The 144,179-nt window shown below is 31.4% G+C and overlaps 9 protein-coding genes across 9 annotated transcripts; 4 read left to right on the top strand and 5 right to left on the bottom strand.

Moving 5' to 3' along the window:
- Nucleotides 1–2,355: 2,355 nt before the first annotated feature.
- On the bottom strand, nucleotides 2,356–7,157 carry LOC108341517 (putative E3 ubiquitin-protein ligase RING1b). The gene is made up of 11 exons (XM_017579195.1): nucleotides 7,129–7,157; nucleotides 6,998–7,053; nucleotides 6,840–6,885; nucleotides 6,106–6,152; nucleotides 4,665–4,746; nucleotides 4,440–4,560; nucleotides 4,312–4,356; nucleotides 3,522–3,629; nucleotides 3,085–3,192; nucleotides 2,824–3,009; nucleotides 2,356–2,539 (listed from the first exon to the last, which is right to left on the bottom strand). Exons 2-11 carry the CDS (start codon nucleotides 7,041–7,043, stop codon nucleotides 2,516–2,518), a joined length of 813 nt encoding a protein of 270 aa, XP_017434684.1. The 5' UTR covers nucleotides 7,044–7,053; nucleotides 7,129–7,157; the 3' UTR covers nucleotides 2,356–2,515.
- A 37,110-nt stretch (nucleotides 7,158–44,267) lies between these two features.
- LOC128195289 (uncharacterized) lies at nucleotides 44,268–45,695 on the bottom strand. The gene has a single exon (XM_052872529.1). It carries the CDS (start codon nucleotides 45,693–45,695, stop codon nucleotides 44,268–44,270), a length of 1,428 nt encoding a protein of 475 aa, XP_052728489.1.
- Nucleotides 45,696–46,854: 1,159 nt separating this feature from the next.
- Nucleotides 46,855–52,580, top strand: LOC108332852 (mitochondrial arginine transporter BAC1). The gene is made up of 10 exons (XM_017568153.2): nucleotides 46,855–47,189; nucleotides 49,576–49,665; nucleotides 50,798–50,899; nucleotides 51,079–51,183; nucleotides 51,259–51,357; nucleotides 51,426–51,614; nucleotides 51,739–51,837; nucleotides 51,931–52,066; nucleotides 52,152–52,185; nucleotides 52,306–52,580. Exons 1-8 carry the CDS (start codon nucleotides 47,091–47,093, stop codon nucleotides 52,063–52,065), a joined length of 918 nt encoding a protein of 305 aa, XP_017423642.1. The 5' UTR covers nucleotides 46,855–47,090; the 3' UTR covers nucleotide 52,066; nucleotides 52,152–52,185; nucleotides 52,306–52,580.
- A 6,656-nt stretch (nucleotides 52,581–59,236) lies between these two features.
- LOC108340286 (squamosa promoter-binding protein 1) lies at nucleotides 59,237–61,075 on the bottom strand. The gene is made up of 3 exons (XM_052872556.1): nucleotides 60,970–61,075; nucleotides 60,503–60,856; nucleotides 59,237–59,549 (listed from the first exon to the last, which is right to left on the bottom strand). The coding sequence occupies exons 2-3, from the start codon at nucleotides 60,826–60,828 to the stop codon at nucleotides 59,441–59,443; spliced, it is 435 nt and encodes a 144-aa protein (XP_052728516.1). The 5' UTR covers nucleotides 60,829–60,856; nucleotides 60,970–61,075; the 3' UTR covers nucleotides 59,237–59,440.
- Nucleotides 61,076–87,147: 26,072 nt separating this feature from the next.
- LOC108331965 (dof zinc finger protein DOF1.4) lies at nucleotides 87,148–89,057 on the top strand. The gene has a single exon (XM_017567009.2). It carries the CDS (start codon nucleotides 87,641–87,643, stop codon nucleotides 88,601–88,603), a length of 963 nt encoding a protein of 320 aa, XP_017422498.1. The 5' UTR covers nucleotides 87,148–87,640; the 3' UTR covers nucleotides 88,604–89,057.
- Nucleotides 89,058–109,953: 20,896 nt separating this feature from the next.
- On the bottom strand, nucleotides 109,954–111,041 carry LOC108340353 (dof zinc finger protein DOF2.2). Its single transcript, XM_017577681.2, has one exon. The coding sequence runs from the start codon at nucleotides 110,934–110,936 to the stop codon at nucleotides 110,109–110,111; it is 828 nt and encodes a 275-aa protein (XP_017433170.1). The 5' UTR covers nucleotides 110,937–111,041; the 3' UTR covers nucleotides 109,954–110,108.
- Nucleotides 111,042–115,642: 4,601 nt separating this feature from the next.
- LOC108335154 (uncharacterized protein C6G9.01c) lies at nucleotides 115,643–117,788 on the top strand. The gene is made up of 2 exons (XM_017571102.2): nucleotides 115,643–115,890; nucleotides 117,091–117,788. The coding sequence occupies exon 2, from the start codon at nucleotides 117,107–117,109 to the stop codon at nucleotides 117,497–117,499; it is 393 nt and encodes a 130-aa protein (XP_017426591.1). The 5' UTR covers nucleotides 115,643–115,890; nucleotides 117,091–117,106; the 3' UTR covers nucleotides 117,500–117,788.
- Nucleotides 117,789–120,746: 2,958 nt separating this feature from the next.
- On the bottom strand, nucleotides 120,747–123,204 carry LOC108338663 (40S ribosomal protein S6). The gene is made up of 6 exons (XM_017575726.2): nucleotides 123,079–123,204; nucleotides 122,930–122,994; nucleotides 122,470–122,527; nucleotides 122,280–122,388; nucleotides 121,655–121,927; nucleotides 120,747–121,194 (listed from the first exon to the last, which is right to left on the bottom strand). The coding sequence occupies exons 1-6, from the start codon at nucleotides 123,082–123,084 to the stop codon at nucleotides 120,956–120,958; spliced, it is 750 nt and encodes a 249-aa protein (XP_017431215.1). The 5' UTR covers nucleotides 123,085–123,204; the 3' UTR covers nucleotides 120,747–120,955.
- Nucleotides 123,205–140,340: 17,136 nt separating this feature from the next.
- On the top strand, nucleotides 140,341–143,204 carry LOC108339602 (B3 domain-containing transcription factor FUS3). Its single transcript, XM_017576761.2, has 6 exons — nucleotides 140,341–140,997; nucleotides 141,279–141,353; nucleotides 141,737–141,837; nucleotides 141,916–141,962; nucleotides 142,065–142,138; nucleotides 142,537–143,204. Exons 1-6 carry the CDS (start codon nucleotides 140,509–140,511, stop codon nucleotides 142,954–142,956), a joined length of 1,206 nt encoding a protein of 401 aa, XP_017432250.1. The 5' UTR covers nucleotides 140,341–140,508; the 3' UTR covers nucleotides 142,957–143,204.
- The last annotated feature ends 975 nt before the right edge of the window (nucleotides 143,205–144,179 follow it).

The following is a 144,179-nucleotide window of genomic DNA, read 5'->3' as shown; positions in this document are numbered from 1 at the left end:
GTTCTAATGTTTGAGTTTGAATAATAATCAATGTTTGTTTGATGATTGAATGTTTGGTACTATATGAAATTCATGTTGAAATATGTTAGTGTGTAATTAAGTTATATTGATGTGATAAATTGAATTCAAAATGGTTGGAGTATAAAGAGATAAAATCAATAATTGGTCAAGGTCAAAAATAGGGGTTTTGATGAGTGTATTTAAGAAATAAGGACTGATGTAAGAATACTACTTGAGGCTGTTATCTTGTTAGAGGTGTTGATGGATTTAAATCTGTTTTGGAATAAAGGGGTAGTGATTTGTTGAAGTTTTAGAGTGTTTTTAGTGTAAATTATGGTTTTGAGTAGTGACATTTTTTAGTCAAGGGTGTATAAACTGTTTTGAAGAGTTTGAAGTCTTTTATAAGGTTAATTAGAACTTGTCTAGGGGTTTATATTAGAAACTTTTATCATAGAAGTGACAACTACATCATAGATTGAGTTTCTTAGTTCATTTTGGAGGTTTAGGTGTTGGAAATTGAAAGTAGGATGACTAGAAGGAAACTGAGGTGTTGGAAGGATGCTAACAAGTGTAATTAGAGTTGGTTATGTAGTTGGTAAACTGATATATGGATTAGAAAGTGTTGTTTAGAGTTTAGGTACTTTTGGAACTGTCAAATGGACTTAATGCACCTAATTTTGGGCCTAATGATCAAATGGCTTTGTCTTAATTCTAAATATGCTTTTACATAAGTTCTATGGTGTAAGGAATCCATTTGGTCATTAGAACAAGTCTCAAGTGCATCAAAGTTCATGAAAATAATGTCTTTCTCAATAGAGATGTGAGATATGGAATAATCTTCATATTTCTCCACCAATACTCCACAGTTTGTTGTCTTCACAAGGCTTTATGTGGCCTCAACCACCACGAGCTGGTACCAATTTTTTAGGAAAAAATGACTTTCAATAATATTTTCTTAACATGCTGATGGTATGTTCCACACTATATGCAATCAAATACTTACAATTTATAGACTTACATATTGGCTTTTCACCTACAAAGTCATAAACTCTACAATTTATTCTTATTATTGTCTAATAACTACTACATTAATCTACTCATGCTCATCTTTGCACTCTAAAATAGACAAAGCTCTTCAACAAAAAAATAATTTAATCAAATCTATCACATTTAAGTTTACCCTAACACCCGAAGCTAAGTTCAACCTTATTATGTCCTTGTTTTTCATCAACCATTAAATATTATTCCCTATTGGCATGTTTCAAGGATGACACACTATGTTATTCATATGAATGCAAGAGACATAATTTATGTTTGTTATTTTACCAAATGTAAAAATTTACGTTTCTCGAATCTATGTCTAACATAACATGAACATAAAAAATTTAAAATATTATATGTAAAAAAAGAAAAATCCTATTAGTGTGTGTTGAGACCATATAACTTATGGTATTCACCTCACACTGAGTTTTGATATCTCTATTATGAGCTTGGCAGATGCGGTTCAAATATTCAAAAATATCATCTTAAATTGTAGGGAGTGTTAACACACATAGGTTTGTACTCTGGATCAAACATTAACGGATTTGTTTTTAATACTACGTTCAAAGACTTCTTATCATTGAAGATATCTTATGTATATATAAACTTAAGTTCATTTCTTGTTTTCATCTAATGTGAGACTTTTTGTTTGTATCCTAACATAGGTTTAACAAGAGATGATTGATACTCTCTTTTGGAACTCCAAAACATCACACTTCTAAAGTGTTGCAATAATGGTATTCAACAAATTAAAGTGCACGGCGAAACATTTTCCTTTATAATTACTAACCATGATAAGAACTAATTTTATGAAACTCAACATCATCACGGGGGATCAGATTGGTTGCAATAAATCTTACATTTATTAAAATAATCAACACAATAGTGACTGTTGGAAGAAGACAGAACAACTGAAATTTAAACTAAAAATGTTGAGGTTGATTTATCAAAACAAAATATATGCCTTGTAATCATACCAAAAACATGAGGATAGACTCTTCTACAAAGTTACATCCAACTTACAACAAAAGGTTAATATTGTTCAAACTTAGGATGTCAACCAAACCAGATTGCATACATAAAATCATGAGAATTGTGACTATCGGATGAAGATTCAACAAATCAAATTCCGAATTTGTGTTTTAAAATATATCAAGGTTAAATATACGTCCTATCTTTAGACAGTTAAAAGTTGCAAAATCCATAAAAATATGAATAAAACCTAATACTGATAGCATTAAAAGATCACCAAATACAACTTCATACATATATTCTTAATCAAAATATTTATGAAATAGTTTGGAACACCGGAAGTCGGTACACTATAAGGTCTCCACATATCCACGGTTCTGACTAACCGAAAATGTTGAGAACCTTTTTCTCCAACATGAGAAAAAATTATTAAAAGGAAAAAAACAACCAGACATTCAAGGGTTTGTTTCATCGTCTGCTAAACCCAAGCATGCGAATTCCGCTACTTCATCTTATAAGCTAGGAGCTGCAAATAACAAATTCAAGAAGAAAAAAAATGAGATAATAAAAGAAGGAAAGCTAACAAGGTAGCAACAGTACTATAAAAGAGAAAACATAAGTATCTAATTATGCCTTATACTTTACGTCAGAAAAAGGACACTAAAATCCCTTCTTTTGAAAAGACACAGACGCACACCCATATATATAATCTAAGTTCCACTTATACGATGATATCATTATATTTTATTTGCTTACATTCTTCACATAATATTTATTGAAAGGTTTTTGTAGGCTACATTTAGAGTTTACCAGATGACCACAGTTGGTGACATTCGGAGTGTAGAGTTGAGCCAAAGTTTCTTCATCTTGCAGAACACGCAATTTGTCCTTGTCTGGATCAATGGTTATGTTACCAGTTACAACATTGGCTTCTGATTCTTCTATCAAGAATAATTCAACTTGATCCGCCTGCAGCTCAGCTTTGATTTCAACATACTGCACATAGAAATCCAATCAGAATTAATATGAAATATAGCACACAAAAATGATTTACATGGAGAGATATATAACCTTGCACAGTGTCTTCACTGAGCAAGTAGGCCTGCATAAAAGATACGGTTCCTGCAAACTCGGTATCCTTTGCTCATCCAAAGAGATAAGCACAAGGTGAATCTCCATCTGAAATAACATAAGACCTAGTCATTGTATCATTGCAACAGTATCAATGCCCATTACAGAAACATACAAAGAAAGAGAACTTAACAACGTTGCTGATAAATATTGTTAGATTGTGATACAAATTTATAGAAAGTTTACTATAATAAAATCTAAGAAACTATGGAAGTAGCAACTCCATGTAAAAGCAAAGATGCCTTCATTTATGAGAAAGATGCCTTCATTACTTCTAGCCAGAGTGACCTTGAAAGCTAGAAGTTCTTGTAGAGTCTATAGTGTCCAGTACTAGTAATGTATAAACAATTATTATCAGAAAAAAGAAAAAAAAATACCTCGTCAACGTTCTCATCAGATTTACGTAGATGATCAACAAGCTTGGCGAGACGATTACTCCTAGCCTTCTCGCCACTAACACTGGCGTAACTCTGTTGAAAACTTGCCTGTTGGTATAACAAATGGTATACTTAATGTAAAATAAAGAAAAAGAGAAACACCTTGTAGTTCAATAAGAATAACTCTAAAAAGTTATTGTTCAAACGTAAAACATTCAAATTATAACCTAAAGAGTGGATAGTTAGAAGAAAAAACATACTATAGTTTGTTATTCAAGGCCTCTTCATAACTTGTATGATAAAGTAACAAAAACAATAAATGTCGTTATTTGTAAAGTTAAATAAGTTTTTGGTTATTTCTAAAAGTTAAATATATTTTTAATTTTTGAATTTTTATTCAAAATTAAAATTTGTTTATATTCTATATTTTACTACATTTTTATTCTTAAACTTTAAATATAAATAAATATAATTCTTTTAACCTAGTTACGTTAAATTTTTTTAACATATCAAATATATTTCTCAATTGACAATGAACTAAATATAGATAAAATAAAATAAACAATTCATACTATACTAGCATGAAAAGCATTTCACATGTAAAATAAATTTAATATAATTAATTTAAAAAAATTGCATTCATTTATTTTAAAAGTTTAAAGACTAAAATATATCAAAGTTTTGGACAATAACAAATTTTAATTTCTTTTCAAAATCCAAAACTAAAAACAAATCTAACCAATTTTTAATAAACATTTAAATATCAAAACTTTTTTTAGCAAAGTTGCACCTCTTGATCATTTGTCCTCCTAGGCACACGCAAAGCCACTTCCCCCTGTGTCAGAAAACCATGTTCATGAGTTTTTTTATTCATATAAAGATATTTTTCAATCCTATACAACATTTCCATCTTATTACCTTTTTCTTGTACTTCACAACATGTGGCACTATGGCAGTAACTAAAGCATCGTATTGTGAATCTTCTTTCAGTGACAATTGACTATCAACATGAACATCACAAACAGGACACTTATTGACTCTACAATAAAACCAATTTGGATCCATTAGCACTTGTAAAAATAAACTAAGATATCCCAACTAAATCTGTAAGACAATAACATAGATTGCAGTTTGTGGACCAACCCAAGGCGCATGGATTTCTCAATGCATTCTTTGCAAAACTTATGAAAGCATTCCATCAGCGTCATTGTGTTCTGAATGAATCCTACACATAAAACGAAATAACGTATCTTTTACTATATAATTTGTAAATTGGGAAAGCAAATCAAATATGCCTTACATGCTGCATTATTTGACACATCAGTATATTGTTATAAAAGGTTCACCATTGCAGACGCCACATAAAATCTATTTAAAACAGGTAAATTTGTAAGAGATCATTATGTTGGTTCATTGTCACATAGATTGTCTGTACGAGAATTAAAACTTACAAGATTAATGTATCTCTTCCACAAAATGTTCTGAAAGTTTCAATATATGAACATGTTTCAACGAGTTTTGACTTAGTTATGGCAGAAAAATAATAGAAAAATGATATAGATTTTTCTGTAAACTAAATTTACTTTATGCTAAATATATATATATATATATATATATATATATATATATATATATATATATATATATATATATATAAATAAGTTTTTATAAATTAAATGGTATCTTTTGAATCTAAATCTTACCTTAGATTTCTGTCAAAATGGAATCTGTAGAAAAGTTTAATAATTTGAAATAATGAAGGTCGACAATTGCATGCATGTAACTAGAATGGACTATATGACAAGTAATTTTTAGAATCAAATATCCTTTTTATCTCCAAGGGATATGTGATGAATGAGTTCACATATAATTTTTAAGCACAAGCACAAATCTAATATCACTATAATGAATCCTGAAAGTTCTTCTATTTCAATTGCACTTTCACTGTTGAGTAGTAAATATTATAACTTATGGGATATTCGAATGAAACTTTATCTTAATGTCTTCTATCTATAGGATGTAGTTGAAAATGTGTACAAAGGTTCCACCCTATCAGACAATATAGTGGTTACTCAAATGAAAATTTACAAAAGAAGGAACTACAGAAAATAAAAAAAAAAATAAAAATAGAGCAACCTTGCTTGTTGCATTGTCATCCATTATGCTGACAAATAATGATGCTGAAACACTGATCAATAAAATTGGGGAGTTTTTAAAGAAAGGGTGCGATGGAAATTAAAATAAAAGATGAAAGGGATGCAAGCTCAGATAATTTCGGGAATTTGGAACAATACAGGAATCAGAAATAATACTTTCACAAACTTTTTTTGCATAATAAACAAGGCAAGGCTTTTTGTTACTAAAATTTTCAAATGATAGAATTGCTCAAAATAATGTCACAATGCCAGTTTTATTTCTTTTCTTAATAAAGTCTTTACTAAAGGACACTAATCATAATGCATAACGGGGTGCTGGAGGATAAAAGACATAATAAAAGGAGCTAAGGAACGCAGAAATTCATAAATAGATATTGTTTCCTTTGGTGGAACCTTAAGGAACAAGGCATCAGTAATAAATGACATACCTCGGCAGATACCACACTTCAAAATTGACAAATCCATAACCACGTACCTGTAAATAAACATTAGCAAACATTAATATTTAATATTTTAATGAGATGATTGTCAAAACTGCAAAATTCTCCACTCCTTGTCCTAGGTCAATGTATTGTGAGAAGAAATTGACACCCACTAGAACAGATGGTCGACACTGATTTTATTGATATCCTATGAAAGTATTGCTGAAAAGAAAAATACATAACTTTTCACACAAATCATGGCAAAGAAGTATTGTAAAGCAGTTTCATTTGAGGTGATCAATTTTCACCCAGCTATATTTGAGTTTTGAAGAACGTTATATTACTATAAAGTTGTGCATTTCTTAGCTTAAGAAAGCTGCAACCCAATGAAAAATGTCACTACATACTGATGTTAAAAATAGATTTACCAAAAACAATTAGAATCCATATTAAAGTTTATGTTATATGAATCACGCCGAGGCAGAACCAAAATCGACACGGAAATTCAAGCAGCCAGATCGATTATCATGAAAAATCAAAAGATTACAAAGTAAACAACTGAATAAAGAGAAAAGCACATGGAATACATACAGTAACACTCCGAAACACAACGCAAAATTACACTACAGACACAGAATCACGCATATAGACCGAACAGCAAAATCTACATAAAAATAACCACCAGAAAGGTCGATCAAAAAACAAAAACAGTGATTAACAAAGTAAACAGCATAGCGTACTCCTTGTCTTTGTCCAGGTTGCTCAAGGAACCGTTTTGCTCTGATTCTGAAGAAAACAAAGAAGAAATAAATGGAAAAAAAAAGGATTACAAACGAAACACATGAATAAATGAAATTAAGATTAAAATTGAGAAGATTCAGACGGAAAGGGCACGTACCAGCTTCATCTTGGGGTTGCTCATGAGGGCGTTTCTGTGCTGACATTCTGTTTTCACTGAAACCAAATCCTATATGTGAACAAAACGAAAGCTTAAAACTCTTTGAAACTAGAAGCGCTATGTAGACAAACCTGTGTAATGAAGCTGGCAAAGTGAAGAGTTCAACAACGCGTTCACGGATAAATGACAGAAGGTTGAAACTATATATAACAATGAGTTGGATAGAAATGTTCGTGAAGCCTATCATAAAACGTTACTGAAAGTCTCATCGACTAATTAATTTAAAGTATATAAATAAATATAAATCTTCTTTTATAAATTATTCCACCCATATTTATTAATATTTACCTTTATATACGAAATATCATTATTCAAATATCATTAATTAATGCCGACTATGATTAATTATTCAAAAGGTTCCTTCCTTTTTCATGATATAAAATATTCATTTATTGCAATATTTAATATATATATATATATATATATATATATATATATATATATATATATATATATATCTTTTCACATATTATTACGAGTTATTTTATTTTTATCATACCTTTATTAATGTTTAATTTAACATATCAAATATATATTTTTTGACGTTGTTCACACTTTCTATCAACTTGTGAATTATCAGTGGTGGGGTGTGAATAAATTCGAGAAAAAATTCTTTACATGAGGATACACTATTTTCTCTATTCAAATATCATTAAGTAATGCCGATTATGATTAATTATTGATAATTTTTTCCCTTTTTATGATATAAATTATTCAATTTATTGCAACATTTAATACATATATAAAGAAACTTGCACAGACCCAGAAATAATTAGAGTTTGATATCTTTTAACACATTATTAAAAACTATCAAACATTTCTATTAAAATAACCTCAACCTCACAATAAATTGCATTACTTTAATAGTAGTATATGTGTAAGTTTATTACACTAATAAGTGCCGTAATAGGTCAACGATATTATTATCATATATATTTAATACAATATTTATTACAACAAAAAAATATTGTTTTTGACTCATTACTTTACAACTTTCTTTTATTATTTTTGTATTGTATTTACATTATTTAAATAAAATTATAATTTCTAAATATCCGTATTTGTTGATTATATCTCTCATAATACCCAATTTTTATAAAACCATCTCATCCGTTATATTTGCTTGTATAAGAATGAAAATTATATTATATCCACTAGACAACAGGTCAAGTAATTGTTGATCTTAGATTGGCAACATCAATGGGAAGAAACTTGGAACCATAAAAAAATCGATAAACCGTGAGTTAAATTGGATTTTTGTCATGCAAATATGCATATTTTTAAAACACGTCTAAAAGAATTCCACTCACATAATAAAAAAGTCTTAAAACTTAATTATCCTTATTTTATTCTATTGATAAATTATACGTAAAACAATATTGTAAATATTTCTTATGGTTGCGTCGATTTTGTTATTTTTAATTTGGGTACTTGATGAATATTACTATGTACATCTATATTTTATTAAGAATTATGATATATTTTAACTTATTTGGGTACTTTGTTATTTGTCACTATTTATACATATTGTGTTTTGCTATTTGATCAATATTTATAAATATATTTTTCTAATAAAAAAAAGTATTGGTAAGTGTAGCATGTATCATATGCTTCATTTAACATAGACAAAAAAAAAGTTGCAATACAAAACGTTTAAAACAAATCACCACAAAATTTTATGATAAAATATGAAGTCATCAGAAAACATAGTCTCACGAACTTTTTGTGACAAAAAACAATCTGATTTTATAATATATATATATATATATATATATATATATTTATATATATAATATGACACTAAAAATAAGAAAAATGGATTGTTGGATTTGTACCGCATTATACGGTAAAAGATTTCAAGACTGTGAATACTAATTTATTAGCATTGATTTTTAAAAACTGAGTTTCAATTAAATTGACAATAACTCATTACTAGTTTTTAAGTCTCCCATCTCCCCCTCAAACATAACCGAAGTTCCTAGATCAAAGTCGTTACGCAAGAAGGTGTAGGTGCTATGCTCGATCGAGCCAATTAGTCCTTTTCTGCTCATAGTAGCCTTTACTATTCATAATGGCCAATACCTCTTTCAGCAGAGTTGAGGATTCTACTCTTGAAGTGAGTGAGTAAAAGATATGCAAGGATTGAACCGACCTTCCTCCTCCAGTGGATCGAGTTCACTTACACTTTCCCTTCTTCATCTTATGGTTTTGGAACTAATTCTATGAAAAGAAGCTCTCACATTTGTTGGCTAGGTTGAATTATGGGTTTGAAGCCCTCACGTAGCTTTCCCAATAGCTAATTCCGACATATCTTTGTTTGAATCGAAATAATAAATTGATAAGAACCTTAATTTTATAAACTTTCTTTGTTCTATAAGTATATTTTAAAACATTTGCTTTTTCATATTTCAAATTACAGTGCACATATAACGTTGTCAGGAAAATAAACTTGCTAAAGCTAAAAAGCTTTGATGGTTGGTCCTCAAAGTTTGGTATTTTGGTCCATAGTTTCTTATAATTGTTTTATTCAAACAATATTTCACAATTATTTATAATTATGGTGGTATATTGTAATATGATAGACAAATCAACTCATATAAGGGTGGTTACTATGTAATGCATTGGATAGCAACTATTATTCATGCTCATATTACAAGTGATTAGGAAACTAATTTTTTTTTCTCCATTGTTTGGAAATCATATATACTAATTGAAATCATTTTGTTTTGTGTAGAAATTCAAGACTCACCTTCCAATTTTTGACAAGTTCATTCATTACATAAAAAAAATTTACATATAATATGTAATAGAAATGTACAATAGTATGGAATTGATCATAATTTGTACAATTGCATTGATTTTTAGCTTATAATTCTATTTATGTTTGGAAATAATATTTTGGTTTGTTTTCCTTATGTAGTTGTTGATTTTGATATGTAAGATGAAACAAAAACAAACAAAAAATACTTTAAAAAATGTAGACTTTAGACATCAATTATAACAAAAACCAAGGCAAAAAAGGGTTTACGCCCTGAGTTCTGATTGTAACCAAAGCCAAAGATTCTTAAAATTAAATAATTATTTTAAGTCATTATCAGTTGTAACAACAACCGAAACAAAATAACCCATTTGATAATGATTTTACAAACAACTGAGGTCATAAATCCTATACCTCGTGAATGATATTCCTTTTATACTATTTTAATGGCCCTTGGTTAAGTAGGTCAAGACTAAGTAAGTTAGACCTAGTCTAGACGTTTGTAAGATATTCTAATATTTGTATCTCTTAATCATTTATTAAATAACTATTATCTCATTCTACTTTGCTCATCAAGGTTATGTAGGTGTTTCAATATGATGTTGTTCTATGTTGAAGACATCATCTAGTCTATGTTAACAACATCGTCTAGGTTCTATTAATTTGACCAACATTATATAGTTTTTATGTTAACAACATCATCTAGGTTTGTGCTATCGACATCTAGGTTATATGTTGGTGTCACTATTTATGTTTTGTACTATACAATATTAGTAAAGTTAATTTTTTCTCTCTTTAATATACACGTGTGAAAATTATTAAAAATCAAATTTGTGTTCAATTACCTCACCAATTAAAGAAATTCATACAAAACTAATAAAATTAAATTCTATGCATAAGAATTTTTTTTTTTACACTAAAAATAAAATATATCAATATTTGCTATACGTAATTGACTATTTATTTTATATTTTTTATTATTAAACAAAACTCAAATTCAGTAAACAAAATATACTTTTTTTTTCAAAAAAAAATCATATGGCCAAAACAAAAGTAGCGAAGAGTGAAATCAGATAAACCTCTTCTCATGCCATCAAGAGAAGTGAATGCAGTACTCCTAAATGAATCGTGTTTCATACATAGAGGACACTGCCCACTCCTAAGACTTGTATCAAATAAACCACATTACGTCTCTATAATTCTAAAGAAGTTGGCAAAATCATTAAACACGTTTCATAAATCAACCAAAACTAAAAAATAAAATATGTCGTATCCTTCAAAAAAGAACATAAATGACATACTCCATATATGAAAACGACTGTTCAACTAAGATCTTCTTTGTCTGTTGGAACATCTTATCCACTTCCTTTATCCTATGACAAAAACAACGTCATGTGTCAGCCTCATTGGTAAATATATATATATATATATATATATTTTATTAAATTTCATTCAATTATTAAACAGTATAGTATAATTTAAAACAGATAAAGATACTTACAGCTACTATAGTAGTATCACCAAATATAGTAATCAATTCTGGAGGAATATGTCCTTCTTTCATTTCTATGTACCTAAGCATAACACGTTTTAGTGTTTTGAATTTTTCTTCAACTATAGCTAGCTTCTCCTTTAGACTAATTACTTCTTCCTTCAGTTGAGGATTGGCAGCAGAATCAAAATTTGAGAAACTGTCACTTAATTTTGTAGTGGATTGAAACGTAACATTATGAACACTTCCAAATCCCAAAGATTGTACACCTCCAACATGATCTTTCTCCACCTCAATATGAGCACAATCATTGGTTAATATTTCTGAAATGCTGGCATTTTGACTTATTTCTTGTTTTTTCTTTTCCTGTAAGTTGAAAGAAATATTTCATGAACGTGTTTCAAGTTCAACCATACAAAGAAACAATAGAATAAACATCATTCATTTAATTTATTGTTCAAAAACTGACTAAGAACACACAAACCTAATTAGGGTTCGTATAGGTAATTATTCTGCCAGACAAAGAAAAATCATCAGACAACCATTATCAAATACGGAACCTTTCTGGCGTGTTCAATAACATTGTTACCTGAAGTTTTTTGCTTGTAATATCATAGCATATATAATGGTTACACCACAAATTATAAATTCACAATTTATTTTTTCATAACCATGAAAAACTATATTAAAAAAATGAAATAAGTGGACTATTCCAATCTTTTTACAATTACTATTTACATAATCATATGTAGACATTCCGAACCTAATATTGTTCTCATTCTAATGTGCATAGTTATACCTCTCCATAGTTATTTGTGTCGTCTTACAACCCATCTAATACAATACATCGAACACTTAATTATATAACACATCCATTCAATACATCCAACTCTTAAACAATTATATAATTGTACAGTAGTCTGTAAATTGAATTATTAATTTCATGAGTTATATATATAGATAGATATGTATGTTTATATAGATAAGTATGTTTATAGTTTTACATGGTTTCGTAATTTTAAGGACATTGTGTCGACAAAAATCCTAAACATAATCATGTGTAGAAATTATTAGAGGTGAACTATTTTTCTATATAGGTATCAGTAATATTGCTTTTCATGTTTTTTTTTCTAAATTTTTTAAATTAGGAAAGACAGATTATTTCATTTACGGGTGTTATATAATAAGTTTCATCTACTAATCGGTTAATTAATACTAAGAGTGTAACTAGGGTTTTCCTTGGTTTAGATACATGTGTTAATATTTTTTGAAAGAAGTAAGAATGAATATATCGGTAGTTTTTTTAACTTTTTTTAGAAGTGTAAACTTCTATTTATACTGGATTTATAATATCATTTATATGTTGGAACACATTTGGACACAATGACAGATCTTCAACAAATAATTGGAAAGTGCCAAAATTTTATCTATTAATGTAAATAAATTTGAGGAGGTCAAATATACTAAAATTTAAAAACAATATTATCATTTATAAAAAACATTGGGAGGGGACAAAGCCCCTTTATTATAACTTAAGATTTACCACTAGTGTAACTTTTTATGTTTGAATTATTTTTATTATTATAATAAATTTTCATGTGAATAATTGATAGACTTTGAAATTTCAACCTAATAAAAAAAATATCAAAGTTAATAGAAACACTTAACATAAGCTTATTTGGAATATATATTGGATTTAAGGAGAAAGTGATTTGTGTGGATAACTGAAGAGGTATATTTATTGATGCAAGAAATGCAAAACTAAAGATTAAAGAGGGAGGGAGAAGATAAATGGTGCCTGAGGAATTATGAGACACATGCGTATATTGTGAAATTTGTCCATAAGAAATTACATAAAATAAAGTTAGTGGTAAAGAGTTTGTAAGTTATGAAGGTGTAATTATGAATGTCTGAGTAGTCTAGTAAGGGCGTAACATATAAATACCTGGTCATTGAGTAGGGTGTTGGTCTGGTGAAAATTTGCAGATGAACTTATTTCTCTATCCACGTGGATTGTAGCAGATTCCTGTGGAATTTGTGTTTGTCCTTCTCCATCTTTTCTTGGCACACCATAACACAATTCCTTTCCTGCGTTATTATCATTCAAAACCTCGTTTTCATTGGATACCTGAATTTCACCTGCATTTCTCAGCTTTCTGCCATCCCTCCTATCTTTACCTTCACACTTCCTCATCCGCTCAAAAGCTACAGCTATTGCCCTTGCCTTTTTCTTTCTAGGCGATGTATCTCTTTCACATGGAGCATTCTCGACACTCGAACTTGGAGCATTCTCGACACTCATAGCTTCCATCTTCTGACAAATTATAAACATTTTAATTATTAATATTACAACCCAAAGCGAATCTTCCAGAAAAAAAAAATATTAATTCTAAACAATTATCACCGAAAACTATGACATATGTGTTACGATAAACTTAAATTGTCGAGGTTTATTAGTAATTTTGTTTGAGTCTGGGTCTAATAATATTTATCTTTATTTTAATAGAAATAAAATAGAAATGATACTAGTAATGGTTTAATTTGTTGAAATAAGATAGTAATAAATTAAGTAGTTATTTTTATTTTGAGTGAGTTGATATTCTGTTTTTAGTTTTTATTATTTATATTTGGCTTAATGTAATATTTAGCTATTTAAAGGTTATCAAGGTTCAACGAAAATTACCACAATGAATTGAAAAGTCCAATCATAGTGTGTCATGTTTATTTTTCTACAAAGTGGTATCAGAGCTCTAGGTTGAGTACCGAGAGAAAAAAAATCGAAAGAAAAAAGTCAAACATTGTAAGAAAAAAAATGAGTGCTTGAGTTTTTAGTGAGAGAAATGACAAAGGTAATCAAGGAATGAGTGTACCATAGTTGTCGGGAAAGATCAATTACGACAATTGGTGTGTGTAGATGAAAGTCCTTTTTAAATCCCAAGGAGTATGAGAAGTAGTGGATGATGGGTACAATGAACTCGTAGAGCATGAACACCAGATAGTGACCCAAATTGCTCCATTAAAAAAGAGACGGGTGAAAGATAGATCGGCTTTGTACTTTCTGTATAATGCAGTGGATAAATCAGGTTTTGAGAAAATAGCTAATGCAAAGTTAGCAAAAGAAGCCTGGTAAATTTAGGAGATGGCATACAAAGGAGCTATCCACGTGAGGCAGGTCCAAGTACAAGCTCTCATAAGAGAGTTTGACTTTATAACTCGAGTGCAGAAGATGATCAACCAACTCAGAATGAATAAAGAAGAGGTGCCTTCTAACCGGGCTGCAGAAAAGATATTGTGAAATCCGATGAATGATTTTGAAAGTATTGTTGTCACTATTGAAAAGACAAAGGATCTGTCAGCTCTCACTGTGGAGGAGTTAGTTGGGTCATTAAAGGTCCACGAACTGACAAGAAAAAGAAAAAGAAGAAACCCGACGATCAAGCACTACAAGCACAATAGGGTCACTGTGTAAATGTGTGCAAATCGAGGAAATGCTACAATTGTAAGGTTGGCCACATTGCAAAGTATTGTCAGGTTGTGACAAAGAGAAAGACAAATCTCCTTACTCAAGATGTAGAGGAAGAGTATGGAATCTTGTTGATGGCAAAGAGCTCGGATGTAGAGAGTGTGGACATGGAGAGCTTGGTCACAACAATGGATGAAGTGATCTCGGTAAATGGTGCGACAAATGAGGAGAAGACAAACCTTAAGAAGAAACTCGGACAAAAAGATGAAGAGATGCAACGGATATAGAGGCTTTTGGATAAAGCTATGAGATTATGAATAAATAGAGAATTGAGCTTAAAGAGATGAAGAAGGCGATTGAAAACAAGGAAGAGGAAACATTTAGTGTTCTTGAACCAGATAAAAATAGGAAAGAGGAAGATGAAGAGTTTGAGAAGAACTAGGGTATGAGAAACTTGAATACTAAGATAGTGAAAACTATGATGAGTAAAATTTTAGACGAGATGAAGAAGTCGGCCAATGTCATTAAGTGATCGGCCAAGATTGTTGAGAAATTACCTAAAGTCAAAAAAGAGTTGGTCGAGGTTACTAAGAAGTTGGGCTGAAAAAAAAAGTTGGTTAAAGCATTAGAAGATTCAATTAAAATGAAAGACAACACAACCAACATGGAAAAAATGAAAAATCCAAATTTGATGGAAAGATGCAAGCTTAATGCATAGTGATGCAACGGAAAGCTGAATAAAAAATAGAGAATTTAAGTTTATGGAAACTTTTTGTTAAAATAAACTTAAATTTGTAAGGTTTATTAGTAATTTTGTTAACTTAAATTTTTAAGGTTTATTAGTAATTTTGTTGAAGTCTTATTTTATTAGTTTGGATAATATTTCTTTTGGTTTTTTATTTATTTAAGTATAATATCTTTTATTTTTTTAATATAAGATAAAAATATATTAAATAGTTAATTTTATTTTTAGTCAATTAATATTTTGTTTTTAGTTTTTATTATTTGTATTTAATTCAACCTATTATAAAGATGGTCAAAATTCAATAAAAATTATCATTGACAACTCTGTTATAATGTGTAGCTTTATTTCTCTACAATATGTGTGTCCGAAGAATAAAATGGTATACTATTTAATTAATGTATCGAAGAGAATAACTAATAATAATTATGAGGTACATCATGAGACATAACATTCTGTAAAGCATCAAACAATCATTGAGTTATTTTTAATAAACATTCGTGTTTAGAAAATGTGTGAGAAGAGTCGAACCTCTTTATCATGACTACTCCGATTCTCAAGAAAAGCCAATTCCTCCTGAAGAGAAAACCAAGTTCATGAAGTTTGTTATATAGAGAAACAGTTTTATCAATCCAAGATTCAACATCTCCACCTTACCTGTTCCTCGTATTTATCAATATCTGGCACAAGAGCAGCAATTAGTTTATCAAAATTTGGATCTTCTCTCAGTGACCGTCGACTAGGAACATGCACACGACAAATAGGGCATTCATTGATACTGTAGTAAAACCAGTTCGAATTCGTTAGAACAGTACAACACGGTGCCAATATGTTTACCAACCCAATTAAATCTATGAGATAAATAGCATAGGTTGCAGTATGGGGACCAACCCAAGGCGCATGGATTTTTCGATGCATTCTTTGCAGAATCGATGAAGGCATTCCGTCACCGTTCTCGTATTTCGGATGATTCCTACACATGTAATGAAATAAATTATCTTTTTCTATATGACTTTAAAATTAGGAAAGCAAATAAAAAGTGCTTAATATGATGCATTTGAATCGTCTGTCATAAAAAAATCACCCATGCAGACACTAACAAAATCTATCCAGACGCTCTGATGGATCATTTGTTGGCTCTTTTTGCCATATAGATTGGCTTTAGGAGAATTAAAACTATCCAGATTAATGAATGCTTTCGATAAAATCTTTTAAATTTTTCATTAAATTAAAAAAAAAAAGTTCGTGTACTTAAATATGCATTAAAAGTTGTCATCTATTTACTGAGATAGATTCATTTTCCAAATTTAACTAAAAATATGTCGTGAAGATTATTAGATACAAGCTAAAATTCCAGGAAAGGAAAAACAGTACTTCTGATGCTATTTCATATATATGCTCTTGAAAATTTGGTTTCTACAAAAGAAAGAAAAAAAATGTTTTTCTATGTTCTAACAACTAAAACAACAAGGATTTAGATATGGAAGTTGGATCTCATACATATATAGCAGACAATATGCACTCACTAACAATCTTGCGCAGGAGAACATGCACTTCCTTGTTATATATATGAGCACAGAGTGATGTCTCTCAAGGTAAGCAGATGAATAGGTTCTTGGCGTGTGAGAATGTGAATAGGGCTGATGCAGGTAAAAATGAAGTCCGGTAGACCCACCATATATTTGTCTAAAAATATTTGTCTTGTATATTCTTTTATTAATAAATTTTATTTTCACCACTTTAACTAAAAAAAGTATTCAACAAATATTTACTAATAATTATTAGTAGCAAATATCTGTCAGATATCATAATAATTGTAATACTCCATTAACCAGCGGAAAATTAAATACTCATACCCTTTGGACATGTATTCATTAAGAATATATAATTCTTATTTTGAATTTTACATGCAAATATGAGGGTTATCCCGGGTGCACGTGACCCTTAATCCAAGGATGTGTTAAGTTGAGTTGGAATATGTTATAACATTAGCATATAATATAATATAATTTGAATTTAATATTTTAACTTTTATATATTATATTATTTAATATATTGGATTAGTGGAATATGGATTGTAGATTAATTTGGACAGATTATTCTGTTTACAAATTTATGTTGAGTTAATTTATTTTTAAAATTCTATTTTAATTTTGAATGAGTGAAATAAACATATCAAATATTAAAAACAAATTCGCTTTAATAATTATTTTTATGATAAACTTATAATTTTATATAGTTTATTATTAACTTTAATAAAAAAAACTCTTAACATTTAAAATAGACCAATGAATTTATAAATATTAAGAATTCCTCGTTACCTAAACTTGACCGTTATAATTTATTTTACTAACTTTATTTATTCAATACTACTTCGCTCAGATGGGCAAATGACTTCATAGTCAATATATATCGTAGTTGAAAAAAATTCATAAGTACAAATATACATACTATCATTATTATTTCTCCAAAGTTCATGGGTAATCAAGTTTAGGCTTAATTATTGATCATAAGTTGTAGGATTATAGTTGTGGAGGTCACATAAAGCTTAATTATTTCTCATGGTCAAAATGATATTTTGACAATGACCATAAATGACCTGATAACCAAAAAGCATGTGTGGTACTAGTGGTTCACGGACACTCTAAGATTATTCTGACCTACCAGCACCGAGAAATTATGACTCTTGCATTCAAGATGCCTAACATTCAAGAGTTTGATGAGAAGTTATAGTTACTTGCTCGTTCTCATCATTAGACTCAAGGAACAACTTATATAATCCCTAAGATTGTTTGAGAGAACCAAAGGGTCGTGTGCCATTGCAATCCCTTAACAGGTCTCACTCATATTGATGTACCAAATCAATGTGAGTTATATGTTGAAAATAATCTTTCAATTGCAATTAGACGAGAAATAAAAGGTGGCTTAACCATCCATGATGTTTCTATAATCGAATTGGATATGGGTAGTGGTTAATTAAGGTCAAGATGTTGTTGCTCAAGTGTCCCTGTCTAATATAAATGTTCAATTAGGATGGGAGAGTTTAGGCACATTTTTTGCTTGACCTAAGCATTTGGTCTTGCCAATCTCGGCATGGACACATATATTACATTTTTAAAATTCTTATTCTTATAATTTGTGTCAATGTTGAACTAATGTTTTTTCTTTACTTAGAATTTTTCTCCTCGTGATAAGTAGGCTTTCGGAAATCATGTTGATGATGATAACATGGCAAAAGTAAAGGATGATTCCATATCAAAACTTTTGACCATATTACTCAAGTTGAGGAGTAAACACATACAGTTATAATGAGACTTTAGAGTATTTGGAGTCAATACTATTAATGTCCCATATACATTTTCTTTCCTGATTCATTGAAGGTTGTTAAGAGAACCTACATGTTAAAAGTTTCTATCATTCAACTATTGACCATATAAGTCATAATATGTGTTATATATTTACCATATATACATTATTACATTTAACTTATAATTTACTCTGTAAGGTGCATGGACAAATTGGGTTTGGAGCAAGGAAAATCCAAAATATATGGATTTTTATCCTTAATCCATGCAAAAATACATGAACACAAAGGTTTGATCGAATAATATTTGTAAATAAGGATGAGTAACTAATATATATATATATATATATATATATATATATATATATATATATATATATATATATATATATATATATATATATATATATATATATATAAAAGAAAACGAATTGTTTCTCATTCATTATAAGTCTCAATAGTTAATTGTAATTATTCCTATGAATTATCTAGTGGTGTAGTTTTGTTCACTATATAGAGAATTCAGTTAAAAAAAATGAAAATTTCATTATAAGAGTAAATTTTACATTTTTCATTACTTTATTAGACAACTATAAGACATTTATGACTAATATATGTCTTTAATTTAATAAGAGTTGTGGTTGGCACCAATGTTTTAAGTGGAAGTGGTAGAACAAAGTCACTACAACCCATATACCCTAAGGTTAGTCATCTTTTAATATTTTAGATTTTGGTTTGAAATTGAAATCAAACGTATTTTAAACAAAAAAGAAATGTATAAAATTTATGTTCGTTGATGCATGGTCTCACGTAAATTTTGGACATTTTCTCCTATTATGTATGCACTTATTTACGTATAGTGTGTTTAAGTTCAATTTAAAATTGAAATTTTTTACATCAGAGTTTTAGCCCGGCTTAGATTTACGTCACCCCATCCACGTCGGATTATTAATTAATGTAAAAAACTCAAAAATGTTTATTGTAAAATGTTTGTTTTGTAATAATGGTCATGAATCACGATGACTAACGGTTAAAGGAATTATCCAGTAGAAAGGAATTAAATTAGATGAAATCTTCTCGTATGTAGTAAAGATGACAAGATGACATCAATATGTGTCCTTCTTGGATTGACAATTGGACAAATTTGGAGCTTGAACAAATAGATAAAAAAATTGCATTAACTTACATGAAGAAATATAAATGATACAACATGAGGGTTTTAAGATTACGATTGAAGAAAAGTTTATATTGATATAAGAAATTTGACATTTTCGTGATGACTCAAAGCTAAGAGAACATTTGCAAATCAATCTGACTATTTCAAAGAAAAATCCTTGAAAGAAAATTTGTTACACTATTATTAATATATGCGGATGACATATTGATAGTTGGGAAAGAATTATTAAAGATAAGCTAATAGTAATATGACACATATTTACCTTTATTTGACACATCTAACAATAATAAAATGATTATAAAAAAATGAATTTTTGTAATTTTTAAGAAAAAAAATTAAGTAAAAAATGAGAAATGGTAGTATCAAATAAATGCAAAAAAAAATGATGTGTCAAAGTATCATTTTTCTAAAGATAAAACATTATAAAGAGAAATTTTAAGTGTTTGGATATGAAAGAGTTATGACTAACTTAATATATTCTTGACACGCATATTAAAAAAGTTAGGAGAGTATTAAACTTGTGGTTGTCCCAAAAGAAAAGAAGCATGTTGAATGAGTGATTAAAAGGTTCAATATAGAGAGAATGTGAAGCTAACAAACCACTTGTTGGTTAACTTGAAGTTTAGCAAGAAGTCATGTCCCTCTTCCGCAGAGGAAATGGATGAAATATCAATCAAGGTTGCAAAAGTGTTTTGCTTTATCCAAAACATAAATAAAGTACATAGTAGTAGCCAGAGTCAAAAAAATATTTATTATAATTGATGTGCTTTCTCCAAGATTTTGGAATAAAAGGAAATGGGTACTCAAAGACCTAGTAAGAATTCAGTATACCATCTTCACACAAAATACATTGATATTCACTATTATTGAATATCAACATGATAGACCAATAAATATTGAGTTTGGTGAAGATCCACTAATAAGATTGATTAGACATGCTTACCAAAGTAGTCACTTAATAGAAAAAGCTTGAATTATGTAGAGATATTGTTTCAATATGTAACTAGAGGGGCAGTCCAACCACAAAGAAGCCAAAGGAGAGAATGCATTTCACAAATTCACATGTTCAAAATTAGGATAAAAAGTTATATCTATTATTGAATGTTACTTCTTTTTTGAATTATAAATGTTAACCTTTGAGTTTATAAAATCATATAAAAGAAAGAAAGAAAAACAACAATAATTACAAATAAATATGAAGAATGTTGTAAGAATTGTTATGTAATAAAGGTAGTGCGATTAAATAGGTGTATTATTAATACCATATTTTAGTAATGGAATTGATTTGTTGTTCTAAAATTATATGAGTCAAGTGTTATAGTATAAGTGCATATAATAACCCTAGGCAATGAACATTCGGGATTGGGAAATAACTATTCGTAATAACACCAAATCTTTACTAAAATCTTATGAAATGTTAACGAGACATAATGAAGGGAGCTTAATTACTAACGCAGATTTTTTAGTTGATTATCTTTCTATTGTTAACATTAATAATTATCCTACCAAGTAATTAAACATTAGAACGAATTGTTTTCTCATCTTGCTAAACAAAACTTTCATCAAAACTATCATATTCATAGTTATAGTAAGTATACCATATTTGTGGTACAACAGTGAATTTTGCAAAGAATAAAAGAAAAGGATCAGTTAAATTACGTACCCAGGCAGATAGCGCACTTCAATTCCTTGAAATCTGACAAATCTATACTTATATATCTGTAAATAAACAGCCATACAATAACATTAGCAAACAATAATATCTAATCTTCTATTGAGATTATCATTGTCAAATGTCAAATTCTCAGTCCTTGCCCTAGGAAGAAGGTGCATGGGCCATGGCGGCATTGTTGGTAGATTGCAAATGGTTACATGAGTTGGCTAACATGGTAATTGCTTATGGAGTTTCAAAGCTACATTTTTGTCTCTTCATGTTTATGGTCATCATTGAAAGGTATGTTATGTTTATGGATCCACCACTGTGCATAAAAATGAACTCGTGCTAAAATTACCAATGCTAATCATCTGTTGTAGAAGGATTCGACAAGAACTCAATCAACCATCCAAAACCAGAAAAGCACAAGACAGCGCATGGATCGGTTAAATATGTGCGAAACCAGACCAAACTAAACACCACTGATAGGCAGAAAAAAACCATGACAAAAAATGAATCACACTGAAGCAGAATCAAAATCAGCATGAAAATTCAAGCAGCAGATAGAGCGATCAAAGGACCATATTAGTCGCAAAGTAAACAATTGAATAAAGAGCCTTAAAAAAACACAAGAGAATGAGAATGGATGCATCACTTGTAAATGAGCAAAAACTACATCAACGTTCTCGAAATCCGACAATTAAACCATAGAATAGACATGAAACTAATCACATCGGCAGAATGAAAAACACCATAAAAATTCAAGCAGCAGAAAAATCGATAAGCAAACCAAAAAAGTAAATCGCAAAGTAAGAAAAGCATACGGATAAATTAGTTTAACGTACTCGTCCTCGCCTTCGTCCTCGTCTATCAACGAAGAATCTGATTCTGGAGAAAACACGGAAGCAAGAAAAGAAATGAAGATTACATAGGGCATACAAATGAGTCATTGAAATTCAGAAGCAATTACGAAAATCCAAAACATAGATGATTCAGAAGAAAATTCCACATACCAACTCCTTCTGCGAGTTGCTCGTGGTCTTTTCTCGGAGGTGCAGACATTATTTTGTATCCAACAAAAACCTACGAACGAAATGAAAGCTTAAAACAATTCGCAACTAGCAGTGCCACGAAGAGAAACAAAGTTGGTGCAGTGAGAGTTTAGTAACGCTTTCACGGATAGAGGAACAGAAGATGTCAAAGTGTTGCTGGATGGAAAATGTGTTTTTTTTTTTACGCGAATTACAGAAGTTGAAAACCTACTTTTAAAAATATTTTAGTTATTAAACAAGTTAAAGTTAATTTTTATATTATAAAAAACACTAAATATAAAATGTTTGTAAAAATTTGTTGTTTAAAATATTTTAGTTATTAAACAAGTTAATTTTTATATGTGTAAAAAAATAATAAATTTAAAATGTTTGTAAAAATTTGTAGAGACAATGACTTGTATAACCAACAATAACATGCCAGGTAAGATGTCGGAGAGTTTCGTATTTTAGATAAATATGTTGTAAAAGACATTTATTATATTTTAGATAAATATGTTGTAAAAGACATTTATTATGCTGTATAATATTATTTTAAAGATTTTTGTACCATTTTTATTCCTATATAAAAGTCTTCTGAAATATAACTTCTAATTAATGTTTAATTTAATTGTTGAAAAAGAAGTTTCAAAATAAAATAATGTTTCTTCTTAATTTGACACTGTTTATACATTTTTTTATTGTTATATTTTTAGGGTGTTATAACTTGTAATATGTATGATGTTGTAATTAAGATATCTTAAACATACATTTAATGTAATATTTATTATGTTAATTAAACAGTATAATACTATAAATAATATACAAAAATATATTTCTGAATCATTAATTACTTCTGAACTTATTACGTTCATTTGCTAAATAACATTATATTATGAATAATATATTTAGTAATTGATATAAACAATAGTATAACATTAATATGAATGATTAATAATGATAATGATAATAATTAGTATTCCTACCAATATATAAATAAATATAGTGGTTATACTAATGCTAATTAAATATTAATATACAAATTCATAAATATTATGAATAAAAACAAATAATGATATTAAGGTTTACATTAATTGATATTAAATTTTAGGTTTAAATTCCTTTTATTTTCACAATGTTATACTTTTAGTCTTTTTAAAAATTAATAATATATTTTTCCATTTAACCTTTGAAAATTAAATAATTTTTATTTTCTCTTAATGTATTATTTCATTACTAATAAAAATGATAACGTATTTATTTACAATGGTAAATGTTAAACCTATTGTTAAACATTATTATTAATATTTTACAATAAATTGAGATATATTGATGACTAAACAACTAGGTTTCAACCAATTTTGATTAAATGAATGATTTTGACAGGAAATGTGACAATTTATCAAACTTTGATTCCATTCAGAATGGATAGTTACTTTAAGTCTTTTATTAAAAATTTGAAAGGTTTTATTGACTAACTAAGATGAAGTCTATCATAGATATATGTCAAAAGTTTGCTAAATCCACAATTATGTGAAATAATGGGGTGAAATTAATAAAATGTAAGAGATGAAGATTAAACCTCAACTCCTACACTTCAATAAAAACATTAAATTCTGTATAGCAAATATATTTATTTGGAATATGTAAGGATGGTAACAGGTTATGTTAGGTAAGAATATTATCTACTTGTTTTGTTATTAAGTTTGTCACCGAATACATATTTAAAAAGTATTCGTGTATTTTTAAATTTATGATATCCATGTATATATACAAATATTTAAAAAAATTATTTTACCTGTTTATTTTGTTTTGCCTTACCAAAAGACTTTTGTAATAATTATAAATAACTTCTCATTTTTCATTTATTTGCTATTTTCTAAATGATTCCAAATATCTAAAAATGAATGTTTTTTAATTGACAATTAGAGTTGAATTCATTTTGACTATTATCATCATATGATTTGCCTACATTTAGTTCTTATTGCTCATCATTAATAAGAGTAAAGGTTTGTTGGGTAGATATTCTATATATTAACTTACACATAAATTAAGACATTTCAAGTATGATTTAATGACTATAAGTGATTAATGAAAAATATTTAAGAAATGAATGAAAAAATGTTAAGGGTGTTGCTCCCTCCACCACCACACCTTTCTCCCTCCACCTCCCCTTTACTATTTTGCTCCTCAGTAAAATTTTATTTTTAGGGTTATTATTTTTTAATTTTATCCATTCACAACCTATTTCACTAATAACCTATTCTAGTCCCGTACATGAGTAAAATATTTTTCTTTCATTTTAACATTATATTTCTTCCTCTCTTTCTTTCGTCGTTGTGAGATACTATAAGTTGCAAAGGTTGGTGGTGATGGAAAGAATTATCAAGCAATCTCCCTCTCGTGGTGCAGTGTTGCTCTCGTAATGCAGTGCGAGGAATGGTGCAGTGCGTGTCGTGCTTCCTCCAGGTGCGTATTCGAATAAACCTTGAAATAAAATCCTAAAATAAAAAACGTAACCTTTAAACGGAGGTGACATCCTTCAACGGATGTCGACATCCGTTTTACCTTAAACGGATGTTGACATCCGTTGAAGATGTCACCTCCGTTTAAAGGTTACGTTTTTTATTTTAGGGTTTGTTTTATTAGGGGATATTCGTTGAAAAATGTCACCTACGTTGATGTATACTTCCTCACGCTGGTTGATGCTCTGGACGCTCCTCGATGTTCCTCCACACCACGGCGACGACGCTTCTTCACACCACGGCGGCAATGAAAGTGATAAGCTGTCGTTGAACCTATCAAATTAGTACTACTTTTCAAGGCAACTTCAGTATTGCCAAGTAGTATAAGAAGGTAGATAAGGTTGAAGTAACCCTGAGTCGTCTCCCAACGAACACGAAATTGCTTTTGAATATCTGACTCTTATGCTATGCAATGCTTATGAATAAAAATGATGTTTGGAGAATGTTTAAAGAACAAATAATAAACTTAAAAACAGTTATGATTAAATAGGCTAATTCCACTGCTTTTCCAAGATAGATTCATCATCGGTTATTCACGGATAATTGTTCAATTGATTATTGTTTAAGTTTCAAATTAATTAAAGTACATTCTTAATTAATTTGAGGGCGATCATGCATTTAACCAAAGTAAATTCTCAATCAAATGCAAAACCTTTCTAGATTATTCACAATAAATTCAACCAAAGTACATTCTCAATCAAATTCTATTGTGTTTAATCATGTCTATTCTTAAATCTCCTAACCAAATTAAAAGCTAATCAATCAAAGTAAATTCTCAATTGATTCTAGTTGAAATTATTACTAATCAATCAAAGTACATTCTCAATTGATAGTAAAAACCATTTAATCATATGAAAGTTCCTAAATTAAATCAAAGTAGATTCTCAATTAAACCTAGAAACCCTAAAACTCATAAAATCAATATGCATGTGGATTCAAACACATTATGATGCAAAAATCTTTGCTTTTAACAAGATAGAGAGAGAACACTTAAATTAATAACCAAAGTAAACAATTGCATTAAATCACTCTAACCTCAGAATCCATAATGGAATTACAGCAGAATAGCCCTAGATGCTTAGTTCTCCATGAATGGAGTTGAATACAAGATGAAAGAAAAGTGAGAGGAGTATGAGAGAGTGAATCCTTTAAGTGAAGTCTCTGGGTCTCTTTATATAGGGCTTGATTGGGCTTGGACTCTGAGTATTCAGTTGATAGAATCTTTTATCTTATATCTTCCAAATAACTAAAAGATTTAGATAATTATAACATTATTTGGAAGATATTTTCGGTTGATATTCCCAAATTAAATTAATTCAACAACTGAATTTTATCTTTTAACTTTTCTGAATTCTCCAAAATTGCACCAGAACCCCTGTTGACCAGCTTTGACCAGACTTAAGCAGTGTTGACCAGCTTTGACTGAGAAAGGGCGCGCCCAATGGGAGCTCGCCACGTGTCAGCCCTTTCCCACCCAAAATTAGGGTTTTGCAAATTGGGGGAAAGGGCTTGCCACTGCCGCGAAAGAGAGAACCCATTCTTCCCTGTGCGAGACCATGGAGGCTTCGGCCTACTGGATTGTTTGGTTTCTTTTCTTGCAGGTCTGGCTTTGATGCAGGTTCCATGGTGCTATGGTAATGGTGGATGGAGATTGGCGTTGATGGAGGCGCGATTAGGTTCCGAGAAGCTTGCGGGACGCGGCGGTCATGGAGAACTCGCGTCTGGTCTTAATGGTGATGAGCGTGAATGGTGGTGGCTATCCGGCGAGAAAGGAGAAGCTTTGCTGCCGCGGCGGCTGGCGTGGAGTGCGTTGAAGGTTGACAGCGGCCTGGGTTTGGTGGCGGCGCGGTTGCTGTGCGTGACGATTTCGAAGGAGACGAATCGGAACTTCGGCGATGGTGGACGTGGTGGCTTCGAACCCTTGCGCGAAGGAAGATGAAGATGGCGCGGCAAAAGTATGGTGGTGCGCGACGTTGCGACGCGGCAGAGGTTGAAGAAATCGCAACTTCGGAGGAGACGAATGGTGCTCCGACGATGGTGGCGGCGCGGTTGATTTCGAGAAGGGAGAAGATGAACGGAGGTCGCGGCGTGGTGGCGACGGCGGCACGGCAGTGGCTGTCCGGTGACGGAGCGGCACGACGGACGTTGACGGCGGAACGGCAGTGGCGGCTAGGGTTTGGATTAGGGTTTTTCTTTCGAGAAGATGATGCTGTTAGGGCTGAGGTGTCATGGGTGGTGATGTGGCAAAACCTGATTGGCTCACTGATTAGTGCAAGGATGACTGATGTGGCATTATCTGGACGGTTTGATATGTTTGTGGAGGATTGCCACGTGGCATGATCTGGTGAAATTTGGCTTAGGAGGGATGTGTATAGGAAACTTAGGGAGGTGTAGTAGAAATGGCTTAGTGTTTGGGCTTGGTTGTTGGCCTGTTTTCGAAATAGGTGTGTATGTAGGGATTTTAGGAGGTGCAAGGGTAAAAGTTGTCTGTTTGGCCCATCTGTACATTATTTTCCAAATAAAACCTGATTTTGGGCCTTGAATTGCCATTTGAACCAATAAAACTTATATTCTCAGCTGCACAAATAAACATTAGAACATCCAAGAATAATTTATGCGCTAAAACTTACTTTTTACGTCTCTTTCTTTCCCAAACCCAATAATTCCAATCATCACAAATTCACTTAAAATCAACCATTTAAACACAATTATCCCATCAAAATTTTAATTTTTCAAACATAAATGTGGGCATAAATATGCATTCATCACACCCCCACACTTATCATTTTGCACTCTTGGGCAAAATTGATTAATTCCAAGACTTTGTTCTGAGTCATTTTATTCTATATTTGCATTTGGATCAAAAGAATGAGCATCACCAGACATAGATCAATAATTTGGGCATTACTTTGTCATGGAAATGCAAATGGAATCACTTTATTCTTCACACATGAGTTAACCTTTTTGAATTCCCAAGAAAATCAAATATGAAAGACAACACTCAAGTCAACATGTATCTATTTCTCTCCAATTCTCTCACGTGTTTTTGGCTTGTGTTTACACTCAAAATACCCATGTAAGTAGACACCCTTGATATTTAGCAAGACTCTAACATTCACACACTTCAGAAAACATGCAATTACTGATCATGCGGACTTTTGAAAGGTTGTATTGAGGCCAAGGCAAAGGTAGGAAATTTTCTTGGGATTTCTGAGCTTTTGAAATTGACATAGAAAGAGTAATGATATTTGATTTCAAAAACAAATCTATTTCTTGCTCTTTTAAGGAAGATTTACTTTTCTTTCTTCTTCTTTTCCTCTTTTTTTTTTACTTCAATTTTTCATCTTCCTTTTTACCCTTGTTATTGTTTTGTGGGTGAGGTACTCACCCACACACTTATTCATCACTTTATTTCTAACAGAATCCATTACTCCTTCTTTCCTAAGGTAAGGAACATATGATTTTTCTTCTTTCCTCATTTGACAATGACTGGGAACAAGAAAAATAGGCTTAAGGCTCAAAGAAGGTTCCAATGGATTAATGTTAGGACAAGTTTATTTGGCCAAGTAGATAAAACAAGAAATGCCTCAATCATATCAATTCATGCATATTCTCCTTAGTTGCACAACACAGAATCAAGCTAACTATTAGAGTATCAACAAAACATGGGCAATTCACACAAGAAAAATAGGTATGGCACATGGTGGTCCATCCTTAACATTAGTTCAAAACTCACATGGTTCAAATTTCTTTCACAAAAGATTTAATCAGGAAATTCTCAAGTCAACTCAATCAACAAATCATAAAAGCAATCCACTCATATCAACATGACACATTTTGTTTTCTTAAATTCATGATCATTCCAGTTACTGATTCAAACTCTCAAATCCAATGCAAATATTTATTAAAAACAAACAAAATAGACAAACAAAATAGGAAACAAAATTAATTATTTCCCCACACCCCCACACTTAAACTATGCATTGTCCTCAATGTATGCCTTATATCTAAAATGCAAAGAAAAAGTATGAGGGAACTTACCTCCTTCAAGGTGGAAGGAATGTTGGAGTGGTCAAATTCACTCCATCCATCGTCTTGTTCAACATGTCTTGATTTTCATTAAATATCCGCAGACGATGGCCATTAACCTTGAAAATTCTATCAGAAGATTCTTCCTTGATCTCCACTGCTCCATAGGGAAACACTTGTGTTACAATGAATGGACCTTCCCATTTGGAGCGTAATTTACCACTCATAGGCCCTACCCTGGACTTGTACAATAACACCTTTTGACCTATGTTGAAATCCTTTTTGGTCACAAGCTTTTGATCATGGAATTTCTTGGTTTTCTCTTTGTAAAACTTGGAGTTTTCATAGGCTGTGAGCCTAATCTCCTCTAGTTCTTGCAGTTGGAGCTTTCTCTCTTTCCCTGCTCCTTCCATGTCCAAGTTACAAGCCTTCACAGCCCAATAGGCTCGGTGTTGAATCTCCACAGGTAGATGGCAAGCTTTTCCAAATACAACTCTGAAAGGTGACATACCTATTGGTGCTTTGTAGGCTGTCCGATGTGCCCAAAGTGCATCATCCAATCTTGCGGCCCAATCCTTCCTATTTGGCTTCACTAGCTTTTGCAATATCTTTTTGATCTCCCTGTTAGAGACCTCAGCTTGTCCATTAGTTTGGGGGTGATATGGTGTAGCAATGCGATGCGTCACCCCATACTTTTTCAACATATTCTCTAACAGCTTATTGCAAAAGTGGGTCCCCTGATCACTAATGATGGCTCGTGGTATTCCAAACCTACAGAAAATGTTAGATCTGACAAAACTCATAACAACTCGAGCATCATTAGTCCTTGTAGCTATGGCTTCCACCCATTTGGAAACATAGTCTACAGCAAGCAAAATATAAGAAAACCCAGAAGAAGAAGGAAAAGGACCCATGAAGTCAATACCCCAAATATCAAATACCTCACAATATAGCATGGGTTGTTGAGGCATCTCTTCCCTCCTAGTGATGGATCTAGCTGCCCTCTGACATTGCTCACAATTTTCATATATCCTCCGTGCATCTTTAAAGATGGTAGGCCAATATAATCCACAATCCAACACCTTCCTACCTGTCCTTTGCGTGCCATAGTGTCCTCCAAAAGGTGATGAATGACAAAATTCAAGCACATAAGGTATCTCTATATCAGGAACACACCTCCTTACAACTTGGTCACTACCAATGCGCCATAAGAATGGTTCATCCCAAACATAGTACTTCGCCTCACTTTTCAGTTTGGCTTTCTCAGATTTGGAGAAAGATGGAGGAATAGCTGAAACAGCCAAATAGTTAACAATGTCAGCAAACCAAGGTTCAGGATACATACCTTTTACAGAAGTCAATGCTAGCAGGATTTCATCAGGAAAGTCATCTTGAATAGGAATTTCATCTTCTTCTTTTTCAATCCTACTAAGATGGTCTGCTACTAGATTATGGGCTCCACTTCTGTCCCGAATTTCAATGTCAAACTCTTGGAGCAGTAGCATCCATCTGATTAACCTTGGTTTGGAATCTGCTTTCTTTAGAAGGAATTTCAATGTAGCATGATCTGTATAAACAATTACCTTGGATCCAAGTATGTATGATCTGAATTTATCCAAGGCAAATACAACAGCTAGTAATTCCTTCTCAGTTGTGGTATAATTTGCCTGTGCAGTGTCCAATGTCTTGGAAGCATAATATATCACATGTGGTAGCTTCCCATTTCTTTGTGCAAGTACCGCTCCTACTGCAAAGTTTGATGCATCACACATCAACTCGAATGGCATTGTCCAATCAGGTGGTTGGATGACGGGAGTGGTAGTGAGTGCCTTTTTCAAGGAATCAAAAGCGGCTTTGCACTTCCCTCCAAAGTCAAATGGTACATCATTCTGAAGTAAGTTGGAGAGAGGATTAGCTATCTTGCTAAAGTCCTGTATAAACCTCCTGTAAAACCCTGCATGACCAAGAAAAGATCGAACCTCTCGTACAGAAGAGGGATAAGGCAATTGCGAAATAACATCAATTTTAGCAGGATCTACAGATATACCATTCCTGGAGACAACATGACCCAAAACTATACCTTGTTCCACCATAAAATGACATTTTTCAAAATTCAAAACAAGGTTAGTTTCTTCACATCTCTGCAAAACTCTTGCAAGATTAGCCAAACAATTATCAAAAGATGAACCATACACACTAAAATCATCCATGAAAACCTCAATACAATGCTCCAATAAGTCTGTAAAAATACTCAGCATACATCGCTGAAATGTACCAGGAGCATTGCATAAACCAAATGGCATTTTCCGATAAGCATATGTACCAAAAGGACAAGTGAAGGTAGTCTTATGTTGGTCCTCCGGGGCTATACAAATTTGAAAATACCCGGAGAATCCATCTAGAAAACAGTAATGTGACTTACCTGCCAAACGGTCTAGCATCTGATCCATGAATGGCAAAGGAAAATGGTCCTTTCTAGTGACTTGGTTCAATCTCCTATAGTCAATACAAACCCTCCAGCTATTCTGAATACGAGTAGGAATCAATTCCTCCTTCTCGTTTTTAACCACTGTGATTCCAGATTTCTTGGGAACCACATGTACAGGGCTCACCCAAGTGCTGTCAGAAATGGGATATATAATACCTGCCTGTAGCAACTTGGTTACCTCTTTCTTGACAACCTCCATCAGTTGAGGATTCAGTCTTCTTTGAGGTTGTCTCACTGGTTTAGCATCCTCCTCCAAAAGTATTCTGTGCATACAAAATGAAGGACTAATACCAGGAATATCTGCTAAAGTCCAGCCTATTGCTTTCTTGTGGTCTTTGATAACCTGTAATAGCTGTTTTTCCTGCTCATCAGTAAGCAATGCAGATATAATAACAGGGAGTTTCCCATCCCTCTCAAGATAAGCATATTTCAAATGGGATGGTAAAGGTTTCAACTCAAAAACGGGTGGTTGTACCACAGATGGCAGGATTTTACTGCCTAAGGTAATCTCAGCCACCTCAACATCACACTCGGACGCCACAGAGGTATCATCTATTGACACTGCGTCCTCAATATCACCTGTTTTACAATTTTCTTCATCATCCAAAATCAGGCACGACATGTTTGAAAAAGAAAAGTCCAAAGATGGAGAAAAAGTTGAAAAAATGTCCAAGAAACTAACAGAAAAATTATTTACAATTTCACTTAATAAATCAATACAAAACAAAGAATGCTCTTCAATTGGGTGCTTCATGGCTTCCAATACATTAAAATGCACCTCCTCATCACCTATCTCCATGGTTAGTGTTCCTGCATGCACATCGATCTTGGTTCGTGCTGTCATCATGAAAGGTCTTCCCAAGATAATAGTTGATGACTTGATTCCATCTTCATCCTTCATATCCAAGATGTAGAAATCGGCAGGGAAAATTAGCTTGTCTACTCGGACAAGGACATCTTCAAGCACACCTACAGGGTTAACTGTGCTACGGTTGGCCAGTTGAATGACCACACCAGTAGTTTTAAGAGGTCCCAAAGATAGAGAAGTAAACACTGATAAAGGCATTACATTAATGGAAGCCCCTAAATCTAGCATGGCATTGTCAAACTTTAAATTTCCAATAGTACAAGGAACAGAAAACATACCTGGATCTTTGCATTTTTGTGGTAGTTCAATGTGTTTCTTAACCAAACTTGACACATTTCTTCCCAAATTCACAATCTCATTATCCCTAATACGCCTTTTATTTGTGCAAAGTTCTTTCAAAAATTTGGCGTACTTGGGGATTTGTTTAACAGCATCAAGCAAAGGAATGTTGATCTCTACCTTCTTGAAAGTATTTAAAATCTCTTGATCTAATTCCTCCATTTTTTTGTTTCTCGGTTTTAACCGATTTGGATATGGAGGAGGTGGAGAATAAGATGAAGAAGAATTTGTAGAAGAATTAGAAGATACTAACCTGGATTTTTCAGTGGTTGATTCAGGTGATGGCTCACTTGATCCTCCATTGTCATTAATTTGTGCTTCTTCTTTCTCTTTATCTTCATCCTCTAGGGCTCCTTCAGGACCTTCTACCTGCTTACCCGTTCTTAAAGTGATAGCATTTACATTTCTCGGGTTGATCACTGTTTGTGCAGGCAGTTTATTTGGTTCCTTAGCCTCTAACTTATCCACCCTCTGAGTCAATTCTTCAATTGATTTCTTTATTTCTGAATTTTGCTCAACTATTGTTTTCATGAAATCTTGCATTGACATTTCAGGCTGAGATTGCTGCCTTTGTTGAGGTGGAACATAAGGTTGTCTGTTCTGCTGATATCTATTGGAGGACGAATCATGATAATTCTGGTATGGTCTATTTCCTCCAATCATGTTTGCAGCAAAAGCTTGAGATGGGTTTTCCACAGTGGTCTCCACCAAGCTAGGACATTCATCAGTATAATGGTTAGTTGAAATGCAAATTCCACACTTCTTAACAATTTGTGGAGTTGAGGTTTTAAACAAACTTGTAATCTCGTCGAGTTTGCTTTCTAGCTTATTCAATCTTTCATCTATCCTCTTTCCATCAACTGCACCATTATCAATTTCATGCACTCCCTTCAACAATGTCACTGAATTTTCTCTTGTGCCATACTGTTGATTGTCTACTGCCTTCCGTTCTATTAGATCTATACCATCTTCTGGTGACCTATCTAAGAAAGATCCTCCGCTTGCAGCATCTGCCCATGACCTATCAGTAGGACTTAAGCCTTCATAAAAGCTTAGAATAAAATCTTCCATTTGGAGTTGAGGGCATGAAGAGCATAGTTTCTTGAATCTTTCCCAATATTCACTAAGATTCTCTCTATCTCTCTGTCTTATATCTTGAATTTCTCTGCGGATAGCTGACAATCTGGATGCAGGAAAATACTTCTCAAGAAAGAGTCTTTCAATAGTTTCCCAATTTGTAATCCGTGCAGAGAGATAATACCACCAATCTTGAGCTGCGCCTTGAAGAGTAAAAGGAAAAGCTCTCATTTTAAGGCTCTCTATTGTGATCCTGGGAGATCTAAAGTTTTCACACAACATGTGAAATTGTCTCAAGTGTTTGTGTGGATTCTCCCTTGATAACCCATTGAACTTTGGTAAGGCATTTAACAGGTCAGGTCTCAGCTCCCACTCCTCATTAGGGTATTCAATGTTACTTCGGATAGCTGTATTGTGGGAGGTGGCTAACTGTCTGATGGTTCTTTGTGCCATATTGTTTGGGTTAGGATCAGGTAAATGATTGGATGGTATGTTTGTGATTGGAGATAATGAAGGTGGAATAACTTCAGATGTAGGAAGTGTTCCCTCAGTAGAACACCCAAATTTCAATCTTCTCCGCAGCTTACGCAAATTCCTTTCAACTTCCGGGTTAATTTGATAAAATTCTCCCGGGTTAGCTCTGGTCATGCACTACGTAATCTGCTTGAAGTTGTTTCTCTTGACTTCTCTTTTTCTTTTGTTCTTGCTTTAGAGAAAGATTTCAAATAAGAGAAAAGAGAGACTTGTTGGATCCACTCCCAGGAAAGAGAGGTGCGTCACAATGGACAACTTAAGTACCAAGTCTTTCCTAGCCAGAGTGTATTCAAACTAGCCTCAAGTTTTTCTCAAGAGAAATTTTTAATAAAAACAAGAACCAAGAATTTTTTTTTTTTTAATAAAGAATGACTAAAGGCTACAAAATAACTCAAATTAAATTAAATGTATGTGCGTAAAATAAATAAAGATAAAATAAAGATAAAAAAAATAAAAATAAAAATAAGAATTAAATATTCAAAAAACTAACCGTATTCCCCGGCAACGGCGCCAAATTTGATAAGCTGTCGTTGAACCTATCAAATTAGTACTACTTTTCAAGGCAACTTCAGTATTGCCAAGTAGTATAAGAAGGTAGATAAGGTTGAAGTAACCCTGAGTCGTCTCCCAACGAACACGAAATTGCTTTTGAATATCTGACTCTTATGCTATGCAATGCTTATGAATAAAAATGATGTTTGGAGAATGTTTAAAGAACAAATAATAAACTTAAAAACAGTTATGATTAAATAGGCTAATTCCACTGCTTTTCCAAGATAGATTCATCATCGGTTATTCACGGATAATTGTTCAATTGATTATTGTTTAAGTTTCAAATTAATTAAAGTACATTCTTAATTAATTTGAGGGCGATCATGCATTTAACCAAAGTAAATTCTCAATCAAATGCAAAACCTTTCTAGATTATTCACAATAAATTCAACCAAAGTACATTCTCAATCAAATTCTATTGTGTTTAATCATGTCTATTCTTAAATCTCCTAACCAAATTAAAAGCTAATCAATCAAAGTAAATTCTCAATTGATTCTAGTTGAAATTATTACTAATCAATCAAAGTACATTCTCAATTGATAGTAAAAACCATTTAATCATATGAAAGTTCCTAAATTAAATCAAAGTAGATTCTCAATTAAACCTAGAAACCCTAAAACTCATAAAATCAATATGCATGTGGATTCAAACACATTATGATGCAAAAATCTTTGCTTTTAACAAGATAGAGAGAGAACACTTAAATTAATAACCAAAGTAAACAATTGCATTAAATCACTCTAACCTCAGAATCCATAATGGAATTACAGCAGAATAGCCCTAGATGCTTAGTTCTCCATGAATGGAGTTGAATACAAGATGAAAGAAAAGTGAGAGGAGTATGAGAGAGTGAATCCTTTAAGTGAAGTCTCTGGGTCTCTTTATATAGGGCTTGATTGGGCTTGGACTCTGAGTATTCAGTTGATAGAATCTTTTATCTTATATCTTCCAAATAACTAAAAGATTTAGATAATTATAACATTATTTGGAAGATATTTTCGGTTGATATTCCCAAATTAAATTAATTCAACAACTGAATTTTATCTTTTAACTTTTCTGAATTCTCCAAAATTGCACCAGAACCCCTGTTGACCAGCTTTGACCAGACTTAAGCAGTGTTGACCAGCTTTGACTGAGAAAGGGCGCGCCCAATGGGAGCTCGCCACGTGTCAGCCCTTTCCCACCCAAAATTAGGGTTTTGCAAATTGGGGGAAAGGGCTTGCCGCTGCCGCGAAAGAGAGAACCCATTCTTCCCTGTGCGAGACCATGGAGGCTTCGGCCTACTGGATTGTTTGGTTTCTTTTCTTGCAGGTCTGGCTTTGATGCAGGTTCCATGGTGCTATGGTAATGGTGGATGGAGATTGGCGTTGATGGAGGCGCGATTAGGTTCCGAGAAGCTTGCGGGACGCGGCGGTCATGGAGAACTCGCGTCTGATCTTAATGGTGATGAGCGTGAATGGTGGTGGCTATCCGGCGAGAAAGGAGAAGCTTTGCTGCCGCGGCGGCTGGCGTGGAGTGCGTTGAAGGTTGACAGCGGCCTGGGTTTGGTGGCGGCGCGGTTGCTGTGCGTGACGATTTCGAAGGAGACGAATCGGAACTTCGGCGATGGTGGACGTGGTGGCTTCGAACCCTTGCGCGAAGGAAGATGAAGATGGCGCGGCAAAAGTATGGTGGTGCGCGACGTTGCGACGCGGCAGAGATTGAAGAAATCGCAACTTCGGAGGAGACGAATGGTGCTCCGACGATGGTGGCGGCGCGGTTGATTTCGAGAAGGGAGAAGATGAACGGAGGTCGCGGCGTGGTGGCGACGGCGGCACGGCAGTGGCTGTCCGGTGACGGAGCGGCACGACGGACGTTGACGGCGGAACGGCAGTGGCGGCTAGGGTTTGGATTAGGGTTTTTCTTTCGAGAAGATGATGCTGTTAGGGCTGAGGTGTCATGGGTGGTGATGTGGCAAAACCTGATTGGCTCACTGATTAGTGCAAGGATGACTGATGTGGCATTATCTGGACGGTTTGATATGTTTGTGGAGGATTGCCACGTGGCATGATCTGGTGAAATTTGGCTTAGGAGGGATGTGTATAGGAAACTTAGGGAGGTGTAGTAGAAATGGCTTAGTGTTTGGGCTTGGTTGTTGGCCTGTTTTCGAAATAGGTGTGTATGTAGGGATTTTAGGAGGTGCAAGGGTAAAAGTTGTCTGTTTGGCCCATCTGTACATTATTTTCCAAATAAAACCTGATTTTGGGCCTTGAATTGCCATTTGAACCAATAAAACTTATATTCTCAGCTGCACAAATAAACATTAGAACATCCAAGAATAATTTATGCGCTAAAACTTACTTTTTACGTCTCTTTCTTTCCCAAACCCAATAATTCCAATCATCACAAATTCACTTAAAATCAACCATTTAAACACAATTATCCCATCAAAATTTTAATTTTTCAAACATAAATGTGGGCATAAATATGCATTCATCAGAAAGCTTTCAAACAAAAAAAAATTGGGAAAAAAGGAATGGAAGTACGGGAGGTGGGGAGGTGAAACGAAAATGGGGAAAGGGGAAGAGAGTTTCGTGGGTGGGTGCTGGGAAAGTAAAATTAGGGTTTCAAATTATTTAAAATAGAGTAAAAGTAAAAATCTTTTTAACTTAAAGATAAATTGTATTTAAAATAATGTAGGCAGGTGGAGAAAATATAGGGTGGTGGTGGAGGGAGCAACATCCAAATGTTAATTATAACTTGAAAAGTAAATTCTAAATCAAAGTCCAATGATCCACGAAAATTTGCTTCCTACACCCGTCAAATTTCTTCTACCCTCCATCAAATATGTGAAATGTCATAAATAACCTCATGAATTATGTAATATCATCAGCATCTCCCGAGGACCTAACCAGCACCTCACCAAAGCTTCGGGAGAACTCAAACCCCAACACAACAAATATCAGTATGATAGTGTCTTCGGGAAGAAGCAACTTCAAATAAAACAAGCAAGGATAAAACTGGAATTCCAATAAATGATAGAGTGCAGGTAGAAATTGATGGGGTGCAGGGAAGACATCTTGACAATTAAGGCCCATCCTTGGATTCCAAAACAGAAACACAAATTTGTTGAGTTTATAAATTTCATTCCATCAATCACATTCAAGAAGTCAATTCTAAATTAACCATTAAAGATTGGGTGAAATTGAAGAAGCAGAATTAAAAATCAAACTCTAAAAAGAAATAAACTTGCTTCGAAAAATTAAAGAAAGTGTAAGAAATTAACAAGCAATGATAGTTATACAAGAACATTAAAAGTAATACAAGAAATAAAAAGGGTATAATAAAACTCAAGATCAGAAAATTAAAATGCAAGAAATTTAAAGAAGTGCAGAAAGTAAGAATCAATTTGTAAAAACAGTAAAGATTGCAAAATTGAAGCATGAAATGAAGAAAGAAATTGAAGATTTGTATTGTATTAAGATCGGAACACGAAATGTACAAAGATTTTACACTAAGGAGCTCTTGAGGTTACTTTGCATTCCTAACAGTCCTAAAAACAACCCTTTGTACAACAAATCCAAGCATTTTTCACTGGTTACTTTGCACTCAGTGATGGTGATTAAATTATGTTTAAGATTCAATTATTTTAATATCAAAATATTTTAATATAAATAGTTTTGTTAGGAAAGAGTTTTATTATTTTAAAACACAATTTCTTTAGAAATTATTTTTTTAGAGTTCTCTATTTCTCTCTTGGATTTGGATTCTTCTCTTTGCTTGTTTGATTAAAAAACTGAAACTGTGTGATTGATCCTTACAACAAGCTCTTCAATTTGGACCGATATCAGTTTCTCCGTTTGAATGAGTTTTAGCCCTTTTTCTTGGTATCTTTTTATTATATGTTGCATGTGAACTTTTTTCCACTTGAATGTACCTTTTTAGTCATTTTTATGAGTTTCTACTGACTAATGATTCTAATGGTTTACTCTAATCATGTTTGTGTTGTTCATAAGAGCATATAAAGTTTCTTGTGTATTTGAAGGTATTCTTAGATCTATCAAGTTGTTTGGTTGTCTTTCAAGTAAGGGAAACTAATTGTCTTATTTTGAAGTTATAAATGTTTTAAGAATGTTAATTTGCATGTTTGATTTGTCTGAAATTGGTTTATTTGTTGATATTGATTGTTTTACATGTTGTTTATGGAATTGGTTAAGTTGAGTTGAATTGAGAAATTGATCAATTGAGTCAATCATATCTTCGGACCTTAAAAATTGTTTTTGACTAAAGTACTAAAAAATGAATATCAATTTGATAAGTTGAATAGGTTTCATTTTCACAAATCACTCAATTTTCTACTATTATCTAATATAGCGTTGAGTAGTGGCAAGCTAGCGTTGAGCGCCAATTCCTTGTGCAGGTTTGAGAGCATTTAGCTCTAGACCATTGAGTGATAAATTTGTACCGCTGAGCACCATACTTGCGAATGCTCAGCGGTGGCAAAGCACTGTTGAGCGTCAAAGCACCGTTGAGCGCCATTTTTCGTCATAGGTCTAGAGCAATTTTGTTCTAGACATTGAACAATAGATATGTTTCGCTAAGCGAGTCTTTTTGCAAGGATAATGATGTTGAGCACTAGAACTATTGCCGAACGACACTTTTCGTGAAAAGTTTGACACTGAGCATTAGGATTATGTCGTTGAACGCCACCTTTTGCAAGAAGTCTAACAATGAGTGCCAGCTTTGAGCATCAATGTCTACGTTTGTTATTTTATTTTTCTTTTGTTAATATTTGACGGAACTTATGTATGCTTATAGTATTGTGTGTTATTCTTTGTGGTGATCATTATGATTGTGAATAAGTATGGTGATGATTTGTGAGAATTTCAAGAAGAAATTATTTGTGGTGATGTGTTTGTGTATGCATTGACATTGGGGTTTAAACAAGGATGTATTATGATATTCTATCAATCATTCAACTCATATAGAGAAATGAAGTGGGGGAAAGAATGGTAATAGGTCTCAGCCACCGGACACTAGTTTGGTCATAGGCAAAGGGGACTAACCTTGTGAGTAGTAAGGTGATAACTCCTTTATCTATGAATCTATAGAGTATGAATACTACTACAAGTGCACACCTATAGTGAATCTCAATGTCAAATGCATGTATCTGGATAATTGAGTCTAGTATTAACTGTTTATGTGTCTGTATATGATTTATTGTATTTAATTCATGTTTAGATTTTATATGGTGCGATTTAATTGTTTATAAAAACTTTTTTGCACATTAGCTTACCTGTTGTCTCTTGTGTATTGTTTGTTTCTCTTAAAATAATCACTTTATTAGTGTAAACATATGAGAGATAGGTGTTGAAGCATCTCTAGCAAAATACGATGATGGAGTAGAGTGTTTCTTTTGGTCATCTAGTAGTGATCATTAGTTCTTTTAGATATATTTTATTATTATGTACATCAAGATCAACCTTCTAGCCAAAAAAGAATATCTAAAAATAAAAGAGTTATGAAAATACTATTCAACCATTTTCTAGTGTTTTTTCACAACTTCAACCTAGATTTAAGGTATTATTTTTAAGAGTTAATTAAAGTATTGTAGTGAGGGCAAACTCATCTTAACCTTGACCATAACCCACTTTAAAAGGGTTTCGAGACTGAGACTTTTTTTTTGCCTCCATCAAATGGAACCTCTTAGAAAGGTTTTTTGCAAAGGGTGGGATAGGATTAATCCATGGATCTTGGGTCAAATTAACAACTTTAGTAGCTCTTATAAGTATGCAAAAGATATAAATTTCTAAATTGTTGTGTATCTGATGAATATAATAGTTCTTATTTTCCCATCATCCACCCTCAAGTGCAGTTTTACCAATTCATGTGAATATTTAAATTTATAAAAAAAAAACCCCTTTGGGTAGTTTAAAAGCCATCACATATTAGTAATAAATTTATTGGAAGGTCCTTTACTTTTATCATATTTTGTTGTGTTGTCAATCGTGACAGAACAAGATGAGTTTTGAAACTTTAGATGTATAAATTATTAATTATAATTAGAATGATTCTTTTACCACCAAGAATATAGGTGATTTAAAATGATGGTAGTGATGTAGATAGAAAAAGTAAGAAAGCTTGGTAATTACTTCTAAAGCTTGGTAACTATCATATTACGCAATGTCAATGGCAGTAAGGTGTTGCAAAAAATTGAGTAAGCACTTAAAATTGCAAAATGGTTTAATATGTAATGATAATTACTTTCATGTAAGGTTTTCATATAAGGTGTAATGCATATGAATATTATTGTGCAACAAAGTTTTGAGATATCTTTTAATGCTTTGCATAAGATTAGAGAGAATATATATATATATATATATATATATATATATATATGTGTACAATGTTTATTAACACCTTTTAGGATTATTATCTGCTTATTAATATGATAATATTTTATCATAATTATTCTAATAATTTAAAATTTAGTTCCAACTTTCATATTTGATAAAAAGTATATGAAAAGAAACTACGAAGTTATAATTTATTTTTGGTTTAATACCTCTTTTGGTCCCTCGAAAGGGGCCAAAAGTTCAATGTGGTCCTACGTTTTTTTAGAAGTTCAATGTGGTCCCAACTTTTGTAAAATGTGTGCAATTAAATCCTTTTTGGTAACGGCGTTAATTTTTTAACGGGCCAGCTGACAGGGTGGACTAAAGTTTGTTACGTGGCTGTGTGAGGGTAATACGTGGCTGTGTGAGGATAATACGTGGTTGTGAGAGGGTAAACGTGTGTATATTACTGTGGTTAAGAAATCAGAGGTTAGGGTTTGAGTTGTAGAGAAATTGGTCTTTGAGATACGAATGGCTTCTTCCGAAGGGTGTTCGTCGTGTTCGAAAAGTTGGGGCAAAGGATCTTCTCGGTGGTCCCATGGTTGTGGTGTGAGAGGAGGTGGGATAATCCCTACTTGTTATTGTGGTGATGTTGCTGTTACCAAAGTGGCGAGAACTACGAAGAATGCTGGGAGAAATTTTTGGGGTTGTCCACGTTAAAAGGTTTGAAGTATACCCTTTTGAGTTAATGTTTTTTTGAATTGATGCATTTGTTGATAGATTCCCTAACTTGGTGAATAACAGGGTGGATCTTCAATTGGCAACTCGTGTAACTTTTTCAAGTGGTGTGTTGAAGAGAACGTTGATGAAAAAGATTGCACAATGGTGAGGAGGATAAGTCAGCTTGAAAATGCAGTGAAGGACTTGCAGAAAATGATGAAGATGTTAGTTGTAGCTTTGTGTGTGTGTATTGTGGTGTGCCTTGTCATGTTCAGGTTCTGTTTAGGTTGATTTAGTTAGATTGTAACATCCGATGTTTTGAAAGGTGTAAGATCAATTATGCAATTCAATGTATTACGTTCCATTGACTATTTTAATGAGTTAATTTGAGGGTATAATGTTCAAATCAGTCCCTCTTATGTTTTAAAAATGTTGAAATCAGTCCCCTATTTGCTTTAAAACTGTTCACATAGGTCAACCCAATAATGCATATGATGATGAATAATGGCCAAAACATCAGTTGACTAAGTACATAAAACAGTACATGTAACAAACAGTATATATTACACCACCATGTAACATCATCAAACCACTTTCATTCATTACGACACATAAAACAAAGACATAAAGACATCAGTTCACTAAGTAAATTAAGTATCTAATTTTCAGCACCATGTAACAAACAGTACATATTACACCACCATGTAACAAACAATACATATTACACCACCATGTAAGTTAACTATCTAATAACCCAATTCATCTAAGTATCTTTTCTTCTGACTTTACATTTTATTGGCCGGGATGATTGGGGACTTGGTTGCTGTGATGGTTGAGTGGTCGAGGAACTTGGAGGAGGCTGTGATGGTTGTGTTGTTTCTGCTGGCTGGGGCTTTAAAGGACAGTTATTCTTGTTGTGCCCCCTCTGACGACAAATACTACATTTTTTCCTATGCCCACCAACACGCATTTGAGTGTCATCCTTAGTTAGCTCCCATGCTTCCAACCTCCTTTTTTTCTTTGGCCTCCTGGGCATCTTCCTCATCAGTGGTGGTAGTACATCATTGAAATTTGTGGTTTCCCATAGTAGGTGGCCATTGAGTGGAAAAATTATGGACGCATACACCTCTTCATAGGTGGATCTTGTGAACACAGTGGGGACATAACTCTGTGGATCAACGTTGGAGAAGTTCATTGCTGCAATTGCATGACAGCATGGGATGACACTAATCATCCACTTTCTGCAGTTACACTCCTTTGTGTCCAGGTCCAGTGTGAACTTGTTCCCAACTAATGAAGTATGTCTAACCTCAAAAATCTTTCGTGCAGACCAGCTGAAAGAAATGAAGCACATCAACAATGTAGATAAATAACAACATGTATATAAAATAAATTGATAAGATTACCTTGGCACCCAAAATCTTGACAGACTACATTCCTTCTCAAGTCTCTTCTTTATCTTTGGGCATATTGTGAAGTCCATAGATTCCACCTTGGTTCTATTGGTGGCCCACCTTTTCATAAGATAAACTCTGATATCCTCCATCATGGTGATAATAGGTTTTCCTCTTGAATGAATAAGAACACTATTGAAAGCTTCACTGATGTTGTTATCTAGTGTATCAGTCATTGCTTGACCTGTGAAGCGAGATCTTGACCAAAACTTGTTGCACAAAACATTTCTCAAATGGGTTACAATGCATCAGGGACACTAAATTGTATGTAATGGCTAATGGGTTACCTCGGGGGAATGCCTATGAGGTATTTATATGCTTCAATATTGACTTCTTTAATTTTCAGCATCTCTCTCTCCCAAGCCTGTGGATATGTGCTTGTGGCAGCTCTCCACATCAGATTTTTTAAAATTTGACCACCAAACCTTTTCCTAAAGTTTGCATACAGGTGCCTCAGACAAAATCTTTGTTCTGCCCCAGGCAGAAGCTCTTGGATAACTGGGACCAACCCCTGCACAATTAATTTTAGTCATAAAACAAGATCCTTTAACAAAGCATTAACTAAAATTGAATATAAGTAGTATATTTACCTTTTGCTGGTCTGACATCCACGTGCACCCCCCCCCCCCCCCCCCCCCCCCACATACTTGACTACCCCCAGGTCTTGAATTAATAATTGCAAAAACCATGTCTAGCTGTCTTTGTTCTCCACTTCTACTACTGCATAGGCAAGGGGTAGCATTTGATCATTTGGGTCCCTACCAACACCAGTGAGCAGCTCCCCCTTGTAATAACCTTTCAAAAAACATCCGTCTAAACATATAATGGGCCTACAACTGATGAAGCTATCTTTACAAGCTTTCAGACAAACATACATTCTTTGGAAGATTGAGTCACCATTATGAGAGTCAACTTTAATCTGCACTGTTGAACCTGGGTTACACCTCAACAGCTCATGTCCATAGTCGTATATTCTTTTATACTGTTCTTTGAAATCTCCTTCAACCTGTCTTGTGGCAATTAACTTTGCCCTTCGTGCCTTGGATATTGATACATTTGTATTCCATTTTCTTAATGCTTTAGTACGAATATCATTCACCCTTAAATTAGGATTGTCAACTAAAGACCTATCTATTTCTTGACTCAACCACTGAGCATTCATTAGTTTGATGTTAAGTTGCCTACTACAACCGTGAGTATCAATTATCTTCCTTAATTGCCAAATTTTGCGTGATGGCAAGTACCCACAGTAAGCTACCCATGGGCACTTACCTTGGCCACCCATGCAGCGCACCCTCACCCTACGCTTATCATTCTTCACAAATTTTAGATCCCTCCCAGCCTGAACAGCATACCTTCTAATAGCATCCTTAAAGTCTTCCTTCCCACTAAAAATGGTGCCCACTTCCCACTTGTAATCTGCCATGGACTTCTGTTTTGCATATTTTGAGAAACCACTCACAGATACTCTGTCCTCGTTGTCATCCTCCTCACTTGTACTGTTTTCAGGAGTTACAAGCATATCAGACTCCCAATCATCATCATCTGACAAACCCCTGCATTGTTGTTGGGTTTCTTGATCATTGTCTGCATCCACATATTCATCACCACTCAGATCATCCATTTCTGGTTCATCATCACTGTCTTCTTCAGTATGAACCTCCCCTCCATCCTCAATGTCCACTTCCAATTCTTCTTCAGTATGAACCTCCCCTCCATCCTCAATGTCCACTTCCAATTCTTCTTCATTTTCAACCTCCCTTCCATCCTCAATGTCCACTTCCACTAATTCATCATTTTCAAGCTCAACTTCATCCACATTATCCACTTCCACTACTTCTTCACTTTGAAACTCAACTATGTCCTCATTGTCAACCTCCACTGCAACCTCAACATCTTCTGCATCCTCCTTGTCATCCTCCCAGACATTTTCATTCTCAGCATCCTCCTTGTCACCCTCAACATGTGCTTCTCCTCCAACGCCACTACCCTCACCACTCTCTGCTGGACCTTCACGTAGGTACATAATCTCATTCTCATCATTTTCTACAATAGCTGGTTCTTCCACCCCATGCACAACATAGAGGTTCACTTTCCCCAAATAATTAGCCACCTTCATGCCACCTTCATCATGTTCATAACTCCTTTATCATCATCAAGCTTATGTAAAACATGTTGGATATTGTAATATAATTCTTTTACTTCCATGTAACCCAGATCTTTAAGTGAACCTAATACTCCAAAATAACACCATTTATCGGGATCTACGTCCCAATAAACTATCTCCCCGCCCATATACTTAAAGGGGACTTCTTTGATCAAGGTCCCACCATGATGGACCACAACCTGAAACATGTCATTACACATCCCTACCCGAACCCTGCAAATGCAAACGGGGACCACTAATTTAAGTTAAACTAATATCTATGGGACCACTATCAACCATCAAAACAAGACAACTTTTCACTCCTACTTAAACCCCCTATAAAGCGACAACAGTGATAACATATACAACAACTACATTTCATAAAATTATCAAACATAAACCCTAACCTGATTTGCGATTTCCAATTTGCGCTTCAGATTTGCGGTTTCCAATTCGCGCTTCAGATTTCAACACACTTCCTCCACAATGATAAATCCCAAATTACCAATTTCTCTGCAACCCAAACCCTAACCTCTGATTTCTTAACCACAGTAATATGCACACGTTTACCCTCTCACAGCTACGTATTACCCTCACACAGCCACGTAGCAAACTTTAGTCCACCCTGTCAGCTGGCCCGTTAAAAAATTAACGTCGTTACCAAAAAGGATTTAATTGCACACTTTTTACAAAAGTTGGGACCACATTGAACTTCTAAAAAAACGTAGGACCACATTGAACTTTTGGCCCCTTCGAGGGACCAAAAGAGGTATTAAACCTTTATTTTTTTAAATTTAGTCACCCTCTTGTACTTACGATCCCGTGATGGGTGTGGATTTATTTCCAAAGCTCGCTAATAATACAAAATAAATTTTTATTATCTAATAATTTATACTAAAAACATATATCTTATAAATTAAATACTTTGATTTAAGTGTCTTATAATAATTAAACTGACACAAATATCATAATATACTTCAATTAAACTATTTAATTTAGTACATATCTAATATCTAATGTTAGCATAAATTATTAAATACTTAAAATAAAAATGAAAGATGTATTAGAGATTTTAGACCTATTTAATTTTTATATATTTTTTAATTTTTTAAATACTCTTTCTCACCCTCAGCTGTGATGGTTTTTTCTTTTTTTTTTTTTTTCTGGTCACAGGGCTAGCATCACCATCCTTGTTTCGTTGAGAAACTGGCCTCAGAAACCTCAACAGTGTTTTCAGCTACCGCGGCATTAACTCTTACACACTCTGGCGGTCAACGATTAGCACGCGGAGATAATTGGTTCGGATAGTAACAACGAAGTTCGTATGTGTCTGATAGAACCAATTCTAGGTTCAAGCAAGTGAGAGTTATGGAGGAGATTTCAAGTTCAGGGTACAAGGAATATGTTGCTGGCTGTCTCGCTGGTGTTGCCGCTGTAGCCTCTGGCCACCCCTTTGACACCGTCAAGGTTAAATTTTTATCAACTTTTATTGACCCGTTTGGTTGTCATTAGCGCCTCCGTTTGATACAACATTATTGGATACTTGTCTTTTTTATTTTAGTGTTTTACTGTTCTGCCCAATGCTTGTTCTTGGCTGTTGAAAATGGTGTTTGGTACTTTTGTATGTTATGTAAGTTTGAAAATTAAAATGGGGTGCTCTAATTCAACTGTCCATTTTTCTGAGCAAGCATAAAACAATTTTAGATCTCAATTTTCCATAGAGTTCATTTTTCGTTGTCAATTTTTTTCGTGCTGAAACTTAATGTGGTTAGTTTTGTCATTGTTCATTGTTTATTGGTTGATTGAGACTGCCGTTAACTTTTAAGCGGGTATGGTATAAGGGATTGTGTTGAGCTTGTCAGTATTACTTAGCTTAACGACCAAGTTCTACTTTTCTTGGCCTTTTTACTGACAACTGCTGGTTTTTGAATAGGATGGTAAAAACGGTAACTTATGTTCTATTTAGGGATGACATGATGATCCAGATCTATTCTTGAACTGTTTGTCTAATTCATGTCCGGGCTTTATTTGTTAATCTTTCTAAATAATTTAAGCGTGTATAAGTATTATGATATTAATGGTGAAAAAAATGGTGGTTGTTACACTCATGAAATAAGCACATGATGAACACTGAAATTTGGTATTTAGGCACACCGATTAAGCAGAAATAACAGAAGTTGTCCGAGAAATGTAACAACTGTTATAGAGAATAACATTGTTTGAAGAACTTCCAAATACAACTTCGCCGCTAACCTTTTTTCTACTGGCTTTTCTATACGAATTTCCCTTAATTTCTCCTTCTCATTAAAACGGAATAACTGCCTACTATCGGATCTTATATACATCACTGAAGTAAACAATGCACATAGTTACAGGATGTAGCCACTCCTATTTTCTGCCAATCACTGCCCCTAATCTCATCATTACCGCCTATTGTAAAATCATCAATGTCAGAAAGTGTTATCCAAACTTGACATGTAATTGCTTTGATTCTGTCCATTGCTCCAACCTCCATGTGATTTCGAAGAAGCACCTCGGGTATTGAACTTCCATCCTGATGAAATGACACCTTTTGCAAGCAGTCCTACATTATTTTGTTGCCAATTAGAATTCTGCCCCCTAAATAGTCTACTGTCTATGTGTGATTCAGTCAACTCTTCTCTGTCTCGTGAATTTGGCTTGAATGTGGGATTGGAGATGAAAACTATGAATCTGGTGCTTGATCTCCGGTTTAAGTCCACCAAGGAAGTACCCTAAACATTACTCATTTTGTAATTTTTTATACTTGAGAGGAACCAAATCAAAAGTTTCAATGTAATTTCAATCTTGCAACCAAAGCCTTCTTAAAATTTCCAAAGTGAGATGCTCTTTGGTTTCTCTCAATAGGCTAAGTCAGTGTATCATTAGGCTTTCTATAATTGGCTAGCATGACCCTTTCATCCTACAATGTATTATGAACCGAAAAATACATTTATGCTCTTGTAATCCATACTTGGCTACGACTGGGAAGATTTACTCAACCTGTACTTCTAGGTCACAAGGTGGCGACTTTACCATTGTGCAGCTTATCCCCATAACAAATAATGAAGAAAATTATAGGAAGTTATATTACTTAGGTGATCTAGGAAAGAAACATAATGATTTTTCCATCTCCTTGGCATGTGAAAGTTGTTGCACTGCTTTCCTTTATCAATTTGTGTGCTTTTGTGATAGATAATGATAGTTAGGCTCCCCATGAGGGGCTCAAATGAACTTAACTGTCCCTCTCTGTCTCTCTTGCTTGCTCTGTATGTGTGTGATTAAATAATGTGGTATACGAGCAGGAACAAGACTATAGGAACAGAATGTGACTTGCAACTAAACACGGAATGACACTAACTCATATAATTATAACATACATAAATGTCATGCATGTAATAACTTGATCAGCAATATCATATATGTAAGCTAGAGAATATAATCCATATTTACAGAAATTTGCCTTACCCTTAACATTAGACTACTCAACTAATTCACTTTACGAGATAATATCAATAATAAGCTGTGAAAATGGTGAGATTTTCTGAAATTTTAAGTTTATGCAGCAGTGAACACAAACATACCTTATCTTGAACGATCTTCCTTGATCACATTTCTTTAGTTGCTGTAAGAAATCGGCCATACTTTTTGTCATTCTATTCGGTTCATGATCTTCTACAATGTTTTTATCCATCATACTTGTAACTATATCTATTTTAGTTTCTTCATTGCATGTTCGTGATTTTTGGATGGTTTTTATTGTATTTAATTATGTTTTAGTTATCTACTTTTAAAATTGTGGCCTATCAGTAAACTATTATTTCCCCATTAACAGGTGATGCTGCAAAAGCACAATGCAGAAGCACATATGATTCAGTACAGAAATGGATTACATTGCACTGCTAGGATATTAAAGACAGAAGGAGTATGGCTATTTGACTCAACTACCAAAGGATAAAAACAATGGGTTATTTATTCAAATTCATCATAAGCATATGAAACTACTGCTAAATTGTATCAATTCTTGTTCATATGCTTACTTATGTGTAAAAGCTGGAGGTCTAGTCAGGTGTAGTTTATCTTTACGAGGCATGTAGTGGATCCAGTACTCAATTCTATTTGGGTAATTTGGATTGAATATTATACTAATTGCAGGACCATCACATCATTTAATTAAGGGATGACCCCAGTTGCAACTGTGATCATGGCCATAAGAAACGAAGTTATTTGACCATCTGAAATTTGTGTCCTGTCTGTGGAAAGTTATGTTCCATGAGAAGAAATGATGTCATGTCTGAATCGGAGATTGTATTTCTTAGTACCTATTTATGTAATATTTTGTTAAGTATTTGTAGAAATCTTGCTATACTTGACATCACTTATACTGTAAAGTCAGAACTAAGAAGCTACATATGTTAAATCTACTATTTTCCTTTCTATTCTGTTCTGATGCTTTTTTCATTGTGACTTTTAACATTTTGTTTTATGATACGTTATTCCTCCAAAATTGAAGAGAGTTAGAATTTATGATCCCTGAGCCAAACTTTAGAAATGGGTTTAACTTGTAAAGTATGTCTTATTATACTGAAGATTTTAGGTGATAAGTGAAGTAAGATTAAATATACTTTATTTGGTCTTACATTGAATTGCTGTGTCCAAGAGTTGTTCTCCTAAAAGCTTAAGCTGATAGCTTGTTAGTTGGGGACCCAATCACGCAAGAGTGTATTGGCTTTAAGTGTAGATAGATAAGGCATGGACCCGTTTTGTGTTGAATTTCAATTTAATTATGAAGAATGGGTCCGAGGGACAATGGTGGAATTCTTGAACTTAGTCACAGAGACTGACATTATGTAAATGGGTAACTCTCCCAAAGGCATACAGAGATCCATATTATGCCAATGTGTAACTGTCTCAAAGGCATAAACATTAACTAGAGGTATATAAATGATTTAAATATGTCTAACAATATGTTATGTTTTTGCGTTTAGTTTTAATCATTGATGTCAAGGGAATTGACTTGAGAGTTTTTAAATGTAATTTTGTACTAACTCTTACAGATCAAAGGACTTTATAGAGGAGCAACATCATCTTTTGTTGGGATGGCAGTAGAAGGATCACTATTTTTTGGTATTTATTCCCAGACAAAAATGTACCTTCAGGTGTGCTTGTAATGGCTTAAATGATGTTTATCTTGATTTGACATTGCATCAATTAGCACACTCCTTATGAGATGAATTTTATAATCTTTTTAGTTTTGTGAGTATCATTTGTGATTTATCATTAATCTTAGTATGGCTTTAGTTCATATCTTTTCCTTTGTTTACCTAAACTAATCTAGGGGGGAGTTCAAAGTGGGGAACCACAGCCGCAAGTAATAATACCGTCTGCAGCTTATAGTGGTGCCATCATCAGTTTTGTGTTAGGTCCAACAGAGCTGATAAAGGTAAAGTGATCCTGTGCCATTGGTACCTTTATTGTCTCTAATAACCATACCAATTCAAAATTTGAATTTCTACAGTGTAGGATGCAGATACAAGGCACCGACTCTTTGGTTCCCAAGTCCAGTAGATACAGTAGTCCCCTTGATTGTGCTCTTAAAACAGTAAAAACTGAAGGGGTGAGAAAATTCTTTAACATTCTGCAAAACCACGATTAATGTGTTATACCTGACGGTATTCCCTTCAGGTGAAAGGAATTTTTCGTGGAGGTTGTACAACATTGCTTAGAGAATCTATAGGGAATGCTGTCTTTATGAGTGTCTACGAATATGTGCGTCATCAAATGCATTCAAATATCAAAGTTTCTTCATCCAATTACAGCAACCTGGTTGATATTGGAATCGGGATTGCTGCTGGAGGTCTTGGTGGTGTTGGTGTAAGCATCTTGATAACTAAACATGTTTTTTTCTACTGTAGTTGGCAACTACTATGCTATGTATATTAACCATACTGAAGCTTCTTTTGTTACTTTTTGTGATTTTTGTTGATTGTTATACCAGTTTTGGTTGACGGTTTTGCCTCTTGACGTGGCAAAGACTTTAATTCAGACAAACCCTGACAAAAACTGTCCAAGAAATCCTTTTCGGGTTTTGAGTTCAGTAAGCTCTCTAAATATTTCTACATTGTTTCTGTAATTGCCAATCATTTATATATTAAGAAAAACAATGTACCAAAAGTGGTTTTATTTGTAGGTCTACCAAAGGGCTGGATTTAAGGGGTGCTATGCAGGTTTAGGTCCTACTATAAGTCGAGCATTTCCTGCTAATGCTGCAACAATTGTCGCGTGGGAGTTAGCATTGAAAATGCTAAGCATAAGGCGTGACTAAGGTTGGTTCCTTTCAATTATGATATGATGACCTTTCTTTTCTGATACGCATCAAATGGTAATTCTTTTTGCATTATCTTTGTACAGTCTACCAAATTGCTGATCATACCGCAAATCTCAGGTAACTTTCACAAAAGCTATTTCTCACCCTAGCTAAGATTTGGAGAAGATAATGATTTAGTAGAATGCATTTTTTCTGGGGAAAAGTTTCTAATTTTCAATTTCTCTTTTCTTTTACTAGGACATCATTCAGCATTGCATTTGAAGCCGCTTATTTAATTCTTTTTTATTAGAGAGCTTGGTTAAAGAACTTGGAATCAGGGGCCTTGATTTTAGCTGTCCTCTACATGACTTTTACCCTCTAATTTTTTGGATAGAACATTTCTATCACTGGCATAAAATAATATTGTTAATAGCCATTGAAGTTGAATATTTTTGGAAGTGTATGGCATGGCCAAGGCAGAAAAACCCACCTTTTTGCACAATTAAACTATCAGTTTTATGATCTCTCTCCACAACATGAGTTCATACGTTTAATATAGATTAGTAATCTCACGTTTAGTAGAAAAAAAGACTTCATTCTGTTATGACCCACTTATTTGATTGATTAGTATTCTGGATTGGTCCAACTAAATCATTCCTTATCATAATTAAGAATGAGAAATGATAATTGTACATCTATCAATTCAGTCCATGTACCACAAATTGAAATTAAACTTATCATTCATGTAAATAAATTTAATTAGAGTTGATAACTGACTCAACGCGTTTAATTACATTACTCTAATACAAATATGGATGCAAACTTAAGAACACAAATATGTCATAAATGAGCTAAAATTATCAATCATTTAATTCGAAATAAACACAATACTCAACCATCATTTATAACCATAAGATCTATATTTTAAACGTGCTCAATAAATGTATTGAGAGGTAATCTTTTTAGTTTTTGTTAAAGGGTTATTTATCATAAGAGTTGAAGTAATAGGATGAGGGCATGGTTGAAAATGATCTTGACAACATTAGTATTGTTATTGGAGAATAAAATATTTTGCTTGTAAACTGTATATTAGAATATAATTTCGTATGATTGTATTTTCTTTTAATTGTAATTGTAGATTTTATTTTCTTTAAATTTGTAATTGTATTTTGGATTCGAAATTGAGTTTCAATTAGCAAATAAACCAAAGGCCAAGAAATTAAAGGACTCTTGGCCAAAGGACAAAGGTTTATCCAAAGCAAGACACGGAAAACATGGAGCAACCATGATATATGTAATTGAAATCTCGGCCTAATAAAGAGAATATTCTAGATCTCATTTGAATTTGAATTTTCATTTTATCCCTTAAATTTCACATGAATTTTGGCAAGTTCTTAGGCTAAAACCATTATTGTAAAGTTATTAAAATATGTTTTCAGTGGCCTAGCAATATGACAATTCCAATTCTTGAAATAAAGTTTTTAGCCTATGACATTAAAAAATGTTACAAATTTAGCTACAATGTAGATACAACAATAATTGATTGCTCAGAACTTTTTAATGATATTGCTCTTCCACCTAAAATAAATACATAGCCATGAGTGGTCAAACCTTCTATGTGTAATCATGTGATTCTTTATTCCATGTTAATATCTTAGAACTTTCTTTACAGTTTTTCAATGTTCTATTAGAGGGTTCCTCTTAGCATTCTAGTTGTATGGCTTATGTCTAATTGAGTTTAGATCTAGGCATACATAATTTTTTCCATTTGTTTTTATTCCAAGTGATTCTTAAAATATTGAACACGAGTGATATTGAACATTTTTCTATTTTGAACATTTATTTTACTTTATTAATAAACCTAACAATCTTTCTTATATATTTCAAAATGTTTAGTTAGGTCCCAGCTCATGTATAGTAGTTCAAAACAACTAATTTATTCCTCTTTCATAACTCCTTAATGTTACTTCTTGTGGTTACTCTATAATAGGCTCATTTTGAATCATGAGTTCATTTTGTGTTGCTTTTGAATCATGATGTTTGGATCCAAGAAAAAAAAGTAAGAAGTGAAAAAAATCTAAAAATAAAAGTTTGTGAATGATTTAGTTAATACAATAAATTTAAAACAATTTATAAAATAAACAATTATCTTTAAATTGATTATAATTGAATAATAAATTACAATTTTATTATTATTTTATATTTTTAATAATATTATTACTATTATTTTTCTTAATTTTTTTGTATTATTTTATAATTTTTTTATATTATTATTATGTTATTATTTTATTTTTTATATTATATAATTAATTATGTTGGGTGAAACATGACTTAATCGACTGTGTATATAATGTAATCTAATATGATTGTTCAAAATTGTAATCTTTTTATAGTTTCATCCATAGAAATCATGTTGAGATAAACTGAAAGAGTCTATGGAGATAAAATAAATTGGGAAGTTAATCTTTTGATACTCGCGTATATCAAGCTATACAAGTACAACATCAATGTAGTTTAGGATAATGATTACAAGAATACTTAAGAAGTGATATGAGAGAGTGAAAAATGAAGGAAATGAAGATAAAATCTGTGAATAATTTTATTGATATAAAAAAGGATTAAATATGTCTTTCATATTAAATTATTTTTAAAAATTGTATTTCATTTGAACTATATACCAATTTCGTTCTTACATTTTATAAAAGTTATGTAAAATATTATTTTGAACAAATAACACGACCAGTGAGGACATTCAACTACAATTTTTTGAGATATTAGACTACTATTAAAAACTCAGTCTATCAAGACATAATATAAAATAATCATTTTCGATTACGGTTCAAAATTTTAGCATATAATTTCTAATGGTTATGGTTCATAGAAACCATAACTTTCTTTTATTAAAATAAACTACATAGGTCACTGCTACAAGAACAATGGGAAAGTAAAGGCACCTCCTTAACATAGGTTACGTTTTTTCTATGTTAACTCGTATATTTGCACTAGTGCATGTGATTAAAAACTTAGAAAAGATTTGAAAATTTGTAACTTTTTTCTTTTCTGATTTCAATAAGCTTACAAAAAAGAATACAAATAGTATCTTCTTGACATTTATTATGTCATTATCACCTTAAGGTTGCCTTTCCACATATCATAATCATTTACTATTAACCATGGACTTCAATGCGAGAAATCACTTGAAACGGAGAAGCTATCCTTCCTATCATTATCATATCTAATTTTGTATCATGCTCCATGTTTAACATATAAATCCACCATAAATGGGTCTGAACTTACCCATTTATTTTAAGAGAATATAAATAAAAAAATAATTCATTTTGACTTCAAAATAAGAAGAGATATTTTTACTCGAAATTAAGATCTTAAAAATAATAGTGAGAAACTCTTATTGAGAATATACCAATTTCATCTCTTATTGTTTGCAGCCAAAATTTTCATGTAAATATCAAAGTTTTATTATTTTTATTAATGTCAGAAAAAAATTGTACCTCAATATTAAAAGTGATGAAAAGTGAATATTGGATTCAAACAATAAGAGATGAAATGAATGCATTAGAAAGAAACTCAACATGATAAATTATGAAAAAAATCAAGAGATAAAATTGTTAGGGTTAAAAGTTTTCAAAACTTTGGACTAATTTAGTCCTTCATCTTTAGAACAACGTGAATTTAGTTCTTTTAACCAAACTTTTTTAAGTTTATTTGAGGTTTCAAATGTATTTTTCAACTAACATTGAAGAAAAAAATATGTCAAATAGTGTAAACAACTTAAATACTATCATGAAATGCGTTTGAAACGTCAAATAAACTTAACAAAATTTGGTTAAAAAGACTAAATCCATACATTTCTAAAGTTGAAGGACTAAATTGGGTCAAAGTTTCAATAAGGAACTAATTCCAATTTTTAATTAAAGTTATGAGACTAAAAACATATTTAATCCAAATAGTTATAGGGTGCAAAAGGATATTTACAAAAAATATAAGTCATATAAGGCAATATACATGTATAAATACATTACAAAGGGATGCATTAAAACTTGTAGGAATTGGCTATGATGAGACATTTTCTCTTGTAGTAAAGATGGATATAGTTCAATTTGTTCTCTATTAGAACATTTTAATTAGGATTTATATCCACTAGGGCAAAAACACTTTTTATAGCAACATTTTATACCAGTTGAAATTCATCATGTACAAAAAGTGGTGCGGTGGTAGAAAATCATGAAATTTGTTAACGTAAACATTTTATGGCTAACATCTTAAGTCCTTATCATTATAACTTGACTTAAATTGTTTTTTGTGTAGATATTCGATAATGCATCTCCGATGGAGCAAGAGGTCCTGAAAGATTATCAGAAGCATTAGGATGTATTTCTTTTAAGTGTTTTTAGATGATGTTAGGTAAATATTATATGTATTATTATACATTGAGGTTAGGAACTATTATTTGGTGCGTAAATAATTGGAAGTATATTGATTATTTTGTTCCTTGTATATATATCTAGATTGTATTTTGTGTTTGTTTTAGGATTGAATTTTATGCAGGTTTGTATTGGATCGTCGAACATACAAACTTGGTATTGGAAAAAAAAGTCACTCTTTATACCAGTTGTAACATTAACCGGTACAAAGAGTTATGTTTTTCATATCGATTAAAGTCATACCCGATGTAAAAAGTCAAACTTTTTATATTGGTTGGAGCTCTAATCGGTATAAAAAGTTTTGATCATATACAACTTTATCCCTCTTCTAGTGAACTTTCTTTATCAGTTTCAGAATTGGTATAAAAAGTGTACTTTTTATACTGGTTTCAGAACCGATATAAAAAGTAGAATATTTTCTATACTCCTGCTTCTATATGGTTTGAAAACCTGTATAAAACACTTTTTTTAATTTGTATAAAAATGATTTTTTGGCATAATGACCAATCAGATGAGAACAATATCTTCCTTGGTGAAACTTTAGAGCAATAAATTTACATGAAGAGTTTTGTCAAAGTTTTGAAACTCATAGTATAAGGAATAGTTATACCTCATAAAGAAGATCTTGTATGGTCTTAAGTAATCTCCAAGGTATGGTTGGAGAGATTTAGGTAATAAATTGTTTTCTTATGATATAAAAAAAATTCAAGGAGAAGATACTATATTCATAAAACATTGCTACAATTAAATTTGTTCTATTACTAGTCTATGCGGATAATATGATTATGGAAGAAGAGATGAAACAAATAATTCTTTTAAAGAAAAAATTGCTAGTTATTTTGAAATGAAAAACTTGAAAAAATGGAAGTATTTTTTCATAATAAAAATTGCTTATTTAAATGAAATTTTCATCTACAAGTATATGCTTGATCTCCTCAAAGTAACACTTAAACTAGGATGTATAATCTTGAGAATTCCTTTTGAATTGGATCATAAAGGTAAACATGAAGATAATTATTCCATAGAAAATAGTCAATATCAAATATTGATATGAAAACTAATTTATCTATCACACATAAGATTATACATTAATTATTTACTTAGTGTGGTAAGCCAGTAATACCATCCAAGAGAAAAACACGTACAAGTCGTTGAACTATGTTTGGTACTTTAAGTTAAGCACAAGACAAAATACTGTTTAAAGAAGAAGACACTATGATCCTAAATATATATGCTAATACAAAATATTTAAGTTATGTTAAATCTATATGATCCAATTATGAGGTTTATGCCGAGGTCGAAAAAGGCGGAGAGATGTAGAGGTCGAAATGTTCAAGATATATGGGGTCCGAACAAGACGAAGTTATCAAGACTAAAAAGTTGATAGATTTCGCAATTATGAGGTTGAGGCCAAGAGGTTGAGGCCGAGTGGGAGAGGCCAACATGAAGAGGTTGATATGTTGAGGTCAATATGTAGAGGCTTATATGTTGAGACTGAGAGGTTGAGGCTGAGAGGTTGAGGCCAAGACATAGAGGTTGAAACCGATAGGTTGAGGCCGAGAGGTTGAGGCCAACAGGTTGAGGCCGATAAGTAGAGGCTAAGATATCAAGGCAAAGAGGTTGAGGTTGATACGCAGAGGTTGAACAAGGCCGAGATGTGCTGAGGCCGAACAAAGCCGAGATATGGTAGAGGTCGAATAAGGTTGAAATATGTTAAAGGTTGAATAAGGTCCAGATTGCATGAAAGTCCTTTTGCATTGTCATTAGCATGGTCATCTCACTAGAGGGATTTCCAACTTCTCTTGTACTTGTTATCTTACTTCTCGTAGGCATCATGTAACACTTTCTTCACAATTTATATCTCAGCCCCACAATGAATACTAATTTTTCTTACAAGGCTGAGATTCCTTATGAAGACCCTTCAAGTTTTTCTAGGGCTTGGAGGTAGTTTTAGACCGAGAAAAGGTGTGATTCCAACTTCATGTCTTCCACCCGAGATATTCTAGGTCTTTGTCTTTTCAAAACCGAGAGGAAGTATGCTTACAGAAAACACTCTAATGTCCAAGTTAGTCAAGTGTTTCAAATAGCAGTTAATGATGTAAATAATGAAAATAAATATTTACCTCGATGATTTTATTATTTATAAGACAATTGGGTCTAGGTGACTTAGTGACCCATTTATCTCATGAGCAAGTTATTTGATCTAGATTATGCTAAGTTACAAGTAGTACGTCATTAGCTTTGGTAGTCCGAAAGGTAATTGGATAAGTCGACTTATAGTCAAATAGTTTACCATTAGTGGTGGTAGGTAACACATAATCTTGGTAGACAATACATAATTCTCAATAGACGACATGTAGTTTTGATAAGTAATACCTAGCTCTCGATAAGCAACACCTCAACTGTGTTCTATTCTAAATTATCTTAAAACAAAATCAATATTGATAAGAACGAGGAGTAATTAGCTTTATATAATATAATATATATCTAAAGCATTAATCTATATTTCAAGTGCACCCTAACAAAATTTAATGAAAGAAAAGATATATGACGTGAATAATAAATATGTTTGAAAAAGGAATTGGTTTGTATCACTATCTCTTTTTCGCTGACATAACTAAGATATTTTCCTCTCCTCCAAATTTGTCCGTATTGGAGGAACTAAAATCTCCTCAACTATTATTTTTCAACCAAACACATGGACCTCAATTAAAATCCCTGTATTCCATTTTTCTCAAGCCAAAATATAGTAAAATTTGATGTCATTAATCATCCATAGTTGTAACTTACAACAGCAACAATCGTAGCATATGAAAATATTGACAGAAGATAGAGAGCATGTTTAGAGGCCAGCAAGAATGATTTGAGTTTCAAGATCTCAACGGGAAATTTTATTTCAATCACATGCTTGCCTCAAGGTTTATTAATGTTCATCGTTCAAAAAGAAGAAATTAATCTCCACGATAGTCAACTGCATTTTTGCGTCGCCTCTCGTTATGACCAACCAACCGTGTTCTACAACTCCTTTTCGATTCATCAAATTCAGACAGTTCATGGAATCTGAAAAACAGAATTTTTGAAGAAAAGTTAGTTTCTGCAATCTAGAACAATACATGTTTTTCAGTTGATTTACTTTACACCATGCAGGACAGGATCAAATACTCCCTATCATCTAGAAGAGGGTTAGTGTAATTATACTATCAATGCATCAAAACTGAAGAACAACTCTTGTTTTGATAAAATGGGTGTTACCCTAAATCATGTTTTGTCAACAATATGCCACTGGTTAAAATTAACCAATAAAACCCAATGAGTTTTGTCAACCTTTAAGTTCAAAACGGTGATTCCAAATCTAAAAATGATCAAAAGTAAAAGTTCGATCCATCCTATTGTATTGGTAAACATCATTCAGAAGAAGAAAAATATATCTAATATCTAGTTAAGATATATATTGACGAATATAAATAGCTGGCCACCTAGAGAAAAATGTTTTGACTCCATTGAGCATATTAATTTCGTCCTTGGATTTTAATTTTCTATAATGTTATAAAATTTCACATTCTATAATCAGGGTAATGTGGAGAATCCTCAATGGCCAAGTTTCTTTTTTTTTTCCATTTTGAGTCGCTAAATCTTTCTTGAAAACACAGCAATACAAAGGAACTGTTTATTACAGCCAAGTTTGGTAAATAATTGAAGGAAGAAACAAAAGAAGCAGAGAGTGAGGCTTGGCAAAAGACTCAACAACACAAAGCCGAAGCACATCTTTCATTTCCCCTCCAATCATGCCCCATATTCAAATTGAAGGGTTTTCTTTTCTCCCTTCCTCAAACTAACTAGGGCTGCTTGAAAAGATATAGATATAACTAACAAAATTCTAATCAAACCATTTTTCCCTCAGGCAGTTCACAGCTAAGATTAAGTTTGAATAAAAGATATGCAGACAATAAATATAAAGGCATAATCAGATTCACAAAATTCATTCTGCTTCAAAGAGATTAGGGTTTCAGGACCTGCTACATTGTTGGCAAAACCTTTGTTGCAGCCCTGCCATGTGTACGGAATGAGCCTTGGCATGGTACTCACAAACCTTGTGTCTTCTGTGATACTGCTTAGCTTCACTTAGATCAGCATCACAGTTATCCACCTGACAAGAAGGTGGCATTGAGCCTCCAGCTTTCGACCCTTTCTTTCCATAGAGATCTCTCATTACTCTCTTATTCCTCCTTCCATCGTCTCCTAAAACCGTCTCAGCCTCTTCCTCTTCTTCTTCTTCTTCGTCTTCCTCCTCCTCGCTGTACCTCAAGACTCTCTTTCCCTCAGACCTGCTTGCGTCCATAAATTCCTCAGAGATCCAGAAGAAAGTTCTGAGAAAAAAAAAAGACTCAGGAGTTACATATGGAAGACATGACCATAAATATTTGATATAAATAGTAAAAACCAGAAGGGTAAATAGGATATGAGAGAAATTGGTGAGGACCACATAGGGTCTTGGTTTTGGTCTCCATTTTTCTGTTGACAACTAGGGGTAACAGTAAAAGGTCGGAAACAAAAAGTAGATAAGCCATAGGTATGTAGTATGTACGATTGAAGAAAACCTAGCCAGTAATACAGACAAAACAAACCCTTGTTCTTCACTCTTCTTAATTTACCTTGGACTTTTCTTACACAAGAATTTTGAAAAGATATCGATAGCTAAGTCATTGAGCAACGCTGATTCTTTTTGGAGAAAAAAACACGTGCCTTGTGAAATGGACTAGTGGTTCACAATTGTCCAAGTCCTCACATCACCCCCCATTGAACACTCATTAATTTCCTTCCATGGTGGCTATACCTCTCACCCTCAACCACTAAAGAATCTAAGAAAGAAAATCAAGGGCAAAAGACAGCAATACATTTCCTTACTCTCATAAAGTTTGTACTTTTCTAAACTTGATTTAAAGATCTAATTATTAGTTATTAAGGAGAAGTAAAAATTGAAGTAAACCACCTTTCCCTTAAAGGAGAACTCAATATTTTTTAACGGAAAACTTTTTGAGGTCTTTCCAACTTTGTGACATTGTTTCTAGGCGGCTCTTGCTGTCATATTTGGAAAACATTTCTCAATACCAGTGAAAAAAAAAACAGTATGAAGAAAGAAAATAATAATATTAATAATCATATCACTCCCCTTTCCATTGTAGGGTCCAATCATACATGTTGGAGACAATAAATAAAGCAAACCAAAACGTCACTGTATATAAAAATTGAAGTGTGGATGTATTAAAGAGTGTTTTCCTGAATGTGGACAAAATATTTCTCATCTGGTTACCAAACAAGGTAATTAATAAACTGATTAGTAGGTAGCAGCAGAAGCGTTGGTTGATTTATCTCTCTCTCTATCTCTGTTACGTTAGTCCTTTTTTCTTTTTGGGTCAATGATGACAGTCCTTTACTGGTTCTCGTTGAGAGGAAAGTGTGGTGGGATGAAGAGTGGGCATAGATTCCATTCTCGACTATATCTTTCATTTGCATTATTGTAAGGAAATACTGTGATTGGTGTAAATTGATTTAAAGCGCTTTGGTTTGGCCCTATATGCTTACTCCACGTGTTACGTACGAATGTCTAGAAGTAGAACTCAACTATTGGATGCTTTTGGATTTATTATAGTTTCTCTCCACATATTTTGCGATCAAATTTAGCGCAGGTGTGCTGTTAGTCATCATCATTTTATTCAACCTGTGACATATAACAACAAATATGTTTCTTATAATTATCTTTCTATACTTACTATTCTCAGTCTCATATTTAATGTTATACCAGCTAGACCTAGCTCTCTATGCACAATCCTATTACCAAAATATACTCACATGTAATAATATAAAGGTTTAATTGCTTCCTTTGTCCCCAGTTTGGTTGAATTGTGTCAAATTCATCCTTATTTTTAAAAAAGTTTCATTGTCGTCCTCACGTGGTATAAAAGTGTCAATTGAATCCAAACATAGAAAAAATTTGTGTCAAAGTAGTCATTTTTCCTATAGATATAGAAAAAATGACTACTTTGACACAAATTTTTTCTATGTTTAGATTCAATTGACACTTTTACACCATGTGAGGACGATAATGAAACTTTTACACCACGTGAGGACAACAATGAAACTTTTTTAAAAATGAGGATGAATTTGACACAATTCAACCAAACTGGGGACAAAGGAAGCAATTAAACCTAATATAAATTTCTTCTGTGTTACTACTTGTTATTATATGATGCTATTATATGGAGGTAACTACATATTTAATATTTATAAATTCATATATGTATTTTTTATCTTCAAGTCAAAAAACTCTATCATTAACCCATAATTATTATTTATTATTGTACAATAACTATTACATTAAAATATTTGACTTTTGGACTTTAAAATCGACAAATTTTCTAAATAAATAAACAACAATGTTTAATTTTATTTCATTTAAGTTTATTCTAAAGAAACTATATCGTAAACTTAAATGCTTTTATTATTCTTTGCTACATCCCAACTTTTTCATATACATAATTCCACATTGAACTTGTTCATTTTATTAACAATTGAGTTTTCACTTCTTTTCATGGTCAACTTATCTTTTTATTGTGGTTGTTTTGATTTTCACCTTGGCTAACTTCTCAGTAACCTTAACCCACTTGTTATTGATCTTGAGTGACTTCTTATTAACGATGATCAACTTCTATTGACCATGATCGACTTCTCAATAACTATTTTCCTCTCTACATCTTCATCTTCAACTTCTTCATTCGTTGAGATCTTCTCCATGCTAGTGACGAGCATATGTCTCAAATTCCCAATCTTTGATCACAACGTGTCGAGTTCCTTCGGTGTTTCTTCCAATTGCTTCGCTGAACGATATTGTCTTGCAGGCGGCTAAACTCATTGCTCTTCTTTATGGGCCCGTGGGCCAGCATCTTTAATCAGTTGAATAAAACCTACAATTTCAACTTCATATTTTCTGCAACAACTCACACTTGATGCTTGTTAAATAAAACACACTCAACCGCTGCACACACAGTCAAATATTTTCGTTAGAGAAAATAAACGCGCGCTGCACTCCATACTATAATATATTTCTTTCTGCAAAACCGAACCCCTTGCACTACAAATATTTTTCTCTCTCTTTGATAAACAAAAAACTTGCTCCACTCTAATATATTTTTCCTAATAAAACTGCTGGAATACTTTTTCAGTCATATAAAATGGTTTTAAATAGCCGTAAACATGACACAGACCGTGGGCCTTTATAAGATAATAATAACAACCTAAAATAAAAACTATATAATATCTATCTCTAATTCACTCTTTATTTTCTAAATAAAAATCGCGTTACGTAAAACGCACAACAACAACAAAAAAATATTAAAAAATAAATCTTAATATTTTTAAGTTTATTCAACAAAACTCCTCCATAAACTTTAAAATCATCCTTCCTTCATCCCGATCAACTTTCTTAATTCCTGAAACGATGTGTAGGTAATGGCTTCATGAATATATCAGTTATTTGATTTTTGCTTTCTATGTGTTCAAGTTCCATGTTCCCTTCCTTTACCTCTTCCCAGATGAAATGAAAACGGACATCAATATGTTTGCTCCTCTTGTGATTGAATGGGTTCTTTGCGAACTCAATTGTCGATCTATTATCTACTTGGGTCAACACCTTTTCTTCTTGCATTATCTCCAGATTCTTCAACAGGTTTCTCAATCAGATTGCATGTCAGGCACTCCAAGATGCTGCCACATATTCAGCCTCACACGTTGATAATGCAACAATAGGTTGTGTCTTTGAGAGCCAAGTAAATGTTGTATCTCCCATAAAGAAGACATAACCAGTTGTGCTCTTTCATTCATCCACATCTCCACACCAGTCGTTGTTTGAGTACCCACTAAGCTAGTAGTTATTCGACTTAGTATACCATAATCCAAAAGACATAGTTCCCTTTACATACCTTAGTACCCGCTTCAATGCTTTCTAATGAGAATATCTTGGCTCTTCCATAAAACGACATATGACTCCCACACTCAACATAAGGTTTGGCCTTGTGTTTGTTAAGTACCTAAGACTCCCAATCAAGCTTTGATACCTGCTTGCATCAACATGATCCCCTTCTCCATTTTTTGATAGCTTTGTGTCAGGTTCCATTGGAGTAGAAATTGGATTGCACTTGATCATCTTTGCCTTTTTCAATATATCTTCAGCATACCTCTTTTGAGACACAAAAATTCCTATTGAGCTTTGATTCACCTCTAGACCCAAAAAATATTTCATCATGCCTAGATCGGTCATTTCGAACTCCCTCTCATCACTTCTTTAAGTTCTTCAACCAGCTCGGCTTTACTTCCCATGAAAATCAAATCTTCTGCATATAGAGCAACAATCAACATACTTGTCTTGTGCTTCTTTAGGTATAGAGCATGTTCATACGAACATTACTCATAACCATTCTTTCCGAAATATGTATCAATTCTTTCATTCCAGGCTCGAGGAGCTTGCTTCAGACCATATAACGCCTTCTTCAGCTTCAACACCTTCTTTTCTTCAGCTCTTCTCATCTAACCGAGAGGTTGCTCTACATATACCTCATCTTCAAAAAACCATTTAAAAATGTAGACTTCACATCCATCTGCTGAATCTTTCATCCTATTTGAGCGACTAGCGAGAATAGTAGCCGAATTGTTTCCATCCTTCTCATTGGAGCGAATACTTCATCATAGTCAATCCCCTTCTGTTGTTTGTAGCCCTTCACCACAAGTCGGGCTTTATAGCGCTCCACCTCTCCTTCTGAATTAATTTTCTTTTTGTATACCCACTTTACACCAATTGGCCGAACACCTGTGGATAAATCTGTCAACTCTCATGTTTCATTTTTTCAATTGAGTTGATCTTCTCATCCATAGCTTTCTTCCATCTTTCATCAAGCACCTGTTAACAAACATGCTACATTTACCTCATCAGTGGAGTTATCTGAGCTCTTACTAGTCATATCTTGCTTCAAACACCTTTCATGCAAGATCTTCAACTATAATTCATATAACCGGTTTTTCTTCACTTTTACCTTGGTTGCTAGACGTCCATGCTTATCATTTAAATACAATACCTGATCTTTCATAAAAACTAAATTACCTTTTTCAATTATCTAACTCATGCTTAAACTATTGCTCTTTAACTCAGGAACATAGTAAATGTCCCTAATCTGTCCAACTCGTCCATCCTTCTACATATGCCAGATTGTTCCACGCCCTTTCACGGCCACCTTGGAGTCATCTCCAAAAGACACAAATTCAGCCTCCACCTTGGTGAGTTTATCAAAAAAATTCCCGTTTCCACACATGTGATTACTTGCTTCAGTATTTAAATACCATACTAAGTTGGTAGAAATCTTCTCGGCCTTTAATTTCAAGCATGGTCCAACATCCGAATTCTCCACCTTTGACTCTAAGATCTTTGACGTCAACAAAATCCCCATCTCTTCTTCATCTTCTTTTGTAAGAAGGTTTCTCTTACTTTTCTTCTTAGCTCGACATGTGACCAAGCTTACCACAGTTGTAGCACTTCATTGATCTACATTCATTTGCATAGTGACCATGATTGCCACACTTAAAACACTTCACTTCTGACCGATCTCATCGGCCTTTCCCTTGTCCTCGGTCATGCCAATTCTGTTGACCGATTTGCTCTTCATTGCCTCGACCACTCCACCTTGTTCTCGTCCTCGGCCTCCTCGTCCTCTGCCTCCTTGACCTCCACTCTGAGTATTCCGAGTTTCGTTCGAGTCAAACTGCGCTTGTAGTACTTGATCTTCAGGTTCCCTCTTTTTCTTTTTCTTCCTCAATTCATGGGCCTTTAATGACTTAGCTAACTCCTCCACAATGAGAGTTGATAAATCCTTTGTCTCTTTAATAATGACCACGATACTTTCAAAATCATCCGTCTGATTTTTCAAGATCTTTTTCGCAACCCGGTTAGGAGGAACCTCTTCTCCGTTCATTCCGAGTTGGTTGGCCATCTTTTGCACTCGAGCTATAAACTCAGCAACTTCCTCCTTTTCATCCATCTCCATATGTTCAAACTCTCTTTTGAGAGCTTGTACTCGGACCTGCTTCACGCAAGTATCTCCTTTGTATATGCCACCTTCAAAATTTCTCATGTTTCTTTTGCTGACTTTGCATTAGCTATTTTCTCGAATCCCGATTCATCCACTGCATTATACAGAAAGTACAAAGTTGTTATATCTTTCACTCGTGTATTTTCCAATGTAGCAATTTGGTTCACTATCTGATGCTCATCATCTGCTGGTTCATTGTACTCGTTCTCCACTATGTCCCATACATCTTGGGATCCAAGAAGAACCTTCATTTGCAAAGACCACTTGTCGTAATTGGTATTTTTTGACAATTGTGGCACACTAATTCTGTTGACTATCTTTGCCATCTCTCTAAAAAAACTCAAGCATTCACTTTTTCTCTCACGGTGTTTGACTCTCCTCTCTCTATTTTTTCTCTCTCTCGGTACTCAGAGCATAAAGCTCTGATACCACTTTGCTAAATAAAACACACTCAACCGCTACACATAGTGCAAATATTTTCGTTAGAGAAAATAAACGCGCGCTGCAATCCACACTAGAATATATTTCATTTTGCAAAACTGAACCCCTACACCACAAATGTTTCTCTCTCTCTGATAAACAAAAAACTTGTTGTACTCTAATATATTTTTCCTGATAAAACTGTAGGAGTACTTTTTCGTTCATATAAAACGGCTTTAAATAGCTGTAAACATGACACATGTCGTGGACCTTTACAAGATAATAACAACCTCAAATAAAAACTATATGATATTTATCTCGTTGTCTTCCTTAGGAGCATCTCTTCATCATCATTGTCGTCTTCAACATCATCATCTCATCATCATCTTCATCGACTTTGGCATCATCATCTTCATTGACCTTCATCTGTCAAACAAAATCTCTACCGAACTCTCTTTTTAGCTTTCTATCGAGTTCTTTGTAGAGCTTTCTACCGAGCTCTCTAGTGAGCTCTCCATTGTCCTCTTCATTAAGCTCTTTGTCTCTACATGCTATCATCTCCACTAAATTCTTTGCTTAAATTGACTATATTTTTTTTTCAATTATATACCTTCATGCATCATGTTACCCAAGTCACCAACTATTAATGTATTTACCTCATATAAGAGCGTGATATAATTATTTTGCTAACTAAAATTTGATATTGGATCATTGATGTAAAAAATTGCATACACTACTACAATTATTGTATTTTGTTATGTATAATATGTTTCGATTTTATGATAAAACGTAGACTATGAAAATGTGATAAAGATTTTTTTATAATTTCTAGCAAAAATATAGACTCAAATTCAGATAAAACCGCAACATGTTCAGTTTTGATTTTCAATTTTTTATTTTAATTAGTACTATAGACTACAGTTCTTACCACAATAGTAGCCTATACTTATATTTCTTTATTCTTTTATCCTTAAAAGGGGTATAAGTTATAGTTTTCTAAAAAATCAGAGTTTATAACCCTCTTTAAAATTGGTTTTAGATTATGGTTGTGGTTTGAACCATAACCTATATTTGACTATAAACTATAGTTAACAATTGTAATCTATTACTCTTTTTTTATTATGTCTAAATATATTAGGATTGAACAGTGAAACACCGAAAAGAATAGTAATCACATATTTTTCCTGTATTAATGATAACTCTTCTAAATGGTTGAATAAGATAATTGAATTATCAATCATATTAGTCAAATTTAATTAACAATCATGTTTTGCAATAATAAATTATATTAATTATTTAATATTATTCATGTTTTGCAATAATAAATTATATTATATTTAATTATATTATTCATGTTTTGACCCTAAAAGCTAAAAAATAAAGATATAATTAATTTAATATTATTCATGTTTTGCAATAATAAATTATATTATAACATGAAGAACTTAGTTTATTTTAACTATCATACGTATAAAGTTGAACAAACTTATAATTGCATTCACTTTTTGACAACAAACTTCCTATCTCATGATAATTTTGATTATAATATGAATTAAGGAAGACCACACATCCATGATGATTAAAGAACAAATCTTATTACTACTAATTTCTAATTTATGTAAGCAAATGAAAATGACTTTGTGTTCTAGTATTTTTTTTAAAAAAAATTACTTCTTTAATTTCACCATTTAATATAAGTTACAGCAATTATTGGGGGAGGTCTTTCTAGGAACAGAAGTTGTACTTTCTTTTTTGACAACATATATAAAAAAATCATTTCTTTTAGCATTTTCACAACGTTTGAAATGTAGGCTTGTCCAAGATTAATATTTTCTAAATTAACAATTATTTTACTTCATTAATATGAATATAATATTTATACAAAAACAACATCGGGCCTTCGAATATAAGCCACTCAAACATACGAAAAAATATTACGTAATGAAATGAAATACAAATACAAATCAAGAAATTATAAACAGAAAGTTTAAAAAATATTAATTACACTAAAGTGATATGAACTACCATGATTTTTTTAATCCTTGAAATCGTCCTTCGTAATCCAATGAAGTGTTAATTGAACTGACGATATTGAAACCATATTTAATATATTTAATGTATAAATCACATTTATAGTTGAGGTTGCAAGGCCAAGTATGTGTATGTGCTTTTATTTCTTTTTTATGCTAAAAAAAGTAATAAAATAATCATTATTATAATTATAAAAATAAATATAAATAATTTTTATTTATTTTATAAGTAATTTTTATAGACAATTATTTTTGTTTAAAATAAGTTTAAAAAAATGACAAATAAAAAAATAGTTAAATTTTAAAAAATAGTTACTTAAAAAGTAAAATTGGAAAATAAATATATATATATATATATATATATATATATATATATGTATATGTATATATATAAAACACAAAAAATCTCTTTTATATACTAATATACATTATAAAAAAAATTATAATTACTAATGACAAAAATAAATTTATCGATAAAATTAAATTTATAGAAAAAAATAGTCATTTAAATTTTAATTACTAACATAAATATATATTGATAATGAATATGATGATAAAATTGGTCAATAAATTATAATTTTAATTATTGATAAAAGTAATAGTTAATAAAATTCATCTATAATTTATAATTCGTTTTACAGATAAAATTTTCATCACAATAATGGTACAAATCTATAATTACATATTTTCATTTACAACCATCCCATCTAATACCAAATTTAATCAAATTTCATTAAAACAACAATAAATAGATAAATTAAATACTTACAACCTTTTAAGTCCTAACAACCAAAACACAAATTATAAAAAATCTAAAAGGTAGTTGTGAAAAATTAAAGTACTCAACTTCACTTTATAAAAATTGAATATATAAACAAGAATAAATCACAGATGTCGGTAATTGTTTCAATTGAAGCCATCGCAAAAAGAAACAAAGTATGAACCAATTCTCTCCATCGAGTTTAAGAAACAAAATATAAAACGTAAAAGAAATTCAAACTAATTTTCAACTAAACTAAATACTAAACTAATATGAAGTATCATTGCTTGAAAACCTTGACGTAATTGTTAGCTTTTCTGTTAACTATAAGATAACCTTGCCATCTTCTTTGAAGTCATTTTGGGAACAAAATTCCCTATATCCCTTCCATGATTAGAATTTGATATTTTTTTTTATTGTCTACCTCGTGCAGCATTAACATTTTCACCCTATATTTACCATTTATAAGAAGAAAAATCAATGAGTAAATTCCGTGAAAAATTGTTGCATATCATATCAAGTATAATATGAAGAAGGCAAAAGTGGGTCAAATCACAGTCAAATTATACCGTTTAGACTCTTACATTCTTAGGTAGAAATAGTTACGACTAATAATTATAGTTTTTGGTTTAATGATAAGTGTTCAATCTAACAATTGGTATCAGAGCTAAAATCACGAGTTTGATTCCCAATGAACAATAGTTTAGGGAGAGATTATTACAAGTTGTATAATTATCCCATGATGAAAGCAAGGTAGACCAAGCCATAATCCAAGTGTGGGATTCCTAGTGGGACAATTGTTTAGAAAAGATTGTTACATATGACATCAATTATTATGTGATGGAGATCAAGTGAACCGAGTCACAATCAAATCGTGATATTTAGATTGTTTCACTAGAAAAAGTTGTGTCATGACTAATAGTTATAATTTTTGGTCTAGGGATAAAAATTGAATCCAACAAAATTATATTAGAACAAACTTAAAAGTAAAAACTAAAACAATCGTTGACTATATTTAGTACAAGAGAAATAAAAGAATTAAATTCACACCATACTGTTTTAAAAAAATTAAGAAAGAATTTATTATTTATTAATTATTGATATGTGATTAGTTAAAAACATTAATTAAAAAATTGTAAGTGTAACACTAAGTATAAAAAGGTACCAAAAATAGTTATTTGAAAATCTAAATTTCGTACATACCATAAAAGGATTTCATGTTTGGTATTGCTAGTAAGGTTAATAACTTTTATCAACACACTAAAACCTTCCAACAACAATGGGTTTTTCGAAGTCCTTATTATATGTAACAAAATGGGTGTTCCCCTGTCAGCTATAGTTTCCTATCAAGTTTAGTGGCGGAGTCACAGCAAAAGTTTGATCCACATATATAACACTCTAGACACTCTAAAAAAATAAAAATAAAAACAATATAAAAATAAACAGTAATGAAATTAAAAAAAAATCATTCTTGAGAAAGCAGTGAGATTTACCTCTTCCTCAAAATAGATGGTCATGAACATGCTCTTAATTTTTCTCTGCAAAATTTACCCTCATTTTCAATTCCAATATTGATGTGGGTTTACGAGCAAATTACAATTTGATCCTTAAATGAAGATAAGAATGAGATTAAAAAAAGTAGAATAGTGAGATTACTATAAGTGGGGATTTCAAACATAATAATAAAGTTAATTGGATTGGACATGCAATACATGATGATGAAAATAAATAATATAAAAATAGATAGTCTACAAATAGTAATAGTATGTTCAGCAAGTAAAATAATCCAATGGGGGTCTTTTATAAGAAATAATATTGGAATTGAGCTTCTACATTCAAATAGAAGAAATCGGGCCTTTTCAACGCTTCATGTTGATCCATTAATTAAAAAAACGACTTTAGAAGATACATTATTTAAACTGGACCGTTTAAATTGGGCCTCTCGTACGGCATCTCTACTATCAGATATTGGTTGGCCATTGCTTCCTTCACCCCTCAATTATTTAGCTCCACCGCCACAACACGAGGAAAAGACTCAAACATACCGCCACTACTGTCGCCGCTTTCATCATCATCACCTTATTGCAGAGAAAGAAAAAGAGAGAGAACATTACAGAGAGAAAAAGAAAAAAGCAAATGTTCTGAATAACTCTTTTTAAAAGTATTTTATATGTTCTGAAAATTTCTTTATAGAATACATTACATGTAGAGATGTTTCCAAAAATTTATAATGTGTTTCAGAAAGTTTATTCTGAAAATTCAATTAAAAAAACTAATTCTATAATACATTTCATTTCACGCATTGCGAAAATTCTATTTTAAAAATCACATTCTAAAAATCTCTTTTCAAAAATCTTATTTCAAAAATTTCAAAAAAAACTTATTTTCAAAAGTTTCCAAAAATATACATTTTGGAAATCACCTTTACAAAACAAAAAGTATTTTGAAAATTTGAAGAGTGCTCCAAAAATTGTGGGATGCAAGAAGTAAAAACAAAGTGTTTGAAAAAACAATAAGTATATTTACTCATTTCCTTTTTAAATCTTCATATTTTTATTCTAACATCTAAAAAAAATCATTTCTATTGATTCACAACAAAAGAATATATATATATATATATATATATATATATATATATATATATATATATATATATATATATATATATATATATATATATATATATATATATATAATTTTATGGGTCAGGTACATGAATTTTCCTTTTTAGAAAGAGAAAAATACAACAATAAATCACAAATTAAAAAATATATAATACATTTATACTCTAAAATCAGATAACAAACCTACGCAAAAAAAAAAACATCAACAATAAAATAATCTTAAGACATGCAGTAGCACAAAGCCACTCAACTCGCTATACAAAATCATAGTTGAAGAACTAAGGATCAACTAACATCTTATTTAAGAAAACAAATCACTTTAGGCAGTACCGAATAAACACTATTGCATCAAAAGTCCATAAAATATCTAATACATCACTATGCTACCTTACAATGGAAAAACAACAACAAAGACACTAAAAAAAATAATGCCCGAGTGTAAAAAATAACACAAATAACCTAATATATTGTATAGCATAAAGGAAGAAATTAGTCATTATCATAACCAGAGCACAACACATTATAAACTTTTGGTTCCCTTCGACGACAACTGTTCAACTGTCCCCTTCACAACCTGAAACCCTAAAAAAGGGAAACTATATCATACATTCTTCAATAAGTAAACTGTTAAAAGAAGAAACCAAACATCGATAACAATAATCTATAATGTTTAGATACAAATGGACATTCACTTCTCATTGGATTTTCAAGAATTTAACCAAAACTCATTGACAATGAGTGTTTGTGATCCTTGTTGAACAGAGTTGCTGATTTATTATTTTTACCGGTTTTACTAGTTTGCACAAGGAAGAATGTTTAACTGGTTTCAGAAAACAAACAATGAAAGGAAAACGTCTCAATAACCTGTTTCAACGCTTTCTTTACTAATACTTTCTTTAGTTCTAAAATGCACATAGATAAGTGATGAAATCTATGTCATTCATTAGAGAGATGAGTTCTTTCAATAATAGTCCTACTCACATTAGTTACATTGAATAAACTTTACATAAGTCCTTGAAAATGTTATTTGTCAATTTTTATGCATCAATATTAAGTTAAAAAATGTGTCTTTGAATATATAGCAAGGAACTAAAATATACAATAATAAATACTTAGTTTAATTTAGAGAATTAAATGAAATAACAAAAGTTTTTAAAAATGTGTTTATGATGATGATGGTCTCGTCAATTAAAATGACTGGAAAGAAACTTTTAAGTCTTTTACAGTGGTTTAAGAAAGGAAAGAATTGATGAAACTTGTTAACACATGATCGTATAGAGATTAGACTATTTATGCAAACTAATATTTTGAAGTTTAACAAAAGTATTAAACGAAATATTGATATGAAAATAAATATGTATTTAAATAAATGGTTAAATATGTTTTTAGTCCTTCAACTATCAAGCGTTTTTATTTTTAATCCATTTTCCATACTTTGGTATACTTTGATCCTTGTCCTTAAGAAAACTGTAATTTTTCGTCCTCCATGACCAACAACGTTAATTTTTTCTGACGCAACTAATGGTGTGCTACGAAGGCAAATTCAAATTTTGTTTCTAACTCTAATTATAATTAAAAGAAAAAACATTAAATTGTAGGGTCAAAACTGGAATCCCTTTTTTTTCTTCGTTCAATGGTTCTGCGAGCAATCTTTTCTTCTCCATCTTCAACCAGCCATGGACAACACCAGGTCAATCTCCAACTATTACACAACACTTTTTTTCCTTTCGCCTATCTTCAACTCAAATCGCAACATTTATCATATATTTTCCACTCTCTTTCACTTTTTTTTCCTTTCCCCTTCCCTAAACCTATTCCCCCAAAAATCACAAGCACACGCATCCACCCAATCAACCAAATCCGTAATTCCTCGCCCCAAAAAAAAGAAGAACTTTTTAATATTGATATTACAAAATTTGGTTTCAATTATTGCACTATATATATGTTGAATGGAGTTGTAGGACACTGACAAGGAAAAAAGAACATGGCGTGAATAGTTCAAGTAAGGAGTAGTGAGACTCAGCCTAGAGGTCGATGGACAACGAAAAAACATAATAGATTTGGGTGAAAGATCCATATTAAACCAAAACAAGGAGATTTGTGTTATACTCTTGCCGTCACCAAGTAATTAATAAATTCCAATTCTTTGATGGATGATAGTATAGTTAAACAAGTACCTTTCCTCTCCTTCCTTCAAAGACATGTGTGTCCAGTTTGGAATGGTGGGATTTTGCAATTATCTCAAAGCTTGAATTTGGATTGAGGATGATAATATCTGCATCGGATCCTGGAAAAATAGTTGCTTTCCTTGGATATGTATTGAAGATTCTAGCACTAAAATGATCGCAGAAACTAAGAATAGAAAAATCAATGTGATACAATTGGGCTTGCACTGGGAATTGGTCAATGAGAACGACTTCAATAATTTAGATTGAAATGTACCAAATAAGGAGTCTTTTTGTTTAAAAAAGCACAAGCAGACAAAAAAAAAAACTACATTGTTTTATGGAGGTGAAGTGTTTTTCTTTCTAACTCTGTTTTTTTTCAAACACTTTTTTTAAGCATAAACTCTTAAAGAGGTGGCAATGTTATGAATCTTGCATTGAGTACAATAGAAAGCTTAACGTGACGTTTAAGTTTTGAGGCACTTTTACTTAATGACGATAAAGGGGCAGCCATTGAAGATGAAGAAGAGAATGACGATGAGAGGATTCTTGCAGAAACTGGGAAGGAGAAGGGAAGAGTATTACTAAGTGTTGGCCATAGTTGGTTGAAGATGGAGAAGAAAAGAGTGCTCGCAAAACTCTTGAGCGAAGAAAAAAAAGGGATTCTAGTTTTGACCCTACAATTTAATATTTTTTCTTTTAATTTTAATTAGAGTCAGAAACCAAATTTGAATTGGCCTTTCATGTGGCACATCGTTAGTCACATCAGAAAAAAAAAATTAATGTTGTTAGTCATGGAGGACGAAAAATTAGAGTTTCCTTAAGGACAAGGATCAAAGTGTACCAAAGTTTGGGAGAGGGACTAAAAATAAAAACGCTTGATAGTTGAAGGACTAAAAACATATTTAATCCTTAAAGAAATAACGTCTAAGAGAAAAATATTTTGTAACATCCTTTTTAGAAAAAATCAATAAAGGTTTTCAAGACTGAATTGTCTGATGAATATAGTTTATGAATAACATCTAAGGAAAGGAACTATTTTTTAAGTGAATAATTTAATAGACAATATGAGTAAACGAGCTAGTGTTTTATGAACAAGAAAGTCTATCTCTTTTATAACACTGAAGCTGAAAGAAAGCTTTATTCAATATAGTGTTAACTCGAGCAAAGCATCCTAAGAATACACCCTACATTTAATGTTTTACACCATCTAATGAATATACATGATATATGCTTTACCATTACCAAACTATGCATTTATTAATGAATTGACAAGTGATAAAATGTTTTGAATACGCAATATGGTCTAATGCTTATCAACATTCAAAATGTTTATTGCATGTATGAAAAATTGCCTCGATGCTTATATACCTTGTTCTTGATATTTGTGCATATCACTAAAGCATAAAGATATGATCAGAATCACTACACCCAAGAAAAGGATGTTGTGAAATATGAAGAACATTCTAAGAATGTTTTCCTTGAAGCCTTCTTATCTGTCACATCATACAAGCTTTATTTAAGATAAAAGGCTATGATAAAGCTCTAAACCTCTACAAAGTAAACTAAGGGGCTAATTTGGCCCTAACGCTGTCTCAACCCCCTTCAGGAGGGGTTTTGAGGTTATGGGCTCTGAAATAGCACTACAAGAAAAATCGTTGTTTCTTACGGCCAAAATTCGTATATAACCTCAAAAATCTGTATGTAAAGTAGTGTTACATACGAATTACATACAAACAAAAATTTGTATATAAAATGGTTATGGGTAATGTTACATGCAGATTTTTCTTTATGTAATTACATATGAATTTTCCATATGTAATTACATACGAATTTATTCATATGTAATTACATACAAATTTAACATTTGAGAGGGTCAAGGCTATCTAGGAGGTAAAAAGTAAAATGACAACTCTATAAATAAATAAATATATATATATATATATATATATATATATATATATATATATATATATATATATATATATATATGGTTTTACTTAAGCTAAGATGTAGCTAGAAGTACAAGAATATTCTTACTAGGTCGACGTGTGATAATAGTCACATGTGTTTGTCTTCTTTCTTCCTTGTACAAGAACTTTTTGCTTTGTTATGTTATGGTATCTTCTTCTTATATTAAATTAATTATTTTACCTTTTTTATCCTTTTAATAAACTATTTTTTCAATTCAAATAATTATCTATATTATAATATAAAAGATGATTTTTTGTTTGTTTATTTTTTAATTTTATCCCTCATTTTTTCAAATTTAACTATTTTTTAAAATTACCCATTTTTTAAATAAAAAAATTATCTACAAAACAAATAAATAAAAATTATATTTAAATTATTAAATTTATTTATATTTATTTTATAATTATAACTATTATTTTTATTATTATAAAAAAATGAACAATTCAATATAGCATTATAACAATAAAATCATTTTTCAAAGAACGGATGAATCACTATAGTAGAAAAACACATCATATTCCTAACCTTTCATTTTAATTTTTATATAGCAAGTATATTAAGTCAAAATGGGTCATTTGGCCCGATCTATCCTGACTCATTACGGGTTGATCACTTAGTGAGTTTAAAAACATTTGAACCTGGTTCAACCCATCACGAGTTGATGAGAGTTAAAGGAATTTGTTCACTGACTCACTTAATTACAAGTATTTTGTAATTAAAAAAATAAAAAAAAATAATTAAAATTTAAATAAATTTAAGTCTAAAATGATGTTAAACTTCATAGACAATTCAAAATAATAATAAAAATATATAATACAATCCAAAATCATCTTAAACTCTAAATACAGTCCAAAATCAAGCACAAAAGGCAAAATAAATAAAAATCTAAAAGTGATAATTTTTGTCACTTATCTATCTATAAGATTAGAGTCTTGAATGGATACAACATTTTTTGCTCTCTTGAAGCATTTTCTTGTTTATCCCCATCTATATTACAATAAAAAAGAATATTAACTAATAATATTGAAATACAAAGTAATAATTAGGTGGGTTGGTGAACCAATCCGACTAACCATAGGTTCAATCCAGGTAAGACGGATTCTTAGTAGGTCAGGCTCAAAATTGACCTATATTAAGATTTCAAATTTTTTTCAACCTAACCCGGTTCGAACTCGTGGTGGGCTGGGTTGGCTCACAAGTTCCAACCAGTTTTGACAACACTAGTATTAATCAACACCAGTATTAACCAACCACTTAAGGTTATCCTTTTTTTGTTTCATACGAGGATATCCTTTCCTTTACCATTGTTTTTTAATTTCTTTCATATATTTTTCTTTGGAAAGTTTTGTTTTGTTGGTTCTCAATGGAGAAAAAAAATTGAAACTATTATTAAATGTGAAGAGTTGATTTAAATATTGTTATATTTTCTTTGTTAAGGGTGTGTTCACTTTTAAATAATGATTTAAAGAAGACTGGGTAGATGGATTTTAAAATAAAATGTGTGTTGTTTTTTTTAAGGGATTTAGAAGTAATAGAGAATGGATTTGAAAATAAAGTTTATAAAAGTTGTGAGAGATTTGATTGATGTGATAGATTAAAAAATGTTTTAATAAATTAAAAGTGAAGATTACTATATTGCTCCTAATGTTATAAGTAATAATAAATGATATTTATCACTTACATATGTTTTGAAAGAATTATTTGAATACTACAATTAAAAAAAATAATACAATATAAAGCAGCACCACCACACGAACTTAGCTTCACAACGTAGAGCACCAACTCTAGCTTGCTCTTCCCTTACAGATATACTGCAACCTAAAAAGAAGTATTGGAATGAGTTAGAATGCCATGGAATCAATTACAACATCTTCGAATAAAATCGATTCCAAGCGCTTAGAATATGTTCTTATATGTTGGAATCAACTGTTACATTATGATTGAAATCAATTACGTCTTATTGGAATCAATTACCCTTAAGTAAAAATTAATATAGTATTTATTATTAATATTATTATTATTATAAAGTATTATTATTTATTTTAAATGATGATTATTATTATTACTATTACTATTATTACTATTATTATTATTATTATTATTATTATTATTATTATGGTTAAATATGTTTTTAGTCCCTAAACTATTAAGCGATTTTGTTTTTAGTCCCTCTTTCAAACTTTGTTACATTTTGATCTTTCTCCTTAAGGAAACCATAATTTTTCGTCCTCCAAAACCAACAGCGTTAAAAAGAAGCTGAGTTGGCTAACGGTGGAGTGCCACGTCATTTTTTTTTTCTGACACTGAGTCAATATTCCCAGTTTTTCTCCCTCCCTCAGTGGCGCATTAGATTAGGGTTACTATTTTGGGGAATGAGAGTGGGAAGAGAAAGGGCGTTGTGGCGAGGCTCCAAGAGGAGAGGCGCGATTTTGGGGAGAAGATCGTGGGGGCCGAAGCGGTGGGAGACGAAGTGGGATAGAGGGATGAAGTGAGGGTTGGTGTGGGAGGTGATCTGGATTTGGATATCGAGGACGTCGCGAAGTTCCTCGAGGAACTGCAGGCAGTGGCCGCAAGGGGCGGCGGAGACCGCGAAGGAGTCGAGGTGAGTCTCGCCATGGAGGACAAAGTTGGTGAGGAGGAACTGCTCGGCGTGGATGGTGAAGTGGAAGGGGAGACCCGAGAACTCCACATTGACGACGACGAAGATACGGTCGGAGGCGCCGAGACCTACGGCGGCGACGGGGAAGTTGGAGATGGATGGACGGGCGAGGGACTGGGCGGGGGAGACGAGGGAGGGGAGGAGTGTGGCGATTGGAGAAGAATGGGCTTGGGCCTCAGATGCATCCCAACATCATACACGCATCCGAGCACTCTTTTAGAGTTAGCTTCTGGTATATGAAATTTCGACGGAAGAACCGTGGATAGCGATCTTCAACGTGGAAGACAGCGGCCGGGGATGAGGACGGAGGTTTGCGGTGTTATGGTCGACGAGGGTGGTGGACGGGGACGAAGATGCAAGGAAGGAGACGACGCTAGTGAGGAAGGGATAAAAGTTGGGAAGATTGACTCAGTGTCAGAAAAAAAAAATGACATGACACTCCACTGTTAGCCAGCTCAGCTTCTTTTTAACGTTGTTAGTTTTGGAGAACGAAAAATTATGATTTCCTTAAGGAGAATGATCAAAATGTAGCAAAGTTTAAAAGAGGGACTAAAAACAAAATTGTTTGATAGTTTAGAGACTAAAAACATATTTAACCCTTATTATTATTATTAATGATTATAACTATTAAATGTGAATGTATTATTTGATAAGATTATAATCGAATTATTATTTGTATTAAAACATAATTAGATTACTAAGTTAACTAAACATAATACAAATTACTATATATTTTTACATAAGTTGGATAAAAAAAACTAAATTCATAAATTAAATAACTAAACTAATAATTATCTTTACTTAATTCATGCATGCATTCTAAAGCCCTTTTTTTGTCCATGCCTAGTATTTGCAATTTATTTGATTCAATATCATTGGAATTATTAAAGCCAAAATCATGAATATGATGTATGGTCGAGCTTCTTGATATCCTTGTTGAGCTCAATCAATGCAAGTCATGCTCGAACAATTGCATTTTCCAATAATGTGTCCATAAGAGGAGTTTTCGTAGTCACCGTCACTTCACCACCACAACCACTAAGTCTCCATAACTACATCTAACCGAGCTCCACAACACCTTTACTGAACTCAACAACGTCTAGTTGACCTTATCAACATCCTTGTCGAGCTCAATAAAAATTGGTCGAGATCAGATAATTGCATTTTTCAATAATGTGTCCATGAAAGGAGTTTCCATAGCCACTGACACTTCACCACCATAACCACCAAGTCTTCATAATCACGTCTAGTTGAGCTCCACAACGTCTTTGCAGAGCTCAACGACGTTTGACCGAGCTTATCGACGTCCTTGTCGAGCTCAATAAAATAGCGCAAAAATGTAGTTGTTGTTGTAATAGTGTTAGATTATTGCAAAAGAAAAACGTTGGATTGCAACGTTCAAAACTTTAATTGCCAATAACGTTTAAATTCATTTTATTAAGTGCCCCAACGGTAAAATATTTAATAGTTTTTATTGTCTTTTATTGATTTTATTCTTTCCTAACTCTATAAATAGAGAGCTTTTCCCCCATTCCAAAAACATCCCAAGTCAGTCTTCTCTCCTTTTCTTTTCTTCTTTTCCTCTTCTAAAATTATTCTGGGTTTATTCTTATATTCTATTTAGAGTTCCTTGCTAGTTCTGAGATACTCAGAAATTCTGAGAAGTTCCTGTTGTATCCTGGGGGACTTGCGCAATACACCGCGGATAAGTCCTTAAGGACAGTGACTCTACACGCCTCAGGAAATACTACTCGTGATTTTGTCAGCATTTTTTACAACAGTTGTCAACTTCTTTATCGAATTTCGAACATTTTGGAATCAATTTCAACTATTCCTTCATATCCATGGAATCAATTTCAACTCCTTTGCCCTTTTCTAGAATGCTCCTTCTCTTTTCATTTCCAACCAGAATTGGAATCTTTGTCTGGTCAAGAGAATAACATGCATGTGAACAAGCAAAGTTGAGGATAAAAATTTATTTTCACACATAATACTTTCAAATCAATGCAGTTGAAAAGAGATTCAAAAATCATCATCTCACAAATTCTCGCCTTCTATTACTTTCAAATACGTGAATATGAACGTAATTTCATCCTCAAATTCATCTTTGTTCACCCAAATGAAAACCATATAAGTTTTGTTTTGTGTGAATATAAACTAGTTTTCTTTTTATGAAAATATTTGTTATTTTTGGCAGAAAAATTACATAAGAATGTTTATAATTATCAATAGAAAAATTGCATAGAGTTTAGTGTTTTTTTGAAAAAATAATAGGAAACTATTTACAATTTTAGGTAATAAAGTGTAGGGAGGTTCAACACACACATAAATATCTCCACAGTGATAAGATATTGTCCGCTTTAGGCCAAACCCTCACGGATTTGCTTTTGGTACCACTCCAAAAGCCTCTTAAGAATGGAAATATGTTATGTGTATATAAACTCATGTTCATCTCTTATTTTATCCGATGTGAGACTTTGTTTGTACCCAACATAAAGTTATACTATTTATCATTTTATTTATAAGACATGTTGAGTAATGGTATATTGATAAATATTTGTTAAATCAGATTAAATTTTTTAAGTGCTTTCATTTTAAATTTTATATTCTTGTTTATAGTTGTGATTATATTAAGATAGGTGTCTTGTGGTAAATGAGATTATTTTACTATTTTTTTTATTTCCAACACATTTGTCTTAATTTTATGCTTGCTTTATTTATGTAATTGTCGATGGGTAGATCATTTCTTCTACCAAACATAGAAGTTTAGATGAAAAGGAATTTGAAAACAAGATTATATTTAAACATATGGAGAGTTTAGGATGAATAATATAAATTTAGGTTCCATTAGGAACCCAAATGTCACATTGTTGTTTGCCCTATATAGATTTAGAACTATATTATTCCAATGAGAGATTTTGTTATAAGGCGATGAATTAGGTTTCACTCTTGGAATGCCAAAATACCGTTTCCACTATCATTGTCATCAAGTAACAGCTTTCATGTTTATTAAACTAATGAACAACTAATTATTGTTGTTAATGTAAATAAATATATCAGTGCACAAATTTGTAAGAAAACGATAAAGTCATATATGTTTTATATTAATCTGCACTACGATTTCCTCTATTAAATATAGAAGTTGGTGGCCGGGTGGGTGACTAAGAAGTCAATCATACTGTTTTATTTGCATGAGAAAGCATCAAATCTCAACCAAAACACAAAATAAATTATATTCTTTTGAAACACTTTTAGTCTTATAATGTTTTTTTCTTCTGTTTTATATTTAATGATAAATATCACATTTTATTTTAATAGATTAAATATGTTTTTAATTCTAAAATTTATATATAAAATTAACATTTATTTTTATTTTAAATTTTGATATATTTTAATTTTAAATTAAAACTAAATAATATAGTTTTTTTTAATATAATGGTATTAATTTTATTTTACATGTTATACAATGTTTCAAGATTTATTTAACTAGAAACATCTCGAAGTTTGGTCTCAAATATCATTTACGATATTAAAAGATTTTATATAGTTGAATTAAAAAGAATTATACATCTAAAACGAATTTCAATTATACATCTAAATCTAGAGATTAATATGCAGTTTTAAATAATACCTAAAAGTTTTTATCCATTTTTCTCGCTATGTTTTACTATGTGGATTCTGTGTCTTTTAGATACATTGACATTGCCATGAATATCAATTGAGACTTAGAAAAACAGTTTTATATGATTTTTAATGAAAATTATAAGATGAACGAGACTATCCAATATTTTATTGTGAAGATGAATATACATTTCAGATGAATAAATAGGTAAGAAAGGTTAAACCTGTAAGGGATAGAAGAATAAATTAATTAAACATGATGATTGATTGAATTTGGATAGGGGTAGAATAGAACTCATAATGAAAAGTGGTTGGTTTTCTATGAAACCTTGAAATTGAAGTGTTGTGGACCATCTTTGAGACACCTTCCTAAAATATCCTAAGCAGGGCTCATAGTAAGCTATATAAAAGAAATGAAAGCAGATAATTAGGAAGGTAAGAATCTGAAACCATTTTGATTAGGTGGTATGAGTTTTATTATGGAATATGAAAGTTATTTGAATGGGAAGAAAGCAATTATTGGATATTGGATAGTATTATGAAAGAAGAAGAATCCGAAAGTAAAAGGAATTGTATAGATAGCATAATTGGAAGGGAAAGTGGAAAATACTAAAATAGTGGTTCCCAACATTCTGAAGGACCCACGGGATTGAAGGTACTTGAAAGTTCCATAAGCAATGGTCCAAGAGATAAGTATTAATTTGATTTAAATGGTAGATTCTGTTGTTAAAAGACCGTGTATGACCAGTTCCTTCTTGGAATTTTCTATGCTTCTGCTTTATGCTCTAAGCTCTTGCTGTTCTAAATTACTTTTCTAAATTCTCACCAACTCTTCAATTAAACAATTCCAGACAAATTTACCCAATCAAAACCCTCTTTTCTATTCAAATCACTTTTTATCATATTTGTAAGTAAGGAATGTATATGTGTTGCGACCTAATACATTTGAGATTATTGGAGGCAACAATGAGCATCTGCGTACAAGTACAGAAGGTACATAATGATGAGTCCACTACAGGAATATGAAGCTCCCCAAAATTCCATTCACATTCACAACATTTAAAATCCTTTTATAAAGAAATGTGATTTTTGTAGAAGGAATAATATGATATCTTATCATAGATTTTTTTTAAAATGTTAAATATTGTTAAAAAAATGTGTGTTAAATATGGAATGGGATTTGGGAAGTGGAATTTTGATGTGTTGGATTTGATGGTTTGGTCCCCCAAAACGTCTTCTCTGTGGCTTGAGGCCTTGCTTTAACGTGCGCGTTGGGTTTCTTTCATGCCTTCTCTCTTTCTTCTCATGCTCTGTTAGACACCAGGACCCACCTTCACATCTACCTCTTCCTCTTAATTCAACCAAAATCTCTCAACTTTTTTTTTAAACACATTTTACAATTCTTTTACGTCATCAAAATATTTAAGATTCTTAACATCATTTAAATAACAATATTACACACATAATCACTCTTTAGCTAATACTGTGCACAAAAATATAAAACTCATATTCTAATACCTGTTTACAGGTTTTTAGATATTAGATACGTCTATATACATCATTATTCTGTGAATAATATAAAGAAAGGTTATTTACGTAAACAATTATACAACACTTTCTTTACGTCTTATTATATTACTTTTGTATTTATATTTTATGTACATTTTATTTATTTATTGAATGTATTATATAAACATAAACGTTTTATTTCAATATTCTCAACCAGCTAAAAGTAGTTTTTATTAATTAAACTGTGGAATTATTATTTATAAGTATATGTGGTTGTTTTTGCTGGTTGATTGAGTTTGAAAATAATCTATATGTAAATATAACTCTAACATAAAATTAAATATTATATAACAAAAAAAACTTATAAATAAAATATTTTAAAATTTTAGATTAAAAGTGATGATGTGAATTCCTTATATAGATTGAATTTAAATTATATATTTATAATATCTTTCCTTAATACATATTTGGGAGAAAAATACCATCAATTGATTATTATAATTATTGTAAGTTTAAATATGTTTTTTTATCATTTTTGTTTCTATGAAAAATGCTTTCTTTTTATCTCTAAAAATTAAAACCAAATTTTGAATTTTTCATTTAAAATATTTTTTTATTCTTCAAAAAAATTTAATCAATTTTTTAGTCATTATTACAATTCATCTTGTGATGGATTAATAGTATTTACTTTTTAGATCTTAAGAACTTTTTAGCAGCGCATTTCATATTATATTATAATACTACCATGTTTCGTTCAAAATAGTTATCTAATATTTTATTCAGTAAGTAAGTAGCTAATTATTGTTCTTACAATACTAAAATATAGATTCTCAATCTTGAAGGACCGAAATTGAGAAAATTTTGACGAAAACTAAAATCAAAATCTTATCATTTTATAAAATTAAATACATACTTCGAAGTCTTTCTAATAATAAGGTTATTGTCATATCTTATCATTTTGTAAGGATTAATATATATTATTTAAAAAATATTAATAAGAAAATATATATTATAAAACTTATAAGATTACTCTTAAAACCACCATGGCCCCACTTGCTTTCGACATTGATACCGACTGCCACATATTATATTGTTTTTTTAAAACCTAAGCTTAAGCAATTGATTAAACCTCTAACACTGATATCTCTCATTCTCTATTCATGCTAACCACTGATCAAGTGGGCTAAATTATTCTTCACTCACATGAAAATAGTATCGCTTAAATCATACCCGTAGGCCATAGACATAGTGACTAATCTCAATTAGTGAAGATAATGGTGGCTAATTAAGAAGGATTTTTATATAATAAATTACATTAGCATTTTTTCACGAGCTTCTCTAAAATATCAAGATTCAATTCTTTTCTTTATTTAATATTTACTACATGCTATTCTTTAAATTTTAAAGTGAACACCTTTACATTTTATCAAAGAAGATGTAAAAAATAAAAAAAATAAAAATGAGAATAAGAAGTAAATTTTAAATCTAATTCAATTTTACAAAATTGAATTATAAGATGAAGTTTGTATCAGTTTAACATGATAGTAGATATTAATAGGTGGTGTAATAATGGTAGCAGATAGCTTAACATGATAGTAGATATTAATAAGTGATGTAATAATGGTAGCGGATAGAACAATATATCTAACAAATAATAAATTTTGTTAGAATAAATTCTAATAATAATTTTAAAATTATATTAAGAAATAAATTTTAAATCTAAAAGTAAATCTCAATATTGTATACTATAAAATGATATTACTTCTAATTGATTTGTTATTTTCAATATATTATAATAAATAAAATTGATAGGGTAATTGTTAGGAAAAGGGAAGATTTAAGGGAGAATCAAGTGGTGGAGAAGAATGATGAGTGGGAGAGGGAGAGGGAGAGGGAGGAGGAAGATCCCTTGGAGAACTACAAAATCTGTTCATTCACACTTATCTCTACCTTTATCTTTCTTTTATTCTTTTTTCCCTCCAATCTTAGCTGCATACCACATGCTTCTGCACATTTACAAGCTTCCATGCCTCCATCTCACACACTCACAATCTATTAACGCTTTATTATTGTTTTTCATTCAAAATTAAAATAAGAAGAAAAAAAAGTCCATCAAAATTGTTTCTTGGTCAATATGAACCTGAGAAGAAAGAACAAGCATTGCAGCTTGCAAAGCATGGTCTTCAATTTCGAGTCTTGATATGTAAATAACCACATGCTGTCTTTTTGTCCTTTTCATTTGGAGCTTTTAGCCCCTCGCCCAGATTTATTGTTCTCACTTCCCTCCTTTCATACCATATATATATATATATATATATATATATATATATATATATATATATATATATATATATATATATATATTATCTTTTTTCATTTATACTACGTATTTTGCCTTTAAATATTCATGCAAATGTCATATTTTATAGTTAAAGTTAAGAATAGGAACTAATAAATTTGTTGATGATTTGGAATTAGTATATAGTGATTAATATTGGAGCAAAATGGAAGTGGGATTTGCTGATACAGTAGACGCTTTGGGTGTTGGGCTCTTAGGGATTCCCTCGATGGGGTTATCTATATGATCCTATCATTCTGTCTGCACAAGGGAATGTAACAAGGGAATATATGTGTCATTTTTTTTTCTTTCTTGAACCACTCAAGATCCATCTCCCAATTCTGCTTTACCTCTGTGTCCTCTTCTTGGATTTCGAATGTTCTTTTTATATTCCTTGTCATTGTTCCCATTCCATTATATTAATAGTCATCAAAATTGGATTTTAAACCAAACCCATCACGTGAAACTAACTATACACTGCTGGGTTTGAATTAACATATATTATCATTCCAAGGGCTCACAAATTAATTAATAGTCAACCACGTTCACCACATCATGTTAGATAATTAACCCTGTCCACGATTTACACACAGAAGATGAATTAATTTGAAATCCGTTTATGGTTTGAAGGAGAGGAAAAAATTGTTGAACAAGTGTGAGAAAATGGTAGCAGTCACCCTTCCAACAGCGTCTAACAAATGGACACAGCTTCACGTCTCTCTCTTAATTATTAGACAAATACATGTCCACCCCAATTTTGTTGCTTTCCTTTTGGAAGAGAATATCTCCACTGTGTTGTTATTTTACCCTAGAATTCCAACTTAAAACACTTTCTCTTTCATCTTTCTTTCTCTTTCTATCTATCTATCTGTTATCTTCTCTTCTCTTGCATCTCAGATAGATGATCGCAAGGCCTCTATGGGAAGAGTCATGGAAAAACCAACCCAAGATCTTCTTCACCAGCAGCAACAAGCCCTCAAGTGCCCTCGCTGCGACTCTTCCAACACCAAGTTCTGCTACTACAACAACTACAGTTTGTCACAGCCCAGGCACTTCTGCAAAGCCTGCAAGCGATACTGGACCAGAGGTGGAACTCTTAGAAACGTTCCCGTTGGTGGTGGCTGCAGGAAAAACAAGCGTATCAAACGTCCAAACGGTGACGCTTCTTCTAACTCTCCTCCTTCTTCCTCCACTCCTATCTCCAATTCAAATCCTCCTTCACTGCCCCACATCCCTTCTACTTCAACCGCAAACCATATCAATGTAAACCCTTTGTTTTATGGCCTACCCAGTAATAACGCTTGTGATGTCATGGATGTTCCTTTCCCAAGGTTTAATCTTCAGTCTCAGCTGAGTGCCCTTGGGTTAGGTTTTTCATCCGGGGTTAACGTTATCTCAAACCAACCCAGTGATAATGGCTTTAGTGCTACTACTACCACTACTACTTCGAACACTGACAACTTTCTTTCTGCTTATAATTCCATCTTTGGTTCTTCTTCCTCCTCGACTTGTGCACCCACCACTCCTGTTATGGCTTCCTTGCTGAGTTCCACTCTCCTGCAACAGAAGTTTATCGGCGGTGCTGGGGTGAAGGGTGATCATGTTGGCAACGGTTTCCAGGGTTTGGCACCGCTACAAGGGTTGCAAATGGAAGGGAGTAATAATATTAGCTCAAAAGAAGTGAAAGCTGAGGGACCGAACAGGTTGGAGTTGGAGTGGAGTAATGGTAACAATAACAATGGTGGTGGCGGTGCTTGTCAAAACCAGATGGAGCATGTGGGCTTGTCTGATCCTAATTCGCTTTATTGGAACACCGCAACCAGTTTGAGTGCTTGGAGTGATCAACCTAACTTTGGTCCTTCGGTCACTTCTCTGATCTAGAAAGATGAAGCATCGTTTTCAAGCTATATATGAAATCTCTCTCCCTCGTTTAATTAAGGGCATGTTCTGGTTCATTAGGCTAAGTTTTTGCAACTTTTATTTTGGGGTGAAAGTGGGTTGGATTTACTACTTACATTGAAAAGAAAAAAAAATAAAAGAAATAAAAAGAAGATAGTTGAGATGAGAGGAGTTTGGGATCGGAGCGATCATGTCAGCTGCAAGAACGTTACTACACTTGAGCCTGTTAGTTTTATGTGTCAGGGTTGAGAATTGGTTAATTGCGCTGAGAGGAACCTCGGATCCTCTTCTCTCATCATAGTCTCTGCACAGCGTTTTGTTTCCTGTGGAGATCAAAAGGAGATCCTCTGGTGCAAGTTCTCCACAGTTGAGTAAGTTGGTCCTTTTCATCAATGTATATACAGGATGCAATGACATGTCTTCTTTTGCTTTTCTACCGTCTGATGTATTGTGATTAGTTAGATGAGGTGGGGTTTAATTACTTTGTATAATACGATGCTGAGATATTGGTTCCATTTTCGTTAACTTTCTCAACATTTGTTTAGGAATATTGCAAGTTGAGAGAAGTAGTAGGGTAATTATTATCCGGGCATAATGATATGGTATAGGAGAGAGGGAGATTAATTACATGGAACGGGTGATTAATGTATGTGGGGTTGGCTTGGGTCATGTACTGTTTGGTTTTGTGGTTCTTCTCTATTGGTAATTCAAGATAGTTTGGTTCTGAAAAGAATTTTGCTGTTTTTATTGAAAAAAAAAAAGAGAATTTTTGAGGATAAGTCCATGTGAAGTTAAAGACTACCAACCATGCCGAAATGGTGCATAACTGTAAGTGGGCTAAATCTGGCTACAATCTGTAGCGCACAATAGGAATGTAAGCAGGACTTGGTCTCATATGTTGTTGTCCTTTAGCGACAGGGAACATTTCGTCTATTTATCATTTCAGGTGTGTCTAGAACCAAGTAAATACCCATTGAACTTTCAAACTCTAGACACTGTTTATCAACATTTCTGTAGTCTCAAAGAAAGACCCTGGATTTAGGTACACTAGACCAGGTAACATGTTTAAATATTTTGCGGATGGAAACAACATCAATCATCCAACATATTAAGACGGTTTTTTTTTATGATAATTAATACACCATGATTAAAGAGAAATATATTATTTAATTTAAAGCTAAATGTCAGAAGGTGTCTGAAAAGGCTTTAAAGTGAGGAAAATAGCTTACTGCTTTGATGTTCTCAGTAGTCAGTATCGAAAATCAGTGTGAATGTCGTATCGTATGGAGTTGCGAATGTGTGTGCCATGAGTAAAATCACATATTCAAATTACCTGTCTCCTTTTATGCTTTTTTTGATTTAGAAGAAACTGATCATTCAGAACATTATGTTACAGTTACGGAAGAAAAATAAGAGAAAATTCACGTTATTTGAACGAACATAAAATGAAACAAAATAAAAAGTAGTACGGGGATTCCAGCAAGATAAGGCAATCTAGATACTTGATAGAAGTTAATCAAGAGATTATAAATATAATAAAGTTAAGATAGGTATAATTTATTAATTAAAAATTATTACTATATTAAAGTTTCAATTAACTTTATCTTTACATAGGCAATCAAACCTTCTGATAAGAATTAGAGCAAAATATTTCAATTAAGTGTTGGATGCAAAAATCACGGTGTTTGGACCTTGAAATAGGGAGCATTTGACGCCTATTATGAACTAAAATTATATTTTCATAGCATATGGTATGAACAAGAAATATGACAAAAGGAGAAGATCCATCCAAAGTGCAAGAGACAATGATGTTGGTTAAACACGAGAAAGTTGGTAGACTTGAGAAGGAAAAAAACGTGTAGAAGATGGATGCATTGAGATTAGAAGAAAGTTAGAGAAAAGGGAAAGCATTTCCCATCTTCTTCATACTAAGCATTATAAAAAAATAAAAATAAACACGGCTCAAGTAAGGAAGTAAAGTCTCTTATGTAGACTTCCTAATAAATCTCTAAAAAAATTAATACTAATACATTTTTATTAAACTAATTATAAAATCATGTTTAAGAATAAAATTTAATTAAAATATTAAGAGTGAATGTTAATTTTTTTTTTAGTAAAAATAATATTTAATGAATTAACAACATTTTTTAATAAATCATAACTTTAGAAAGAATAGATTGATTAGTTATCTTTATTATTATTTTACTAATCCATTTTGATTTTTATATTTTTTTTCCTGTGACTTTTCATTTACTTATTATACTTCTTGACTTCTTTTTTCCTTGAACGTTGATTCAGTACTTCAGTTTCACACATTACTCAAACTCATTAATTTATTTTCATCTTTTTATGTCTTGTACATGTGTCTCATTGTCTCTATTTCCAGTAACAGAAGGAGTTAGTTGACATTTTTTTCATTTTGAGTACGACAATGCTTCATATTAGTTAAAAGGCTAGAAGTCCAAAATTAAAACTTATATTATTGTTCACTTAATGTACGGATCTTAAGTCAGCCTTATTACATGTTTTTTTATCAAATTATAATTATTTTTTTATTAAAAAAATGATAATATAGTAATCTTAAATATAATATTGTGATAATTTTTAATTGTGTAAATAAGTTTTATATGTAAATATATTGTGTAATTCATCTTCAAAATAACTTTCTTTTGTAATTTTTTTTCTAATGTTTTATAACTGATTAATCTAAACATAAATTGTACATGTTTATGAAAAAGTTGAAATTTGGAAATTAAATTTAAGCATTTACTAAAGAAGAGAAAGAGAATTGAGACTTTAAGATACTATGAGTCTAAAACTTGCCAATCAAAACTAGATTTTATTGTTTTAACTCTCTTTTTTTTATACATTTATCTTAGTGTTTTATGATTATAACCTTTTATTTCATATAAAAATATATAGATATGTGAACTAGAACATATAAATCAGGTTATTTAAAACTCTAGAAAAGAGAATATTTGAGGTTTTAATTACATCACAAAAAGAGTTATGAATAAATTTTTAAAAATAGATAAGAAAAATGAATTAGAAAATACATGTGAATGCTCTTTGAATGAACAAGATAATAACAGTATCAATATATGTTAAAACAATAATAGAAAAGAAGTAGTCAATAATTAGGATAATTTTTATTCTCAAACTCATGATAATAAGGAGGAAATTGAAAGACTAGATGATGATTCCACTTTTGATGAAAACATATATGATTGAAACCAATGAAAGAATATTGATACAAATTTGAGATATTTATTAATAGAAAATGATATATATTTTTCAAAAGATAGGATTTGAAAATGATAAACCAATTGACATTTTTAATTAAATGAAACAGATATATTTTTTTCCAAATGCATATATATATCTTATAGAATAATCTTAACCATTTTAGTGGTGGTTGTTTCAGTCGAAAGGTGTTTTTGAAAACTAAAGATAATTAAACCTTATTTAAGATTAACAACCTCTCAACAAATATTAAACATGACCTTATTATCCATCTATTGAAAAAGAAATGTTAAATGAAATTAATTACGATAATTTAATAGATAATTTTGCATCACAAAAAGCTCAAAAAATAAATTTTAAATAAAATTATGATACATTCTAACATAAATTGTTTAATTACTAAATTAAAATGTTTCATTCTTAAGTTTAATTTAGGCCTCCTAAACCTTTGAACTATTACAACCAATGTCACTACATGATCCAACTTGCTATACTGACTTAATTAACCATCATGTAGAGATTATTGAGATACATATATAACAGTAACAACATTATTGTGAAAACTAAGCTATAATATAATATATGATAATGGAGTTATAAAGAATTATATGGCTGATGTTATAGAATTATAAATAACATGGTTGACTACTGCTAAGAATATCATTATTTGATAAATACATCATCTCCCACACAAAACATAACTAACTCTGAAGCACTCTTATCAGCAACATGATAACACAATGCCCTAAATGGTAATTGTCTTTTTTTTTCACGATATATGTTACATAATAAGACAGAAAATACACAAGCTACATCTATGATTAATAATATATGTATATGCTAGTACTATTACTCTAAAATCTAAACTCGGACAAATTTAAGATTTTTTAAAAAACGTAATGAAGGTTGAAAACATTTAAAGGAATGAGTCTTTTACCAAACTTTTACCACTACTTAAAAAAAAGTTTGAGTAGTAAGGATAATGTACTTGTTACCTACATTTTCTTAAAAAGTGTATTTTATTACTCAGTGCTCTACTCTCTGGTATTCATGAAAAATACTTGTAAAATTTTTTATAAAGTAAATAAATACTCAAATAAAATCTAGTAATGGATATTCACGAGTTAGATATCGTAATATCCATATCCACTCAATCAACAAGTAGATAATTAAAATACTTGTATCCAGTATTCATGGATGTCCATTCAAGATAGTCATCTAACATCTAGAACATAATTTACCTACAGATATCTATTAGTGTTCATTCTTTTGTCATTCTTTACCTAAACTTTGTTGATAATAAGAGGATCTCATTGACACTTTTAATAGACAGGATTATGAAACATACTTCCACCAATTTGAAAAAGTGTTATGGATGAGATTACGATAATCACAATAAACCAATTTGATGAAAATACTAAGCTCAATGAGAATGTGATAATATATAAATCAATCTTTACTTAATAGATGATGTTGTCTTATGTCGAGTCACATTGCTCAAAGGTGTCACTTTGAGTTGGTTTATATAATTACTCACATATTTCATAGAATATTTTGACACAAAGTTTGTCACAAGTTGACCTTATCATCTAACTTTTATCTTGTTAGTAAACATTGACTATAAAAGGAAGAATTGTTGTGGGTGTTCATGGAACGATTTGACAAATTAGCCCTAAACATAAAGGAACCTCAACCTAAAGGTGGCTTTGTACCATATGGTCATGAATTTTAAGTCTAAACGATTTTTTGACAACTTATACAATAAAGACAACATTCAATTTGGACAAGTTAAGACTACAAACACCAAATTCAGGCAATTGGAGGAATTTAAAGTCTTCCACAACAAAAGTCCAAGCTAAAACAAAACTAGTTAAGAAGAAAGTGTAAAAGAAAAAATGCAATCATAAATAACAAGTCACACTAAAAGTTTGAGAGTCTCTTGTCGTAAGGTCCACATGTAATCCCCTTAATACCAACTGTTTCAGGTGTGAGGTCAAGAACCTCCCAACGTCTACACAATCTCTCCAATAAAGTCGTCTGGTCTACATCCTCTGTCTTCGTCTTCACTCCACCGTCCGGAGGTATACCTACCAGAGGTTCTCCGATGCTTAAGTTAGTCGATTGTCCGTGTGGTATATCAATGTAACAGTAATAAATGCACAGTAATTGCGAACACCTACCTCTTATCTTTTGACATTGTATTTATAGTTTTCGACATGAGCTTGAGATTAGCGAAATCTTAATAACGGTCCAATCTCAGCCCAATATCTCTAATGACTAATTACCTTAATCTTTGTGTGGTAAGTCGAACGTCCTACATATGGTCGTGTCTTTGATCCAATTGTCTTAGCGTGTACTTGTTTGTTGAAGACGTCTGGTCCGACATGACATCAGTGTGTTTGTGTGACCGTTCAGTAATGATGTCGTGCACACCATTGACTTAAGTCGAGCGTGTTTGATTGTAGGGTGATGTCCTGGTTGGTCGACTCTCATTGTACACCAACAAAGCATGTATCATTGAAATGACTCTCAGTGCTAAATTAATTCTTAAGGTGTTCTCAATAACATTGAATATAAAGATACATAAGTCGACCTTACGAGTATCATCACAGATGTGGTCATGTGATAGAAGAATTTTTTAACTTTAAAGAACAAAATAGAGGAGCTTATATTAATACGTTGTGTTTGAAAATTCATCTAAAGGAACAATAATGAAGTCATTATACTAAAAATGGAAGATAATTACCATCAAAGTGTTGGTTAAACCTCCTTCAAGAATGGAAAAAGACACAAATTGTAATAAAAACCAACATCTCAAAAGACATAGTCATAAGAGATCTTATGAGAAGCGAAATCTCAACCAACAAATATTTATGCATGGTATTACTATAGAAGAAACTAAAAATAAAACAAAAAGATACTATAAAAAAGTAAGAAATAAAATTCATATTGTTTAAATGTAATATAAATTAAAATAAATGTTTGATTACTATTTTGGTACTGTATTTTGGATCTTGATTCATTTTTGTCCTGATATTTGTTTTTGGTTCAATAAAGTCCTGTGTTAAATTGATTCAATTTTTTCCTTTCCCCTTATATTTGTATAAAGGATGTTGAGAGAGTGATAAGTTGATAAAGGACATGTGTTAATATATTATTGTTTTATACTTATTTTTTATTTTTTGAATTTTATTTTAGTCTTGTTTTATTTTTTCTCCTTTTCTTCTCCAAATCCTCCAATCCCTGTAAGGTCTCTCTCAAGGCCATTGCCATAAGCTTTTTCTCCAACAGCCATGGTATTAAAAAAAAAAACTTAACATCCCTAGAGGAACTCAAATTCATTTCTTTCATTGATAGGATTCGGATCCTTACCCACTTAACCAATAATTCAACATTTTTTTCCACTCTTTATTCAAAAGTAATATATTGAAAAGGAAAACTACCATGATTAAATTACCTCAATGGAATCGAGTTTTAGGAGCAAGTTCATGGTTTTGAGAAAAACGATTGTGAAGTTGGCATGGGCATGACTGGAATAAGAGGATTTGAGACCGTTGAATGTGGATTTGATGGAAGTGAAGGTTCTTGATCCGCTAACATGGAAGGAGCAAAAATGAGTTTGGATAACAATGGTCATGGTGTTAAGATTTTTTAATGTAGAAGTGGCGGTGGTGTGGATAGCATAAACTGTTGGAGAAAAATTCGTTTATTACCTTGAGAGTGACCATAGAGGGATTACAGGGTTTGGAGTATTTAGCAAAGAAGGGAGAGAAGAAAGCAAGAAAAAAGATAAAAAAAAAAATCCATAAAAAAATGTAAAAAAAATAATTAATATATTAACACATGTCCGTTATATATAGTCAACTTAACGGCTCTCTTAAAGTTGTACAAATCTAAAGTAAAAAAAATAAATGGAATCAATTTAACACATAATAAGATTTAATTGAACAAAAATAAATATTAATTAAACTTTAATTTTTTTTTAAAATTTCACTTAAAATAACATATTTATTTATAAAAAAATTAAAATTATAGGTTCACTTCCATTAAAATTATATATTTTTTATTTTCTTACAATATATATATATATATACACATATTTATTTATTTATTTAAGACAAGTATATCTTTAAAAAATCATATTTTTTTTATCTCCACTATATAAGCATAAGAAAAAAAAAATCTAGTTTCGTTTTCTCCTCTGTCTCTATTGTTTTATAATCTAAACTCCTGAAAAAGTTACTTTTTTTTTCACTATTATTTATCTTCTATTGTTGTTTTTTAACGTCTAAACAAAACATTAATTTTTTTTATGAGAATAAAAAGGTAAAAAGAAATATATATAAATAATATATATTCTTTTGCATTGTTGGATAAAAAACAAAAGGAAAGAAAATAATTTGTTTAGTTTTATACAAAACAAATATATAAAATAATCTAAGTATTCTAAATTGAAAACATGGCCGTGTAAACAAGAATAATTTTGTGATAGTTTTTGTATTTACAAGGATTAGATGTTAGAGAGATTCTCTCTTGCATCACCACACCTTCTCATTCCATCTCTCTAAATTCTTTTATTTCTAAAAATATTCTTAGGTTAAAATTTTTTACTTTTATCAATTAGATTTTTTAATATTTTTTTAAATCCTAATTCTACCCTCTTTTATTAACTGCGCCACTCTACACTCCCACCCCTACATCTCTCTCCCTTTTCCATTTTTGTTTTCTCCCTTCTTCTTCCTTCCCTTTCATTTTTCATTTTGGTTTTGATTGTTCTCTTCCCCATTTTCTTTTTCGAGTAGAGCGGAGTTGTTTTATTTTGGATTGATTTCGTCTCCATCCAAGTTGGTTTTCTTCACCACTCTTTTGTATCTTTGTTTGCATGTTAGTTAATTTAATTTGTTTGCTTTGAATGTGTGTTGTGTAGTATGCTCGTGTTGTGGTTGTTATGTATTTGGTGTTGTCATTGGGGCTTCAACGGATAATGAGATCCATTAATGAATATGAGTATCTGTTCTAACGAATATCTCATTTATGTTATAATTTATGGGTTCTCAACTGTTTTATTTTTTTTCTTTATTAGTTTAATTTTTTTAGATTCATTTATAAAATATATTTATTTATTTAAATTTTTTTCATATTCTTTTATAATTTTTTCTATTTTTAGTTTTGAAATGAATTTTTTAAGTTTTAATTAATTACATAAATATTTTATATATTCAAATTATTTATATTTACTGAATTAAATATTATTAATTTAATTATAGTTAACGTTAACGGTTAGTAAATTTTTATTTGTAATTAATTACGTTATTTTATTTTATTTAAATAAAATTATAAAATTATTTTTATTTGTATTTAATTATGTAATTTTATTTTATTTGTAATTAATTACGTAATTTGTAAATAACATTATAAAATAATAAAACTTAAAAGGTTAACCCTTAAACGGAGTTGATATCCCTCTATAGATTTTCGTATTCATTAAAGGGTTCTCCATCTTCTTTTCACACCTGGACGGACCTCCTCCTGCATCACCACCGCCACCGGATCTCCTTCTTTCACCAGCACCACTACCACAGACCACCTTCTTGCACTACTTCTAGGAAGCTGCTACCTCCAAATAAGTAGAGAACCACGAGCACAAACAACACAATAGTAAGGTGACTGGCTTGGTACTGCTACTGTCACTCCATTAATTCAATGAAAAAGGGTTTCCTTCGGCCTGCCGTCGATTTAGTTGTAAATCGCTAGTTGGGTTTACCAATCAAGAAAGACATGGAGAAAGGAAATGTGATTTCCATTGTAGGGGTGCATATGAATTTATAGTGGAGATCGCTTTTAATGAGTGGTTGAACGTTGGTGAAAAACAAATTTTTTTTAAGCACCAACTTTAACTCTCTGACAAGGGGGTAAATGCAAGGATAAATGAGAAATGGAAAGGGGCAGGAAGAAGAGTGTAGTGGTATAAGGAGAAACTCTCTAAATGTTATTTTGTATTTGGGAGTGACAAAACAGTCCTACATAGTAGTCTATTTAAATTTGATGGATTGAGATTGAACTTTTCAACCCACCACCTTGACCCGTTTCACTTTGTCCCTCAATCCATTTTTTTTAAATAAAAATTAATTTAAAAGATTAAATTTTATTATATTAGTTAAAAAATACAAATATACACTAATAAACTAAAAGTTAAATATACTTACATAGTACTTTTAATATATATATATATATATATAACTTTTTTAAAATATAAAATTGAAAAATTGAAACTAGAAAATGTGAGAGCTAACACAAATTACGATTTGGTTTAATTGTTTTTTTTTATGATTTGACTGCAATATATCAAGTTGGTCCAATCTTTCAAAAATATTTTAATTTCGTTCAAATCTAGTTAAAAAATTTCAAAAAAGTTTTAATTTCGTCTATAGTTAAAAATTTTCAATTGCGCTCGTCTGATAAAATTTGTTTTAATCTAATCTTTTTCGTTTTAACTCTTTTTCTCTCTCCTATGCTACTTGTCCATGATCATATACTCTTTCAGCTTCCATATAAACTTATACTTAAAAGCATATTCCATATAAACTTATACTTAAAAGCATTAAAAGCATATGTGTAAGAGCAACGAGACAATAAATTACAGAATTTTATCAATTAATAATATTTAATTGCCGTTATTAATTTTAAAAGTTACTGAGTTACTGAGGTTACATTAACAAATACCATGGTATTGTGATTCTAATATTAATTTACTGAGTTACTACACTTAGTTAAACAAAAATATCTTATGAGACTTTGTAAAGTTATTAAAGAAATACAAAACATCCATTTTACTGGAAAAATAAAAGCTATCAGCATTACATTCTTCAACTTGCTAATTAATATTGTTACATAAAGAATCACTACATAAATTTCATTTTATAAATCTACAAAATGATATCGGTGTACATTTTGCGTGTTCTGCCAATAAATGGGCTAATATTTTTTAATATCCGAATTTTGACCGTAAAATTAAAATTAATTTATGTTCAAAACTTTAATATATTTTAATTTTTTAAAATTAAAAATTAAATAAATTTAATTCTTTTAATTAATTATATTAATTTTTTCATATGTCTCTATTTAGTTGACATTAAAATGAAAATATATTAAACATAAGACAAAAAAATTTAACCTTTTCACATATAAAAGATATAATATAATTAAATTAAAAAGATTATATATTTTTTAAGATCCAAATATAACAAAATATCAAATAATTTTGATTAAATGTAAAAGTTTAGAAACTAAGTCCTATTTAAAAAAATTAAAAACAATTTTTGAATTATTTTAAAATAACAAAAACTTCAATTAACGAAATCAAAATTTACCCATTATATTTGGGATCTTATTAAATTATTTGTTTAAGTACGATTCTGAACCATACTTAATGATGACATCAATAGATTCTAATAAATTTTTCATTGACCAACACAAACTAAACTCTTATATTGGTATCATAATTAACTGTAGTAAATAATAATAAAGAATAAAAAAAGTGTGAGTGAAAATATAACTGTTGAAAAACAATATCCAGGATATATTAAAGTTAGCACGGAAAAAGATAGAGAGTATATTGCTTTGTAGAAAAGTAGAAGAGATAGAAAAGTAGAAGACATAGAAAAGAAAGTTAACTTTGTTTCTCTTTGTTGATTGGAAATTGACTTGATTGAGATAAATTTTATCTAGACGAAATTGAAAATTTGAATGAAATTGAAATTTTTTTAAAAGATTGAATCAACTTATTACATTGCAGTCAAATCAAAAATAAAAAAACAATTAAACCTTAAAATTTTCATACCATTCTTCTAAAATGAGCAATCCTGTCTTATTCTATTTTTTGGCATACTAATAAAAAAATTACCCATTTTCCTACCACTACTTTCTCTTTGTACTAATTTTTTTTATGTTATCTTTGTTTTCACTCGGGGAGATGAATAATTAGAGACGCGAAAGTTAGTTATTTGTTTCTATAATTTTAAGATGATTTGTGAATTTTGAAAGGATAAGAGGGTGAGAAAATTGACCTTTGCATAATGAGGAGAATTGGCTTGAATGGAAGAGAGATTTACAATATTTATATTTTTTTGCACAAAAATGAAAAATTTATATCTTTTTAAATTAATGTTACATTTATAATTTGAAACTAAATAATATAAAAATATTTTTAATCTAAAAAACATATATAGCTAAATAAATAAATTAAAATATAATCATAATATTAATTTATAGAAATTTGTGGGTTTAATATATCTATATTATTAAGTTTTAGTATAATTTAAACGGTATTTTTAAGGAACTAGAAAATTACCATAGAGTAAAAGTGATATAAAAATAATGAAATTTGATTATTTTATTAAGGTTTAATTGGTTTTTTTTCCCAAGTTTTGCTGCATTATATCAAATTGATCCTACTTTTTAAAAAAATTTCAATTTCGTCTACACTTGGTATAATTTGCTTCAATCAAGTCTCTTTCGTTAAATATGCAAAACCAATGTTAATTTTGTGCTGACATGACAAAAAAACCTATAACACCCCGAATTAGGCGTTACAATTTATGTTCCATAAAATACATATATAATTTTTTTTTTAATTTCAACACCAACAAAATATTACGTTCTTTATTACAACACAAGTCTTCTGAAAATAAAATTCCACACAGTTCATAAACTTCTGAAATTTAAAATTTCACACAGTTCAGAAATTCAAACATAGATTTATTTTAAAAATTCCCTATGTCTCCTTTTTTCCCACAGATCTCTCATCTTCTAAGCAAGTCTAGAACCATCTGCTAATTCATCTGAAATAGTTTCTGCTCCCGTATAATATCACACATTATACGATCATTGCATTCACATACACAAACACAAACAGTAGGGTGAGCTAACCAAATCAAGAAATATACATTATCCACAATCTTACTAATATCACAAGTGTGGCAATCAGTCCAATACGTGCATCTCGAACATACTCAAGAACAGACTATTACATTGATACTATATAATATTTCTCAAGTCAGAACCAGCAATACATTTACTAGAGTCAATGCAACATATTATTAACCTGCCTACTTACCAAAGCAAAGCAGTCAACAATCCTTCTGTCTACTTACCAGAGTAGTATAACCATGTGATACTGACTACTTACCAAAGTAATCTAACGAGGTGATCTACTTACCAAAGTAGTATAACAAGGTGATATTGTCTACTTACCAAAGTAGCACAATAAGGTGATATCGTCTACTTATCAAAGTAGTACCATAAGATGATATTGTCTACTTACCAAAGTAGTACAATAAGATGATATTGTCTACTTACCAAAGTAGTACAATAAGATGATATTGTCTACTTACCAAAGTAGCACAATAAGGTAATATTGTCTACTTACCAAAGTAGCACAACAAGGTAATATTTCGCCTACTCACCAAAGTAGTACGGTTTATGTCAAATTAATCTCTCATTATCTCACCTACTTACCAAAGTAGCGTCCAACTTCAAACATCTTCCCTCCCGACTTATCAAAGTTGTAGGAAAAGAATAAATTTCGAATTTACAATTATGACAATGATTCTTATACTACCCATCAAATTTTACCATAAACTTATTTACAATTCATGATTTAACTCAAATAATTATTACCAACTCAGTAATATTCAATATAATTTTATATTCTAATATAGAATATATTATATTACTTATCTTCAAATTTTCAAAATACAACTATACATCCAATTTAAGAATATAATTATTCAAGAATTTATCCAATACAAATAAATTTACTATTTCGTGGAAAGATTACTCTTCACTCATAACAATAATTAAAATCTGAACCAATCAGACTAACAAACAATATGTTTAAATCATATGGTAAAATTTTCAGTCCAATCTAACGGTTAATGAGCCGGAAATCATAATTTATGTATAAATGATCCAAAAACATAAATTAAGCAATATTGAGATCCCTGAGAAGATACGAAACTAATATCTATAAATCTGTATCTTTGATTTAAAATCTGAACGGTCACAGTATGACACTATCTTTTAGAAACAACATATTAAAATTTCAGGGTAATCTAACGGTTAACTAAGTAGATATGGAGGTTTTACTGAGGTAACTCAGAGACAGAAGTTTAAGTGGTTCTCGGTTAAACTCAAAATGCGGAATGAATTCCTCTAAGCACAGACATCTAATTTCAAATCTGAACGGTCAAGATCACCTAATATGTTTTATGAACTACATACTAAAGTTTGGGCTCCATCTTACGGTAAATGGAATATATATGAAATTTTTATCATTATAACTTAAGAACAAAATTACAGTGTTCATCAAATATTTCAAACTTTCGAAATTTCTTTCTCTAAGCATAGACCTTCAATTACAAATCCGATCGGTCAAAGTGTATTAATATGTCTTAGGGATCCTATATCAAATTTTGAGGTTGATCTAACTGTCACATAGGTCAGAATCTATATTTTACCGAGACAACTTAGTAACAGAACTACAGGGGTAACTAATTTACTCAAACTTGCAGTATTTATTTCTCCAAGTACAGACTTCTAATTTCAAATCCGAACGGTCAAAGTTTAGTAATATGTCTTAGGATTCACATATTAAAATTTTAACTAAATCCAACGCTGAAAACAATTAATAGAAATTTGTCACCACAGTAACTCGAAAATAAGAAATTATAATCATGAAAACCAAATTTTACACAAGTCAATAGATAACTACCATTACCAAATTTTAACACATTCATACTCATATTCATGATCATAACAAGAAAGGATTAGCTCCCCTACCTCTTCTCCTTGCAAGAAATTCTTCACTCTTGATACTCTTAGACCACCACCTTTGCTTGTTTTCACTTTCAATTTCAAAGAAAATTCTAACTTAAATCCCACTTCTCTTTTTTTTTTCTTCTCTTATGGCCACAAGAAGCTTATATCAAGAGAATGAAGTCTCTTGGAAGATGCTTGCAGTAATACAATGGAAAGAAAAAAAAAACAAACAAATGAAAGGGATGGGTTCCCTTTACCAAAACATGCACCCATGTTTCATGAGAAACAAAACATCAACCTCCATGCTTTTCTTATTTTCCATATTAGTATTAATTTTTATTATTTAACTTATAATTATGTCCCTCCTTTTAACCAAAGATTTCCAACACAAATTGTATCAAATTCAAATAATTAATACAAGGAAAACCAAGCTAAACAAAATGGTAAAAAAAAAAATACAAACAATAATCTTTATCTTACATATGCAAAATATGTTTGAAATTAATTACACTAACCAAAAATTTATTTATTTATTATTATTATTTTTCATACTTTCTACATACTAATGGATACCATAATTAATTATTAAAAACCACAACATACATAAAATTACTTTTATTTTTCTATTGGTCTTACAAAACCTGTAACTTTTTTTTTTCTCCTTTATGTGACGCAGACCTTCTCTTTGTCAATGCTACTACATTCAAAATTTGTCTTTTTCATGTTAATAATAATAATAGTAATAATAATATTATTATTATCATTATTTTTTATTATTATTAATATTATCATTATTATTATTATCATATTATTATTATCATTATTGTTATTATTATATTATTATTATTATTATTATTTTTATTATTATTATTAGTATTATTATTATTTTTATTATTATTATTATTAGTATTATTATTATTATTTAAGATTTGAATTAATCATTACGTAAAAGCAAAAGAGAGAAACAAACAGAGGACAAAATGAGAACATGAAAAAAGTGGCAAAGGATCATTATTATTATCATTTAGGAATGTTTGGTATGTAGTAGAGTGTTTAAAATTTGATTGTGAGAATGAGAACATGAAAAAGACAAATTCTGAATCAAATCCTTTTTTTTGAAAAGTTTTAATATTTGGTATATAGTAGTATGTTTAAATTTTGAATGTAGTAGTATTGACAAAGAGGTGGCAGTCTATGTTGCAAAGAGGAGTAGAGGAAAGAGAAAAAAAGTTACAAGTTTTTTTTGTCATTTCAATATAAATTTAACACTCTTTCTGCATATGTAACAAAAGTGACTTGATTGAGACAAATTATATTAGGAAGTGTGGACAAAATTGAAATTCTTTTAAAAGGTAGCACCAAATTGACACACTGTAGCGAAACTAGGAACAAAGAAACCAATTAAACCTTTTATTAATAAAAGTTAGAGTTTGTAAATATAATAATTAGTTAATCAAACTTCATTTTACAAAGACTATTATCTCTCTAAAACTATTTATTTTTCTTCATCTGACTTCTTTATAAGATTATGATGAACCTACCCAATTGTTCTACAATAAAAGATTGTCATAGTACTTACTCATGGTGTTTAGAACTACAATAATATCTAATCATATTTGACCTGTTTCTTTAAATGAGCAAGTTCATCTTTTGTTTCTCTTTATGGTCTTTTAAGAAATTTGTAGCATGTGGAATGTTTTGAACTTGCATTTAGCATTTAATGACTCAAGATTAATCTCTGTTCTATTATGATTCTTAGAATGTGATCATATCATTGATTTAAGTTGTCAGTATTCATATATTGTTTCATGTGTGGATAGAGGAAGTGTAGTCTTATGTTGGGGACTTACAATCCATGTAAAAAAAGCCTATTATTAATATTTGTTCAAAACTTAACCTGCTTTATGATCTATGAATTGATTGGATTGAATAATTTCTTAATCGTTTTGTATTATATTAATGAAAATGATGTGTTATATTTATAGAGTATGTGTGAAATCATCGCTTTATTGGAATTTGAGTGTATTAATTTGGGGTTTCATTGATTAAGCTTTGATGATTGTTTTTTCTGGGTGATAATCTAATTAGTCATCATAACTTTACTAAACTCGAACTCATTTAGAGAATGTGGTTTAGAGCGGTGAGAGTTGAAAGAGATTCCTATAACAAAATTTGGGACAAAGAACTCCTCTTGTTGTGATGCTATAAGTGAATTAACCATGTCATGAAGGATTTACATATTGTATTTTATGGTTACACAATAGGTGTATGACTTCATGAGTATTCAACTCAATGCATAAATATTCTAGAATTGAGTCTAAAATGTACTATGTTAGAATTATAAGGTGTGATTAGTTAACAATGTATGTTACCTGTATAATGTGTGGATTGATATTTCTATTTTAATATTATGGATTTACACTATATAATTGTATAAAATGCTATTAGTTTGCCATGTTATTTGTTTTGTCTGGTTATGCTTTGTTATGATTGCTTTTTATGCATGAGCAAGTAATGATACATGTAATAACGAAACTCAACAATAGGATGAATGTGAATATAAAAAATGTTGTATTTTAGTAATCATATGTATATATGTATATAAATATTAGGTGTGGTGCAAGACCTTTTTTATAGAGATTTATCTCTCTTGTTTCAAATAACTTTTATATTAAGAAGGACTATATATACACAGTACATCTATATATGTCTCTAATTCTAATTGCATGGTGTGTTGTTAGATTACATAAGTTGTTTAATATTGAAATGGTATTACCCATCTAAAAGTAATATGTTTTAAAATTGGTATATTAAAGTTTCTAAGTATTCATTGTGCATGCAAATAAAAGATGACAATGCATTCTTTTCGTATATATACTAATTTGGAGAAGGAAAGTAATAATACATTTGCAAATATATTCACTTTTAATTCTTTACCTATATAAGAAAAGGCTAAAATCCTTATTTGTTCTTATTATTGTTTCAATTATTCAATTTGGTCTCTTTGTTTTTGGTATTTGTTTAATTAAGTCTGTTTTTTTTTTTTGTTAAAACCATTCATTCAGGGCCATTTATGTTGGATTGATGTTAACTTGTTTCCTTACATGTCACATATCAGTTTCTAGAATTTTCAATTTTTATTTTTTTTAAGTTTTCTTTTTCATTTGTCAGATCATTGCATGCCACGTGTCCGTATTACAATGTAATCTTTATATTTAAAATTTTGACTCAATTGAATTTCATCTTTCTTTTCTTTTAAATGGAATAAAGTTGTCCTTCTCTAAAATAAATCCAAATTAATAATTAAGTTTAATTACAACTTTTTATATATATATATATATATATATATATATATATATATATATATATTAAAATAATTTTTTAAAATTTATACATCAAATCACTTCACCATAAATTTATATTTTTTTAAAATGTTAAAATTTAAATGTAAAATGGTACTTGTAATTTTTAGATTTTAAAAATATTTGAAATAAATTTATAAATTCAATGTGACAAATACATTTACATCTTTTAACTCAATATATTTTACACATTTTTATTCAATATATTTTACATAGTTGTTACCTTATTTATAAGTTTAATGTGACATATATAAAAGTATAAAAATTACAAGTGCACTTTATATTTATATTTTTAATAATTTTAAAAAATTATAAGTTTAAAATATTATTTAACCACTTTAATAATGCTAAATAAGTCTTGTTGGGTCATATTACTTAGTAAATTTTTTGGGCCAACAATGTTGCCTCCCTAATCTCATAAGTTTGATTAGCATAAAGGTAATACTTGTTGCAACAATAATTAGCTCTTTGGTTGAGGTGTAATCGGCTTTATGTTTGCAACTGGATGGTCGTTTGACAATATTGTTTGTGTTGTCATTAATTTTGCATGTGGATTGACTATTTGGCCAGACAGTATTTGGTCGTCTTTGAATTTATAGGTGGATTGGTTGTTTGGCTAGATTGTATATGGTTGTCTTTGACCTTGCAAGTGGGTTGGCCATTTGGTTGAGTTGTGGGTGGTCATCTTTGACCATGGATGTTGTCTTAAGTGTTTAGGTAGGCTTGAGTGTCGTTTAAGTGGACTTAACTTGATGCTACCATCTAGGTAGGCTAAGGTGTCGCCTAAGCGAACTTAACTTATGTTATCGTCTAAGTAGGCTCAAGTGTCGCATTTGCGAGCTTAACATGGGCTACTGTCTAAGTAGGTTCGAAGATCGAGTTTGCAGGCTTAAGTATTTGTTACCATCTTGGTAACTCGGGTGCCATGTTTGTGAACTTCTGTTACTATCTAAGTAACTCAGGGTGCCATATTTGGGGTTTTTGTTATTGTCTAGGTAACTCAAGTGTCGCTTTTACTGGCATTTATCATTGTTTAAGTAACTTGGGTATTGCATTTGTGGGATTTAACTTATGTTATCGTCTAAGTAATTGGGTGTCACCTATGTAGGCTTTACTCATGTTATTGTTTAAGTAACTCGGTGCCTCGTTTGAGGATGTTATTTATGTTACCGTTTAGGTAACTCAGTGTCTCATTTGAGGGCTTTATTTACGTTACCCTCTAAGTAACCTAATGTCTTGTTTGAGGGCTTTTGGTGCCACATTTGTGGGCTTTATTTTATCATTGAGGTAACTTCGATGTTGCATTTGTGGGTTTATGGTGTGACATTTGTGGGTTTTATGCTTCCATCTAGTTAATTCAGATGTTGCATTGACAGGGTGTGCTGCGTTGCGTAGAGGAGGGAGAAATAAAAGTTAACGTTGTTTTTGTATATTTAACGGAAGGGACCTTGAAGCAAATTATACTACGTGTGGATGGAGTTGAAACCTTTTTAAAAGGTAGGATCAACTTGACACACTGCAGCGAAACTAAGGATAAAGAAAGTAATTAAACCAAAAAATTAATATATATATATATATATATATATATATATATATATAAATATAAGTGATTTAGTAGTAGATGAAAAATGTAGGTGATGTGGACGGTGATGTGGAGAGTGAGGTGTGAGAAGAAAAATAGGATAGTGAGGATGTAAAAAAAAGAGTGTTGGATTATTTTTTGCCATTGGGATAAGGGTTAGAAATGAAAAACCAAATAATATGATTTTGAAACAATTAAATAGGAGGTGTAAATAGTAAAATGAATAGTTTTTTTTTTTATTTTTTGTTTCCTTTTTTTATTTTTCTTTTTAGGCTATGAGATATATCAATATATGTAACAAAAACAATTTTGTTTCATCTTTTATTTTTATTTTACTCTTTTAACAATTTTTTAAAAATATTAATTTTAATTATTCGAACAAAATTGAGTATTGACAATAAGAATGAATCTTTGGACAAGAACCAATATATAAGTAGTGATTTGATGAATGCTTATGAGGATTGGAACACATAAAAAAATCTACCTATACAAAGCTTTTCAACACTCAAATAAATAAGAAATTATGAGTAAATATGAGAAAGTGTTATAGTTCTAAATAAAATACCATATAAATTTGTTATAAAAACTGATAATATCTAAAAAACATTAAATAATATCAATAAATATAATAACTTATATATATGTTAAATTAGCAAAATAATAATAAAAATATAATATTCTATTTAATTAATCATATATTTATTAATATATATGATATTAAAAAATATTATAATATAATCATGAAATTACATCAATAAACTACTAATTAATAATGTTACTTGATCATACTATTTCTATATTTGTTGGACCATGGTATATACAAATAAAATGAAAGTTATTTTTTTAGGAAACATGGAAGTTGTTTTTATTTTGTAGTTTTTTTTATTAAAACTTAAATTATTTCCAAAAATAAAATTAATATACTATAATTGAATAAACCAAATCCTTATAAATCTTTTCTATACCATATAGGGTAATCAGTAAATCTATCAAATCATTCTAAAATTTTGACAGCGACAATACCATTTTTGTTTATCATTCCTTATGAGTGTCGTTTTTGTCTTATGTATTTTTAGTTATTTTTTATTTTCTTATAAGCATTTAATATAAGGTTATTTAAACTAACGTCAGTTTTGTCAAATTCAAACCTTTATTTACCCCCAAAAAAGAAAAGGTTCAGATTTACCTAACTATTTTTTATCCACACAAAACAAATGTATAAGAATGAATACAGGGGCTATTTGATTAGGTGTTAGTCCCCATGTTAGCATATTATTATTCAATATGCTAATTTTAAAATAAAAATTAATATTAGTTAAAAAAGAAATTAAAGAAAAGGTTGATTTTTATAGCTATATCATTGACAATTATATGAGTATTGTTGATACATTTATCTACTACTATGCAGTGATGATAAATAAGACAAAAAATAAAGGTCCAAAAAAAATACTTTTTACTTTACAAAAAAGTAAAAAGTACAGTAATATGGATAGATACATTTATGATCGAAAGAACATATAGCAATGTACAATACTCAAAATGTTAAATTATTGTATGATACTCAAAAATATTAAATTATTGTATAATACTCAAAACAAATAATGGTTTTAATAAAAAAAAATATTAAAATAATGTTTTAACTAGTACGAAGTGGACTGTAAGATTCATAAAATTAAGTTTATCACTCATTTTAATTATCTTAACATTATAATAAATTTTTGCATGAGCTTTAAATCTTAAATCTATGCAATATTAACAAGTTTCTTAGAATTAATTTTAAGCGACTAGGCGCAGTAAAGAAGAAAAAAAAGGCACAATTATATTGCGTAAAAAACGGAACTAAAGTTAAGCATTTAGATTCTCGACCTACATGTAAAGGTGAAATGATTTAGTAACCCCCACTTGCACAATCAATGGGGAACAAACTTTTCCATCAACTTTTCTAACCAAGATTTAACCTTTTTCATGCCTTCACCACATAATTAGTACCCTTAATCCTCGTTAATTATCAATCTACTTCCCTTCTAAACTAGTTTGCTTTTAACAAAACAGAGGATCATAAAAAAGAAAAAAAAAAAACTAGCTTTACCTTATACCATCATATTCAATCGTAACTAAAGAAACAAAACGGCTATGATTGCTATTGCGAAGGACACCAAGTACTTTTTTAGTTCTTTTGACAGTATCCTTCACTATTTTCTTTTTTTGAAATACAAAAATTCACTTTTATTTAGACCATAATAACGATGTCAAATGACTTTCTCCTGTTACTAATGCTAATGATCCGTTTACATAAACTACAAACATAATTAAATCCTCTTGCATTGATCACTCAAAAACATAGTTTAATTAAATGATATAAATACACATCCCGCAACCTTATTATGATACTAGAAGGAAAAATAAAAATCAAACACATGAAGGTGGTGACAGGACAATGCAGTTATTCTCCATGTCTGCACTTTTAGCTAGTTGCAATGGATTATTGAGGAGGACGGTACCCTGGAGGATGAAGCCAATGATTTGGGATCAAAGAGGAAGAAGAACCACCTTTGACATTGTTGCGATCAGAGTTTCCACTGATGGAAGTGGCGTTGATAGTAGCACTCCAAAAAGAGACATCAGAACCAGCCGTAAGGTTTGTACTTGAAACATCACTAATCAAGCTTTGTGCTGCTGCAGCAGCACTGCCACCAGACACGTTTGATGGAAGCAAACGTTGTGGTGCAGGATAGAGAGATTCCATCCTCTCTCTGATTCCCACGTGATGGAACCGAGGAGGAAAAGAAGCAGCAGCAGCAGCAGCGTTGAAGCCAGACAGAAGAGGCAAAATAGAAGAAGAGCCCGCAACGTTCAGGTAGTGATTGAAAGGCTGCGATGGGGTCAGAGAATGAAGCGTTGCCAGAGAAGACAAATACCCTCCTCCTCCACCACCACCACCGCCACCTCCACCACTACCAAGTTGATAGTAAGGGGTAGTTGAGTGAGCCATGGTGAGTGACGGAGAAGGGTTCACCAAATCTGAGTGTGGCTGTGTGAGTGAATTGGAGGGTGAAGAATCTGTTTTGCCACGTTTGGCCTTACGGGAAGCACCACCAACGGGTATGTTCCTGAAGGTTCCACCCTGCGTCCAGTACCTTTTACACGTTTTGCAGAAGTGGCGAGGCTGCGAGAGACTATAGTTGTTGAAGTAGCAGAATTTGGTGTTGGTGGAATTGCAGCGAGGACATTTGTGCTGCGGTTTTGGCGGTGCAGCAGGAACTGCAAGATGAATTTTTGTATTTTCTTCTCTGCCTCGATGATGTTCCATATCTTAGCGTAGCGTGCTTTGTTCTCTCTGCGTGTGGATGGGGATAATTTTGGTTGTATTTATATTTGTGTGTACTATGAAATGGTTGGTGGCATGGATTCGAAATAAAAGCGTGTGGTGTTTCAGATATCGGGGGCTGTGTAATGGCGCCACGTGTCGAATGTGTTTTTCGATTGGTGTATAGTTGTCAAAAGGGCAAGGCGATGATTACATGATGGTGCATGGTTTTTACTGCCTCCCCAGAGAGAAGCCAAAAAAGAAGGAAGCAAATCTCTCAAATTTAATATGAATGTTATGAGTATCTGAAACTGGGTGTTGGAATTAATTGAGGAGGATCTTGTTAAATCTGAGTGGGTTCTGGGGATCTATGTTTAATAAATTTGGGAGGAGTGAAGTGTAATTGAAATACGAAAGGAGAAAAGAAGAGAGAAGGGAAAAAATGGTGTTTATGCAAAATTGGGTGAAGGGGATTGATGTGAAATGTTTAGAAAGTGGAAAAATGAAGGGTCCCAATCTGAGTGTTTGAAAAAGGGAAGTTGGATTGAGGATTTGGTGAGAGAGGTGTCAGATTATGATAAAAGTATAAGCAGAATAAATGGGGTAGATTGTGGAGTCCCTTCTCTGGCCAACTAAGATCACATCAAAATGGAATTGAAATAATGCACTCAAAAGCTGTTGAGGTTTCTCAGCACAAACCTTGGAAACAAAGGGGAAACACAAACCACCTGAAACTTATTTCACACGATTGATCCTTCTCTATCACCTCTGACTCATATTCAACTTTTTTTTTCCAATTTCAAACATTCTATTTAATAATTAAACAATACATTTTAAACAAATTTACCGTATATTATCATATTATAATATTCATTATTAATTTTACCTTAATTTCAAGATACAATTCAAATATATCAACTTCTACGTATAATAATTTATAAAATTACTAACTTTGAATTAATGTTATAGCAACCAAATATGATAAGTTTGTTCTTTATAAATCTTTTTTTTTTGGTTGGCTTGGTGCTACTGAATTGTATGATCCTATGATCTTCAAAAATATTCTTTCTTCTAAAGTTGTTCATGCTTAAATTTAATGCGTGATATCTCTCATTCATGTTTATAATGTTTTGCGAGAAATTCTCTTTTGTAAAACACTCTGGATTTGGATATAATAGTAAAAATTTGGTTCTCAGAAAGTGACTAGGAATTTTTTTTGTTCCTCTAAGTGAAAATATTAGATTTGCGAGAATTTCATTGTTCTTGCCAAGCTAGAAGAATTAATGTGTATGCTTTATGTAGTATTTTTGTAATATCTTAGTAAAATTTCTTAGGATAAGGAGATTCAATCTAGAAGAATTAATGTGTATGCTCCATGTAGTATTTTTGTAATATCACTTTTTTGGGTGCCACATTACTCTTAAAATCTTATCTTCGTTTCACCGAGAGTTTTCAAATTCGATTTTTTTTTCTCTCCCAATGATATTTTTATAATTTGTCAAAGTTTTAAGTAGTTCTAGTGTGAAAAAATATTGTCTAGTCGTTGTTATTTATATTTTTGTATGGTGTAGAGACTATGAAATTATGATAGGTTTCAAACTTTGATGTGGTCCATTATGATGGACTCGCACACTCGGATGAAAGTCTAGCCATTGCGGAGGAATTGAAGAGTGTGGAGGAGAAGAGTGATAAGAGAGAAAAGAGGGACAAGAAGGAGAAGAAAAAGCTAAAAAAAGTGAAAATAAACCTAATATGTTACACTTAATTACTTTTCAATGACATTAATAATGAAAGATATCACGTTAACTCTATTTTAAAAAATATAAAGTCAATTAAGTTAGGAAGTATAAGAATAAAAATAAATCATAAATCTAAATATAAAAAATCAAATTACTAATTAAGTTTAAAAAAAATAAAATAAAAATCTATCAATTTGAAGATTTGATTAAAAAAATATTTTTTTAATAATATTTATGTTTATTTCTTTTTATTATGAATTAAATATAGTATTATGTTAAATTTTATATAATTTTTGTAGGTTTTGTATCATGGAAGGTACTCTTGTATTATTTGATACAATTGCAGCATACCTTTTGAAAAAAAAAATTCAAAAGACTTATTAGATTCCGTTACGACGGTCAATTAAAATCATTGCATCTCTTTGCTTATAAATCTGGTTTGACGGCTATTAAGGTACTTGAATACAAGATAATTATGAGTATTATGTTTGATTGATTGCAACCCATACATTATTAAACATTCTTAATTATTTACATGAGCTTGAAATGTTAATTTGATTTAGTAACACTTAATTTTTTTCAAAGCATCTTTTAAAAGTTGAATAAAAACATTTAATTTTATCAATTAAAAAATAATAATATCTTGATATGTTCATTCATAAAAAGAAAAAGATATGGATCAAGATAAAGGAAAGAAAGAAAGAAAAACTTTCAAGGAGTAGAGACAATAGGAAAAAGAAATAATAAAAGGAGGTTATAAGGTTTTGTAAGCTCTATAGAAGTTTTGAATGAGATGTTTCTTAAAGATGGCCTTTTCTTTGTCAGTTGACCTAAAAGGATCATCCTTTTCGATAAACAGAGGAGTAAGAAAATATATGGATCAAAGTAGCACAGCAGAATGGTGATAAACTAGATTTCTATATGTGGGAGGTACATGAGAAGAGTTATCTTACTCAAGACATGATGGTTGATACGTCATAAAGAGTTCTTTAATGCAACAGACATGTCATCTTGATGAGGATTAGTTAAGAGCATTTTGTGATCTTCAAAAGCTAGAGGTGAGGTTTTGTACAGAGGAAAAAGGTAAGAGACAAAAAAGATTAACTCTTTGTTCACTTGAATGAATTTGAGGGAGAATGATTGACTGGATTTGAGAGAATTTGAAGATAAATTTTATTGTTGTTTATTTGAGTGAATTTGGAGGTAAGTGAGAGTGGATTCGGAAGCAACGTTTATAAGAATTAGTGTAGGATTTGATTGATGTGACATATTAAAAAAATTTACTTCCAAATCCACTCTCTACTACCTTCAAATCCACTAAAATAAACAACAACAAAATTTATCTTCAAATCTTGTCAAATCTATTCAATCACTTTCTCTCAAATCTATTCAAGTGAACAAAGCCTAAGTGATCGTGTTTATGTGATTCGTAGGAACATACATGAATTCCTGTATATTGGAGTTGTTTTAGACTTTCTAGAACGGTTTGGTTTTCTGTCAGGTAAGGAAAGCTAATAATTTCTTTAATTTCATGTTAAGAAGTATGTAATTATGTTTGATAGAGTGTGAAATGTATACTTACCTGAATTTGTTACAATTTGAGTGAAGTGTATATCCTGATGAGTAAATAATTTCCTATTAATGATTTTTGTAGTGTATAATTGTGAAATGATGCTTGATTGAATATGTCATGTCGCTATTTTGGAGTTTTAGGAAGTATAAGTCTATTACAGAGTTGAAAGTAGTGAAAATGGAGTGTTGTTGAATTGATTTTCATTCTAAATTGAGGTTTTAATAGTTGAATTTTTAGTAGAGTGATTTTAGAACTATAATTGATGTTGGAAAGTTGTTTTTAGATCATTACAAACTTGTTTAGGATTTTAATTAACTATAAATATGATGTTGAGTTGGTAATTAGCTAATAGGTTGAGTTTAGGTTGTTTTTTGTCCATTTTAAAGGTTTTAATAGATGAAAATCTAATGAAGTAAGTTTATGATAAACTCAAGGTGTAGGGTTTGTTTTAAGTCAATTGTGACTTGTTTAGATCCTTAGTTTGCTAAATTATGGTTTATAATGTATAGAATTGGTTATAAGTGTTTTTGAGTGGTTGGGTTGATCTAGTGCATTTTGTTTTTGACTAAATGATTAAAGAGGTACTCAATTTTATCAATAAAATGTTTTTGCATCAATCCTAGTGTTAAAGAAGTCAATTTGGTCATTTAGATAGATCCAAACACCATTTAGATCAGAACAACAAGTTCTTGTCATCTGTATGGTGCGGAATGACCTTGTGTGGTGCTCAACGCTGCCAAAACAGTAAGCTCCTATACTCTAGGGCGCTAAGCACTCCATTTTTGTGCTTAGCGGCATTTTTACAATGGGTTTTGGGCGTTGGGCGAGTTAATACGGCACGTTGGTGACTCTTTGCGATTTCTGACACAGTGGATTGTGGCGGCACATGATGGAACTCATGGTGACAAGTTGGTCCAATGAGGTGGTTATTAGCCTGAGGGACATTGAAGGTGACACAAGGAAGGAGAAAGAGAATTAAAGTTTCTAATGGAGGAGACAAAACTGCTTCTCATTGGTTGATTGAGTGTGTAACGTCATTTAAAAAACCACATCAGCATTACACATAAACATAACACTTACCTCTTTGGATAAAATAAGGATCTAATTGAAATGAAAAAAAATTAAAAAACTTATTTGAGATTTCCACTAAAAAAAGATTCCACGAATGATTAAATTAATTAAATTTTTTAATTTGTTCTTTTACTTCTATATAATTTTAATATAAGTATAAATATAATAAAATAAAGAATCTAATTATTATTTTAATAATAGTATATAAGAAAATAAATGTGTATCTCCATTTTAATATTAAAATTAGTGTATATATAAGTTATACATATATATTACTCATTATGCAAAGTAGACAGATGTCATATAAGTTAAACCCATTTTTGAAATTAAGAGTAAGGATTCATGGACCTATTAGCCCATTCATGTTTTCCCAAATTTTCTAACCCTAACCCAACTCTTATCACTCTCGGAGCATCTTTCTCACATCCCCCACCACAGGCATCAACGCCCACGCGCCGCTGCCGTTGTTCCTGCCGCCACCATTACCGCGAAGACTCAGTTACGCAGCTCCGCTAATCGTCGGCGTGAACGACGCCCTCTCTGCATTCTAAAGTTGTGTCTGTCGTCGCAACAGGTTGGTCCTCCACTTCCCTTCCCGACTTCTCTGAGTTGTTCTGGTTTCGATATACGATATTGTTTGTTGAACTTCGTTTTGTTTTTGAGATTAAACTTCCTGTAACAGATATGGATAGTAAATCTGAATTGGGATTTTAATGATTTTGAACAACTTTAGCTTCTTTGTATATGCTTAAAGAAACAGAGATTTTTGCTTAAAACGTTTATATTTTTTTGTTATAGCATATCCTCGCAGCAGGGTTTCAAGAGAATGAAATACCAGAGCTAACTTCTCTCTTAACAATCGTTGGTTTCCCCTGGCTCGTGCATTGTATAACGCTTCCCCTCTTTTTTTTATCCTTTGAAATTTTATATAGCACTTTCTGATTTCGTATAAATACAGTTTGTGCAAATTTGTCTTTAGTTAGTGATCACTGGTTTTTAGTTAAATGGTAATTCTGTGTTATGGCAAGAATAAAATACCTGTTGTAGCCTGCCCATGGATGCAGGGATTAAGTCTAATAATACTGATTCTGACAGCAATTGGACTTAGGGAGTTCATCCTAATCTTAAAGTTGATTTCATTGTTGACACATTAGCAGAAGGAAACTACTGGGAATTTTATACACTCCCAATCTGAAATACCATTTAAAACTTTGGTTCTCTGTTTGAATGGAATATCTGCTGTTGATTATGTTAATATTGCAGAAATTCTGATTGCTGCTCTTTGCCAATTCAATTAAGGGTAATAAGTCATCAGAACTTCGGATAAAGCATTAGCCCTTAATTTTATTGGCCAACGTAGCAATATGGATATTGACCGGAGTTATATTTCTGTAAATTAGTGATTTTTGGGTCCAAATGGTTAGTGGATTTTAGGAGAACGATCAGCTCTTTTTAATTTTCATTCTTTGCTTTTTTTCTGTTATTGTATTTTGTTCTATTTTCTTCTTTACTGTTAAAATCTGATAATATTAGTGTTTTATTTGGGTTGGAATTTTTCCTCTTTCGTTTTACATTTCATAAAATGTACCTATACATCCTTTTCTCTTTGATGAATATCCAAAACGAGAATCCAAATCTTGAATGAAAAAATGCTGGACCTTGCAACTGAGGTTCAAAATCCTTGTCCTATATCGTCTTAACTGGGGAACTGTTTTTCTTCTTTTTTTTTTGTTGAATAATTCAGTTCTGACAAAGGTTGTGACGTGATATGCAGCTTTCTTTTCATTTCAATGACGAAGAAGAGTTCTAAAACAACACCAAATCAGTTGCAGGAGAATACTGTTGCAAAAGAGGAGAAACCCTCTTCTACACCAAAAAAAGCATGTAATGAAATTGATGAAATATTTGCTGGAAAAAAGAGGAAGAAGTCTGAAATGAAAAACACTGGAAAATCTGACGGAGTAAATAAGAGTACTGATAAAACAAAGGAGAAGAAGAAGAAGAAGAATGTGAAGAGGAAAACAGATGGATCAGACGATGGTGAGTTTGCAGACCGACCTTCTGGACCAAAAAGAAAAACCGAGGACGGGTTTACCATCTACACTGAAGATGAGTTAGGTATTAATAAAGCTGATGCTGGAAATACCCCTCTCTGCCCATTTGACTGCTCTTGTTGCTTTTGATGGTAATTGTATAATGTTATATGCACTCAATTCCTTGCTCTGGTAATTGACAGTGTTGGGGTTGTCACTTACAGTCTTGGATTTGTAAGCTAGGGGGCATAGCTTTTTACTTAATTATATTTATAGTTGGGCAAAACTTGAATTCTCTAGATCTAGATACGATACCTTGGGTGATTTCAGCTGGAATTTTGCAGCAGTTATTTCCTCCCATGTAGCACAGTTGTTCATCATGCATGGCACTTATGCTTGTAAGTTTGAGAATGTTTTAAAAGCGGGGAGTGTTCTGGGCGTATGATTTTGTCTCAATTTTTAATATTCACCAAACCCAACTTCTTTATGAGTTCTATATATATATATATATATATATATATATATTCTTTTTAATTATCATGTATATTTACTTTATTGAAACCTTGATGATCGATGCTATCAGTACCTTTCCTTGTAACCACATAAGTTGAACAAGAATGTTTGCACAAATAGGTGTTTTGGTTATAGTATTTCAAACTACAAATGTTTAGCCGCAACAGGGAATGTACTTATCACTCTACATGGAGGACACCACGGAATTCGTACTCAAACATCAATTAACTCCATGTCAGTAGGTGTGTTTTGTCCCACGAATCATTTGTCAGTCATTTTCAAAATTATTTGTGATTTTATTTATTATATTATTTTTAATTTTTTATAACTTTTGTTCCAACATAAAAGTTATAAAGTTTACATTCTAAAAGTTTTGTATTTATTGGCGGAAAAAATGTTTTTGAAATAGAAAAATGTTTTTTTTTTTACTTTTGTAATCTGTAATCATGTTTCAATAGAAAGGTTTTATAGAATCCAGATTTAAAGTCGTGAAAATTTCAAGTAGATCTCTGGGAATTATGTTCTTTCTCAGTTTGGTATTTGGCATTGGTGAAACTGTGTCAACCTACTTGAAATATAACACTACAACCTTCAGCTTGAATGTATCTTAGCATTCTCTATTAAAGGTCTCAAGCAAACTAAGAATTTTCTTGTCACACTTTGAATATAATAATTATATACGAATCTAGTGTGCATGCATTAATTTTCAATCAGCACTAGAACTCTTTCAAGCTTGTTCAATAAAAAAAGAAAGTAGTACTTTGCACTAACCTATCAATTCAATTTGATCCGAACTGTTATCAAACTTTTTTTTGTTTTAATATTCACTTAAAGATATGATTTTTTTTAATTACTTTATATTAGTAATAAAATATTTTTAGAAGCATGATGTATTTTCAATAAATTTTTAATTAAAATATTTATTTATAAAATATAGTTTAATTTAAGTTTTAAATATTGTTTATTGAGAGATTTAATGATACATAATGGAGTGATTATCCTTGCACCTCACCTGTTTCTTCCTACACCTCTCATTTTACACATTTACCCTTCATTTATTAAAAGTCAAACGAAAATTGAAAATTAATGATTACTTATGATTTCTTAACCACTAGCAACCCTTCTAACTCCCAACAATCCTAAATGCTTTAAACCCTAAATATCATGTCTTTTCCTTCATGCATCCCTTTCGCTGTTATTATTTTTTTCACTCTCATTTTTCACTTCTTCACTGTTATATTGTTTTCTAGATTCAGAATTGTAGTGGTTGTGCCAGGTGGTACTGTGGACAGTAGTAGAGGAGGAAGAATGCTGGTGGTATTGAGAAAAAAGGTAATGAAAACCTCTCATGTTAGTGTATTGTTTGAAGTAAACACGTAAACCGTCGTTGAAGATGCAGTTATTCGTGATAGTTGGAACGCTGGTTATAGGAGGCCGAAATTCGATTTTCGGCTCACCCCAACCGCACTTCAAACTGTTTGTCGCACTTGCGGTTTCACTGTGCGGGACTATTTTTTTAATTGGCTGCATACGCTTATCATTTCATGTTTATTAGTACATTAATCTTCTCTCATTTTTTTTTTGTTTGTTTGCACATAGTCTCTACCGGGTTCAAATTGTGCAGGGTCTTAACTGTACTTCGGAGCGCGGTTAAAGCCTCGATCGAACACAGCTGCCCTTGCCCGCAAGAGAAGAGATCACTCAGATGGTGAATGAGACACAGAGAGAGGTGCAACGAGAAAGGGAGGGAGGAGAGAGCGAGAGATTGAATCAAGAGAGCTTCTACACCTTACTGGAATTGAAGGAGGAGAACATTTTCTTGGAGGGAAGGTGCAGAGAGTCTGGATTGGGGGTGTAGAGTTTGCTTTTAAAATATTAAAAAATTATTTCTCTTTTTCTGTGTGTAGGTCTACAATGGTAAGAAGGATAGTGTAGGAAATTTGGAGGTGCAGGAAGAATTCGTGGAGGTGCAGGGAGCTTCTCTCTACATAATGGTGTCGTAGGCTAAATTATCCAATTGAAATTTTGCATGAGCAGAAAAATGTTCGCGCCAACCATAAAACACTTAACAATTAACTTTTTGTAGAAAGCAAATTACCCTCTCTTACACTCAAATCCAATGTTTCAAGAAGTAAACTTACAAAATAAGAACAAGATTAATTTGTCAGCTTCCACTACTGCAAAAGTAATAAGGACTTTCGAATTATCATATCCTTTCTAAGAGCAACAAGTAGTCCTACCATAAACACCGCTCTAAAAATGGATTCAATCTTAATAGCATCAAATTGCACTTAAGATCAATGGATAGCTAAAATATAAACATATAAGCTCTTTTACGATTTAAAATATCATCATTTATCCTCTACAATTCGAGGATGTTTACTACTTATACTGTACATGTAATCCAGAAATAGGTTAGATAAAGTAGCTAATGCCAAGTTCGACTTCAGTTTCATCATGACCCTACATTAATTCGATCATTGTCATAAATAATGTTAGAAGAAGACTTTAATTATGTTTTGAAAAAAATTACCAAGATAATATTGAATATCATAATTTTAACCAATCATTGTTTTCTATAAAACACAAGATTGATAAATAAAAATTAAAGACATTATATTAACATGTAGGTTAAGTTGACTTCTTATTCAAAGTTTAGTACTAACCAAAAAAGAACAATAAATTTGTATATATTTTAACCCAAATATTCCATGTATTTGAATTAGGTTAAATTATTTTAAATTTATGAATAAGCCCTGTGCAACATGCTCGAACCATCCTTAAATAAACCTACAATAACGCAATAAATTTGCCTAGTTCACAAGATTCGATTGGGAGCATGGTATCCACCTTTCGATTTATGCAATTTTGGGCGAAACAGATATTGAAACGCTTGTAGAAGCCAACGCATATAATATATAAAAGTTCCAACTAGGCAAAAATCATTACATTCGATTGACAAAAATCGTTGAAAATTACTCAAATGAACTGAATGTATTTATAAATTTAAAAGCAATAAATGTTTATCATAAACACCCGCAACCGAGTCTCATAAACACTAAAGTGTAGTTTAAACCTCACCAGATCTCACGCCTATGCAGTAACAGTGGGTTTGGAAGCACTAGAAAGTTTGGATCTACGCTTAGCCAAGCTTTCACTCCGGCGATCCCTCTGCTCCTTCAATCTAGAAGCAAGGAGTTTCTGATACTCTGCTGCTTCTGACTTCGCCTTAGCAATTCTTTTCTTCTTGTCAGCAATCCTTGCTCGCTTTCTTTGGAGAGTCAAAGGAGTGACCAATCGTTGAATCTTTGGAGCTTTGCTCACTTTTTTCCCTGTTAACCAATCATCCATTACAGATTAAATCACAATTAAAAATCATGTTCAATAAATAATTGGATTTCAATGTGGAGTAAAATAATTCTTTCATTCAAATATCAGAACCCATCTTAAACTCCATTACTTTGTTCCATATTAGGAACTGCATAGAGAGATTGTTTTTCCAAAGAACATTTTAAAAATTGTTCAAAGTTTCCCAAATGTAGAGAATGTTAAAGTTCTGCTCTCACTGAAAAATAAAACACATCACCCGTCCAAGTGACAAAATACTAGCAATTTGATCAGAATATCCATAGAATAGATGAATAAATTAAAACTTGGAACTATCGAATTGACGCTCTATACGCTACAGTAATAGGTTATTTAGCATTATTATTCATTTAAAAATTTTCTCGGGCTGCCGAGCACACAGAAACTGATACAAAATTTATGGACATAAAAAACTTGAAAACTTACCAGCTTTTGTCGTAAAGGTCCGACGGTATGTGTTTACATACTTTCTCACATCATCATCCTTGGACAGGTTGAACAGCTTTCGGATTTTTGAAGCTCTCTTTGGACCCCTCATCCTTGGCTTTTCAACATCGGTGAGACCTGGCAAATCACTATCGCCCTTCTTCACAATAACTAAGTTCAAAACAGATAGGTCAGGGCTAACAATGCACCCACGAACAGACTTCCTTCTACGCTCTCCATTGCGCCTCCCGTATCCGCGGAAACATGGGGTTCCTGTTCAAATGCAAACAAAATCATCAAATCTACCAATAAACATGACTATGAGAATCCTGGTAGTAAACAAGTTTCTAGTAAAAACTAAAAGTCAAGAATGACGACACAAGTGTCCTCCGTAAACAATAATAACACATAACAATATGCACAACAACACATAATATAAGACGTACGGAGTAAGAAAAAATAATAAGTAGGTAGAGAAACACATGAATCCATTCTAAAAATTTCGACGACCAAATCCAAATGTTGAACATGGCAGTAATACCAATATTCCAACATCAATCAACTACAATTATGATTTGTATATAAACCAAAACAACAACAAATTAAAGCAATAGAAGAATCTTACCTCTATGGAGCAAGAGTCGGACACGACCAGGGGTCAGCACTCCCTGCTTCATTGGGAAGCCTTGTTTGTCACACCCACCAGTGATTTTAAAAACATAGCCTTTAAATTCCTTCAGTAGCAAAATTATAGCGGTTATCAGATAAATTTTTAAACAATAAAAAAACTAGAAAAACAAGCAAAATGAACATACCTCGCCCAGGGCATCACCAAGGACCTCCTGGGAGATCCTCTTGTCCCAAAATGCTCGACTGCAATACAAAATAGAAGACCAGGAAATGAACAAGTCGCATAAAAGGTCCCCAAGCGAAACTAATATAAAAATGAACTCCCAAATCAACTTGCAAAGAAACAAATCCCAATAGATATCAAGTTAACTAAGCCATCAATGTTTCATTGTGCATGAATACGGAGATACAATGCAAGAAACAAATACTTGGACAACAATCATGAGAAAGGTATTCATAGAGCTAAGAAATAAACCAAGAGAAAGAAACGATTAAACTACAAATAACAAAACTTAAGCTAAGCCAAATCCTAATCAATATTAGTCGGAAACACAGAGCACAGAGCAACATTATTCTAAACAGAATATGCGGATCGGAATAGAAGAGTAAGATGACTGAAACATCAAAAGAAAGCAGAAAGATTACAGCTTCTGGTCGTCATCGATTTCCAGCTTCTTCTGACATCCAGTGGTGGGATTTGCTATGTTAAACTGTAGAAAAATCAACCGTGTTAGGGAGGGAAGAAGATAAGGAAAAGTCGAAAACGGAAGCAATTAGGGTTTTCGAGAGAACACCTTCATTTTGCAAGCTCCTTCTGATCCCGCCGCGCCTAACTCGCTGCGTGCGTTTGGAAAATATAAATAGATAAGGGTAAACTCGGTAACGACGACGAAAGATAGGGTTTGGCAGAGTTTGGGCTTTTCTTCCTTCTACTTCCCTGTTTTCAGGCCCATTGATACGAGCAAATAAAAAAAAAACAAATTTCTGTCCTGCACCCTCACGATTTCTAATTGCATCTCCCATAAGTTTAAAATGTCCATTTTACCCTTGAATTTTTATTTGAAAGTTGGTTCCTCCTTCTTTCAAAGTTTTCTTATAGTGTTGGTTTTCTTTAAGGTGGTAATAGTAGTTTTGAAATTTGGTATCGTGGAAAAGGTAGGGGTGGACAAACTGCACTATTTGTATTGTACTGTGAACCAATTATAGTTAATTATAAAATAGTTCAAATAAACTGAATTGAACTAAAAACATAGTTCAAAAAAAACTGAACTGAACTATTTTTTAGTTCAGTTAACTGTAATATAATTCAGTAAATTGTTTTTTAATTCACAGTTCATTTAACTATTTATTATGTAGTTCAGAGTTAAGTGAATATACATGTTTCTGAATCGTGAAAACAATTTAGAATTAAAGCTAAAGCCTAAAACCTAAAGGATACATAACAAGATGAAAACAAATATTACAATTCTCAATTAATGCTAAACAAATATTTCTCAATTCACCTGAAAAATTAGAGATAATTACAGTTCTCAATTTAAACACTAGAAACTTATAGTACTTGGAGACATGCATATGTACGGTTCCCTTACCCTTTTCTATTATTTCATATGACAATATTATCTAGATTTTTTTCCACTCATTTCAATTTAAACACAAAATTATTTGGCAGGATTTTATCCCCGCTAGTTCTGTTATTGTCTCAATTTGTAAATTTTTGCTCATATGATCCAGAAAGGTGTTTTGGTTTATAAATTTCTAATTTCATGGCTTAGAAGTTCTGGGTGAGGAGATAATTCAACAAATAAAGTTTCAATGCCCAGGAATGGTACAAAACTACATAGAGAATAAATTATTCTATGTTTATCCAGTGATCCTATTCTATCTAGGGCTATGTATATCTAAATCTAGCATGATGGCATATAGTACGAATAGAAAATGATATGTTTATAAAGGATTAATCACAGGAATCTATCTTTTGTTCAATTGTGTATGATGATTTTAACCATTAAATCTGTAATTAGAAGTGTTGCTTGTGAAATTTAGTAGTTATATCATTAGTAGAATTTATGAAAAATATTTTTTAATATATTTATACAAGTATGAGTAAGGCTGTATAACTCATTAGTTTTGCATGCCATTGTGATTTATTAAAATTGAAGTTTTTTTTAAATGAAGTTATGAATGAGCTTTTTCTATGCATGTGCAAGTTTAAATTAATAGTACACTACTGCAGGAAGATGAAATAGCATCGGTAACCCAGAACCCAGAAGAACAACCCATAACCCAGAACAGCAACCCAGAACAACAACCCGCAACCCAAAACAGCAACCCAGAACCACCATAACAGTAACCCAGAACCCAAATCGTGCCTCCATGATTCAATCTTCTCCACCCCAACCTGCACACAGAACCCAGAAACTCAAAAATCGCAGAAACCAAACTCAAATTGTAGCAACCAAACTCAAATCGCAGAAACCAAACCTCCATTGACGCGAACAAGTTCTTTTCTTCCTGGCAAGACGCGGGTTGGTTTTCCCCTTTCCCCCTTCTAAAGAACCTTATACGCGGGCTGGAGAGGACGGTAGGAGAGAAAACAGAGATGGTGAGGGAGATCAAGGAATTCTCGCTGCAGCCGCATCCTCGTCGTCGTCGCGTCCACCATCGTTTCTCTCTAACCGGAAACCACCGATCTCGCGGCTGTGCTGGCTGTGTGGGTGTCGTGACCGTCATCGTCGCGAGGGGATCTAGACTCGAGGACGGTTGGGGTCGTTGTCGCCTGTCGGAGATCTCGTCCATGGAGTGGAACTTGAGGACGAGGCCGCACTCGGAGTAGAGGATGTCACCTGTGGAGTGGTCTGGGACGAGGCCATACTCGGAGAAGACGATGTCGCCGGTGGAGTGGGACTCGAGGACGAGGCCGCACTCGGAGCAGAGGATGTCGCTGGTGGAGTGGCGGGGATGAGGCCGCACTCGGAGCAAATGATGCCGCCGGTGGAATGGTCGGGGACGAGGTTGGACGACGCGAGAAAGAAGGCAATCTCACTAGGTTTTCCTTAGATGAACATTTGGGGGAAAATTACCTCCTTCGCATATACGAAAGGCTTTTATGCCTCGGTCCTTCTTGCCCCGAGGCTGTAAAAGCTTGTATGCCTCGGTCCTTTCTACCAATCGAGGCAGTATCTCTGCCACCACCAAAAGAAAGACTTAATTAATATAATATTTATGGGGTTTATGCTTCGGTTCACCCTGATAACCGAGACAATATTCCCTTTATACCTCGGTTACTTGACAACCGAGACATATAGTGCTCTAAATATTACGAAACTGCCACCGTGTTTTGATACGCTTCGGTTTTGCTGGAACCGAAGTGTAATATGAGAGTTAAAATTACGAATTTTTTACTTGTGGTAGTTTAGGAATACCAGTGCAGAAAAGGCCCTTAATTGACTTTAGACATCCGGGTTCAGGATACTCGATGTCTAAGACCTATTTAAGCGTTGAGGCCTACCATTTGACGCTAATGAGGTAGTCATAATTCCAAAATTTACCATTTAGACGTCCGATCTCGCCATACTGACATTTCAAGTCGTATTTAGACATCGGCCCCTCCTAACCCGAACGCCAAATGTGTCCACTAAAATTATATTTTAAACCCTTTAGACGCCGGCTAGGAAGGGACCCAACTTCTAAAGTCATTTAGACATCGGCTAGAAGGGGACCCGACTTCTAAACGTATGTTATTACCAAAACCGCGAACGCGACACAACAGTTACGCGCACTCAGTGTTCATCATCTTCCTCGCATTTTCTCTCCACGGCCAAAGCTTTTGAGGTTCGTTTTCTCTCTTTTGCACTGTTTAAAATTATTTTTACTCCGATTACATTACTCTTTGATGAATTATCTTCCATTTGAATCGATTATAATGTGTTTTTGTTGCATTTTGGTACATTTTTGCATGTGTCCTTGGCCGTCGATTTTGAGCATTTTTGGCCGGTGATTCTTGCGTTTTTTAACTGTGTACTCTCCATTTCCCTCCATTGTGTTTTTGAAAAGTGCACATGCAGACGTCTAATGGATTATAGAGCCCAAATTCGTCCAGGACATTAAACGTCGGCCGCCCACAGTCAGACGTCTATATAGACGTTTGACCTGTACTATCCGATGTCTATATAGACGTCTGACCTGTACTACCTGACGTCTACATTGGCGTCTCCCAATAAGACGTCGGTGCGGGATCAGACGTTAAAAGCCCTAAATAACAGAAATTAAAAGTCTTTTCTGCAAAGAATTTTTATAGTTAAAAGATATTTGTATACCAATTCTAAAATGAGGATATATAAAAAGTGTTATTTTTTTATATTAGGTATCGATATAGAAAAGTATTTCACACGTTGTTTTCCAATTTGTGAATGCATCCTATTCTGTAATTGGATATTTTTTTCTTTTCGACAGTGTTCTGTATGATGGACAAATATAACACCTTCTATGTTTTAGGTGACATCCCCACGAAGCATGCACTTGTTTAGTGTGTTAATCACTTATCTCAACATTTTTTTCATTGATCAACGGTAGAAAATAATTGTCCAAAAGTGAAATTTTTAAAAGGAAAGATAGAAGAGATGCAAACCTTTATCAGAATGCAAGGCAACAAGGTAGAGAGCTTTTCAGTCATGGATTAAAAAGTACACAGTCATCTTCATTTTGTATCTTGTTGTACATATATGTTCCTTGTCTGAATCATCAAAAGGTGATGACTAAAGAACTTGGGATGTTTTTTATTGGATGATTTACATTACAAATTTTTTTGAAATCATTGACAGAAAATAAATTTGTTGGTAAATTTAAATTATAATAAATTTTATTGACAAGTTTTTTTAAAAAAAATTATGATAATTGATAAGTGTGAAAAAGAGTTATTTTTACACTTATAAATGAGCTCAATCTTGTAATTATTCATGTTGTTCCTTATTGAAAAGTTGTAATAGGTAGTAGATTGTTATGTAAAATATTGTACAGGAAAAGATGTGTTATTTGGACTCTGTCAGCCAATTTTCGCAAAGCGAAAGCCAAAATTCGCACTGCCAGAAAAAGGAAATTCGCATAGCGCATCAGTACTTGTGCGCTGAGCGAATAACATCAGTTAAAGTGTAGCAGTTAAGAAAATTTGCATAGCGCATCAATACATGTGTGCTGAGCGAATTAATGAAGTTAAGTGGCTTTAAAAGACGTGACAGAAAGACAGAAACGATCTTCCGACACGAACAAAGCGAGAAAAATACTGGAGAACTCAGGAGACGATCAAGAGACCTTTCAAGACATCAAGACTTCACTTTCTGCAAGGAATTGTTGTAAAGAGTATGTTTGAGATGTCTAGGATAGGCTAAATTTTCTGTTCATTGAAATTGGTTGTATGACGACACATTAATGTAAATTTCCTATGCAATATATGTTTTTGTTCTTGTTCTTTTCTTAGCTTGCTTTTGATTATACAGAAGTATAATTCTCTTTAAAAGTTCTTTTGTATTGGGAAGTATTTTTAGAACCAGAAACGTAAGAAAAGAAACTAAAAGTAACTATGCTAGGAATAACTTCTGTGCTTTTGGTCATTCTCAACATATGAATTTAATGCAAAATTATCTGCTGAATTAATTAAGGAAATAATAATTCAATAGATAATTTTAGAACTTGTTTTAAGGAATTAAACCAAGATACTCTTATGTGAATGCTTGAACAGATAATGTATGTTGTCCAGGATTTTACTGTAATGTTACTCAAAGACCAATTCTAGTGATCTTTTATCGTATTTTTCAATCTTAATTTTTTTACATTGTTAATGTCATGCTAATTTCCAAATTGAAATCACAAATGTTATCATCAATAATTGATCTTGATAAATAATTTTAGTTGAATAATGTGACTCAAATTTCCTTGGGAGAACGATACTCTTAACTTAATTCACTGTATTACTTGAACGATTTGGTATACTTGCCAAAAAGTTATCAAGTTTTTGGCGCCGTTGCCGGGAAATTTGATTGTTATTGTTATTTCAATTATTCATTGTTTATCAATTTAAATTATGTTCCATTACCTGTATATCCATTGTTTTTAATTTTTGTATATATATATTATGTTTTGTTTCTGTTGTTATTTCTTTGGGTTGGTCACTTGAGATTGTTGTTCTGCATGAGAAGCAGAACAAAATCTGAAAATTTATTGTTTGATTCTAAGATTGAGAGAACATCTCGTAGGAATAACAGTAGACGTAGGAGAGAAAAAAAGAAGAAGCTAGCTTGTCTGCTACTTCCAACACTTTTTCTTCTTCAGATCAAGAGGATAAGGATATGAAGGGACATAATGATGATGAACAACCAAGAGTTAGGCGTACGTTGGAAATGTTGTGGTGAATGCTGCTCATATGGAAATGAAGTCAGCGTTGATTCACCTTGTTCAAAGTAATCAGTTTAGAGGACTGTTGTAACATCTCATAATCTCACACTCGACATTTAATAGATTTTATAAATATTGTAACATTTCTATATTTGGTCACACGGTAATATACATACTTCACACTTGATAATTCATAGTTGATATATTGTAGCATTACACCACCACTCATAATGAATATAAAGGACTACATACAAGATATATATATATATATATATATATATATATATATATATATATATATATATATATATATATGTTTTAAACTCAGATTTCAACTAAAAACTCATAAATATAACTCGAACTCTTCTAATTTATTCTTCTATCTCTTTCTTCATTGGCACTGAATCGATGATATTCCTTAATCTGCTCCCATATAATGAATTATACGATCATCGCACAAAAACAAACAAGTAGGGGTGAGCTAACATGAAACAAATCCTTTGTAAAACATGCATAATTACATTGATACACTTAACAAACATCATATAATAATTATGTTATATACCCTCATACTATCATACAACAATCGCACCATAGACATTCATCCCATCATACCACAATCCCTAATAGATACTCATCCCATCGTACCACAATACCCAATAGACACTCATCCCATCGTACCACAATACCCAATAGACACTCATCCGGATGATACGTTGATGAGCGGTCACGGGAGGTTATGCACTTGTGATGACCTCTACTTCTCTTTACAAATACACTTCCAAAATACTTCGTACCATCCACAAGGTTAGTCCTCAACACTATGTCCAAAACCGGCACATAGACCAAGACCTCCTGTCCCTCTCACCACATAATTCATCCTTCTCTACTTGAGACCGGATGATTATTAGAGTATCAGGATAACCTCCAACAACAGGACCCTCAACATCAACACATACACTAATACCATATCATTACAGAATCTCTCCACGAGACTCTCATATTCCTCAACTCATACTATACCATTACAAAATCTCCCCATAATACTCATATCATGTTCAAATGCATAAATTAAAATACAATCATCACAGAAATCATACAAAAAAAATATATCACAAAATAAATTAACAATAATAAAATATCACTATAAATGGTCACCGGAGAAGAATCAAATGTTTGACGAATCAAACTCACCATAAACGCCAGTACATATGACTAGTCACAATTTACTGGATTTGACCAGGGCTGCTCTATGATTAGGGATGTACCAACTCCGGTTTTTAAGATTCCTCTATCCTACCATCACAAATATAACCTTAATATAAACATTCTGGGGAACTAAGAAGTTGAATCTGGCATAGCCGGTTAGACATCTTCTTATCCTTCCAGAAAGATGAATCCATCACATATTTTATATCAATTGAGTATATTGCATAATAGTTTAACAGTACTTAATCTGTTAAATAGGATTTAAGTTAAAAACCTATTGAGTAGGCTTCCAGGAAAGAGAGGTGTGTCACAATGGACAACTTAAGTACCAAGTTTTTCCTTAGCCAAAGTGTTCCTCAACTAGTTCTTAACAAATTTCTTATTTACAGATTCAAAACAACAACATATAATATTAACACAGAAATTCAATACAGATAGATATACAACAAACACCTATGTTTTTCATTAACAGTATTCGCACAGAATTTCAAGATATGAATTGTAATAAAACTACTAAATCATAATATAAAAGCTTAGAAAGGTTAACTCCCCCTACCTCTATTCTGAACTTAATCTCTTGCTCATAATTTGTTTCCCCGAAAACCCTCAAGAAACTCTACTCTTCTTGCAACTAAAAATTTATCCCTAACTCTTTCTTCTCTATTTCTCAAGATTTCTCACTTGATTCTTTCTCTCTTTGTGCAGAATAACCTCCCCTCTCATGACTATTTATAGTCCAAAAATTTTACTATTTAACAATTTTTTTATATTATTTATTTTAATATTATTTTACCATGTTAATCCATTATAATTATGTTGTATAATGTAATAAAATAATATTAATATTAGAATAATAATAATACAATATTTATGAAGTAATAATACTAAAATAATAATTAAATAAAGAAAATACAATAAGAATAATATCTCTTTTGTTTTCAATATTTAAAACAACGGTTGAATATATATCCTTATTTTTTTTTTCTCAATGTGATTCTAATACTTATTAAAAGAAATTAATGTAATCCTTTTTATTACATCGACTGTTGAAAGATGATTTGGTAGAACATCTAGATATTTTTTCTTTTGCAAAAGCACAAATATATTAGCCAATATATATCAAGTAATCACCTTCTATCAAAGTTAATGTATATGTAAAAGAAATAATACATTTGATTCCTTCAGACCACGTTAAGTTAAACATAGATTTAGAAAAAAACATTAACAAATTATTATAAATACTGAGATTAAAAGAGACATTAAGTTTAAAAATAGTAACGCTAAACAATATTTAAAATGATAATAATAACAGTAATAAATGACTTTAATATTAATTAAAATGATTTTATATTAATAATAATAATTTGATCAATTTAATAAATATATTATTTTATAATTTTTTAAAATTTATTATACCAACTAAATCATTCACAAACCTTTTTTTACGTTTTCAAACTCCCATCTTTTTAATCTAAGCAACCTTATTTTTTTCCCGCTCTTCCACTTCATTTTCTTCCTTTTGCATTTCTTATTCCAAACACAATTGATAAAATAATGTTAGTTTGGATTGAGAAAGAGTGAGTAAAGTGTAAAAAAGAAAAAAATATATTAGATTTTATTGATGTGATAAAATAAATTTGGTTATATATTAAAATATTTTGAAAATAATGAATAATTTTTTTAAATAATTCATTGTCAAAAATAAAGTTTTGATATATAAATTAGAGTTAAAATCAAATTTAAATTAAAATATAAAATTTTAATAAATAGAAAAAATATATTTCACAATAAAAATAGATAATAATAATTTATCACAATTTAAATAAATAAGTAAATAAATATATTTTACTTTATCTATTTTGTTTTCAATATAAAACATATATAAACAAATTATTTTATTAATTTTTTTTAATCTTTATCGTAATTATTCATTTTACTACAATAGTAAAATATATTTTAAATATTTAATTATTATTATATATTACATATCAATTTTAATATATATATATATATATATATATATATATAATAACCTAATTTAAATTTAATTGGTCAAAATTATTTTTTATGCATGATTAACTATTGAATATAAAAATAATTTATTTTATAAAATATTAAATTTCAAATATTATAGTATATTTATTTTAATTATTTATTATATTATAATTTGAGAAAAATATATTTTTATTCTTAAATATTACGTGAAATTGAAAATAGTCCCTCGTAGAAAATTTGATACGGTTTAATTCATATACTTTTAAAAACATTAGTTTTGATTCTTATTTTTTTCAACGTTAAAGTTTATTTCGCTTGAAAAATTATATATTATGTGTTATTTAAAATTTTATGAAATTAATTTTTTTTCCTTGACTTAATCCACGCTTTTTATGACTAATTAAAAAAATAATGAAGACATAAAACTAATACTTCAAGTATCATTTATAATTTTACGTATAGGAGAAAAACATATTTTTTCCTTATAATTTTAAATTAAATAATTTAGTATATTTTATTTAAAGATACAATAAAATATTTGTAAATATTATGTCATAATCAATTATTTTATATTTTAAAAACCTTTTTGGAACATATGAAGTGAAAGTTACAAAAGAAAAATTATCATTTTTATTACTTTCACACTTTTAAGACTAATTTGAGTATTACAAACTCCTGCATTGCTTAGATGCTGATCTGTATACCTTTGACCTAAAACCATTTTCTATGCAGTTATCCATTCCTCTCACTTTTGCTCACACATGTCGTGGTCACATTTATTCCTTCTATTTTTCATTTTTTTCGTTATTGTCACTCCACCACTTAAGTCCAAGGTTTCGTAATACCAAAAAGTGATTAACGTTTATAATTAATGGATAATTTTTTTATACAAATATTATAATAATAACAATAGATAATGGACTTTTATATAATATTCCTACTTAATAATAATATATTATATTAGTACGCTAAAGATACATAAAAGTAACTAAATATCAACAGCTGGTCAAACATTAAATTTATTGTATAAACCACTTATATATAATTTCATTTAATACAATATAATATATAGGTGTTTAATAATTGTTTTGGTAACTGGGTTATGTTAATGTCCAAATGTCTAGAAAGTAGTATAAGAAATTCAAACGTTGTTTTTTATTTTAGGTCTTTTGTAACTTTTCGTTTAAATATAAAAAATATTTTGATATTAAAGTCAGTTCAACGTTTAATATTTTATATATAAATAATATAGTAAAATAATCAATTATCTTTTTATATAAAATTCTGTAATCTAACCAATGATAATTACACTTTATCATTAGAACTAATTGTGTTAACTGTCAGGTTCTCTAACTATATAGTAATATGTTCAATAATATTTTATTCAAATATCTGGTTAATGGTCGATGGTTTGATCGATAACTGAACTGACGTCATACAATACAATAATTATATATATATATATATATATATATATATATAATATTACAAGTATAGCTTATTTTGTTTATATATTTTATTTCAACTTTAAAATTGTTATTATTACCTTTTTCCCGCAAATTTATTCTGTTAACTTATATCTTCTAACAAAGCAGCACATAAAAATTTTATTTATGACGTAATAATTATTTTTTATGTATAGTATTATTTTTACTTAATGATAAAAATGTTTGAAAAAATACAGATACCTCTCTTTATAAAGTGTACTTCTACATATGTTAACTATCACATAATTTATAACTATTAATAAAAAGATATTGTTTTTGGTAACCGCTTAGCAAGTATATTTTTATGTGTATATTTTCCTATCTATTTTACTCTTATCTATAAATTATCTGTTTACCTTTTAAATTTTATAACTATTTTTATAATCACTTTTTGAGAACATACTTTTATAATTATTTTTTGAGAACATACTTTTTATATTTAATAATAATTTTTTTTTAATAATAATTAAAATAATTATTTATTATTATTATTATAATATAAAAGTAGACATACATGCATATGTTTCACTAATAACAATAAATCAAATTAGGGTCAATAATGACTTTTTTCTTATAATCTTTCACATCAATTAATTTTTATGGAAAATATTTTTTTGATGCCTGTTAAGATATATTCAAGGTGATTACTTAAAAAATAATTTATTTTCAGTCAATAGAATATTGAATATCTTAATTCATAAAAAAAATATTGAACTTTTTAATTACGAAGATATCTTTCTATTTTCACCAACATCTTAAACTTCGTCCAAGCAAAATTGTAAGCATAGATTGGATTCAATGCCTGTTATAGGTTACTTTCATTATTTGTATTAAAATGGGCTATTTATATATAAAAAAAATTACCAAAAACATCCATAAATTTTATCCAAGCAAATTTTTGTACCCTTAAATTATTTAATCAATCCATCTTTGATATGATATTTGTAAGACTCATTCAAAATCCACCCAAAACCTCAGCTGAGTGGAAGACAAGTGTTGAGGAAGGGGAGCTGGAAAACAGAAAGTGGAAGACAGATGTGAGCAGTGGAGTGGCCGTTCGGTTTTGACGGTAGGAATAAAACTCTAAGTTTTCAAAAATTCACGCCACTCTCTGCATGCAACCCTCTTCTTCAACCTTCTGAAACTCCATTCTTCTCCTCCTTCTCTCTAAAACCTTCATCTTCTCTCTAAGAAATTCTCACCTTTTCTTTCTCCGATTATCACTCAGGCACCATTTCCACTCTTCCGGTGTCAAGGGCTTTCAATTGAACCGATCGGTTTGTGAATCTGAGCTGGTAAGTTTTTCTCTTCACTTAGCCGTGTGGTTTCCTGGACATGCAAACCAAGTTTTGGTTTCATGTGTTGATCACTCTTCTAAAAAGAGTGATTCTGATAGTGTTTTGATCTTTACTTGATTTAGTTTCGGAAGTTGTCGAGCGTTGAGGGTAGAAGGATTTGTAGAGGTGAACCGGTAACCATATCAGTGAGCGTTCGGTCACATTAAGAGGTAAGGGAAGCTTATATAATTTGATTTAGTTTCTTACTTTGAATGGATGCATGTTCGTTGATTGCTGAATGAATATGAAAAATGGTTGGTACTGCATTGTTGATTGTATGAGTATATGAATATAAGAGATGAGAAACTGGAATGAGATTGTGTTTGATGATTTGGTTGATGATGAAATATGGTGTGTTGTTTAAAAGTATTGATGATTAATGAAAGCCATGAAATGGGTAGGGATGTTGTGGAGAGTCAGTATTGACCATTCAATTATACAAGCGTTCGTTCTCAGTAGCGTTCGTTCTTAATAAGTGTTTGGTATTAGACCAGCGCTCGTTCGATATAGTGTTCGGTTTTATTGCGGACTCGGTTGGAACTGGATTCTTTCATTTGGAGAGAATTCTAGTTGAAGACTAACGTCTTCGTTTCGTTTTGTAATATTTGTACTTAAGCATTCCACCAAGGATATTCGTTCCTTGGTATTTGATTATAAACTTCAGTATATCTATATGTATTTGTATATTTCGCTCGTTCTTGAACATTAGTTAAATGATATCTTATATTTATCAAGTCTTTATTTTATAAGTTAAGTAGTGCTCGGTCTTACACCAAGCGCTCGTACTAAGTAGTGTTCGGTCTTACACCAAGCGCTCGTACTAAGTAAGTGCTCGATCTTACACCAGGCACTCGTTCTCATTTCCATAATTTATCTTTATAATAAGAGCGTTCGTCCAAACTCAACAACGTTCGCTCTCTACAGTGCCCGGTCTTCGACTGCATTCGGTTTCCTTGATTTTTAACTCATTAAGAAGCTAAGTATTTATTGGCGTTCGGTTTCTTCATATGATTCCGTCAAGTACTATTATTTGATGTCCTACAATATCTGTTTTAATTGGGTTCAACCTAGAGTCTTAGTACTCGGCCTAGGCTTTACGGTGTTTGGTTTGAACTCTCATGAGTCAGTTCATTAAATTGGCTCACCTTGTAAATAATGTTCGATTCTATTGGTCTCTGAGAAGTATTATTGTATTCGGTCCCTTTCAATACAAGTGAGTAACTCTCTTGATTTGATCTGTTTTGAGTTGGAGACATCTAGGTCTCACTTCAAGTTTTCAGTCTTGTTCTGGGTTAAAAACTAACGTTCGGTATTTGGTATCCTACGAGATCTTTATTCAAATTGGTTAAGTTGAAGTTTTAATGATGAAAGATGATGGAATATGATATGGGTGAAATGACTTTGGTTATGAAAGAGTATTTCGGGAAGGAATATCTCATGAATGGATATTGGAATTGGTAAAGTATGAATGTGGGTAAAGCTAAGCTGACGGTTCATCTTGATATTCCGTGATTATTCGTTCTCACGTAGAGAAGGGTAAGTTATGCGTGGGAATGGCAAGAGGTCCTAATCCTTATGGTTAATTTGGACAGATAGGACTAATCTCGGGTGGCAGTTGTTGAGGGTATCTCAGTTACTACATCACCCGGGTGCACGAACGTTGTAGCTACACATAATTCATACAGTCCGGACAGTCAGAGTCTAGTATTAGGCTTTGTATGAAAGAGTTAATGATTTATCTGGTTTAATTGACTGTGTGAAATATATGCTGATACATGAATTAAATTACATAAGCTTACCCTATTTTTCTGTCTTGTCCGTTTTGTACGTTCGGTTATTGTCCTGTCGCAATGATCATCCGTTTGGATGTGAGCAGAAGGAGAAGAGCTGCTAGAAGAAGCGCTGGAAGAAGAAAGTTTGGTCGACGTAGAAGTTAATACCAAACAGTAGAACCGTTCGGTCAGTAGTTAGTTATTTGTACGATGACCGTTCAATCATCTTTTACCTTTTTCTTTTGTATGACCGTTCGGTATAGGCTTTTTGTAAACCGTTCGGTATAGATTGCTTATTTGTACAATTTTAACTTTCTCATTATTCTGTAAGGTGTTCGACCATAAGCGTACGTCCTATTCCTTATAAGACTGATCTGTAGTATTATTAACATGTGATTATTCTATTATATAGTTTTATACTATATTTTTGGGATGTTACAATATTTATATTATTATATACTACTAATATTTAAAATAAAATTGGTTTATTCATGTTTTTGGATATGACGGAGTACTTTATGTTATAGTTTATAATTTATAACCATAAACAATTTCATTAAATAAATTGTTTTTATTTTATATTTTAATAATATTTTAAAGTCACAATATAAAATTAATAACAAAGATACAAATGTAAAAAAGAAAAAAACAAAAAAAAATTAATAGAGAAAAAGAAACAGAAAACTAATAAATATTAATAGGAAGAAACTCCATACATTAAATAACTATATAAAAAACGTTAATGTGCATTAAATAACACAAACGACATTTAACTAGATATTCAGTTTCTATTATGATATTAAAAGATAAGAACATAGTCAATTACTATGTCATAAATAACCAAATTATTATTTCACAACAAGTATTAATTGACCTTTTATTCTAAAATGGCGATGCCAATTCTAAATATTATTTTATCCTGCTATCATTTATGTGTCGTGAAAGACTGTGTTATCATTTATTTCTTCAAGGTTTTATGCACTTAATTTTAAACTACGGATTAATATACAATTCAATAGGTCAGTTTTTTAAATTCTCAGTTGTTGAGTATTGTTATTTTATTCGCTTTGTTTGAAGCGTGTAATGAAGAAATAGGGTATTGATTTTATTTTTTTATATTTCCATAGACCTTTACCAATTTTAGATCATAAAATAATTAACAGGTTCTGTAGTTTTTTATTTCTGACATTTATTAGTTTACACCTCTAGAAATCTTCATTATAGTTATATATCGTTTATTTGTTTTAATGTAATATGAAAAATTGAATTATACTTTTTAATCATTTTAACTTTCAATTATATTCAATTTCGTCTTTTACTTTTAGCTATCCATATCTTAACATTACAAAGCTTCAGAAAACAACTAATTTTAGAAACTAAAAATAATTTATTGAGACTATTTTAAATACTAATTTACGAACTAAATTATTCATCACTAAAATAGTCATTATTATGAATTAAAAATTATAATTAGTTTGTGAATTACACTCTAAATTGATTACTAACATTAATTACTAATGTTTTCGTTATCAAAGAAATTAATGTCTAAATTAATCACTAGTTAATATTAGTAATTATTGTCTTTGGTAGCCAAAATCTTGATAACTAATTAGAGTTGTCAAAATGGGTAACCCGAATCGACCTGGCATGGCTCACCATGGGTTGATAACTTAGTGAACCAACCCAACCTGGCTTACTTATTAGCGAGCTGAAAAAAACTAACTCATTTAATTATAAGTTTTTTCTAAAATAAAAAAATTACAATTTTTTTAATTCAAATATAAATAAACGACACACTAAAATGATGTTAAATTCCAAAGACAATTCAAAATAAATAAAAAAAGTATCTTACCATCCAAGCGTAATAAAAAAACATGTACAAAAGACAAACAAATAACTATCTTACCATCCATTAAATTAAATTAGGTGGGTTGGTGAACCAATCTGACTCACCACGGGTTCTTCAACCTGTGAGCCGGGTTCTAAGTAAGCCAGGTTAAAAACTAGCCTGCATAAAAAATTACATTTTTTTCAAATCCAACCTGGCTTAAACTCATGGTGAGCTGGGTTGACCCGTGGGTTACAACTCATTTTAAGAGCACTAACTAATGTTAGTGATCAATTTAAAGTCTAATTCATAAACTAATTATAATTTTTTATTCATAATAGTGATTATTTTAGTGATCAATAATTTTTAATTTATAAATTAACATTTAAATTAGTCATTAAAGTGATGAATTGTTTTTTGTCTTTAAAATTAATTGTTATTTAGGATTTTCTTGTAGTATAAATAAATAAATGCTAAATGTAGTTTTCATCATATTTATTAAATTTAACACAAAAAGTTAAATTAATTGTTTTTATTTTCAATAATTGTTCAAATTAAATATTAAATTGTAAAGAATGGAAAGATAACAAGTAGGTGGGTGGAGAAAAAATGAAAGAAGGAAATTTAAACATGTTTTGGTGGAAGTGGAGTTGGAGTAAAAGGAGGGAAGACGAAGGATGAAGCATAATATAATGCATTATGTCGGAGATCTATAAAGTTTATTAGACATATAAGTTATATGATGTGATAGAAAAGAAAAAAGAAAAAAAGAAAAAACAAACATGTGTATCATTAATATATATATATATATATATATATATATATATATATATATATATATATATATATATATATATATATATATATATAATCTTGAACTATTGTAAGATTAAGTTACACTTTGAAATATGTCTAAAAAAGTATGAGTTTATACAATTTTTTGGTCAAAGAAATAAATGATCCTCTTTTGTTTATAACTGTTGTTACAGTTAAAAGAGATGTGGTTTTATGGTGGCTTTAAATTACCATTATACTGAAATTATTAACAAAGTTAATTCTAAACTAAATGAATATCTATTATTCATTTTAAAAACATAAATAATCATGTTCAACATTTGAAAGATAATAAAAAAATGAAAAATAAGGAAAGAACAAACTATTAAAATTCAATCATTATATTTTCAAAAGTAATGATAGATGTACACTCATTATTTTCAAACACCAAACACTTGTTATCCCTTTTTTTTCCTCTATATCACCTATTGTACTTGTAATTTTCTTTTTCTTTGCAAATAGTTTTTAAAAGTTTTTAATTTACCCCACATGCCTTAATTTTATGTATTATAGTTCACATAGGAAATGTTTTTGAGAATTCTTTTTCATGTGTAATAAAAGCTGTAATTAAAATATATATTTTTGTAGTTTACTGAATTAATGTGTATCGATTTTTTAGCTAGCTCAAATTTGTCTGTTTTTGAAGTTTCTTTCTCACTTTATGCTCTTAGAACCTCTTCTTAGTTGGCAAACAACATGCTGAGTTGTTTCATGAAACTCCCAGCCCCACACCACACCACATCTCGAAGCCAACCATACCAAAGCCAAAACCTCAAAAATTTACCACACCATTTCCTATTTCCTACCATCTCTTTCTATACCTGATATTCAACTTTCTCAAGGGCACCCTACAAAACAAAGGGCGCAAACTGTTTTTTTTTTTTTTTAATTACATTTTGTCATCATATGAAAAGAAGGGTATTTTATAGAGAATTTGTAGCTTTGCAGGTGATGAGAACTTTATGATACGATAACGTTCGCTTGAATTGCAATGGTGCTCTAGAACAATTTTCCAATCTTGTTTTCTTCTGCTGCATCTCTCTCGGCACATCCACTTTTTGAGTTTGAATTGCTTACTACGTACATTTCGCTAAATTTACAACAGGGATTGGCGTTCAAATGCCACAACGTTTCATCCACCTGTCACCTTTTTCACCCGATTGGGCAAATTTCACTTTCCTCTATTGTTACCATGTGCTTCATTTTTTCTTCATTCACTGCCATCATCTGTTTCTTTTTCTTATGCTTTTTCCACACTCTTTTGTGTTTCCTTCACTGGCTTTCGTATATAAAAGCCATACACACCCTCACTCTCATATCACTCAACACAGAAAGCACAACACAAAGCCTCAAATTGAACCTCTTTGTTTCAACAATGGACAACTTTCCTGTGCCGTTTTCAGCAGCCACCACCAACCCATTAATCCCTAATGTCTCTGGCACTACCTCTTTCTCTTCGAACATAATAATCCCAGCTCAACAAAACATGGCAGAACTAACAAATTTTAACTTCCCTGTTGACAAAACTGGAGAAATTGGCTTTCCTGATCCTTATTTCGGTCCATATGATCAAAACATGCACTTCCAACAAATGAATCCATATCCTTTGCATACCCTTCCAACACCACAACGAAATGGAATTTATGGACCACCAAATTCTGAAGTTCAAACCTCTGTGGGACCATTGACTAGCAAAGTTGCTAGGGACAAAAGGAAAAAAGTAAGACAGAAGAGTAAGAATGTTGCTCCTACGGCTCCTTTGGTTCCAACCAAAGGAACAAAGGAAAAACCTGTTTCTGGACGAGGAAAACTCACTATCAACCTAGATAGAACTACCACTGTTTTTTGCAGCCCAGATGGGAAGGTGATTGGTTTTCTTCATTGATTTCAACGTTTTCTCAAATTATCATTCAATACATTAAATCTAGCATTTTTAAGAGTTTACCTCACAAAGAAAATGAAGAGATGATGAATCATCTTAATTTTTTTTTTATTTTGGAAACAATTATCAAAGTGTAGTAAGTTTAAAGCAGAAAATTTATTATTAAACATGCAGTTATTTAAAACAAACATTCTTCATGTGGGGTTTTCTCTTTTCAGTATTTCATCCATACTTTTTTTTTTGTTATTTCCATCTGAATGCAGAAGTTAGAGCAAGTTTTCACAAAGCAGTTGAAGAATAGTGACGTTAGTGTCCTAGGTCGCATTGTGCTCCCAAAGGTAAGATTTTATATTTTCTCTATGATTTTGGTTTTCTTTCTCTTTATGTTTATTCTAAGAAGGATGAAACATTGACGTAAAGAAACCTGATCTATGCTCCAAGTTGCCTAATATACCTATTTGTTTGCAGCACAAGAATAAAGGAAAACAAAAGAAGCAATGTTTATCTAATTAGTTTCAATCATAAATGTATTTGTGCTGCTAATTTGTAAACAAAAATCTCAACATTCTTGAATTGAAATTTCTCTAACTTTTTTATCAATTTTTATATATTCTTCATAAAGTATGAGGAAAACTTTTAGGAAAATATAATTTTATTCTTCATTTACATGATAGCAATGCCTTCAACTTTTCTGATTATAAAATACACATGTGTTAAATAGAGGGAGGTTGAGGCGAAGCTTCCACCATTGACAGACAAGGAAGGAAAGGATATCATAGTCAAGGATGTTTATTCTGAGAAGATATGGTCCTTGAAATACAAGTAAATATCTTTTGCAATTTATTATTGGATATCTTTTTCGTTTTCAAAGTTATTAAATATAGTTCGTTGATTAAGCAGGTATTGGTCTAATAACAGAAGTAGAATGTATGTTCTTGAAAATGCAGGTAAAATTTCCTTTCTTTATTTCTTTCTAACTTCTGCAATAATCACAGTAGTCTTGATTTTGGCATCATAGAAAATAATTACTTGTCAATCCAATGTAACAGGGGATCTAGTGAACCATTATGAACTACGACTGGGAGATTATATAACCATTTTCACGGACGAAATGAAAAATCTGGTTAGTTTAGAATCCTTTACACGTTATTTAGTGAACAATTATTGTTTGCCATATATGCTGATGAAATTTTCAACTAAAACTACATGTTATTTTAAGGTAGAATAAAAGAAAAACCAATTAAGGGACAAAGTGTGGTATCTTTGCACACTTCTTTTCAGCCCTTTTCGATTGCATGATTCTTTGATTATTGAATTGGGACTAAGGAAATATGTGCCCATATGTTCTAACCGTTGGGTTGTAATATCTGCACTTTATAACTTTTTCTTCTCTTAACCAAAATTCTAAACTTGTTTCTACACAAATAAAGTAAAAATAGGGCATGGGTGACAAGTAATTTGCAGATTTGTACAACGTTTATTTATCTGTCTCATATGAACCATTTTTTTGAGAGGAAGCAGTATGTGTGGGCTAGAAAAATGAGAAATCTAGAAACACCGGTGTGCTCGTCAAACATGGAAAGCTCGAAAACATGCGAGACAGACAACCTTAACGACATGAAGCAATCTACAAATGAAGATGCATATTTGGAATTTTTTACAAAGCTGAACCGTAAGAAAGACGTTGAAGAAGCTAACAAGCTTTTGACTTCATTCAATGGTGGTGGAAGTTCTTCAAGTGGAGCAAAATCAGATATGAATATAGCACAGCATGATCTGTCGAACACTGCTGGGAAAGGGGCACCAAACCAAACAACTGCAGAAGCCACACCAACAGCACCAACAACACCCCTTGATGGCAATAACATGCCGATAAGTGATGAAGATGTCTATGGGGGCCTTGACAATATCTTCGAAATTGAGAATAGTTCATGGTTTTGATAGCTTGTAAGATTATAAGATATGGCCTTATAACTATGATCGCAATATTTAAGATATATGGTAGATGTGTTTAGTTTTATGCAAACCTTGTGTTCTTGCATTTCGTTTCTTGTTATGTTTAATGGTGTCTCGTGGGATAATAGAGACAAATGTTAGACATATTTTATGACATGCAACCTTGAATTCTTGTATGTCATAATGTGGTATGTTTATTTCTGTGTATGAGATGCCGGAGAGAAAATGTTTGACGAGACAAATTTAAAATTTCAACTGTGATGTTCCTTGTTATATTCAAACTGTGATATTCCTTGTTGCTTGTTGTGTTCAATGGTACCTCTGGGATGGTAAAGAAAATGAGAAAAGAGATATTTAATATTTAAATTGGAAGAAAAGTTGTAAAAAATAAATTTGAATTTTTTTAACGGTGAATCTTTTATTTATTTGCTTTCTTTTCAATCAAATAAAAAATATATTGTTATCAATGTTTTTTTTTTGTTTTGGTTTTAAATATAGAGAGATAAAACTTTCAAACAAAATTAACTTCGGTATTTATAACTTTTATTGGTTCAACCGTTAGATTACACTTATTTAAAATAAATATGTAGGAATATTGAAAGGAACTTGTGCCATTTGCTTGGTGTCTAGACTATTAGTGACTTCTTAGCACTCACTTCCATAGCTAGTAAGACTATATATTCAAGTGGATGTTAAGACTATGGAGTTGTCAAAAAGGAAGTTTGCTAGGGTTTGTGTGGAGAGATCAACCTGAGTCAACTGGTGAGAGTGAGTTTGGTTTCGTAACCATTGGTTAAACATGAGCACAATTGATAGTAATTAAGGGAAACTATAGGCAAGTAATCTTACATACATAATTAAGTATTTCAGATGGATGTAGATAAAAATCCTAAAAAATTGTAAATATATTCAGATGTTTGATGGTATAAAGGGGTGGAATTTTGGTGGTTAAAAGAAACAATTGCAAACATTTTTGTTGATGATTGATTGCACGAAGAGCCACAATACTTCAGAAAAATTGACAGAAAGGAAAAACACAGTAGGTGAAACAATAACTGACATTAAATGATTCCCAGAATTAATTCTTTGATCATTTATGGACACCTTAAATAAATTGAAAAACTCATTTTTTCCTCGGGCTACGTAAAATAATTAAATAGGAGAGAAACTGAAGATAGAGACTAATTAAGACTAATTAAGGATGCCAG

The sequence above is a fragment of the Vigna angularis genome, chromosome 1 (genome assembly GCF_016808095.1).
Source record: "Vigna angularis cultivar LongXiaoDou No.4 chromosome 1, ASM1680809v1, whole genome shotgun sequence".
NCBI lineage: Eukaryota > Viridiplantae > Streptophyta > Magnoliopsida > Fabales > Fabaceae > Vigna > Vigna angularis.
The sequence above is the reverse complement of the archived record's forward strand: the minus strand, read 5'-3'. Positions and strand labels throughout refer to the sequence as shown.

Bases quoted from the DNA above. Each gene is read 5' to 3' on its own strand.
- LOC108341517 (XM_017579195.1), bottom strand. From the start codon at position 7,043: ATGTCAGCACAGAAACGCCCTCATGAGCAACCCCAAGATGAAGCTG. The intron at 4,747-6,105 runs GTATGTCATTTA...TTTTATGTGTAG, and splicing joins GAAGTGTGGTATCTGCCGAG to GATTCATTCAGAACACAATG. The intron at 3,630-4,311 runs GTGCAACTTTGC...TTATACCAACAG, and splicing joins GGAGGACAAATGATCAAGAG to GCAAGTTTTCAACAGAGTTA.
- LOC128195289 (XM_052872529.1), bottom strand. From the start codon at position 45,695: ATGAAGGTGGCTAATTATTTGGGGAAAGTGAACCTCTATGTTGTGCAT.
- LOC108332852 (XM_017568153.2), top strand. From the start codon at position 47,091: ATGGAGGAGATTTCAAGTTCAGGGTACAAGGAATATGTTGCTGGCTGT. The intron at 49,666-50,797 runs GTATGGCTATTT...TAACTCTTACAG, and splicing joins GGATATTAAAGACAGAAGGA to ATCAAAGGACTTTATAGAGG. The intron at 51,838-51,930 runs GTAAGCTCTCTA...TTTTATTTGTAG, and splicing joins CTTTTCGGGTTTTGAGTTCA to GTCTACCAAAGGGCTGGATT.
- LOC108340286 (XM_052872556.1), bottom strand. From the start codon at position 60,828: ATGGACGCAAGCAGGTCTGAGGGAAAGAGAGTCTTGAGGTACAGCGAG. The intron at 59,550-60,502 runs GTCCTGAAACCC...TCTGTTTTTCAG, and splicing joins TTTTGCCAACAATGTAGCAG to ATTCCATGAACTGTCTGAAT.
- LOC108331965 (XM_017567009.2), top strand. From the start codon at position 87,641: ATGGGAAGAGTCATGGAAAAACCAACCCAAGATCTTCTTCACCAGCAG.
- LOC108340353 (XM_017577681.2), bottom strand. From the start codon at position 110,936: ATGGAACATCATCGAGGCAGAGAAGAAAATACAAAAATTCATCTTGCA.
- LOC108335154 (XM_017571102.2), top strand. From the start codon at position 117,107: ATGACGAAGAAGAGTTCTAAAACAACACCAAATCAGTTGCAGGAGAAT.
- LOC108338663 (XM_017575726.2), bottom strand. The intron at 122,528-122,929 runs GTAATCTTTCTG...TTTGTATTGCAG, and splicing joins ATCGATGACGACCAGAAGCT to TCGAGCATTTTGGGACAAGA. The intron at 121,195-121,654 runs GTAAGTTTTCAA...ATTGGTTAACAG, and splicing joins GACCTTTACGACAAAAGCTG to GGAAAAAAGTGAGCAAAGCT.
- LOC108339602 (XM_017576761.2), top strand. From the start codon at position 140,509: ATGGACAACTTTCCTGTGCCGTTTTCAGCAGCCACCACCAACCCATTA. The intron at 141,354-141,736 runs GTAAGATTTTAT...TGTGTTAAATAG, and splicing joins GTCGCATTGTGCTCCCAAAG to AGGGAGGTTGAGGCGAAGCT. The intron at 141,838-141,915 runs GTAAATATCTTT...TTGATTAAGCAG, and splicing joins ATATGGTCCTTGAAATACAA to GTATTGGTCTAATAACAGAA.